We start from the raw sequence: 144179 nt of genomic DNA, 5'->3' as shown, positions 1-144179 counted from the left end.
CGTGTATTACAGGGGTTCGCGTGAAGTTCCTCACGCGATCGGGCCTGGGGGAGCGGGCTACGTGTATTACAGGGGTTCGCGTGAAGTTCCTCACGCGATCGGGCCTGGGGGAGCGGTCTACGTGTATTACAGGGGTTCGCGTGAAGTTCCTCACGCGATCGAGCCTGGGGGAGCGGGCTACGTGTATTACAGGGGTTCGCGTGAAGTTCCACACGCGATCGGGCCTGGGGGAGCGGGCTACGTGTATTACAGGGGTTCGCGTGAAGTTCCTCACGCGATCGGGCCTGGGGGAGCGGGCTACGTGTATTACAGGGGTTCGCGTGAAGTTCCTCACGCGATCGGGCCTGGGGGAGCGGTCTACGTGTATTACAGGGGTTCGCGTGAAGTTCCTCACGCGATCGAGCCTGGGGGAGCGGGCTACGTGTATTACAGGGGTTCGCGTGAAGTTCCACACGCGATCGGGCCTGGGGGAGCGGGCTACGTGTATTACAGGGGTTCGCGTGAAGTTCCTCACGCGATCGGGCCTGGGGGAGCGGGCTACGTGTATTTCAGGGGTTCGCGTGAAGTTTCACACGCGAATAGCCTGGGCGCGTGAATTTGAGGGGTGCGCGGGAAGTTCCACACGCGATCGGGCCTGGGGGAGCGGGCTACGTGTATTACAGGGGTTCGCGGGAAGTTCCACACGCGAATAGCCTGGGCGCGTGTATTTCAGGGGTTCGCGGGAAGTTCCACACGCGAATAGCCTGGGCGCGTGTATTTCAGGGGTGCGCGGGAAGTTCCACACACGAATAGCCTGGGCGCGTGAATTTGAGGGGTGCGCGGGAAGTTCCACACGCGATCGGGCCTGGGGGAGCGGGCTACGTGTATTACAGGGGTTCGCGGGAAGTTCCTCACGCGATCGGGCCTGGGGGAGCGTGCTACGTGTATTTCAGGGGTTCGCGTGAAGTTTCACACACGAATAGCCTGGGCGCGTGAATTTGAGGGGTGCGCGGGAAGTTCCACACGCGATCGGGCCTGGGGGAGCGGGCTACGTGTATTACAGGGGTTCGCGGGAAGTTCCACACGCGAATAGCCTGGGCGCGTGTATTTCAGGGGTTCGCGGGAAGTTCCACACGCGAATAGCCTGGGCGCGTGTATTTCAGGGGTGCGCGGGAAGTTCCACACACGAATAGCCTGGGCGCGTGTATTTCAGGGGTGCGCGGGAAGTTCCACACGCGAATAGCCTGGGCGCGTGTATTTCAGGGGTTCGCGGGAAGTTCCACACGCGAATAGCCTGGGCGCGTGTATTTCAGGGGTTCGCGGGAAGTTCCACACGCGAATAGCCTGGGCGCGTGTATTTCAGGGGTGCGCGGGAAGTTCCACACGCGAATAGCCTGGGCGCGTGTATTTCAGGGGTGCGCGGGAAGTTCCACACGCGAATAGCCTGGGCGCGTGTATTTCAGGGGTGCGCGGGAAGTTCCACACGCGAATAGCCTGGGCGCGTGTATTTCAGGGGTGCGCGGGAAGTTTTACACGCGAATAGCCTGGGCGCGTGTATTTCAGGGGTGCACGGGAAGTTTTACACGCGAATAGCCTGGGCGCGTGTATTTCAGCGGTGCGCGGGAAGTTTTACACGCGATTTCTGCACGGTACGTGTATTTCAGGGGTGCCGGGGAGTCCCACATGTGATTTGACAGTGTGGGTCCTCCCAGGTGTACCCTGTACACCCTCCACGGCCCCTGCAGGCAGCACACACCACAGGGGACTACCCTGCATCCCTGGTCATGTCCCGCAGGCAGCCCACCCAACATGGGCATGCCCCCCAGCAAAGGCACATGTCTCCTTGAACTAATGAACACCAACACATGTCCCCTTGCACCCCCACCCCCCAGCACTGTGGGGCACATGCCAGCAGTCCCCCACCCATGTCCAACTCATGTCCCCCACCACCCCCACCCCCCAGCACTGTGGGGCACCTGCCAGTAGGCCCCCACCCATGTCCAACTCATGTCTCCCACCACCCCCACCCCCCAGCCACCAGGGTCACCCTCCACCAGGGCCCCACTCATGTCTCCCACCACCCCCACACCCCAGCAGTGCAGGGTCGCCCTCCACCAGGGCCCTACTCATGTCTCCCACCACCCCCACCCCCCAGCACTGTGGGGCACCTGCCAGTAGGCCCCCACCCATGTCCAACTCATGTCTCCCACCACCCCCACCCCCCAGCCACCAGGGTCACCCTCCACCAGGGCCCCACTCATGTCTCCCACCACCCCCACCCCCCAGCAGTGCAGGGTCACCCTCCACCAGGGCCCCACTCATGTCTCCCACCACCCCCACCCCCCAGCACTGTGGGGCACCTGCCAGTAGGCCCCCACCCATGTCCAACTCATGTCTCCCACCACCCCCACCCCCCAGCCACCAGGGTCACCCTCCACCAGGGCCCCACTCATGTCTCCCACCACCCCCACACCCCAGCAGTGCAGGGTCACCCTCCACCAGGGCCCCACTCATGTCTCCCACCACCCCCACCCCCCAGCACTGTGGGGCACCTGCCAGCAGGCCCCCACCCATGTCCAACTCATGTCTCCCACCACCCCCACCCGCCAGCACTGTGGGGCACCTGCCAGCAGGCCCCCACCCATGTCCAACTCATGTCACCCACCACCCCCACCCCCCAGCACTGTGGGGCACCTGCCAGTAGGCCCCCACCCATGTCCAACTCATGTCTCCCACCACCCCCACCCCCCAGCCACCAGGGTCACCCTCCACCAGGGCCCCACTCATGTCTCCCACCACCCCCACCCCCCAGCACTGTGGGGCACCTGCCAGCAGGCCCCCACCCATGTCCAACTCATGTCTCCCACCACCCCCACCCCCCAGCCGTGCAGGGGCAGCCTCCACCAGGCCCCCACTCATGTCCCCTATCACCCCCACCCCCCCGCCACCAGGGGCACCCTCCACCAGGCCCCCACTCATGTCCCCCTGCACCCCCACCCCCCTGCCACCATGTGCAGCCCCCACCAGGTCCTCACAATCCCCAATCATGTGCGTAATGGTCAGCCTCCACAGCCAAAAAGACCTACCAAGTAACCCATTCACCCACATGGAAATGGAAATCACATGTTACACCCCCAATGTACATGAAGCAAATGAACCCATGTCCGTCACACACATATTTTCAAATTGAATGGGAAAACACACAACATGACATGCATGAAACCAATGAGATGAAACCACACAGTGAACAATGGAAAAAAAAATGTATTGAAAAAAATACAAATGCCAAAGAAAGAAAACTAACTACAATGTAAATGTGAAAAAATAAGCTGCATGTCCGTATAAAAACACAAAACTAGAAAATCAAATCAAAAAAATCATGTCCAAAGTGAAATGTAAAAACTCTCCATGCAACAAAGAACTATGTACAAAAATAACAAGGGTCCATCAACACAACTGAACTAAGGAAACCTCCTAAAAAACCTACCTAAATATCAACTATATACAAAAAGTGGAGCAGTGTCCGTCGACTCCAAATAATAATAAGAACGAAAGGAAACCTAAAACTAAAGAACTATATACAAAGGCGGCGGGCAAGTCCAGCGGCTCACTCTGTGGTGTTCCGGGCCAGGGCATCATCGAACTCCTGTTCGATGTCCCGGAGGCGGTCCAGTTCCATGGCCCCGAGGGTCCGCAGGGACGACGCCGTGTCCTCCTCCAACCCCCTGCGGATAGCCTCGAGGCACTCGGCCCGCCTCAGGGCCCTCCGCATGGAGTTCTCCGCCCTGACCATTGTGAGCCGCGCCTCTTCCGCCCGCCGCCGCTCCGCACCTATGGCGTGGCCCAACCGCTGCCACACGGAAGACACTCTCTGTCCTGGGTCCTCCTGCCCTCCGGCCGATGCCTGCCCCTCCGATGTCGAAGGCCCCGAGCCTTCATGGCTCCCACCATCTTGCTGCTGCTGCTGCTCTGCCTCTGCCCGTGCACTGCCTCCTGCTGCCTGCACATCCTCCGCCGGCTGGGGTGCACCTGTTGATGTGGCCACCCCTGCTGGACGTCCGACTCCCGACTGTGGCAGGGATGCCTCCTCCACCAGCCTGGCCGCACTGTCAGAGGCAGCTCCACAGGGCACCCAGGTGACTGATGGGTGGGAAGATGGCACAGAGGACGACTGGCGCGTAGGGGGTCCAGTTGAGGAGGGGGTCGGAGCAAGCCCCATCAGACAGCGGAATCCGGCCTGGGTGACCTGTCCCAGCAGGCTGACGTGGTCAACGAGCCATTCGAGATGACGTGCAGTCTCTCCATGAAAAGACTGCAGGTCACCTCGCATGGCCCGTTGACGCAACGCCACACCAGCCAGGACAGGCTCAACCCGGACCTGGATGGCCACGTCCGCAGGCAGAGGAAGGCCAGTTGACGTCAGCTCATCCCCTGCCTGAAAACGGGTCTGGACGTAGGCATCCCTGCTGGTGCAAGATGATGCAGGGACAGGATCGGGGACAGGATTGCACACAGGCACCTCCGCGGCCGCCTGTGCTGCCTCCTGTCCCTGGTCCTGCACTGCACCACTAGCACCAGTGGGATCCCCACCTCCAGACCCTGTCTCTGGTGCTTGCGCAGCCCCCTCCTCCACCAAACCCCCCACCAACCTGGATGACTCCGTGCCATCTTCCCCTGTTGGGCCCTGTGGGGTCCCAGCTGCCCCTTCTGCTGCCGAGGAGTCCAACTGCAACCTCCGCCTCTTGGACCTCCCCCCGGCAGCTGCGGCCTGGGACGCGGCACCGGACTCCTCACTCCCCGACGAGATGACAACACGGGAGGGGAGCCGGGCCTTGCGTCTCCGGCTGGCGGTCGGATCCCCGCCGCTGTGCTCCACAGCACCTTCTCCGCCCTCTACATCAGTTGACGCTGCAGACAGGGAGAAACAAAACACAGGCATCAGGGCACTGTACAATGGACACATACACGCACGACAGTTGCACATGAGTGGCATTGGCAAACCTCAGACATGTCATCACAATCCCCAACACACATGTCATTGCAACTGGCACACATGAGCCATACCACAGCCATATCGCAACTGCCACCACCATCCCTACACATACAACAGCATCAGCAGCCAAAGGGGAGCCATACATCACATGCAACACAGGAAGTGCACCACACATGTACACACACCACCACACTTGCATGCATGTCTACACCTCTGCCAAGTGTCGCACTGTTCAGACGGGCATCCATGTCACATCTGCCAATCAGGCTTCCACATACCGCTGTCACATGCATCCATGTAGCATCACTGTTGCACCTTTGACAAATACACACACATGCACATGTACACAGTGCTCATACATGCAGCCGAAAACAACATACATGCCTGACATCACGGACATGTCTACTTACATACACATTCATCCAAACATGTGTGCACGCACAACTGCATTTGCCATGCAAGCCCACACACACAAGCACCATCCATGTCTCACACATTACAGCCCTCGCATGTGTCAGCCCCACGGCCCTGTACACCCCCACCCATACTCCACCCCATACAAACAGATGTGCAACCGGCACAATGGGGAATGATCACCACACGCCCTGCTCACAACCAGGATGCATGTACACTCACCGCTCGACTCCAGACGGCTCTGCTTCTCTAGGACCTGGACGTGGAGCGCTGGGGATATGCGTTCCAGGACCCCCATCTGTTCTTCCGACAAGTGGCCCCGGCGCCCCTTGGCATCCGCTGCCTTCAAGAGGCGCCGGGCCTTGTTCAGGGTCCTGGACCTGAAGTCCTCCCAGCGCTTCCTGACATGTTGTAAGTCCCGGACTGCCACCCCCTCCGCGTTGATGGCAGTCACGATGTCAGTCCAGATCCGAGTCCGTCCTTCCTTGTCGGCGCGGGAACTTCCAAAGAGGGCATCATACTGCCCCAGGACTTGCTCCACCAGGACACCAACTTCGGTGGCACTGAAGCTGGTGCCCCTCTGCCTCTCTGGCCGGGGGTTGTCAGTGGTCGCAGATGGTGTTAGCCCCGACATGACAACCCCAGAGGCAGGAGTGGGTGGGCAACTGGGTCCTGGGGCTGGGCTGTGGAGCGATGGAATTCCAGTCGGGAGTCTTCTGTTCCAGCAGGGGTGGTCACAGCAACAGCACCCCTGGCTGATGTGCAGGCAGCAAATGGCAGTGCACGTGGGCAGCAGGCAGTCAGGCAGCAGCAGATAGCAGGTGGGAGCGTGCTCGGGGCTCTGGGGGGCAGTAATTCGGCCTTCTGGGCAGGAGCGTGGTCTCCCGTGTGCTCACGCGTGGCCAGCTTGGTACGGAGTGAATTGGCACGTGAAAATCCTGCACGTCAGCGTGAAAACGGAGGAAAGGCCCTTAGCGCGTAAGCGCGTCAGCACGCATACGCGATTCCATTGGACCAAAGGCCCTCAGCGCGTAGGCGCGTCTGTGACGTGACCCGCACGGGTGTTTCCCACACAGCACGTGATGACAGAGCACACGTGGAAAGACTGCACGTCAGAGTCTCATCGCGTGTAATTGGACAAAAGTGCGTGTACACGCGATTGGCCTATGTACGTGTATATGAGGTGTGCGCGGACACTTACACACGCAAGTACGTCAGCGCACCTGTATCCCGGTGTACGGCCATTTCCACCAATCACACGCAATGAGACTCTGACGTGCAGTCTTTCCACGTGTGCTGTCATCACGTGCTGTGTGGGAAACACCCGTGCGGGTCACGTCACAGACGCGCCTACGCGCTGAGGGCCTTTGGTCCAATGGAATCGCGTATGCGTGCTGACGCGCTTACGCGCTAAGGGCCTTTCCTCGGTTTTCACGCTGACGTGCAGGATTTTCACGTGCCAATTCACTCCGTACCAAGCTGGCCACGCGTGAGCACACGGGAGACCACGCTCCTGCCCAGAAGGCCGAATTACTGCCCCCCAGAGCCCCGAGCACGCTCCCACCTGCTATCTGCTGCTGCCTGACTGCCTGCTGCCCACGTGCACTGCCATTTTCTGCCTGCACATCAGCCAGGGGTGCTGTTGCTGTGACCACCCCTGCTGGAACAGAAGACTCCCGACTGGAATTCCATCGCTCCACAGCCCAGCCCCAGGACCCAGTTGCCCACCCACTCCTGCCTCTGGGGTTGTCATGTCGGGGCTAACACCATCTGCGACCACTGACAACCCCCGGCCAGAGAGGCAGAGGGGCACCAGCTTCAGTGCCACCGAAGTTGGTGTCCTGGTGGAGCAAGTCCTGGGGCAGTATGATGCCCTCTTTGGAAGTTCCCGCGCCGACAAGGAAGGACGGACTCGGATCTGGACTGACATCGTGACTGCCATCAACGCGGAGGGGGTGGCAGTCCGGGACTTACAACATGTCAGGAAGCGCTGGGAGGACTTCAGGTCCAGGACCCTGAACAAGGCCCGGCGCCTCTTGAAGGCAGCGGATGCCAAGGGGCGCCGGGGCCACTTGTCGGAAGAACAGATGGGGGTCCTGGAACGCATATCCCCAGCGCTCCACGTCCAGGTCCTAGAGAAGCAGAGCCGTCTGGAGTCGAGCGGTGAGTGTACATGCATCCTGGTTGTGAGCAGGGCATGTGGTGATCATTCCCCATTGTGCCGGTTGCACATCTGTTTGTATGGGGTGGAGTATGGGTGGGGGTGTACAGGGCCGTGGGGCTGACACATGCGAGGGCTGTAATGTGTGAGACATGGATGGTGCTTGTGTGTGTGGGCTTGCATGGCAAATGCAGTTGTGCGTGCACACATGTTTGGATGAATGTGTATGTAAGTAGACATGTCCGTGATGTCAGGCATGTATGTTGTTTTCGGCTGCATGTATGAGCACTGTGTACATGTGCATGTGTGTGTATTTGTCAAAGGTGCAACAGTGATGCTACATGGATGCATGTGACAGCGGTATGTGGAAGCCTGATTGGCAGATGTGACATGGATGCCCGTCTGAACAGTGCGACACTTGGCAGAGGTGTAGACATGCATGCAAGTGTGGTGGTGTGTGTACATGTGTGGTGCACTTCCTGTGTTGCATGTGATGTATGGCTCCCCTTTGGCTGCTGATGCTGTTGTATGTGTAGGGATGGTGGTGGCAGTTGCGATATGGCTGTGGTATGGCTCATGTGTGCCAGTTGCAATGACATGTGTGTTGGGGATTGTGATGACATGTCTGAGGTTTGCCAATGCCACTCATGTGCAACTGTCATGCGTGTATGTGTCCATTGTACAGTGCCCTGATGCCTGTGTTTTGTTTCTCCCTGTCTGCAGCGTCAACTGATGAAGAGGGCGGAGAAGGTGCTGTGGAGCACAGCGGCGGGGATCCGACCGCCAGCCGGAGACGCAAGGCCCGGCTCCCCTCCCGTGTTGTCATCTCGTCGGGGAGTGAGGAGTCCGGTGCCGCGTCCCAGGCCGCAGCTGCCGGGGGGAGGTCCAAGAGGCGGAGGTTGCAGTTGGACTCCTCGGCAGCAGAAGGGGCAGCTGGGACCCCACAGGGCCCAACAGGGGAAGATGGCACGGAGTCATCCAGGTTGGTGGGGGGTCTGGTGGAGGAGGAGGCCGTGCAAGCACCAGAGACGGGGTCTGGAGGTGGGGATCCCACTGGTGCTAGTGGTGCAGTCCAGGACCAGGGACAGGAGGCAGCACAGGCGGCCGCGGAGGTGCCTGTGTGCAATCCTGTCCCCGATCCTGTCCCTGCATCATCTTGCACCAGCAGGGATGCCTACGTCCAGACCCGTTTTCAGGCAGGGGATGAGCTGACGTCAACTGGCCTTCCTCTGCCTGTGGACGTGGCTATCCAGGTCCGGGTTGAGCCTGTCCTGGCTGGTGTGGCGTTGCGTCAACGGGCCATGCGAGGTGACCTGCAGTCTTTTCATGGAGAGACTGCACGTCATCTCGAATGGCTCGTTGACCACGTCAGCCTGCTGGGACAGGTCACCCAGACCGGATTCCTCCATCTGATGGGGCTTGTTCCGACCCCCTCCTCAACTGGACCCCCTACGCGCCAGTCGTCCTCTGTGCCATCTTCCCACCCATCAGTCACCTGGGTGCCCTGTGGAGCTGCCTCTGACAGTGCGGCCAGGCTGGTGGAGGAGGCATCCCTGCCACAGTCGGGAGTCGGACGTCCAGCAGGGGTGGCCACATCAACAGGTGCACCCCAGCCGGCGGAGGATGTGCAGGCAGCAGGAGGCAGTGCACGGGCAGAGGCAGAGCAGCAGCAGCAGCAAGATGGTGGGAGCCATGAAGGCTCGGGGCCTTCGACATCGGAGGGGCAGGCATCGGCCGGAGGGCAGGAGGACCCAGGACAGAGAGTGTCTTCCGTGTGGCAGCGGTTGGGCCACGCCATAGGTGCGGAGCGGCGGCGGGCGGAAGAGGCGCGGCTCACAATGGTCAGGGCGGAGAACTCCATGCGGAGGGCCCTGAGGCGGGCCGAGTGCCTCGAGGCTATCCGCAGGGGGTTGGAGGAGGACACGGCGTCGTCCCTGCGGACCCTCGGGGCCATGGAACTGGACCGCCTCCGGGACATCGAACAGGAGTTCGATGATCCCCTGGCCCGGAACACCACAGAGTGAGCCGCTGGACTTGCCCGCCGCCTTTGTATATAGTTCTTTAGCTTTAGGTTTCCTTTGGTTTTTCTTATGATTTGGAGTCGACGGACACTGCTCCACTTTTTGTATATAGTTGATATTTAGGTAGGTTTTTTAGGAGGTTTCCTTAGTTCTGTTGTGATGATGGACCCTTGTTATTTTTGTACATAGTTCTTTGTTGCACGGAGAGTTTTGACATTTGACTTTGGACAAAATTTTTTGGATTAGATTTTCTAGTTTTGTGTTTTTATGCGGACATGCAGCTTCTTTTTTCACATTTACATTGTAGTTAGTTTTCTTTCTTTAGCATTCGTATTTTTTTCTAATACATTTTTTTTTACATTGTTCACTGTGTGGTTTCATCTCATTGGTTTCATGCATGTCATGTTGTGTGTTTTCCCATTCAATTGGAAAATATGTGTGTGACGGACATGGGTTCATTTGCTTCATGTACATTGGGGGTGTAACATGTGATTTCCATTTCCATGTGGGTGAATGGGTTACTTGGTAGGGCTTTTTGGCTGTGGAGGCTGACCATTACGCACATTGTGAGGACCTGGTGGGGGCTGCACATGGTGGCAGGGGGGTGGGGGTGGTGGGAGACATGAGTGGGGGCCTGGTGGAGGGTGACCCTGCACTGCTGGGGTGTGGGGGTGGTGGGAGACATGAGTGGGGGCCTGGTGGAGGGTGACCCTGGTGGCTGGGGGGTGGGGGTGGTGGGAGACATGAGTGGGGGCCTGGTGGAGGGTGACCCTGGTGGCTGGGGGGTGGGGGTGGTGGGAGACATGAGTGGGGGCCTGGTGGAGGGTGCCCCTGGTGGCTGGGGTGTGGGGGTGGTGGGAGACATGAGTGGGGGCCTGGTGGAGGGTGACCCTGGTGGCTGGGGGGTGGGGGTGGTGGGTGACCTGAGCGGGGGCCTGGTGGAGGGTGACCCTGGTGGCTGGGGGGTGGGGGTGGTGGGAGACATGAGTGGGGGCCTGGTGGAGGGTGCCCCTGCACTGCTGGGGGGTGGGGGTGGTGGGAGACATGAGTGGGGGCCTGGTGGAGGGTGACCCTGGTGGCTGGGGGGTGGGGGTGGTGGGTGACATGAGTGGGGGCCTGGTGGAGGGTGACCCTGGTGGCTGGGGGGTGGGGGTGGTGGGAGACATGAGTGGGGGCCTGGTGGAGGGTGACCCTGGTGGCTGGGGGGTGGGGGTGGTGGGTGACCTGAGCGGGGGCCTGGTGGAGGGTGACCCTGGTGGCTGGGGGGTGGGGGTGGTGGGAGACATGAGTGGGGGCCTGGTGGAGGCTGCCCCTGCACTGCTGGGGGGTGGGGGTGGTGGGAGACATGAGTGGGGGCCTGGTGGAGGGTGACCCTGGTGGCTGGGGGGTGGGGGTGGTGGGTGACATGAGTGGGGGCCTGGTGGAGGCTGCCCCTGCACTGCTGGGGGGTGGGGGTGGTGGGAGACATGAGTGGGGGCCTGGTGGAGTTTGACCCTGCACTGCTGGGGTGTGGGGGTGGTGGGAGACATGAGTGGGGGCCTGGTGGAGGGTGACCCTGGTGGCTGGGGGGTGGGGGTGGTGGGAGACATGAGTGGGGGCCTGGTGGAGGGTGACCCTGGTGGCTGGGGGGTGGGGGTGGTGGGAGACATGAGTGGGGGCCTGGTGGAGGGTGACCCTGGTGGCTGGGGGGTGGGGGTGGTGGGTGACCTGAGCGGGGGCCTGGTGGAGGGTGACCCTGGTGGCTGGGGGGTGGGGGTGGTGGGAGACATGAGTGGGGGCCTGGTGGAGGGTGCCCCTGGTGGCGGGGGGGTGGGGGTGATAGGGGACATGAGTGGGGGCCTGGTGGAGGCTGCCCCTGCACTGCTGGGGGGTGGGGGTGGTGGGAGACATGAGTGGGGGCCTGGTGGAGGGTGCCCCTGGTGGCGGGGGGGTGGGGGTGATAGGGGACATGAGTGGGGGCCTGGTGGAGGCTGCCCCTGCACTGCTGGGGGGTGGGGGTGGTGGGAGACACGAGTGGGGGCCTGGTGGAGGGTGACCCTGGTGGCTGGGGGGTGGGGGTGGTGGGAGACATGAGTGGGGGCCTGGTGGAGGGTGACCCTGGTGGCTGGGGGGTGGGGGTGGTGGGAGACATGAGTGGGGGCCTGGTGGAGGCTGCCCCTGCACTGCTGGGGGGTGGGGGTGGTGGGAGACATGAGTGGGGGCCTGGTGGAGGGTGACCCTGGTGGCTGGGGGGTGGGGGTGGTGGGTGACATGAGTGGGGGCCTGGTGGAGGCTGCCCCTGCACTGCTGGGGGGTGGGGGTGGTGGGAGACATGAGTGGGGGCCTGGTGGAGGGTGACCCTGCACTGCTGGGGTGTGGGGGTGGTGGGAGACATGAGTGGGGGCCTGGTGGAGGGTGACCCTGGTGGCTGGGGGGTGGGGGTGGTGGGAGACATGAGTGGGGGCCTGGTGGAGGGTGCCCCTGGTGGCGGGGGGGTGGGGGTGGTGGGAGACATGAGTGGGGGCCTGGTGGAGGCTGCCCCTGGTGGCTGGGGGGTGGGGGTGGTGGGTGACATGAGTGGGGGCCTGGTGGAGGGTGACCCTGGTGGCTGGGGGGTGGGGGTGGTGGGTGACATGAGTGGGGGCCTGGTGGAGGCTGCCCCTGCACTGCTGGGGGGTGGGGGTGGTGGGAGACATGAGTGGGGGCTTGGTGGAGGGTGCCCCTGGTGGCGGGGGGGTGGGGGTGATAGGGGACATGAGTGGGGGCCTGGTGCAGGCTGCCCCTGCACTGCTGGGGGGTGGGGGTGGTGGGAGACATGAGTGGGGGCCTGGTGGAGGGTGACCCTGGTGGCTGGGGGGTGGGGGTGGTGGGAGACATGAGTGGGGGCCTGGTGGAGGGTGACCCTGGTGGCTGGGGGGTGGGGGTGGTGGGAGACATGAGTGGGGGCCTGGTGGAGGCTGCCCCTGCACTGCTGGGGGGTGGGGGTGGTGGGAGACATGAGTGGGGGCCTGGTGGAGGGTGACCCTGGTGGCTGGGGGGTGGGGGTGGTGGGAGACATGAGTGGGGGCCTGGTGGAGGGTGCCCCTGGTGGCGGGGGGGTGGGGGTGGTGGGAGACATGAGTGGGGGCCTGGTGGAGGCTGCCCCTGGTGGCTGGGGGGTGGGGGTGGTGGGTGACATGAGTGGGGGCCTGGTGGAGGGTGACCCTGGTGGCTGGGGGGTGGGGGTGGTGGGTGACATGAGTGGGGGCCTGGTGGAGACTGCCCCTGCACTGCTGGGGGGTGGGGGTGGTGGGAGACATGAGTGGGGGCCTGGTGGAGGGTGCCCCTGGTGGCGGGGGGGTGGGGGTGATAGGGGACATGAGTGGGGGCCTGGTGGAGGGTGCCCCTGCACTGCTGGGGGGTGGGGGTGGTGGGAGACATGAGTGGGGGCCTGGTGGAGGGTGACCCTGGTGGCTGGGGGGTGGGGGTGGTGGGAGACATGAGTGGGGGCCTGGTGGAGGGTGACCCTGGTGGCTGGGGGGTGGGGGTGGTGGGAGACATGAGTGGGGGCCTGGTGGAGGCTGCCCCTGCACTGCTGGGGGGTGGGGGTGGTGGGAGACATGAGTGGGGGCCTGGTGGAGGGTGACCCTGGTGGCTGGGGGGTGGGGGTGGTGGGAGACATGAGTGGGGGCCTGGTGGAGGGTGCCCCTGGTGGCGGGGGGGTGGGGGTGGTGGGAGACATGAGTGGGGGCCTGGTGGAGGCTGACCCTGGTGGCTGGGGGGTGGGGGTGGTGGGTGACATGAGTGGGGGCCTGGTGGAGGGTGACCCTGGTGGCTGGGGGGTGGGGGTGGTGGGTGACATGAGTGGGGGCCTGGTGGAGGCTGCCCCTGCACTGCTGGGGGGTGGGGGTGGTGGGAGACATGAGTGGGGGCCTGGTGGAGGGTGCCCCTGGTGGCGGGGGGGTGGGGGTGATAGGGGACATGAGTGGGGGCCTGGTGGAGGCTGCCCCTGCACTGCTGGGGGGTGGGGGTGGTGGGAGACATGAGTGGGGGCCTGGTGGAGGGTGACCCTGGTGGCTGGGGGGTGGGGGTGGTGGGAGACATGAGTGGGGGCCTGGTGGAGGCTGCCCCTGGTGGCTGGGGGGTGGGGGTGGTGGGTGACATGAGTGGGGGCCTGGTGGAGGGTGACCCTGGTGGCTGGGGGGTGGGGGTGGTGGGTGACATGAGTGGGGGCCTGGTGGAGGCTGCCCCTGCACTGCTGGGGGGTGGGGGTGGTGGGAGACATGAGTGGGGGCCTGGTGGAGGGTGACCCTGGTGGCTGGGGGGTGGGGGTGGTGGGTGACATGAGTGGGGGCCTGGTGGAGGGTGACCCTGGTGGCTGGGGGGTGGGGGTGCAGGGGGACATGAGCAGGTGTGCAGGGTAGTCCCCTGTTTTGTGGGCTGCCTGCAGGGGCTGTGGAGGGTGTACAGGGAACACCTGTGAGGACCCACCCAGCCTAATTGCGTGTGATAATTCCCGCACACCTCTGTAATACACGTACCTGGCCAAATCGCATGTGAGAATTCCCGCGCACCCCTGTAATACACGTACCCAGCCGAATCGCGTGTAGAACTTCCCGTGTACCCCTGTAATACACGTACCCAGCCAAATCGCGTGTGATCATTCCCACATACCCCTGTAATACACGTACCCTGGCCAATCGCGTGTAGAACTTCCCACGCACCCCTGTAATACACGTACCAAGCCAAATCGCGTGTGATAATTCCCACGCACCCCTGTAATACACGTACCTGGCCAAATCGCATGTGAGAATTCCCGCGCACCCCTGTAATACACGTACCCAGCCGAATCGCGTGTAGAACTTCCCGTGTACCCCTGTAATACACGTACCCAGCCAAATCGCGTGTGATAATTCCCACATACCCCTGTAATACACGTACCCTGGCCAATCGCGTGTACAACTTCCCACGCACCCCTGTAATACACGTACCACGCCAAATCGCGTGTGATAATTCCCACGCACCCCTGTAATACACGTACCTGGCCAAATCGCATGTGAGAATTCCCGCGCACCCCTGTAATACACGTACCCAGCCGAATCGCGTGTAGAACTTCCCGTGTACCCCTGTAATACACCTACCCAGCCAAATCGCGTGTGATAATTCCCGCGCACCCCTGGAATACACGTACCCAGCCAAATCGCGTGTGATAATTCCCGCGCACCCCTGGAATACACGTACCCAGCCAAATCGCGTGTGATAATTCCCGCGCACCCCTGTAATATACGTACCCAGCCAAATCGCGTGTGATAATTCCTGCGTACCCCTGTGATACACGTGCCCTGGCTAATCGCGTGTAAAACTTCACGCGTACCCCTGATATGCACGTTACCCGCTTTGCGTTCCTTGTTTGGCAGCCCTGTGGACTGGTCCAGGGTTAGCGCTGCCCTTTGCGATGATTTAGCGATTTTGATGGCTTTTCCTTGCGCGAGGGCGTTCTTGGGGGCGTTACTGGCGCTGCTGCAGGGTCGCTGCGATACTCTGCGCCACGGCTGGTTTGGGAGCCTGAAATCCATGAATACGCTGTGCGCTGAAATCGGTTTTAGCGCACGTGCCTGGCGCAGTCAATCGCACGCGGACACTCTGCGCCAGCCGCTTGCGACACTTTTCTGCGAAATTCTATGAATTACCCTGTTTGTGTCTACTAGGGCACCTATGCTCATAACCAATTTAAGTCCAAGTAAAATGGCGAGCAATGTAAATTATACTCAGAGGGGTGCACTAAGTGGCAAACCAATGAAAGGCTGTAATAAATGTATGAATTGTTCACTGTGCAAATATGCTCTAAATAAGGTCCAAAATGATGTTGCACCTGGCAAACATTACATTGAGATTAAGGATTTATTGAATTACAGAAGTAAATATTTAATTTACATCATCATATGTGTTTGCAATGAAATGTATATTGGTTCAACTATTATAGAGCTTCACTTCTACATCAGAGAGCACCTGAACATGGCAATCACCACACAGAGAAGATTGCCCTTACAAGAACACCGAGACAATGTGCATCAGATGGTCAATAAAGAAGAAATTAAGTTCATTGGAGTGAAACATACCCACTCAAGCTACAGACTCGAAGAACATGAAAGAATCCTCAGGCAGGAGGAGTCCAAACTAATTTGCAGGTTGCGCAGTACTATTATTGGGCTGAATCAGGATACTGAGATGGAATATTCTTATAAGAATTGGAAATCCCTATATTTCATGAGGAGATTATACAATATAACGGCGTCCAGGCAGTAGGTAATATCACCTCTTCTTTCTAATCTCATAAAAACTGAAATGAGGTTATAATTGGATTGCATTTATCATGATGAATTAAAGTATACTATGATGGACAAAGATAATGATTCACTATATATAGGAATCAAAGTTCAAGATGTTACTCCTATAATATTCCATACCTATGGGAATTGACCATCACGTTATCAATTGTGAGAGCAAAAAACCCCAACAGGGTGTCTATATTGTCATATTGATAAGGGTCCACCTATCCTTCTGAGGTATGAACATTATTTAAGGGTGTGTATTCTATTCATGGTTGTACTATAATAGAACTCACATGTAGCCCTAACTATGGCTCAACTATGGCTCAAGCTATTAGATACTATTTTGTAGCTCTGCAAAATGTTTTTTTGGGAGACAGAGCTTAATGGTAGTTTATAATCACACTTGCACCTTTTTCATATATATATATCTGTTATTAAGGCTTAATGTGCAATATACAATTCGTTCTGCAACAAGTTGGCACATTATGGGCATTGCGTGCCCATTCGCGTGATGATGTTGTGATGGCAATATCGACAAAACGCTAATGGTGTGGTGACGTCATCACGTTCCTAGCGTGATGATGTCACAAGGCCAAACGCTGCACAGCCATATGAAAATAAAATGGCATTTTAGCTTAATGGAGCACAAGAAGAAATGTGCAGGGCAGAAGGAGTCACGACTTACGGCTAACAGGTATGAACTAGAAAATGGTTGCTTTCTGATGCTGAAACTTCTGTACTGGCAAACATGCTTATAAATACAAGGAATTGTATTTCTCTATTTTTTCTTAGCCATCCTAATCCGGAGAAAACTGAAATACCAATTCAGTGGTTGTTAAATATTTGGAGTGGAAGGAACAAACTGTTACTGATTCAGAATCAATTTCTCTGCTTAACATTAAAACTAATTAATGACAGGTAACCATTATGTAAGAAACAAATGTGATAGACTAGATCTAGGGAATCTACCCTAAATACTTACTTTAGATTTTGTTGATTTCAGTTATTAAGATCAGACAATGCAACATACTGTGGCAATAAGCCACGAGACTGCGGGCTAATACCGCCCCAAGTAATGCCCCCGGGGCCGTAGTTACAGGCCCGAGCATAGCGAGGGCCTTGACGAAGCCCCGGGGGCATTACCGCAGGTGGTATTGGCCCGCAGTCGAGGGGCTTATTGCCATTAGTACACCGGCCCGTTAGACCGGGGTACTAATTGCTTTTTTTTCTGTTCCGAAACACGTTTCGGAACAGAAAAAAAAAAAAAACGGCTAAAAAAATGGCCACCGGGAAAGGGAAAATGTATTCCGTTTTCCCTTTCCATGGCGGCCATCGGGGGTGGGCGTGCTGGGAACACTCTGTTCCCAGCGGGTCCGCTGCCGAGAAAAGAAGAAAAAAGAAGGTAAGTGGGGTGGGGAAGAAAAAATAAAAAACGTACCGCGGTCTCCACACGGCTGGAGGTTTCCATCGTCCCCTGCCGGAGACTGCGAGACAGAAGGTAAGTGGGGTGGGGTGGGAGGGTGGAGGAGGAAGGGAAAAAAAATGTATTACCTGAGTCCCCGGCGGGGGACGAGGGAAGCCTCCAGCCATGGGGAGGCTCAGAGCGGGGATTGCCCCGTTTCGAGCCTCCTCATTGGCTGAGGGGCTGCCACGCACCTCACCGGGAACAGAGTAGCCGGCAAGCATGGCGTAAAAGGGAATACCGTGTGGTATGGCTCGCAAATGAGCCAGTCACCACGCTGTATTCCCATTGTGCCGCACGTGCCGGGTACTAATTAGCAACTGGCTAAAACAAGATTTTTAAAAGTTATCCATATGGTGTTAAACCCACAGATACAAGTAATTTGTATACACTTAGCACTCCAATATGAATTTTATTAAAAAAAAAAACACTTTTGGGAATAGTCATATCTCTAATATAAGTAATTCATGTAGGTTCAGAAAGTACCTGAATGCCACTCTGAGATCAATCCACAAGTGAGAACTCTAATATGATGAGTACTAGGTAAGAACTTAATTATATGAGCTATCTTATTGAAAAATGGATTGCTAATAGCAGTCCTGTTGGTCGATAGACTTTAGGATACACCTTCTCTCTGGGCGACCAGTGATGGGGATGGGCTTGAGGTCACTTTCCAAACCATAATCCTCACATGAAAATGACAGTGCAAAGGTAGATGGATCTGTAACTAGTAATGTTATAATATGATATACACATATTTAGGTGTTTGAGGGGTCTTTTGCAACAACATGCTTAATGATGTATATTACTTTAAACTTATGTGTGTGTATATATATATATATATATATAATGTATTCGAGGAGTATTGATACGTAATTTACTGTAAACAATGAGTTCTGCTAACAACCTAGACAAAGCCTGGGAGTGTGAAACATTGGCACGTGCTGTCCAATGAGTTATTGTTGGGTCTCTTCTGTTCAGAGAATGGGTGTCTTCTGTTCTGAGTAATCCAATCTGGTAGAATATTAGGTTCTTATTCTTTATCTTCCCAACCATGGGCTGTTTGTTTTGCCAAGGATGGAGTTTGACAAAGGGTTTCTATTGCATAAATGTAAATCATTATTGACATTTGTACTAGACCATTGTATAGTGGGTGTATTATGAACACAATACTGTCTTTTCTTATAAAAAATAATCCACAACGCAAAGGTCTCTGGTCAATTTCTTACCCTTTATTTATGTGTGTATATATCTTTCAGTTTTATTTTGCGTGAGCAGGACACAAATGCAAAATAGCTGGAAATATATGGTAACATTGGTACTAATGCTAATACAACACTACAACTAAAAAGATAGGAAATATAAAACTCACGAAAACACTTTTCCAACCAACCCTTTATGGAACCCTCATTAGTACAGACAAAAACCCAAAACAGAATCTTTGAATAAAATATGTTCAGTATTCGGGATCCATAGCCATTCGTTGCATTTTGCACGGCAAACCAAAACACAAAGGATTTGTCAGCAATTGGCAGGAATATTGTGCCAGGGAGAAATAGAAGATGAGAAAGATCTGTTTCTCATGGTGTATAATGTGCACTTCAGAACCTCAAAATCGAGGACATCCCAACTCAGTGGATCACTCCTGAAGCAGTATGCAGTTTAACAGCTGAAAAAAATAGATCAAATTGGCGTACTGCCTTAATCATTTTGATGTGCCAGGTCCTATATATTGATCAGCGATCACACGCTCAAAATGTGCATCTCCTATATAAATCCTGGGTGCTGCATGGAGGACTACTTTTAGAGGGAATAGGGCAGAGGCAGGCAAAACAGTAAATACCGAGTACCAGGGATGGGTGCGTGGCACAACAATTGGAAAAGTATGTGTGCTGAAGGCAGAGGGGGGGGGCTTCTCGGATGAGCGAACCCATCTAAGAAAACCAGAAGGCCTCAATTAGTCTAAGATCGAAAGGAATGAAACTCTGGCTGGTTACTTTACGTCATTTTACAAAAGGCTCTGACTCCCACAAAATGCACTGAACACCAAGGCCCCAGCTACAGGTGTAAGTGTATGTGGCTTAATCCCGGAAACAGATACTAACTTGCAAAAGTGTATGTTGCATCTAATTATCAAAGGAGTGATTGATCAAATAACAAAATGATTTAGGTTGGCACATGTGTTGGACAAAGTTACTCAATTTGAGTAACTTAAACATTGTACCACACCATACACATGTACACCTGCTCAGGGGCGTGTTGCAGAGTTGTGGCTTGTGGGTGTGTCAAGGTGGTGTATGGAATGGCAAAAAGGTGCACGCCACAAAGGTATATTCACAAACCTTCCTAATTGTCACAGAAGCATTAGTGGACTCATCTAAGCTGCACAGGAATGCTCTGCGTGTAAGTGCTGGATGTTGAAGATAATGATATTGAAAGTGTAACTACCTGCCGGGTTTGTAGGGAGGGATTTGTGGTGAGAAAAGGATTTCCGAGTGAGGATCATTTTCTTCTAATGCTACATTGGTTAAGCCCCTGAAGAGCAAGGTACTCCCCATCTGAACAGCAATTGTGAGCGTAGGTGGGCGGCCTTTATTGTGAATCAGGCATTTCTTACAATAAACAGAGCTAGTTTCAAAAGTCTTCTGTTGTAAATTACAGGCAGGATTTGGGTAACAGCAAACCTTCCTTAAATGATACAAAATCAGGAATTTTTGAAGCCGGTTGTAGTCGGAAAGACGTTAGAATTAAGCACCAAATCACTCTAACATTAACACGTTATTTGAGTGAACTTTTTTAGTTGTGGCTATTAGGTGGCACTAAAACACCTCATGCAAGTCAAAACTATTGCATTAGAGTACAACTACAGATAAATGGCATATGAGGAGGGACACAAATCTGGTAGATGTTGTTTGCCTACTTACTCACCCATTGGCCCTTGACCATGCTAAACCCTAGGGCAATTCCTTCCCACATCCTGCCCCTCTCCACCCAAAACACATCTTCCAGAAATCTCTGTGAGCTACATTTATCAAGCCTTACCATCACACATTGTGCTTGAAGTGCCTGCCAGTGTTTTTTCAACACACTCTATTGAGAGTTACTGACTTATTTGGAACTGTATACATGCTACTGGTGTAATAAAAATGTCAAGCAGGTCTGCCTTCAGCCAATCGATTTATAAACACTAAGGGTGTCCTTCACTAAAGTCCTATCAAAAACAACCATGGGCAAAGCCGACTGCTTGGGCTTGTTTATAAGTAATATACCTTTCCCATGCCTACAGAAAAACCCAAGCTGTGGTATTGCAATTTTTTTTTGTTGTTTTTTTTTTTGTAGATGATAGCATTCGTTCATGTACACGAGCCCCTGTTTCTAATACATCAGTTAGCTCCCGAGTGCATTGTTTTTATGACTATATTTCCTGTGTTGACTGAGTGCATGATGCCTGCAGAGTGTCACTTCAGGTCAGGTGATTGGCACCTGCCATTGGAATCATAGATGCTTTGATCAACTCATAGCCACCATCGATGCTGTCTTACACCTTGCCCTTTGCAACTGTGCCTTCCACCCCAGTTGGTTCGTGTGTGACGTCATGCATGTTTCCAAGCGAGCACCCCTCCTGCTTAATGTCCACCAGCAAACCCTGACATGTAGCAGACAGGGGACGCATGTAAGCGTACTTTAGTTCTAGATCGTATTAATTGTGCAGCTGCCACATCTCAGCAGCAGGATTGTAGCTCAAGCTGTCACACCTTTCTTGCTAAATCCTGCTCCTACACTTTAGGCACTACAAATAAAGGTTTCATTATTGTTACACGTCAACATTAAATAAGTCAGTAGTCTTCCACCAGACATGCCCTGTCGTAGTATTGCTTATATATTGTCAACTATGCTAGAAGTTTCTGATTGTATCAGCTTGTACATGCGTCAACATTTTGGAATGACAGAGGTCAGCAAACACAGCCAGATGGATCAGCTGACGGAGAGAGGAGTTGTATAGGCACTCCTGAGCATCAGAAGAAGCAGACATTTTGTTTTGACTCCTAGGGCACAGGAATGGAAGGCTCGTCGGTGCCATTTCAGACGGAACATAATTATGAATGGTCTCCTTCATATGCCATGGATCTCAAACTGACCCTGGCTTCCGCCGTCCAAGTGACCCTGTGGATGTGTGCATTGGCAAGAATGGGAGCTATTATTCTGAGGAGAGCATGCACCATGCTGCTACATCAAATATTAAGGAGTATTTCTAGCTGGAGCTCTGTGAAAGGCAACACCCGTATTCTGCATTAGAATGTAGATATCACCTGCTGCTAAACCAAGCTTCCCCGTCTCCTGGTGGCAGTCCGCAGGTGTCGCGCTGTTGATGCAGGGTCGTGTGATGACTAGGATGGAGATAAACCCCTTTTGATGAGCGATTTCAAAGATATCCTTTCTTGCTTAAAGGGCTTATTTGGCTTGGGCTGTCAGTCAATCAGATTGACAGCCTGGTGATAAATGGAAGAGTCAAAGTTCTTTCTAACAGAACTTTGGGCACTCTCTTGGAGTTACTTGCTCAGTTTGTGCGGTGTAGTCATTTGACAAGTTTGCAGAATTTTTTTTTTGGTTGTTTTCCAGATATAATGAGTGTTTGCACCCCATCAAGGCTGCTAAACACCTCTCGGTTCATAGCTGCATTCCGATTATCCAGAGGATTGTGGAAATGGATGCCGGTGCATGTGGAGATAGTAAAAAAAAACTAATAAAATATCTAAAAGATAACAATGTAACGCCTTGGGTGCCTTTCCTAATATTGTTGGCGACCTGCACTGCACCCAGTTGGCCATTGTACCACGGTCGTGGAGCAGGTGCTGGAGAGACTGGCAAGTCCGGCTATACAAACCCACCCATGTTGAACCCACATCTACCAATTTTTGCATGGATAACTCTTTTTTATGGGGCAAGATCGTAGCCTATGTTTGGTTACAAAAATCTTATATGCAAAACACAGTTTGGATGTGTGTCTGTATGCTCGCCTGACTATACAAATACACATTGTTGAACCCACTGCTACCACAATTTGCATGGATTCCCCAATTATCTGGGGCAAGATTGTAGTCTATGTTTGAATGCAAAAAATTTACTCTGGAGACACGGATGCTCACCCCGATTCACTACAGTAGGTACTAGAAGGAGGCAACATTTTGGAAAGTGCCTGAAGCAAAATGTTCGATGTGTTGGTTATTCCATTGAAATGTATTACTACTCTATACGTTTCGAAAGTGTTTATTAGAGAAATATTAAAGAGAATGGAATGAGATGCAGGCCTTGTTTTCACCTCAGTCCCTGGCCTGTTCCCATGATTTACCCATGTCTTAATGATCCCGGGGAATGGATTCTGGTCAGAGATCATGTAGGAATCACAGCAATACTGGATCCAGCTGCTGCATATCTTTGCCCCATGCCACTTGCGTGTGTTTATGCGCCAATGTTAAACGTGTATGGGTTCAGCAGACAGTTCACATATATTAATAGTTAGGTACCTCTAACCATTCCATGAATCCTGCATGAACATATGTGTTGGAAATGTAATGGCACACAACTAGCACCATTACATCACTGATAGAAATCCCCATCTTTATATATAAAGCAGAATGCATGTATGTTTGTCCGGCTATACAAACCCACCCATGTTGAACCCACATCTACCAATTTTTGCATGGATAACTCTTTTTTATGGGGCAAGATCGTAGCCTATGTTTGGTTACAAAAATCTTATATGCAAAACACAGTTTGGATGTGTGTCTGTATGCTCGCCTGGCTATACAAATACACATTGTTGAACCCACTGCTACCACAATTTGCATGGATTCCCCAATTATCTGGGGCAAGATTGTAGTCTATGTTTGAATGCAAAAAATTCACTCTGGAGACACGGATGCTCACCCCGATTCACTACAGTAGGTACTAGAAGGAGGCAACATTTTGGAAAGTGCCTGAAGCAAAATGTTCGATGTGTTGGTTATTCCATTGAAATGTATTACTACTCTATACGTTTCAAAAGTGTTTATTAGAGAAATATTAAAGAGAATTAAAAGAAAAAACTTTTCTTTTTATCATGCCAATCCAGATATGCGAAATGGCAAGGTTACAGTTTACTTAGGTTCATTCACAAGAAGAGAGCACAATCAACCAATCTTTCTTGGACATTTTCTCAAATGTGCTAAAGCTATTGAGTGACTGAAACATGCTGTACAAAAAACGAACATCACATGGAAAAGCTCCATCTGATGCAAAGCGAAAATCAACATCAAGAGCTTCTGAAACACAACAAACAGCAGCACGACTTGTCAACTTGGACAAGAGCAACTTCCACTAGGGCAAATGAGATGCCAGAGTAAACTGAAGCAAGACTTGCCGACAAGAAGACAAGAGCAATATCCTCCGGAGCACATGTGACACCATTCGATCAGGACACGGGCAACGCCGGGTACCCCAGCTATTACTACTAAAACAAAAATTGTCATCACAAACGCAATGCAAATATATCATGAAAGCACATCAGCACATACATGTGGACAGGCCACAACTGAAATCCAAATGGCCAACATTAGGGCTGGGGATTTCATCTGATCAGTGTTGTCTGATCAGTTTCCACCAGCAGTTGCAAAATGTACAATAGGGTGCAAAACCTCTGTGCAGATACCAAACACCCAGTACCTGAATCAAATATTTAAAAGGGGTTAGCTACGAAGAGAAGGGATACATGTCTGTTTAGTACATGTATTTTATTGTAGCCAGCATATCCCATTAAAATGTGTCATCAAAATGTAAGTGGTAGTAACATTTCCTGCTACAGTTCTATTCTAGATATACTAATATAAGCCAGCTAACATGTGTGTTCACACCAAGATATTCATCAGCGGAGTAACAATGAATGTGTTCAATGTTTGGAATGTAACTGTCACCAAAATGTTAGTACAATTGAATACAGAATGCATGCACATAGGAATATCTTACATGTCAAAAGGGAAACATATGACAGAAAGTACTGAGATTTCATGCTATGGCCCAGAGGTAAGTACTCATGTCAGCAGTTTTCGCAAAACGTCTTTATTAAGGGTTTCCAGAAGTTTTCCTTAATTCTGTAGGTTTGGAAAGTACAGTTCTATTGGGTGATATATGATATGATATGATTGGTTATTGGTGCACAAGTGAGTTAGGGTTACAAATGGGTTGGTGTGAACTAGGCTGATTTTGTCTTGCTGATGGCTGTGTCAAGTTTGCTGAGCTGAGGATTGGAGGTAAAGAGAGAATTACCTCTCTGTGCGTGGTTGATTGGTATAGATTTTGAACATATGAAATTGTTAAGGATTAGGATGTCTTGGTCCATGGGGTCTTGGAGGTGAATGTCAATGGCCCGAGTGGAGTACAGAGGCAGTGCTTTAGGAGCAGCCTGCTGCACATCTAAGATGACTGTGGGAGGTATCATAAATAAGGGAATTATTGGCTGGGGTTCTTCTTATTCTTTTAAAACCATGGGAGAGGGGCTTGAAATATATCTTGGTTCTGGGGAGCCTATAACGAATGGTATAAGTGATTTAATTCGGAGGACCAAAGGGATGGAGAGAAGGAAGCTTCCCGGGCTTTTGAGAATGAAGTGGGTATTCTGAAACACTCTTTCTAGTCCTACAGTTGTTAGACCTGGAGAGATGTAAGAGTACACATGTGGCATTGCAATGCCGGTTTTCAAGTTAGTTCAGCTGGAGCCTGTCTTATTGTTTCCTTGAGCCTGAGGATGGCGTGGGTATTTTATTTATTTATTTATTTGGATTTGTATAGCACACATCTGCCGGGGGCATCGTGGCGCTGAAAGGCGTCTTACTTGTTACAGGCATATATGGTGAATATATAGATACAATGCAGAGCATATATGCATATTTTCATACATTTGAGGTTATTTACATACAGTAGTGAAAATGCATGAGGACAGGTAGGGAGGGGTGGAGGGGTTAGTTAAACAGCGTGGCTTTGAGTAGTCTACGGAAGGCATGATATGATTTTTCGTTCCTTAAGGCGGTGGGGAGTGCGTTCCAGTTTTTGGGTGCTAGGTGTTGAAAGCTGGACCCTCCGGCTTTACTTCTTTTGAATGTGTGTACCTAGGTCTGGTTAGTCAAGTGTGACCTGGTGGGTCTAGTGGATTTATTAAGGGTGATTCTTTCAGAAAGGTAGGGCAGAGAATTGGCAGAGAGGCATCTGTGGGTGATGGCCATGGATTTGAATAGTATGCATTCTTTTATAGGTAACCAGTGGGCTTCTTTTCTGGCTTGGGAAATGTGCTCCCTTTTTGGTATGCTTAGGGCTGCTCTTAGAGCATTGTTTTGTGTGACTTGCATTTTTTTTTAATGTTTTGTGCAGACGTGCCCAGGAAGAGAGCATTGCAGTAGTCCAGTTTGGTACCTACTGTGGCTCTGGCTACAGCCATGCAGTTTTTAGAGGATAGGAAGGGTTTAACGGCATTAATTACCTTAGTGGTAAGTGCTGCAGAGGAGGCTATGACATTAACTTGCTGTGTCATAGAGAGAGTGGAGTCAAGAAATACTCCTAGCGTTTTTACTGCGGTGGAGACTGTGATGGTGGAGTTGTCTATGTTAAAGGATTTGTATTGCAGCAGGAGTTTGTCTAGTGTTTCTTTGGTGCCAACTAGTAAGATCTCTGTTTTGTCCCCGTTTAGGCAGAGGCCATTGGCTGCCATCCAAGTTTGGATGGCTGTGTATATCTTGTTTAATGGTGCAGCGTCTTGTTCATGGACACCTGTAAGAGGGAGCAGGACTTGTGTGGCGTCAGCATAGTTGGTGTAGGCTATGTGGCGATGGTCCAAGTCATTGAACAGTGGGAGGGTGAAGATGTTGTATAAGGTGGGTGCAGGATCCTTGTGGGACGCCACAATGGATAGTGGTGGGGGTAGCGTTCACAGATTCAGAAAAGACCCAGGAGATGGCTCCGGATGAGAAGTGAGCTTGATTTTTGAGTTGCGTGCCTAGAATGGCATGGTTACCGGGTCAAAGGCAGCAGATAGGTCTAATAGTAGCAGGAGTGCAGGTTTGCCTTTGTCCATGAATTCATTGATTTGGATTTTAAGATCTAGTAGGGCCGATTCGGTCCCATGTCCGGGGCAGAAGCCTGATTGTCTTTTTCCTAAAATGCAATTTTCTTCCAGGTAATGCTGTATTTGTGTGTAGGCAACTTTGTCGAGGATCTTGAGCAGGAAGGGAACGGTTGTGATGGGTCTATAGTTGTTGGCGTTTTCCGGATCTAGAGTGGGTTTCTTGAGAAGAGGGCACACCCAAGCTTCTTTTAGGCTGGGGTTGTGAATAAGGAGGGCTGGAATGTTCTGGTGGTTGTATCACCACAGACGTCTTGATACCCATAAGAGAGTTACTGTTTTCTTGATCTTTGTGTCGAAGGGGTTGGAGTGGTGAGAGGGGTAAGGAGTGGATCCCTCAAAATAGAATATGTGACAGCGAATTCGTGAGGCAGAACAAAGATGAAAATAGGATCCTTGGAAGTATTCTTAAAATCTAGGGTAACTATAGAGTAAAGATGTAAACTTCTGGAGTATGGAGTGTGGTTGAGTACCAGCAAGTCCAGGATTGGAGAAATGATTTGGGAACAGTTGGTGTAAAAGACACATAGGCAATAGACTATATATTTTATGGACACTGGATGCTTCTTATTGGGGTGTTGAAGCACCTACATCTGCCAGACTCATTGGAGAAGGTAGTGGGAAGGAGCAGAAATCCTTCAATCAAGAATATCTTGGATAATACATTTTCAAAATAGATCATTGTTAATGAATTTGTATATCACTACAAGTTCAAGCAATTTACTATTGAAGCATGGTGCAATTTTCAGTTTCTAAACATTGTGACACAGTTTGAAGCTGTCCTAGCAGGATACATACAACAGCCCACTATATATTCAATAACCAATCTTTTTGGTGCTTAACAGAGAACAGTCTCAATACTGTGCTCCTTGAAGGGATCAAAGGACACTTCAGTACACACACACACACTAGGTGTGTCCAATTGCAATACAGTAGTGCATTTTACACAACTGTGAATTAGCACCTTTGGGTGTACTTATGCGCAGAATGGGATTACCATAATAAATTATCTCAGACCCAAATAACCAGACAGACTCAAAGAATATGGCAAAATACTACTTTATTATCAGTTCAGTAAAGTAGGGATATGATTTGATATGGCATTTATAACGCGCCTCTACACAAGTGTTTCAAGTGTCACAAGTGAAACCTGACAACCCAAAAATCGTAGTTCACACAATTTTGATTACATTTTGGTTACACATAGGTTATATACCTTGAAGTGCGTCTGCTATGATGTCATCCTACGTGGAAAATATTAAAACCTATCAGACATAGGGATTGGTTAAGGGAACATATATACTTATCATTTCTATAAGTGTTAGTAACATCATTGCCTGCCTCATCTCCTGGCAGGCATACCATGAACATCCGTCTAACTATGTATAAAACAGATTATAGGAGTATAACAGCAGTGGAGTGGCCATTGCAACATTGTATAATCACCATTGCATAGGCCCTTTTGATTGGTTGGCATTCTCTCCCAACCTTGGCCATTCAGGTCGTTAGCAGAATGTAAGCAAAATTAAACCCAGGTGGAGAGAACAAATTCAGCCTATTACCTACTTGCCCAATTAGTCTACCATCTCTCATCAGCCAAGCCTTCAGCAAAGACCTCTTCTTTGTACTTGACCTTGCTGGATGTTCTCTTCTTTGGATCTTAAAGGGAGTTGAGGTACATTGTTGTCTTTGTCTGGAACCTATGAATAGGCCTTGTTACTGGTCTTGCACCACGTGTGAAGAGACCGTGATTTTGTCCATCTTGCCTTTCTATTTAGTGCTATTTGGTTGAATTCTGTCGGGTGCCATTACCCTTTCTATCCTCTGGAGATTTGGTTGCGCTGTCTTTCATATGATTTCTGCATCTTTGATTATTCACTACTTGACACTCATAATTGCTCGCTCATTTACTTAATCTAAGAGAACTATGTCCTGCGTACATTGCTTATCCTTGTTGACTCCCTTTGTACCCTGCAGTTGCTTCTTGCTGTGACATCCTTGATCCATGGCCAACAGTGTATTCTTTGTTATGTGCAAATGTGTATTTCCAGTATCTGCCAGCTCTGGTCTCTTTCATTCAAGCATTTTGCTTACTATTATTCAGAGTCGAAGTCCATCTTTTCAGCATGTCTGCTTGACCCATGTTAAATTTTCTACTGCAGCAAGATTCTATATGACTCATCTACATTGTGTTCCTGTGTATATACATTTACTACTCATCTGGCTACTTCTTTGTTTGTATGGTTTCTTCTCACTCATATACATGTTTACTTCTTCAGTTATGTCTTAATTCTTTAAGTATTCTCATAGTGTTTCATTGTGTCATTGTGTCTTCTCCCTATATCATCACTTTGCACCTGTTACATTTCCTTTAACCCTTTAAGTGCCAAGGACGAGGTATCTCGTCCTTGGAAGTGCACACGCAGTGCCAAGGACGAGATAGCTCGTCCTTTTCGGCACCTTGTTTTGAGCGATCCCTGCAAAGCAGGGATCGCTCAAAACTGTAATCCAACCCCCGGGCTATGTGAGGGGGAGGTCCCCCCTCACTGCCCGGGGGTTGGATTTCCTTCAGTTACACGCCGACGTGCGTCACGTGAAACTGAAAGCAATTCCACCGCAGCAGCCATTTTCGGCTGCTGCGTTGGAGAGAGAAGGTGAGTGCCCTTCTTGTTCCGCCTCGATCTCCGGCTGTATTTCAAGCCGGAGATCGAGGCGGGTATCGTTGGAAAGGGGATGGGGGGAGGTGGGAGGGGGTTTGGGGTCCTGGGGCCCACTAGGCCACCAGGGATTGAGCAGAAAGTGGTGTCCCTGGAAAGGGGACTTTCTCCCCTTTCCAAGGACACCACATATGAGGCATTGCTGGTCACGGATCGGCGCAGAGCGCTCGATCCGTGACCAGCAACCCACTAGACCACCATGGATCTCTTTGTGAGGTGGGGGGTGGGAGGGGGGCTGCTTCAAGTAAGCAGCCCTCTCCCCCCTCCCGACCCCAAAGCATGGGGGCACGTGTATGTGAACCCTGGGGCAGATGGCTGACCATCTGCCCCAAGGGAATGTAAAATAAAAAATAAAAATGAAATGATGGGAAACAGGGTTGGGGGAAGGGGTGGGGGCCACTAGCCACCATGGATTTTTTACTGAATGAAAGGAAGGGGGTGTCCCCCCATAGGGGGGGGTGCCCCCCCAACCAAAGTAGAAAGGGGGCACCCCTTGTAACCCTCCCTGGGGGCAGATATCTGTTCCTAGGAAGGGCCATCTGACCCCAGGGAGGGATGCATGAGGTGGGGCCCCCCCTATCTGCCCCCAGGGAGGGTTGCATGAGGTGGGGCCCTCCATTTGGTGTGGGGGGGGGGTTGAGGGCCACCCCCCGTTGCGGTACATCATGCGCTGCCAATTTAGGGTGGCCCTCAGCCCCCCCTAAAAAGCAGCCTGTGGTTTTGTATATTTTTTTTTGTTTACCCAACTTTGCTTGGTGCAGATGGCCACATTAGTGTGGCTACTTGCCCCCAGGGTGCCCAAACCCTACTGCCCCATCTATTGGGGGTCCTGCCCCACCTTTTGGGGTGGCCCTCTCCCCCCTCACCCCAAATGGAGGTGGGGTGTACCTCACGCAGCCGTTTGGAGGAGGCCCAGGGAGGCCTGCATGAGGTGTGTCCCCCAGCCATTGGGGGTGGGGTGGGGGGGCACCCCAAAAGGTGGGGCAGGACCCCCAATAGATGGGGCAGTAGGGTTTGGGCACCCTGGGGGCAGATAGCCACACTAATGGGCCCATCTGCACCAAGCCAAGTTGGGTAAACAAAAAAAAATATACAAAATCACAGGCTGCTTTTTAGGGGGGGCTGAGGGCCAACCTGAATTGGCAGCGCATGATGTACCGCAACGGGGGGTGGCCCTCAACCCCCCCCCCACCCCAAATGGAGGGCCCCACCTCATGCAACCCTCCCTGGGCGCAGATAGGGGGGGCCTCACCTCATGCATCCCTCCCTGGGGTCAGATGCCCCTTCCTAGGAGCAGATATCTGCCCCCAGGGAGGGTTGCATGAGGTGGGGCCCTCCATTTGGGGTGGGGGGGGTTGAGGGCCACCCCCCGTTGCGGTACATCATGCGCTGCCAATTTAGGGTGGCCCTCAGCCCCCCCTAAAAAGCAGCCTGTGGTTTTGTATATTTTTTTTTGTTTACCCAACTTTGCTTGGTGCAGATGGCCACATTAGTGTGGCTATCTGCCCCCAGGGTGCCCAAACCCTACTGCCCCATCTATTGGGGGTCCTGCCCCACCTTTTGGGGTGGCCCTCTCCCCCCTCACCCCAAATGGAGGTGGGGTGTACCTCACGCAGCCGTTTGGAGGAGGCCCAGGGAGGCCTGCATGAGGTGTGTCCCCCAGCCATTGGGGGTGGGGTGGGGGGGGGCACCCCAAAAGGTGGGGCAGGACCCCCAATAGATGGGGCAGTAGGGTTTGGGCACCCTGGGGGCAGATAGCCACACTAATGGGCCCATCTGCACCAAGCCAAGTTGGGTAAACAAAAAAAAATATACAAAATCACAGGCTGCTTTTTAGGGGGGGCTGAGGGCCACCCTGAATTGGCAGCGCATGATGTACCGCAACGGGGGGTGGCCCTCAACCCCCCCCCACCCCAAATGGAGGGCCCCACCTCATGCAACCCTCCCTGGGCGCAGATAGGGGGGGCCTCACCTCATGCATCCCTCCCTGGGGTCAGATGCCCCTTCCTAGGAGCAGATATCTGCCCCCTGGGAGGGTTGCATGAGGTGGGGCCTTCCTTTTGGGGTGGGGGAGGGTTGAGTGCCACCCCCCGTTGCGGTACATCATGCGCTGCCAATTTAGGGTGGCCCTCAGCCCCCCCTAAAAAGCAGCCTGTGGTTTTGTATATTTTTTTTTGTTTACCCAACTTTGCTTGGTGCAGATGGCCACATTAGTGTGGCTATCTGCCCCCAGGGTGCCCAAACCCTACTGCCCCATCTATTGGGGGTCCTGCCCCACCTTTTGGGGTGGCCCTCTCCCCCCTCACCCCAAATGGAGGTGGGGTGTACCTCACGCAGCCGTTTGGAGGAGGCCCAGGGAGGCCTACATGAGGTGTGTCCCCCAGCCATTGGGGGTGGGGGGGTGTCAGGACGAGGTGGGGGGGTCTGTACTTCCGCTCTCTATATGGCAGAGGAAAGGCACAGAGGACCCCAGCCGAGATTCTCTGATATGGTAACGCTGGTCGAGCAATCAAGGCCTAGCTTCTCAGGAGGTGATGCGGGCTGGTTCTTAAGTACAGTGTATCCCCAAGCCCCCACAAAGGAATGTCCACACACTGTATTACTGAAAACACAGTCTTTATATAATTAATATTCAAAGGTTATGTACACTTATCACAATAACGCACTTTGTGCTCCGGAAAATCAACAATGGTAAATATCTACAATTCTACAGTGGTACCACTAATATTCGATTAGAGTGCATTCAACAAGGCTGTGAAAATGCCACACGGATCAATAGCAATGAAACCAGCAATAGAGAGAAGAGAGAAAGCAGACGGATGAAACAATAGGCAGACGACTGGTCCTCGCTACTGGACACAGCTCTGAGTGGAGATCCCCCCACCTGGGCAACCTGTAAAATAACGATATATAAAACAAGCCCAGTCCATATATTGTTCAAGAGTCTCGTTCTCTCCCACAATGTTTTACCCCCCCAATGTACCTGGTGGAGTAGAGTTCGTCGGCGAGGCGTCGACCGATCCTTCTGGAGTGACTCCCTTTAAGGCAGGAGCCACGGATCGTCGAGAGGCGTCGCGGACTCGGGGTTCGGTGTCGGGGAATCGGCGGCCCTTCTTGAATGTCGCCCCTTTCAAGCGGGAGACACGGGGCGCCGAACGTCCGACCGTGAACCGGGTAGAACGACGTCGATGAGGCAGCAGGCTTTGATCCGAGCGGTGCTCGTCGACGACAGAGCGTTGGCGTCCTGCAAGGAAGAGGCGTGCGGGGCACCTCGGTGACGATAGTTCTGGACCGCAAAGAGATGAGGAAGAACTGTGGCCCAGCAAGGGCGTCGAGTCGTCGGCGTCTCTGCGGTCTTTGGGTGGCGGGAAACCCACCGGTGGATACTCCTCGGCGCGTCGACGGTCAGGCCTTCTCCCACAGGAGACGGCACGGCGATGCAGACGAGAGCGTCCGTTGATCAAGTTAAAGTTCTTAGGCAAACGGGAGCACGGCGGCTCCGGTCGGCGACGGCGGTCGTCGACAGTGGCGGACAACAGTCCGGGTGCTTCGCTTTGGGATTCCTCAGCAGTCCCCGTATCGGGTCGGCAGCCTGTCGTAGGTCTGTCTACCAGGGAGCGTTGGCAAAGGTCAGCTGTGCACGATGGTCCCTCGTAGCTCGGGAAGAGGGCGCCTTACCAGGTCCTCTCTGGGTCAGTCCTTGGAGACACAGCAGCCTTTAGATCGTGAAGGAGAGCCACGGCAATCCTTCTCTTCCAGCAGGGCCTCAAGGTCAAGCGTCAGTTACTCCAGTTACTCGTCGTAGTGGACTTCAGCTTCTGAACAATTTCCAGTGGTGAGAGGTCCCCAGATATACTATTTGGTCTCTCATCCACACTGCTGGCACACACTCAGCAGCCAATCGTACAGAAGGGCATTCATGCAGTCGGTCAGCCAATCAGGCACGCAGGGCATTCAGGCCACTCTTCTCCCGCTCAGACACTCACAACAAGGAATGTGGATTGAGACAAGTACTCAGCCATTCAACTCTACATACTGCATTCAGTCCAGTTTCGGGCAGGGCTGTCTCAGTCTTTGTCTCTCATGGCAGAAACCAGACAGCCACAACACGGAGTGCATATTGGTCACACTCCCCATTCACCCAGGTCCCACCCACAGGCGGTACCCACAACATACAGTCAGCGGGAAGGCTCCAGTAAGTCTAGCTGGGCCTTCACAACAACACCATATACGGAACTTCCACCCAACAGCCAGTCAGGGGGAAGGGACAGAGTCAGGGCTTCCCAGGACTTTGGGAAAACAAGGTATCAGGCGATAGAAAGCAAGAGGCCACCGGGGCCATCTTGTTTCCCATCAGGAATCAACTGATTCCAATGGCAGGGCCGGGGTACCCCAAAATGGCGGATACCCAGCGCACCTGTCACATTCAGCATGTAGCTGCCACCAGCCCATACCCAGCTCTGTGGGCCACCCATCGGTGCCCAAAAACATACACTAGGGGCACAGGGTTGCACCCCTACCCATGGGTGCCATAAGGGTATCCCATGGGTCTGTTCACCAAACCAAAAGAGAGAGCTGCACCGCCAGGAGTCCCGCATGGACTTCTGCGCGGAAAACACGACAGAACACACGATAAGCACAGAAAAAGGACAAGGATACGGAGGCCCTGTCCCTCCGATGCATTTCCAGCATCACAGTCGCCCCCCCCAGACTGAGGTTAGGGTGCCTAATCTCCCACGGGATAGACACCCACATCCAGACGGTCAACATACCTTCTGGAAAGGCCATCTGCATTATCGTGACTCTTCCCTGGTCTGTGCTCTATGGTGAAGTCTAGCCCTTGCAGGCTAATGGACCACCTGAGCAGTTTCGGATTTTCACCCTTCATCTGCATAAGCCATTTCAGGGGCTTATGATCTGTTTGGACCTTGAAGGTGGACCCCGTAAGGTAGGGCCTAAAATGCCTAAGGCTCCAAACTATACTAAAACATTCCTTTTCAACAGTAGCCCACCTAAGTTCTCTACCCTTGAGTTGTCTACTGATGAATATGATAGGATGTTCTCTCCCTTTGTCATCTAACTGGGACAAGACAGCTCCAATTCCGGTGTCGCAGGCATCCGTCTGGACGATAAAGGGTCGGCTGTAATCAGGTGCACACAACACGGGTGCCCTGCACAGACTTTCTTTCAAGCCATCAAAGGCCCTCTGACAGTCTTCAGTCCAATTAACCTTCCTAGGCTGTTTGGGTGAAGTCAGAGCTGTCAGTGGTGCGGCTATGGTCCCATAGTCCGCCATGAAATTGCCATAATACCCAGTGAGGCCCAAAAAGGCTCTCACCTGGGTTTGAGTAGTGGGAGTCTCCCAGCTCTGTACGTCCTGTACCTTACTGGAAAGAGGCTGGATTTGACCCCCTCCTACCTCATGACCAAGATAGGTAACTTTCCCCTGAGCTATCTGGCACTTGGTAGCCTTGATAGTGAGGTTAGCCCTTTTCAAGGCCTGCAACACTTTATCCAGGTGTGTCAAATGCGCTTCCCAGGTGGAACTGTAGACGGCAATGTCGTCTAGATAGGCCACACAAAAGGCCTCCAGCCCACTGAGCGCATGATTGACCAACCTCTGGAAAGTGGCTGGGGCATTCTTCAATCCAAAAGGCATGACCCTAAACTGGTAGAGTCCCTCTGGTGTGGAGAATGCCGTCTTTTCCTTGGCATGGTCCGTCAGAGCTATTTGCCAATAGCCTGAGGTGAGGTCAAAGGTGCTCACAAACTTGGCAGCACCTATGGTGTCCACAAGCTCATCAGCCCTGGGCAATGGGTGCGCATCAGTTTTGGTGACGGCATTGACTCCTCGGTAGTCCACACAGAACCTCCAATCTTTGGTACCCGCCTGGGAACTTGCCTTGGGGACAAGGACCACTGGACTGGACCAGGGACTGGTTGAGGGTTCAATTACACCCAGATCCAACATCTTGGCGACCTCAGCCTGGATGTGGTTCTTAACGGTATCTGACATACGGTAGCACCTGCTTTTGACAGGTACACTGTCACCAGTGTCAATTTCGTGCTTACACCACGGTGTAAGGCCCGGTGTCAGTGAAAACAGAGAGGCATACTGCTGGAGCAAAGCCCTGCAGGCCCTCTGCTGCTCTGTTGTCAAATTGGGAGAGAGCTGTACTCCCTCCACTGAGCCGTCCTGTGGGTTGCTATGCAGCAAATCGGGAAGGGGCTCACTCTCATCCTCTTCTTGCCCTGAAGCTAGCAAGAGACATGAGACCTCTGCTCGCCTGTGGAAAGGCTTGAGCCTGTTGACATGGAATACCTGGGGGGCTACCCCAGAGGCTCCCATGTCAACCAGATAATTGACTTCGCCCATCTTGGAGATGATCCTGAAGGGTCCAGTCCACTTGTCTGCCAAAGCTCTAGGCTTTGTAGGCTCCATCACAAGGATTTCCTGTCCCGGAGTCCAATCCACTTGCGACGCTTTAAGGTCATGCCAATACTTATTCAATTCCTGGCTGGCCTTGAGATTTGCTGTTGCCTGACCCATCATCTGTGTCATCCTCCGTCTGAGGCCTAACACATAGTCCCCCACTTGCTTGGCGGGACCTGGAGGTGTGGCTTCCAAGCCTTCTCGGATCAAGGCGAGGGGCCCCCTCACGGGATGTCCAAAGAGTAACTCAAAGGGGCTGAAACCAACACCCTCTTGAGGTACCTCTCTGTAAGCAAACAGCAGGCATGGCAGGAGGAGATCCCATTTCCTCCGTAGGGGCTCTTCCAAAGCACCTAGCATGCCCTTGAGAGTTTTGTTAAACCTCTCAACCAGACCATTGGTCTGGGGGTGGTAAGAGGTGGAGAACTTGTAGGTTACCCCGCACTCTTTCCACATGGTTTTCATGTAACTCGACATGAAGTTGGATCCTCGGTCAGAGACAACCTCCTTGGGGAATCCAACACGGGTGAAAATGCCCAGGAGAGCCCGGGCCACCACCTTGGCAGTAATAGTCCGAAGGGGTATAGCCTCAGGGTACCTGTTGGCATGATCAACCAAGACCAGGATGAACCGATGTCCACCTGAAGTGGGAGGGTCAAGGGGACCGACGATGTCGATGCCCACCCTCTCAAATGGTGTGCCAACCACTGGCAATGGCTGCAGTGGGGCAATGACCCTGCCTCCAGTCTTGCCAGACAACTGACAAGTGGGGCAGGTCCTGCAGTGGGACTCCACCTCTACTCCCATCCGTGGCCAGTAGAAATGGGCAGAGAGCCTCTGCTTAGTCTTCTTGGTCCCAAGATGACCAGCCAAGGGCACCTCATGCGCCAACTGCAGAAGGAAGGGCCTGTAAACCTGGGGTACCACCAACCTCTTGCGGGCACCAGGTTCAGGCTTAGTGGGCTCGCTAACAAGGAGCTCACCCTCCCAATAAATCTTGAAGGCCCTAGGCACTTCACCTTGTGCCTGGGACAGGGCCTGTTTCCTCAGACCCTCGAGAGAGTGGCACTCTCTCTGTCCCTTACAGAAGTCTGCCCGGGAGGGTCCCCCTTCAGCTAACAAGCATTGAAGGTCGGGATGATCCTCCGGGTTGAGAACCTCTCCCACAGGAGAGTCTTCTGCCTCTTCTCCCAAAGGAGTTGAGTTTGGGTTTTCCACTGGACCCAGCCCGTCCGGAGCATGGATCCCAATGGGTGCAGCAGGAAGAGAAGGTGCTCCCTCCACAGAGGTGGCCTTCTTGGTCTTCCGCCTTCTTGCCTTAGGCCTCGCCTTTGGCTCGGGTACCTGACTCACAGCCAGACCCGGTGTCACCTGTGACCTAGTGACCGCAGCAGCAGTCACGGGAAGACCATCCGAGATCAACCCCAACTCTACTAGATCATTACCTAACAGAATGTTAGCAGGGACATTGTCCTGAACCAGGACAGGAAGCTTTGCTGTCTTGTCTCCAATCATGAGTGTGACTAAGGCTACAGGCGATAATTTGGGAGGCCCACCAGCTAACCTGGTGGTTCTCAGAGGAGCACTTACATAGTCCTCTGGCTTGAGCAGGGTCCTGTCCACCACTGTCATGCTTGCCCCAGTGTCTCTCAAACCAGTAGAAGGCTGGCCATTCAAGAGGACACTTCTCAAAAACCTACGGGTGTTCTGCGGGATAGTCGCCAGTACTTCTGCGTACTGGTCCCAGGCCCCAAGGGACACTAAGGAAATCTCTACTGGAGCACCAAATGTGATTCCGGTAGAGGAGGGGAGGACGGTGGCCTCCACCTCAGACACGGGGTAAGGGTAGGTCAGGCTGACAGCCTGTACTCCAAGTGCCTTACCTTTACACTTGGAGTCACCCCTTCGGTGATCCAGAGCCCCACAATCCCAACAAGTGCTAGGAGTGCGAGGTACGGTACTGGAACCACTGGGAGCCTGCTTTGCAGCAGGTGGACCACTACTCTTATTCCCACCCACAGAGGACTTATCCCCACTAGATTTTTGGTTCTTAGGAGAGGAAGGTTTTGTTTTATTCGACTGTGACTGCTTGGGGGACTCCTCAGCTTTCTGAGAGGCCCCCTTCTCTTTATCCTTGTCCTTCCCACTGGAGTCCTTAGGGGACACCCGGTGGGAGACCCACTTGTCAGCCAACCTAGCCAGCTTAAAGGGATCCAAAATGTTCTGGTCAGCAACATACTGACGCAGCTCTGGCGAACAGGCTTCAGAAAAATGCTCAAAAAACAACAGGTGGGATAATTCAGCAAAAGTTTTCACCTTGTACCCATCAATCCACCCCATCATGTTCATGTGCGCAGCACTCACCCAGTCAACCCAAGACACATTCTCTCGCTTCTTAAAATCCCTGAACCTTTTAAGATATTGGGTAGGTGTCTTGCCAAACTTGGCAATTAAAGCAGACTTCATACACTCATACTGACCCCTTTCTTCCACACTCAGCTTCAGAATACAGTCATATCCAGTTTGAGGTACTCTACTTAACAAACACTTAGCCCAATCTCTTTTATCAACATCATGAATCGCACAAGCCATTTCAAACGCTTCAATCCATTGGAGGATATCTGAACCCTCCAAAAACACACCAACCAAATCTTTCATAAACTTGGTGGCTGGGGACCTGCCACTCTCAATTGGTCTAGCTGAAGTCTCCACTCGAGCTTTCTCTAACTGGATTCTCTGACATTCAGTGTCCTTATCTTTGAGCGCAAGATCCCTATTCTTGAGTTCCACTTGCTGTGCCAGCTCCTCTTTCTTAAGTTCAGCATCGATTTCCAACATGCGATATTCAAAGGCTAACTTCATCCTTAATAACTCAAGTTCCATGGAATTGCTGGGGTTCGGAACAGAGGCAGCAGGAATGGCGGCATTCCCAGAAACAGATTCAGCGACAACCCCAGGGGCAGAGTCCTCACTGGTTGCACCCCCCCCTTCATCAAGAGTTTCACCATCAGTCTGGTAGTCCACCAGGGCAGCTATCAGCTCAGCCCTAGACTTATCCACAAAGTCTAACTCCCTGGCTTCACAAGCACTCTGGAGAGCCTCTAAGCTCATCCGAGTCAATTTACCATTCGCAATGGTCTCCATTGCTTGTAATGCAGTTATTTGGAACACACCTAAACCTTAATTCAATAAAGTGCAGATATTTTGTAAGTGGCACGGTTATACACTGATTCTTAAAACCATAAGCATCCCACCGCTGCCACCAAGCTTGTCAGGACGAGGTGGGGGGGTCTGTACTTCCGCTCTCTATATGGCAGAGGAAAGGCACAGAGGACCCCAGCCGAGATTCTCTGATATGGTAACGCTGGTCGAGCAATCAAGGCCTAGCTTCTCAGGAGGTGATGCGGGCTGGTTCTTAAGTACAGTGTATCCCCAAGCCCCCACAAAGGAATGTCCACACACTGTATTACTGAAAACACAGTCTTTATATAATTAATATTCAAAGGTTATGTACACTTATCACAATAACGCACTTTGTGCTCCGGAAAATCAACAATGGTAAATATCTACAATTCTACAGTGGTACCACTAATATTCGATTAGAGTGCATTCAACAAGGCTGTGAAAATGCCACACGGATCAATAGCAATGAAACCAGCAATAGAGAGAAGAGAGAAAGCAGACGGATGAAACAATAGGCAGACGACTGGTCCTCGCTACTGGACACAGCTCTGAGTGGAGATCCCCCCACCTGGGCAACCTGTAAAATAACGATATATAAAACAAGCCCAGTCCATATATTGTTCAAGAGTCTCGTTCTCTCCCACAATGTTTTACCCCCCCAATGTACCTGGTGGAGTAGAGTTCGTCGGCGAGGCGTCAACCGATCCTTCTGGAGTGACTCCCTTTAAGGCAGGAGCCACGGATCGTCGAGAGGCGTCGCGGACTCGGGGTTCGGTGTCGGGGAATCGGCGGCCCTTCTTGAATGTCGCCCCTTTCAAGCGGGAGACACGGGGCGCCGAACGTCCGACCGTGAACCGGGTAGAACGACGTCGATGAGGCAGCAGGCTTTGATCCGAGCGGTGCTCGTCGACGACAGAGCGTTGGCGTCCTGCAAGGAAGAGGCGTGCGGGGCACCTCGGTGACGATAGTTCTGGACCGCAAAGAGATGAGGAAGAACTGTGGCCCAGCAAGGGCGTCAAGTCGTCGGCGTCTCTGCGGTCTTTGGGTGGCGGGAAACCCACCGGTGGATACTCCTCGGCGCGTCGACGGTCAGGCCTTCTCCCACAGGAGACGGCACGGCGATGCAGACGAGAGCGTCCGTTGATCAAGTTAAAGTTCTTAGGCAAACGGGAGCACGGCGGCTCCGGTCGGCGACGGCGGTCGTCGACAGTGGCGGACAACAGTCCGGGTGCTTCGCTTTGGGATTCCTCAGCAGTCCCCGTATCGGGTCGGCAGCCTGTCGTAGGTCTGTCTACCAGGGAGCGTTGGCAAAGGTCAGCTGTGCACGATGGTCCCTCGTAGCTCGGGAAGAGGGCGCCTTACCAGGTCCTCTCTGGGTCAGTCCTTGGAGACACAGCAGCCTTTAGATCGTGAAGGAGAGCCACGGCAATCCTTCTCTTCCAGCAGGGCCTCAAGGTCAAGCGTCAGTTACTCCAGTTACTCGTCGTAGTGGACTTCAGCTTCTGAACAATTTCCAGTGGTGAGAGGTCCCCAGATATACTATTTGGTCTCTCATCCACACTGCTGGCACACACTCAGCAGCCAATCGTACAGAAGGGCATTCATGCAGTCGGTCAGCCAATCAGGCACGCAGGGCATTCAGGCCACTCTTCTCCCGCTCAGACACTCACAACAAGGAATGTGGATTGAGACAAGTACTCAGCCATTCAACTCTACATACTGCATTCAGTCCAGTTTCGGGCAGGGCTGTCTCAGTCTTTGTCTCTCATGGCAGAAACCAGACAGCCACAGCACGGAGTGCATATTGGTCACACTCCCCATTCACCCAGGTCCCACCCACAGGCGGTACCCACAACATACAGTCAGCGGGAAGGCTCCAGTAAGTCTAGCTGGGCCTTCACAACAACACCATATACGGAACTTCCACCCAACAGCCAGTCAGGGGGAAGGGACAGAGTCAGGGCTTCCCAGGACTTTGGGAAAACAAGGTATCAGGCGATAGAAAGCAAGAGGCCACCGGGGCCATCTTGTTTCCCATCATGAATCAACTGATTCCAATGGCAGGGCCGGGGTACCCCAAAATGGCGGATACCCAGCGCACCTGTCACATTCAGCATGTAGCTGCCACCAGCCCATACCCAGCTCTGTGGGCCACCCACGGGTGCCCAAAAACATACACTAGGGGCACAGGGTTGCACCCCTACCCATGGGTGCCATAAGGGTATCCCATGGGTCTGTTCACCAAACCAAAAGAGAGAGCTGCACCGCCAGGAGTCCCGCATGGACTTCTGCGCGGAAAACACGACAGAACACACGATAAGCACAGAAAAAGGACAAGGATACGGAGGCCCTGTCCCTCCGATGCATTTCCAGCATCACAGGGGGGGCACCCCAAAAGGTGGGGCAGGACCCCCAATAGATGGGGCAGTAGGGTTTGGGCACCCTGGGGGCAGATAGCCACACTAATGGGCCCATCTGCACCAAGCCAAGTTGGGTAAACAAAAAAAAATATACAAAATCACAGGCTGCTTTTTAGGGGGGGCTGAGGGCCACCCTGAATTGGCAGCGCATGATGTACCGCAACGGGGGGTGGCCCTCAACCCCCCCCCACCCCAAATGGAGGGCCCCACCTCATGCAACCCTCCCTGGGCGCAGATAGGGGGGCCTCACCTCATGCATCCCTCCCTGGGGTCAGATGCCCCTTCCTAGGAGCAGATATCTGCCCCCAGGGAGGGTTGCATGAGGTGGGGCCCTCCATTTGGGGTGGGGGGGGTTGAGGGCCACCCCCCGTTGCGGTACATCATGCGCTGCCAATTTAGGGTGGCCCTCAGCCCCCCTAAAAAGCAGCCTGTGGTTTTGTATATTTTTTTTTGTTTACCCAACTTTGCTTGGTGCAGATGGCCACATTAGTGTGGCTATCTGCCCCCAGGGTGCCCAAACCCTACTGCCCCATCTATTGGGGGTCCTGCCCCACCTTTTGGGGTGGCCCTCTCCCCCCTCACCCCAAATGGAGGTGGGGTGTACCTCACGCAGCCGTTTGGAGGAGGCCCAGGGAGGCCTGCATGAGGTGTGTCCCCCAGCCATTGGGGGTGGGGTGGGGGGGGCACCCCAAAAGGTGGGGCAGGACCCCCAATAGATGGGGCAGTAGGGTTTGGGCACCCTGGGGGCAGATAGCCACACTAATGGGCCCATCTGCACCAAGCCAAGTTGGGTAAACAAAAAAAAATATACAAAATCACAGGCTGCTTTTTAGGGGGGGCTGAGGGCCACCCTGAATTGGCAGCGCATGATGTACCGCAACGGGGGGTGGCCCTCAACCCCCCCCCCACCCCAAATGGAGGGCCCCACCTCATGCAACCCTCCCTGGGCGCAGATAGGGGGGGCCTCACCTCATGCATCCCTCCCTGGGGTCAGATGCCCCTTCCTAGGAGCAGATATCTGCCCCCAGGGAGGGTTGCATGAGGTGGGGCCCTCCATTTGGGGTGGGGGGGGTTGAGGGCCACCCCCCGTTGCGGTACATCATGCGCTGCCAATTTAGGGTGGCCCTCAGCCCCCCCTAAAAAGCAGCCTGTGGTTTTGTATATTTTTTTTTGTTTACCCAACTTTGCTTGGTGCAGATGGCCACATTAGTGTGGCTATCTGCCCCCAGGGTGCCCAAACCCTACTGCCCCATCTATTGGGGGTCCTGCCCCACCTTTTGGGGTGGCCCTCTCCCCCCTCACCCCAAATGGAGGTGGGGTGTACCTCACTCAGCCGTTTGGAGGAGGCCCAGGGAGGCCTGCATGAGGTGTGTCCCCCAGCCATTGGGGGTGGGGTGGGGGGGGCACCCCAAAAGGTGGGGCAGGACCCCCAATAGATGGGGCAGTAGGGTTTGGGCACCCTGGGGGCAGATAGCCACACTAATGGGCCCATCTGCACCAGGCCAAGTTGGGTAAACAAAAAAAAATATACAAAATCACAGGCTGCTTTTTAGGGGGGGCTGAGGGCCACCCTGAATTGGCAGCGCATGATGTACCGCAACGGGGGGTGGCCCTCAACCCCCCCCACCCCAAATGGAGGGCCCCACCTCATGCAACCCTCCCTGGGCGCAGATAGGGGGGGCCTCACCTCATGCATCCCTCCCTGGGGTCAGATGCCCCTTCCTAGGAGCAGATATCTGCCCCCAGGGAGGGTTGCATGAGGTGGGGCCCTCCATTTGGGGTGGGGGGGTTGAGGGCCACCCCCCGTTGCGGTACATCATGCACTGCCAATTTAGGGTGGCCCTCAGCCCCCCCTAAAAAGCAGCCTGTGGTTTTGTATATTTTGTTTTTGTTTACCCAACTTTGCTTGGTGCAGATGGCCACATTAGTGTGGCTATCTGCCCCCAGGGTGCCCAAACCCTACTGCCCCATCTATTGGGGGTCCTGCCCCACCTTTTGGGGTGGCCCTCTCCCCCCTCACCCCAAATGGAGGTGGGGTGTACCTCACGCAGCCGTTTGGAGGAGGCCCAGGGAGGCCTGCATGAGGTGTGTCCCCCAGCCATTTGGGGTGAGGGGGGAGAGGGCCCCCAAAAATGGTGGGACAGGCCCCCCCAGTGGGTGGGGCAGTAAGGTTTGGGCACCCCGGCGCCAGATTGGCACACCAATGTGACCCTCTGCACCAAGGGGAGTTGGGTTACCAAAGGAAAAAAATGAAAATGGTGGAACGCTTTTTAGGGGGGGCGGTGGGGCACCCCAATGGGTCAGGGAATTTTCTAATGGGTTGGGACGTTGACGCCCCCCCCCCACCCGCAATGGAGTGGCTGCCAAGTCATGCAGCCCTTCCTGGGACCAGATATCTGCTCCTAGGAACGGACGCCTCAGCCCAGGGAGGAGTGCAGGACAACCCCCCCCCCTATCTGCCCCCGGGGAGGGCTACATTTTGCTGGTGTGACCATAGGTAACACATGTTCTTTGTTTTGTTTACAGCTTTTTCTACCCGAGCAGCTGCAACGTTATGTGAGTACTGTTTTTTATTATTCTATGGTTAGGGCCCACTGTCAGTGGGGTGGGTGAGACTGGGGCTGGATTGTTGGTGGTGTGGGTGGGAATGGCCCGTCTGGGCAGATCACCTCCAACTGTCCTGGAGTTGCGGCTTGGCTGCATTACAGCTTTTCCCTTCGGGGAGGTATTGGCACACTGCCGAGACTCCTTGGTGGGGAGAAGCTGTAACGCAGGGCAGCCAGGGCTCCAGCAAAGTCGGCGGTAATATCCCTGGCCTTGGGCACCCTTCTCCCATGTGGGTCTTTGCTGGTGGTTCTGGGTATTACATTCTGGGCCGATTTGCGTAAGTCAGACCTCTGTGGATTCCCACGGGTGTCCTCTTTTGGGAAATGCATGGGGTTCCCTGTTTCCCTTGCTGGCTGCGACACCCTAGGCCCAAATCTGTAGGTTGCCCACATGAACAAAATGGGCAGTGGCGAATGGCTTGGGGTTCCCAGTCGGTTACCCTTTTCCTTTTGCGCCCCCGGTAGGTGCACCCACACATGTGAGGTACCGTTTTCATCGGGACACGTGTGGGGACACGGGAAGGTAGGCCACGTGTTGTTGGCGGTGTGTTTCGGTGGGTGGCCAGAGCGAAATGTCTGAGAATTGTCTTCATTTCCGGCCAATTTCAGAGACATTTCCCTGTGTCCACTCACCGAAACACGTCGCCAACAGCAGATGTCATACCTTCTTGTGTTCCCACAGGTGTCCCGACGAAAAAGGTACCTCGCATGTGTGGGTGCACCTACCGGGGGCGCAAAAGGAAAAGGGTAACCCGCTGGTAACCCCAAGCCTTTCGCCACAGCACAATTTGTTCATGTGGGCAACCTACAGATTTGGGCCTAGGGTGTCCAAGCCGGCAAGGAAAACGGGGAACCCCATGCATTTCCCAAAAGAGGACACCCGTGGGAAAGCACAGAGGTCTGATTTGCGCGAAGCGGGCCAGAATTTATTACCCAGAAGCCCAGACAAAGTGAACATTGTGTTTTTTCCCCACCAAATATCACACTTTGTCGGGGATTGTGGCTAATAAAAACTGGGGCAATTTGCTCAAGGCAGACCTCTGTGGATTCCCACGGGTGTCCTCTTTTGGGAAATGCATGGGGTTCCCTGTTTCCCTTGCTGGCTGCGACACCCTAGGCCCAAATCTGTAGGTTGCCCACATGAACAAAATGGGCAGTGGCGAATGGCTTGGGGTTCCCAGTCGGTTACCCTTTTCCTTTTGCGCCCCCGGTAGGTGCACCCACACATGTGAGGTACCGTTTTCATCGGGACACCTGTGGGAACGCGGGACGGTAGGCCATGTGTTGTGGGGGGCGTGTTTCGATGGGTGCGGCGAGCGAAATGTGCGGAAAAAGCGTTTTTTTCCCCACATTTCCGACTTTGCAGGGCTGTCTGGGTAAAATAATCTGGGGCGATGGGCGCAAATCACACCTCTGCGGATTCCCACGGGTGTCCTCTTTTCGAAAATGCATGGGGTTCCCTGTTTTCCTCGGTGGCTTGGACACCCGAGGCCCATATCTGTAAGTTGCGCCGGTCGGCAGAATGTCGGAGATTTCCCTCTGACAACAGACTTGGGGTTACTTGTGTTTTAGGCTTTCCCCTTGGCGGCCAGGTAGGTGCACCCACACATGTGAGGTACCGTTTTCATCGGGACACCTGTGGGAACGCGGGACGGTAGGCCATGTGTTGTGGGGGGCGCGTTTCGATGGGTGCGGCGAGCAAAATGTGCGGAAAAAGCGTTTTTTTCCCCACATTTCCGACTTTGCAGGGCTGTCTGGGTAAAAAAATCTGGGGCGATGGGCGCAAATCACACCTCTGCGGATTCCCACGGGTGTCCTCTTTTCGAAAATGCATGGGGTTCCCTGTTTTCCTCGGTGGCTTGGACACCCGAGGCCCATATCTGTAAGTTGCGCCGGTCGGCAGAATGTCGGAGATTTCCCTCTGACAACAGACTTGGGGTTACTTGTGTTTTAGGCTTTCCCCTTGGCGGCCAGGTAGGTGCACCCACACATGTGAGGTACCGTTTTCATCAGGACACCTGTGGGAACGCGGGACGGTAGGCTATGTGTTGTGGGGGGCGCGTTTTGATGGGTGCGGCGAGCGAAATGTGCGGAAAAAGCGTTTTTTTCCCCACATTTCCGACTTTGCAGGGCTGTCTGGGTAAAAAAATCTGGGGCGATGGGCGCAAATCACACCTCTGCGGATTCCCACGGGTGTCCTCTTTTCGAAAATGCATGGGGTTCCCTGTTTTCCTCGGTGGCTTGGACACCCGAGGCCCATATCTGTAAGTTGCGCCGGTCGGCAGAATGGACAACAGACTTGGGGTTACTTGTGTTTTAGGCTTTCCCCTTGGCGGCCAGGTAGGTGCACCCACACATGTGAGGTACCGTTTTCATCGGGACACCTGTGGGAACGCGGGACGGTAGGCCATGTGTTGTGGGGGGCGTGTTTCGATGGGTGCGGCGAGCGAAATGTGCGGAAAAAGCGTTTTTTTCCCCACATTTCCGACTTTGCAGGGCTGTCTGGGTAAAAAAATCTGGGGCGATGTGATGCTGGAAATGCATCGGAGGGACAGGGCCTCCGTATCCTTGTCCTTTTTCTGTTCTTATCGTGTGTTCTGTCGTGTTTTCCGCGCAGAAGTCCATGGGGGACTCCTGGCGGTGCAGCTCTCTCTTTTGGTTTGGCGAACAGACCCTTGGGATACCCTTATGGCACCCATGGGTAGGGGTGCAACCCTGTGCCCCTAGTGTATGTTTTTGGGCACCCGTGGGTGGCCCACAGAGCTGGGTATGGGCTGGTGGCAGCTACATGCTGAATGTGACAGGTGCGCTGGGTATCCGCCATTTTGGGGTACCCCGGCCCTGCCATTGGAATCAGTTGATTCCTGATAGGAAACAAGATGGCCCCGGTGGCCTCTTGCTTTCTATCGCCTGATACCTTGTTTTCCCAAAGTCCTGGGAAGCCCTGACTCTGTCCCTTCCCCCTGACTGGCTGTTGGGTGGAAGTTCCGTATATGGTGTTGTTGTGAAGGCCCAGCTAGACTTACTGGAGCCTTCCCGCTGACTGTATGTTGTGGGTACCTCCTGTGGGTGGGACCTGGGTGAATGGGGAGTGTGACCAATATGCACTCCGTGTTGTGGCTGTCTGGTTTCTGCCATGAGAGACAAAGACTGAGACAGCCCTGCCCGAAACTGGACTGAATGCAGTATGTAGAGTTGAATGGCTGAGTGCTTGTCTCAATCCACATTCCTTGTTGTGAGTGTCTGAGCGGGAGAAGAGTGGCCTGAATGCCCTGCGTGCCTGATTGGCTGACCGACTGCATGAATGCTCTTCTGTACGATTGGCTGCTGAGTGTGTGCCAGCAGTGTGGATGAGAGACCAAATAGTATATCTGGGGACCTCTCACCACTGGAAATTGTTCAGAAGCTGAAGTCCACTACGACGAGTAACTGGAGTAACTGACGCTTGACCTTGAGGCCCTGCTGGAGGAGAAGGATTGCCGTGGCTCTCCTTCACGATCTAAAGGCTGCTGTGTCTCCAAGGACTGACCCAGAGAGGACCTGGTAAGGCGCCCTCTTCCCGAGCTACGAGGGACCATCGTGCACAGCTGACCTTTGCCAACGCTCCCTGGTAGACAGACCTACGACAGGCTGCCGACCCGATACGGGGACTGCTGAGGAATCCCAAAGCGAAGCACCCGGACTGTTGTCCGCCACTGTCGACGACCGCCGTCGCCGACCGGAGCCGCCGTGCTCCCGTTTGCCTAAGAACTTCAACTTGATCAACGGACGCTCTCGTCTGCATCGCCGTGCCGTCTCCTGTGGGAGAAGGCCTGACCGTCGACGCGCCGAGGAGTATCCACCGGTGGGTTTCCCGCCACCCAAAGACCGCAGAGACGCCGACGACTCGACGCCCTTGCTGGGCCACAGTTCTTCTTCATCTCTTTGCGGTCCAGAACTATCGTCACCGAGGTGCCCCGCACGCCTCTTCCTTGCAGGACGCCAACGCTCTGTCGTCGACGAGCACCGCTCGGATCAAAGCCTGCTGCCTCATCGACGTCGTTCTACCCGGTTCACGGTCGGACGTTCGGCGCCCCGTGTCTCCCGCTTGAAAGGGGCGACATTCAAGAAGGGCCGCCGATTCCCCGACACCGAACCCCGAGTCCGCGACGCCTCTCGACGATCCGTGGCTCCTGCCTTAAAGGGAGTCACTCCAGAAGGATCGGTCGACGCCTCGCCGACGAACTCTACTCCACCAGGTACATTGGGGGGGTAAAACATTGTGGGAGAGAACGAGACTCTTGAACAATATATGGACTGGGCTTGTTTTATATATCGTTATTTTACAGGTTGCCCAGGTGGGGGGATCTCCACTCAGAGCTGTGTCCAGTAGCAAGGACCAGTCGTCTGCCTATTGTTTCATCCGTCTGCTTTCTCTCTTCTCTCTATTGCTGGTTTCATTGCTATTGATCCGTGTGGCATTTTCACAGCCTGGTTGAATGCACTCTAATCGAATATTAGTGGTACCACTTTAGAATTGTAGATATTTACCATTGTTGATTTTCCGGAGCACAAAGTGCGTTATTGTGATAAGTGTACATAACCTTTGAATATTAATTATATAAAGACTGTGTTTTCAGTAATACAGTGTGTGGACATTCCTTTGTGGGGGCTTGGGGATACACTGTACTTAAGAACCAGCCCGCATCACCTCCTGAGAATCTAGGCCTTGATTGCTCGACCAGCGTTAACATATCAGAGAATCTCGGCTGGGGTCCTCTGTGCCTTTCCTCTGCCATATAGAGAGCGGAAGTACAGACCCCCCCACCTCGTCCTGACAGGCGATGGGCGCAAATCACACCTCTGCGGATTCCCACGGGTGTCCTCTTTTCGAAAATGCATGGGGTTCCCTGTTTTCCTCGGTGGCTTGGACACCCGAGGCCCATATCTGTAAGTTGCGCCGGTCGGCAGAATGTCTGAGATTTCCCTCTGACAACAGACTTGGGGTTACTTGTGTTTTAGGCTTTCCCCTTGGCGGCCAGGTAGGTTCACCCACACATGTGAGGTACCGTTTTCATCGGGACACCTGTGGGAACGCGGGACGGTAGGCCATGTGTTGTGGGGGGCGCGTTTCGATGGGTGCGGCGAGCGAAATGTGCGGAAAAAGCGTTTTTTTCCCCACATTTCCGACTTTGCAGGGCTGTCTGGGTAAAAAAATCTGGGGCGATGGGCGCAAATCACACCTCTGCGGATTCCCACGGGTGTCCTCTTTTCGAAAATGCATGGGGTTCCCTGTTTTCCTCGCTGGCTTGGACACCCGAGGCCCATATCTGTAAGTTGCGCCGGTAGGCAGAATGTCGGAGATTTCCCTCTGACAACAGACTTGGGGTTACTTGTGTTTTAGGCTTTCCCCTTGGCGGCCAGGTAGGTGCACCCACACATGTGAGGTACTGTTTTCATCGGGACACCTGTGGGAACGCGGGACGGTAGGCCATGTGTTGTGGGGGGCGTGTTTCGATGGGTGCGGCGAGCAAAATGTGCGGAAAAAGCGTTTTTTTCCCCACATTTCCGACTTTGCAGGGCTGTCTGGGTAAAAAAATCTGGGGCGATGGGCGCAAATCACACCTCTGCGGATTCCCACGGGTGTCCTCTTTTCGAAAATGCATGGGGTTCCCTGTTTTCCTCGGTGGCTTGGACTCCCGAGGCCCATATCTGTAAGTTGCGCCGGTCGGCAGAATGTCGGAGATTTCCTCTGACAACAGACTTGGGGTTACTTGTGTTTTAGGCTTTCCCCTTGGCGGCCAGGTAGGTGCACCCACACATGTGAGGTACCGTTTTCATCGGGACACCTGTGGGAACGCGGGACGGTAGGCCATGTGTTGTGGGGGGCGTGTTTCGATGGGTGCGGCGAGCGAAATGTGCGGAAAAAGCGTTTTTTTCCCCACATTTCCGACTTTGCAGGGCTGTCTGGGTAAAAAAATCTGGGGCGATGGGCGCAAATCACACCTCTGCGGATTCCCACGGGTGTCCTCTTTTCGAAAATGCATGGGGTTCCCTGTTTTCCTCGGTGGCTTGGACACCCTAGGCCCATATCTGTAAGTTGCGCCGGTCGGCAGAATGGACAACAGACTTGGGGTTACTTGTGTTTTAGGCTTTCCCCTTGGCGGCCAGGTAGGTGCACCCACACATGTGAGGTACCGTTTTCATCGGGACACCTGTGGGAACGCGGGACGGTAGGCCACGTGTTGTGGGGGGCGTGTTTCGATAGGTGCGGCGAGCGAAATGTGCGGAAAAAGCGTTTTTTTCCCCACATTTCCGACTTTGCAGGGCTGTCTGGGTAAAAAAATCTGGGGCGATGGGCGCAAATCACACCTCTGCGGATTCCCACGGGTGTCCTCTTTTCGAAAATGCATGGGGTTCCCTGTTTTCCTCGGTGGCTTGGACACCCGAGGCCCATATCTGTAAGTTGCGCCGGTCGGCAGAATGTCTGAGATTTCCCTCTGACAACAGACTTGGGGTTACTTGTGTTTTAGGCTTTCCCCTTGGCAGCCAGGTAGGTGCACCCACACATGTGAGGTACCGTTTTCATCGGGACACCAGTGGGAACGCGGGACGGTAGGCCATGTGTTGTGGGGGGCGCGTTTCGATGGGTGCGGCGAGCGAAATGTGCGGAAAAAGCGTTTTTTTCCCCCCATTTCCGACTTTGCAGGGCTGTCTGGGTAAAAAAATCTGGGGCGATGGGCGCAAATCACACCTCTGCGGATTCCCACGGGTGTCCTCTTTTCGAAAATGCATGGGGTTCCCTGTTTTCCTCGGTGGCTTGGACACCCGGGGCCCATATCTGTAAGTTGCGCCAGTCGGCAGAATGGACAACAGACTTGGGGTTACTTGTGTTTTAGGCTTTCCCCTTGGCGGCCAGGTAGGTGCACCCACACATGTGAGGTACCGTTTTCATCGGGACACCTGTGGGAACGCGGGACGGTAGGCCATGTGTTGTGGGGGGCGTGTTTCGATGGGTGCGGCGAGCGAAATGTGCGGAAAAAGCGTTTTTTTCCCCACATTTCCGACTTTGCAGGGCTGTCTGGGTAAAAAAATCTGGGGCGATGGGCGCAAATCACACCTCTGCGGATTCCCACGGGTGTCCTCTTTTCGAAAATGCATGGGGTTCCCTGTTTTCCTCGGTGGCTTGGACACCCGAGGCCCATATCTGTAAGTTGCGCCGGTCGGCAGAATGTCTGAGATTTCCCTCTGACAACAGACTTGGTGTTACTTGTGTTTTAGGCTTTCCCCTTGGCGGCCAGGTAGGTGCACCCACACATGTGAGGTACCGTTTTCATCGGGACACCTGTGGGAACGCGGGACGGTAGGCCATGTGTTGTGGGGGGCGCGTTTCGATGGGTGCGGCGAGCGAAATGTGCGGAAAAAGCGTTTTTTTCCCCACATTTCCGACTTTGCAGGGCTGTCTGGGTAAAAAAATCTGGGGCGATGGGCGCAAATCACACCTCTGCGGATTCCCACGGGTGTCCTCTTTTCGAAAATGCATGGGGTTCCCTGTTTTCCTCGGTGGCTTGGACACCCGAGGCCCATATCTGTAAGTTGCGCCGGTCGGCAGAATGTCTGAGATTTCCCTCTGACAACAGACTTGGGGTTACTTGTGTTTTAGGCTTTCCCCTTGGCGGCCAGGTAGGTGCACCCACACATGTGAGGTACCGTTTTCATCGGGACACCTGTGGGAACGCGGGACGGTAGGCCATGTGTTGTGGGGGGTGTGTTTCGATGGGTGCGGCGAGCGAAATGTGCGGAAAAAGCGTTTTTTTCCCCACATTTCCGACTTTGCAGGGCTGTCTGGGTAAAAAAATCTGGGGCGATGGGCGCAAATCACACCTCTGCGGATTCCCACGGGTGTCCTCTTTTCGAAAATGCATGGGGTTCCCTGTTTTCCTCGGTGGCTTGGACACCCGAGGCCCATATCTGTAAGTTGCGCCGGTCGGCAGAATGGACAACAGACTTGGGGTTACTTGTGTTTTAGGCTTTCCCCTTGGCGGCCAGGTAGGTGCACCCACACATGTGAGGTACCGTTTTCATCGGGACACCTGTGGGAACGCGGGACGGTAGGCCATGTGTTGTGGGGGGCGTGTTTCGATGGGTGCGGCGAGCGAAATGTGTGGAAAAAGCGTTTTTTTCCCCACATTTCCGACTTTGCAGGGCTGTCTGGGTAAAAAAATCTGGGGCGATGGGCGCAAATCACACCTCTGCGGATTCCCACGGGTGTCCTCTTTTCGAAAATGCATGGGGTTCCCTGTTTTCCTCGGTGGCTTGGACACCCGAGGCCCATATCTGTAAGTTGCGCCGGTCGGCAGAATGTCTGAGATTTCCCTCTGACAACAGACTTGGGGTTACTTGTGTTTTAGGCTTTCCCCTTGGCAGCCAGGTAGGTGCACCCACACATGTGAGGTACCGTTTTCATCGGGACACCAGTGGGAACGCGGGACGGTAGGCCATGTGTTGTGGGGGGCGCGTTTCGATGGGTGCGGCGAGCGAAATGTGCGGAAAAAGCGTTTTTTTCCCCACATTTCCGACTTTGCAGGGCTGTCTGGGTAAAAAAATCTGGGGCGATGGGCGCAAATCACACCTCTGCGGATTCCCACGGGTGTCCTCTTTTCGAAAATGCATGGGGTTCCCTGTTTTCCTCGGTGGCTTGGACACCCGGGGCCCATATCTGTAAGTTGCGCCAGTCGGCAGAATGGACAACAGACTTGGGGTTACTTGTGTTTTAGGCTTTCCCCTTGGCGGCCAGGTAGGTGCACCCACACATGTGAGGTACCGTTTTCATCGGGACACCTGTGGGAACGCGGGACGGTAGGCCATGTGTTGTGGGGGGCGTGTTTCGATGGGTGCGGCGAGCGAAATGTGCGGAAAAAGCGTTTTTTTCCCCACATTTCCGACTTTGCAGGGCTGTCTGGGTAAAAAAATCTGGGGCGATGGGCGCAAATCACACCTCTGCGGATTCCCACGGGTGTCCTCTTTTCGAAAATGCATGGGGTTCCCTGTTTTCCTCGGTGGCTTGGACACCCGAGGCCCATATCTGTAAGTTGCGCCGGTCGGCAGAATGTCTGAGATTTCCCTCTGACAACAGACTTGGTGTTACTTGTGTTTTAGGCTTTCCCCTTGGCGGCCAGGTAGGTGCACCCACACATGTGAGGTACCGTTTTCATCGGGACACCTGTGGGAACGCGGGACGGTAGGCCATGTGTTGTGGGGGGCGCGTTTCGATGGGTGCGGCGAGCGAAATGTGCGGAAAAAGCGTTTTTTTCCCCACATTTCCGACTTTGCAGGGCTGTCTGGGTAAAAAAATCTGGGGCGATGGGCGCAAATCACACCTCTGCGGATTCCCACGGGTGTCCTCTTTTCGAAAATGCATGGGGTTCCCTGTTTTCCTCGGTGGCTTGGACACCCGAGGCCCATATCTGTAAGTTGCGCCGGTCGGCAGAATGTCTGAGATTTCCCTCTGACAACAGACTTGGGGTTACTTGTGTTTTAGGCTTTCCCCTTGGCGGCCAGGTAGGTGCACCCACACATGTGAGGTACCGTTTTCATCGGGACACCTGTGGGAACGCGGGACGGTAGGCCATGTGTTGTGGGGGGTGTGTTTCGATGGGTGCGGCGAGCGAAATGTGCGGAAAAAGCGTTTTTTTCCCCACATTTCCGACTTTGCAGGGCTGTCTGGGTAAAAAAATCTGGGGCGATGGGCGCAAATCACACCTCTGCGGATTCCCACGGGTGTCCTCTTTTCGAAAATGCATGGGGTTCCCTGTTTTCCTCGGTGGCTTGGACACCCGAGGCCCATATCTGTAAGTTGCGCCGGTCGGCAGAATGGACAACAGACTTGGGGTTACTTGTGTTTTAGGCTTTCCCCTTGGCGGCCAGGTAGGTGCACCCACACATGTGAGGTACCGTTTTCATCGGGACACCTGTGGGAACGCGGGACGGTAGGCCATGTGTTGTGGGGGGCGTGTTTCGATGGGTGCGGCGAGCGAAATGTGTGGAAAAAGCGTTTTTTTCCCCACATTTCCGACTTTGCAGGGCTGTCTGGGTAAAAAAATCTGGGGCGATGGGCGCAAATCACACCTCTGCGGATTCCCACGGGTGTCCTCTTTTCGAAAATGCATGGGGTTCCCTGTTTTCCTCGGTGGCTTGGACACCCGAGGCCCATATCTGTAAGTTGCGCCGGTCGGCAGAATGGACAACAGACTTGGGGTTACTTGTGTTTTAGGCTTTCCCCTTGGCGGCCAGGTAGGTGCACCCACACATGTGAGGTACCGTTTTCATCGGGACACCTGTGGGAACGCGGGACGGTAGGCCATGTGTTGTGGGGGGCGTGTTTCGATGGGTGCGGCGAGCGAAATGTGCGGAAAAAGCGTTTTTTTCCCCACATTTCCGACTTTGCAGGGCTGTCTGGGTAAAAAAATCTGGGGCGATGGGCGCAAATCAAACCTCTGCGGATTCCCACGGGTGTCCTCTTTTCGAAAATGCATGGGGTTCCCTGTTTTCCTCGGTGGCTTGGACACCCGAGGCCCATATCTGTAAGTTGCGCCGGTCGGCAGAATGTCGGAGATTTCCCTCTGACAACAGACTTGGGGTTACTTGTGTTTTAGGCTTTCCCCTTGGCGGCCAGGTAGGTGCACCCACACATGTGAGGTACCGTTTTCATCGGGACACCTGTGGGAACGCGGGACGGTAGGCCATGTGTTGTGGGGGGCGTGTTTCGATGGGTGCGGCGAGCGAAATGTGCGGAAAAAGCGTTTTTTTCCCCACATTTCCGACTTTGCAGGGCTGTCTGGGTAAAAAAATCTGGGGCGATGGGCGCAAATCACACCTCTGCGGATTCCCACGGGTGTCCTCTTTTCGAAAATGCATGGGGTTCCCTGTTTTCCTCGGTGGCTTGGACACCCGAGGCCCATATCTGTAAGTTGCGCCGGTCAGCAGAATGTCGGAGATTTCCCTCTGACAACAGACTTGGGGTTACTTGTGTTTTAGGCTTTCCCCTTGGCGGCCAGGTAGGTGCACCCACACATGTGAGGTACAGTTTTCATCAGGACACCTGTGGGAACGCGGGACGGTAGGCCATGTGTTGTGGGGGGCGCGTTTCGATGGGTGCGGCGAGCGAAATGTGCGGAAAAAGCGTTTTTTTCCCCACATTTCCGACTTTGCAGGGCTGTCTGGGTAAAAAAATCTGGGGCGATGGGCGCAAATCACACCTCTGCGGATTCCCACGGGTGTCCTCTTTTCGAAAATGCATGGGGTTCCCTGTTTTCCTCGGTGGCTTGGACACCCGAGGCCCATATCTGTAAGTTGCGCCGGTCGGCAGAATGGACAACAGACTTGGGGTTACTTGTGTTTTAGGCTTTCCCCTTGGCGGCCAGGTAGGTGCACCCACACATGTGAGGTACCGTTTTCATCGGGACACCTGTGGGAACGCGGGACGGTAGGCCATGTGTTGTGGGGGGCGTGTTTCAATGGGTGCGGCGAGCGAAATGTGCGGAAAAAGCGTTTTTTTCCCCACATTTCCGACTTTGCAGGGCTGTCTGGGTAAAAAAATCTGGGGCGATGGGCGCAAATCACACCTCTGCGGATTCCCACGGGTGTCCTCTTTTCGAAAATGCATGGGGTTCCCTGTTTTCCTCGGTGGCTTGGACACCCGAGGCCCATATCTGTAAGTTGCGCCGGTCGGCAGAATGTCTGAGATTTCCCTCTGACAACAGACTTGGGGTTACTTGTGTTTTAGGCTTTCCCCTTGGCGGCCAGGTAGGTGCACCCACACATGTGAGGTACCGTTTTCATCGGGACACCTGTGGGAACGCGGGACGGTAGGCCATGTGTTGTGGGGGGCGCGTTTCGATGGGTGCGGCGAGCGAAATGTGCGGAAAAAGCGTTTTTTTCCCCACATTTCCGACTTTGCAGGGCTGTCTGGGTAAAAAAATCTGGGGCGATGGGCGCAAATCACACCTCTGCGGATTCCCACGGATGTCCTCTTTTCGAAAATGCATGGGGTTCCCTGTTTTCCTCGGTGGCTTGGACACCCGAGGCCCATATCTGTAAGTTGCGCCGGTCGGCAGAATGGACAACAGACTTGGGGTTACTTGTGTTTTAGGCTTTCCCCTTGGCGGCCAGGTAGGTGCACCCACACATGTGAGGTACCGTTTTCATCGGGACACCAATGGGAACGCGGGATGGTAGGCCATGTGTTGTGGGGGGCGTGTTTCGATGGGTGCGGCGAGCGAAATGTGCGGAAAAAGCGTTTTTTTCCCCACATTTTCGACTTTGCAGGGCTGTCTGGGTAAAAAAATCTGGGGCGATGGGCGCAAATCACACCTCTGCGGATTCCCACGGGTGTCCTCTTTTCGAAAATGCATGGGGTTCCCTGTTTTCCTCGGTGGCTTGGACACCCGAGGCCCATATCTGTAAGTTGCGCCGGTCGGCAGAATGTCGGAGATTTCCCTCTGACAACAGACTTGGGGTTACTTGTGTTTTAGGCTTTCCCCTTGGCGGCCAGGTAGGTGCACCCACACATGTGAGGTACCGTTTTCATCGGGACACCTGTGGGAACGCGGGATGGTAGGCCATGTGTTGTGGGGGGCGTGTTTCGATGGGTGCGGCGAGCGAAATGTGCGGAAAAAGCGTTTTTTTCCCCACATTTCCGACTTTGCAGGGCTGTCTGGGTAAAAAAATCTGGGGCGATGGGCGCAAATCACACCTCTGCGGATTCCCACGGGTGTCCTCTTTTCGAAAATGCATGGGGTTCCCTGTTTTCCTCGGTGGCTTGGACACCCGAGGCCCATATCTGTAAGTTGCGCCGGTCGGCAGAATGGACAACAGACTTGGGGTTACTTGTGTTTTAGGCTTTCCCCTTGGCGGCCAGGTAGGTGCACCCACACATGTGAGGTACCGTTTTCATCGGGACACCTGTGGGAACGCGGGACGGTAGGCCATGTGTTGTGGGGGGCGTGTTTCGATGGGTGCGGCGAGTGAAATGTGCGGAAAAAGCGTTTTTTCCCCCACATTTCCGACTTTGCAGGGCTGTCTGGGCAAAAAAATCTGGGGCGATGGGCGCAAATCACACCTCTGCGGATTCCCACGGGTGTCCTCTTTTCGAAAATGCATGGGGTTCCCTGTTTTCCTCGGTGGCTTGGACACCCGAGGCCCATATCTGTAAGTTGCGCCGGTCGGCAGAATGTCGGAGATTTCCCTCTGACAACAGACTTGGGGTTACTTGTGTTTTAGGCTTTCCCCTTGGCGGCCAGGTAGGTGCACCCACACATGTGAGGTACCGTTTTCATCGGGACACCTGTGGGAACGCGGGACGGTAGGCCATGTGTTGTGGGGGGCGCGTTTCGATGGGTGCGGCGAGCGAAATGTGCGGAAAAAGCGTTTTTTTCCCCACATTTCCGACTTTGCAGGGCTGTCTGGGTAAAAAAATCTGGGGCGATGGGCGCAAATCACACCTCTGCGGATTCCCACGGGTATCCTCTTTTCGAAAATGCATGGGGTTCCCTGTTTTCCTCGGTGGCTTGGACACCCGAGGCCCATATCTGTAAGTTGCGCCGGTCGGCAGAATGGACAACAGACTTGGGGTTACTTGTGTTTTAGGCTTTCCCCTTGGCGGCCAGGTAGGTGCACCCACACATGTGAGGTACCGTTTTCATCGCGACACCTGTGGGAATGCGGGACGGTAGGCCATGTGTTGTGGGGGGCGTGTTTCGATGGGTGCGGCGAGCGAAATGTGCGGAAAAAACGGTTTTTTCCCCACATTTCCGACTTTGCAGGGCTGTCTGGGTAAAAAAATCTGGGGCGATGGGCGCAAATCACACCTCTGCGGATTCCCACGGGTGTCCTCTTTTCGAAAATGCATGGGGTTCCCTGTTTTCCTCGGTGGCTTGGACACCCGAGGCCCATATCTGTAAGTTGCGCCGGTCGGCAGAATGTCGGAGATTTCCCTCTGACAACAGACTTGGGGTTACTTGTGTTTTAGGCTTTCCCCTTGGCGGCCAGGTAGGTGCACCCACACATGTGAGGTACCGTTTTCATCGGGACACCTGTGGGAACGCGGGACGGTAGGCCATGTGTTGTAGGGGGCGTGTTTCAATGGGTGCGGCGAGCGAAATGTGCGGAAAAAGCGTTTTTTTCCCCACATTTCCGACTTTGCAGGGCTGTCTGGGTAAAAAAATCTGGGGCGATGGGCGCAAATCACACCTCTGCGGATTCCCACGGGTGTCCTCTTTTCGAAAATGCATGGGGTTCCCTGTTTTCCTCGGTGGCTTGGACACCCGAGGCCCATATCTGTAAGTTGCGCCGGTCGGCAGAATGTCGGAGATTTCCCTCTGACAACAGACTTGGGGTTACTTGTGTTTTAGGCTTTCCCCTTGGCGGCCAGGTAGGTGCACCCACACATGTGAGGTACCGTTTTCATCGGGACACCTGTGGGAACGCGGGACGGTAGGCCATGTGTTGTGGGGGGCGTGTTTCGATGGGTGCGGCGAGCAAAATGTGCGGAAAAAGCGTTTTTTTCCCCACATTTCCGACTTTGCAGGGCTGTCTGGGTAAAAAAATCTGGGGCGATGGGCGCAAATCACACCTCTGCGGATTCCCACGGGTGTCCTCTTTTCGAAAATGCATGGGGTTCCCTGTTTTCCTCGGTGGCTTGGACACCCGAGGCCCATATCTGTAAGTTGCGCCGGTCGGCAGAATGTCGGAGATTTCCCTCTGACAACAGACTTGGGGTTACTTGTGTTTTAGGCTTTCCCCTTGGCGGCCAGGTAGGTGCACCCACACATGTGAGGTACCGTTTTCATCGGGACACCTGTGGGAACGCGGGATGGTAGGCCATGTGTTGTGGGGGGCGTGTTTCGATGGGTGCGGCGAGCGAAATGTGCGGAAAAAGCGTTTTTTTCCCCACATTTCCGACTTTGCAGGGCTGTCTGGGTAAAAAAATCTGGGGCGATGGGCGCAAATCACACCTCTGCGGATTCCCACGGGTGTCCTCTTTTCGAAAATGCATGGGGTTCCCTGTTTTCCTCGGTGGCTTGGACACCCGAGGCCCATATCTGTAAGTTGCGCCGGTCGGCAGAATGGACAACAGACTTGGGGTTACTTGTGTTTTAGGCTTTCCCCTTGGCGGCCAGGTAGGTGCACCCACACATGTGAGGTACCGTTTTCATCGGGACACCTGTGGGAACGCGGGACGGTAGGCCATGTGTTGTGGGGGGCGTGTTTCGATGGGTGCGGCGAGTGAAATGTGCGGAAAAAGCGTTTTTTCCCCCACATTTCCGACTTTGCAGGGCTGTCTGGGCAAAAAAATCTGGGGCGATGGGCGCAAATCACACCTCTGCGGATTCCCACGGGTGTCCTCTTTTCGAAAATGCATGGGGTTCCCTGTTTTCCTCGGTGGCTTGGACACCCGAGGCCCATATCTGTAAGTTGCGCCGGTCGGCAGAATGTCGGAGATTTCCCTCTGACAACAGACTTGGGGTTACTTGTGTTTTAGGCTTTCCCCTTGGCGGCCAGGTAGGTGCACCCACACATGTGAGGTACCGTTTTCATCGGGACACCTGTGGGAACGCGGGACGGTAGGCCATGTGTTGTGGGGGGCGCGTTTCGATGGGTGCGGCGAGCGAAATGTGCGGAAAAAGCGTTTTTTTCCCCACATTTCCGACTTTGCAGGGCTGTCTGGGTAAAAAAATCTGGGGCGATGGGCGCAAATCACACCTCTGCGGATTCCCACGGGTATCCTCTTTTCGAAAATGCATGGGGTTCCCTGTTTTCCTCGGTGGCTTGGACACCCGAGGCCCATATCTGTAAGTTGCGCCGGTCGGCAGAATGGACAACAGACTTGGGGTTACTTGTGTTTTAGGCTTTCCCCTTGGCGGCCAGGTAGGTGCACCCACACATGTGAGGTACCGTTTTCATCGCGACACCTGTGGGAATGCGGGACGGTAGGCCATGTGTTGTGGGGGGCGTGTTTCGATGGGTGCGGCGAGCGAAATGTGCGGAAAAAGCGGTTTTTTCCCCACATTTCCGACTTTGCAGGGCTGTCTGGGTAAAAAAATCTGGGGCGATGGGCGCAAATCACACCTCTGCGGATTCCCACGGGTGTCCTCTTTTCGAAAATGCATGGGGTTCCCTGTTTTCCTCGGTGGCTTGGACACCCGAGGCCCATATCTGTAAGTTGCGCCGGTCGGCAGAATGTCGGAGATTTCCCTCTGACAACAGACTTGGGGTTACTTGTGTTTTAGGCTTTCCCCTTGGCGGCCAGGTAGGTGCACCCACACATGTGAGGTACCGTTTTCATCGGGACACCTGTGGGAACGCGGGACGGTAGGCCATGTGTTGTAGGGGGCGTGTTTCAATGGGTGCGGCGAGCGAAATGTGCGGAAAAAGCGTTTTTTTCCCCACATTTCCGACTTTGCAGGGCTGTCTGGGTAAAAAAATCTGGGGCGATGGGCGCAAATCACACCTCTGCGGATTCCCACGGGTGTCCTCTTTTCGAAAATGCATGGGGTTCCCTGTTTTCCTCGGTGGCTTGGACACCCGAGGCCCATATCTGTAAGTTGCGCCGGTCGGCAGAATGTCGGAGATTTCCCTCTGACAACAGACTTGGGGTTACTTGTGTTTTAGGCTTTCCCCTTGGCGGCCAGGTAGGTGCACCCACACATGTGAGGTACCGTTTTCATCGGGACACCTGTGGGAACGCGGGACGGTAGGCCATGTGTTGTGGGGGGCGTGTTTCGATGGGTGCGGCGAGCAAAATGTGCGGAAAAAGCGTTTTTTTCCCCACATTTCCGACTTTGCAGGGCTGTCTGGGTAAAAAAATCTGGGGCGATGGGCGCAAATCACACCTCTGCGGATTCCCACGGGTGTCCTCTTTTCGAAAATGCATGGGGTTCCCCGTTTTCCTCGGTGGCTTGGACACCCGAGGCCCATATCTGTATGATGTGAGAGTGTGACATTTCCGGTGTGAAAACAGACTTGGGGTTACTTGTGTTTTAGGCTTTCCCCTTGGCGGCCAGGTAGGTGCACCCACACATGTGAGGTACCGTTTTCATTGGGACACCTGTGGGAACGCGGGACGGTAGGCCATGTGTTGTGGGGGGCGTGTTTCGATGGGTGCGGCGAGCGAAATGTGCGGAAAAAGCGTTTTTTTCCCCACATTTCCGACTTTGCAGGGCTGTCTGGGTAAAAAAATCTGGGGCGATGGGCGCAAATCACACCTCTGCGGATTCCCACGGGTGTCCTCTTTTCGAAAATGCATGGGGTTCCCTGTTTTCCTCGGTGGCTTGGACACCCGAGGCCCATATCTGTAAGTTGCGCCGGTCGGCAGAATGGACAACAGACTTGGGGTTACTTGTGTTTTAGGCTTTCCCCTTGGCGGCCAGGTAGGTGCACCCACACATGTGAGGTACCGTTTTCATTGGGACACCTGTGGGAACGCGGGACGGTAGGCCATGTGTTGTGGGGGGCGCGTTTCGATGGGTGCGGCGAGCAAAATGTGCGGAAAAAGCGTTTTTTTCCCCACATTTCCGACTTTGCAGGGCTGTCTGGGTAAAAAAATCTGGGGCGATGGGCGCAAATCACACCTCTGCGGATTCCCAAGGGTGTCCTCTTTTCGAAAATGCATGGGATTCCCTGTTTTCCTCGGTGGCTTGGACACCCGAGGCCCATATCTGTAAGTTGCGCCGGTCGGCAGAATGGACAACAGACTTGGGGTTACTTGTGTTTTAGGCTTTCCCCTTGGCGGCCAGGTAGGTGCACCCACACATGTGAGGTACCGTTTTCATCGGGACACCTGTGGGAACGCGGGACGGTAGGCCATGTGTTGTGGGGGGCGTGTTTCGATGGGTGCGGCGAGCGAAATGTGCGGAAAAAGGGTTTTTTCCCCACATTTCCGACTTTGCAGGGCTGTCTGGGTAAAAAAATCTGGGGCGATGGGCGCAAATCACACCTCTGCGGATTCCCACGGGTGTCCTCTTTTCGAAAATGCATGGGGTTCCCTGTTTTCCTCGGTGGCTTGGACACCCGAGGCCCATATCTGTAAGTTGCGCCGGTCGGCAGAATGTCTGAGATTTCCCTCTGACAACAGACTTGGGGTTACTTGTGTTTTAGGCTTTCCCCTTGGCGGCCAGGTAGGTGCACCCACACATGTGAGGTACCGTTTTCATCGGGACACCTGTGGGAACGCCGGACGGTAGGCCATGTGTTGTGGGGGGCGCGTTTCGATGGGTGCGGCGAGCAAAATGTGCGGAAAAAGCGTTTTTTTCCCCACATTTCCAACTTTGCAGGGCTGTCTGGGTAAAAAAATCTGGGGCGATGGGCGCAAATCACACCTCTGCGGATTCCCACGGGTGTCCTCTTTTCGAAAATGCATGGGGTTCCCTGTTTTCCTCGGTGGCTTGGACACCCGAGGCCCATATCTGTAAGTTGCGCCGGTCGGCAGAATGGACAACAGACTTGGGGTTACTTGTGTTTTAGGCTTTCCCCTTGGCGGCCAGGTAGGTGCACCCACACATGTGAGGTATCATTTTCATTGGGACACCTGTGGGAACGTGGGACGGTAGGCCATGTGTTGTGGGGGGCGTGTTTCGATGGGTGCGGCGAGCGAAATGTGCGGAAAAAGCGTTTTTTTCCCCACATTTCCGACTTTGCAGGGCTGTCTGGGTAAAAAAATCTGGGGCGATGGGCGCAAATCACACCTCTGCGGATTCCCACGGGGGTCCTCTTTTCAAAAATGCATGGGGTTCCCTGTTTTCCTCGGTGGCTTGGACACCCGAGGCCCATATCTGTAAGTTGCGCCGGTCGGCAGAATGTCGGAGATTTCCGTCTGACAACAGACTTGGGGTTACTTGTGTTTTAGGCTTTCCCCTTGGCGGACAGGTAGGTGCACCCACACATGTGAGGTACCGTTTTCATCAGGACACCTGTGGGAACGCGGGACGGTAGGCCATGTGTTGTGGGGGGCGCGTTTCGATGGGTGCGGAGAGCGAAATGTGCGGAAAAAGCGTTTTTTTCCCCACATTTCCGACTTTGCAGGGCTGTCTGGGTAAAAAAATCTGGGGCGATGGGCGCAAATCACACCTCTGCGGATTCCCACGGGTGTCCTCTTTTCGAAAATGCATGGGGTTCCCTGTTTTCCTCGGTGGCTTGGACACCCGAGGCCCATATCTGTAAGTTGCGCCGGTCGGCAGAATGGACAACAGACTTGGGGTTACTTGTGTTTTAGGCTTTCCCCTTGGCGGCCAGGTAGGTGCACCCACACATGTGAGGTACCGTTTTCATCGGGACACCTGTGGGAACGCGGGACGGTAGGCCATGTGTTGTGGGGGGCGTGTTTCGATGGGTGCGGCGAGCGAAATGTGCGGAAAAAGCGTTTTTTTCCCCACATTTCCGACTTTGCAGGGCTGTCTGGGTAAAAAAATCTGGGGCGATGGGCGCAAATCACACCTCTGCGGATTCCCACGGGTGTCCTCTTTTCGAAAATGCATGGGGTTCCCTGTTTTCCTCGGTGGCTTGGACACCCGAGGCCCATATCTGTAAGTTGCGCCGGTCGGCAGAATGTCGGAGATTTCCCTCTGACAACAGACTTGGGGTTACTTGTGTTTTAGGCTTTCCCCTTGGCGGCCAGGTAGGTGCACCCACACATGTGAGGTACCGTTTTCATCGCGACACCTGTGGGAACGCGGGACGGTAGGCCATGTGTTGTGGGGGGCGCGTTTCGATGGGTGCGGCGAGCGAAATGTGCGGAAAAAGCGTTTTTTTCCCCACATTTCCGACTTTGCAGGGCTGTCTGGGTAAAAAAATCTGGGGCGATGGGCGCAAATCACACCTCTGCGGATTCCCACGGGTGTCCTCTTTTCGAAAATGCATGGGGTTCCCTGTTTTCCTCGGTGGCTTGGACACCCGAGGCCCATATCTGTAAGTTGCGCCGGTCGGCAGAATGGACAACAGACTTGGGGTTACTTGTGTTTTAGGCTTTCCCCTTGGCGGCCAGGTAGGTGCACCCACACATGTGAGGTACCATTTTCATCGGGACACCTGTGGGAACGCGGGACGGTAGGCCATGTGTTGTGGGGGGCGTGTTTCGATGGGTGCGGCGAGCGAAATGTGCGGAAAAAGCGTTTTTTTCCCCACATTTCCGACTTTGCAGGGCTGTCTGGGTAAAAAAATCTGGGGCGATGGGCGCAAATCACACCTCTGCGGATTCCCACGGGTGTCCTCTTTTCGAAAATGCATGGGGTTCCCTGTTTTCCTCGGTGGCTTGGACACCCGAGGCCCATATCTGTAAGTTGCGCCGGTCGGCAGAATGTCGGAGATTTCCCTCTGACAACAGACTTGGGGTTACTTGTGTTTTAGGCTTTCCCCTTGGCGGCCAGGTAGGTGCACCCACACATGTGAGGTACCGTTTTCATCGGGACACCTGTGGGAACGCGGGACGGTAGGCCATGTGTTGTGGGGGGCGTGTTTCGATGGGTGCGGCGAGCGAAATGTGCGGAAAAAGCGTTTTTTTCCCCACATTTCCGACTTTGCAGGGCTGTCTGGGTAAAAAAATCTGGGGCGATGGGCGCAAATCACACCTCTGCGGATTCCCACGGGTGTCCTCTTTTCGAAAATGCATGGGGTTCCCCGTTTTCCTCGGTGGCTTGGACACCCGAGGCCCATATCTGTATGATGTGAGAGTGTGACATTTCTGGTGTGAAAACAGACTTGGGGTTACTTGTGTTTTAGGCTTTCCCCTTGGCGGCCAGGTAGGTGCACCCACACATGTGAGGTACCGTTTTCATCGGGACACCTGTGGGAACGCGGGACGGTAGGCCATGTGTTGTGGGGGGCGTGTTTCGATGGGTGCGGCGAGCGAAATGTGCGGAAAAAGCGTTTTTTTCCCCACATTTCCGACTTTGCAGGGCTGTCTGGGTAAAAAAATCTGGGGCGATGGGCGCAAATCACACCTCTGCGGATTCCCACGGGTGTCCTCTTTTCGAAAATGCATGGGGTTCCCTGTTTTCCTCGGTGGCTTGGACACCCGAGGCCCATATCTGTAAGTTGCGCCGGTCGGCAGAATGGACAACAGACTTGGGGTTACTTGTGTTTTAGGCTTTCCCCTTGGCGGCCAGGTAGGTGCACCCACACATGTGAGGTACCGTTTTCATCGGGACACCTGTGGGAACGCGGGACGGTAGGCCATGTGTTGTGGGGGGCGTGTTTCGATGGGTGCGGCGAGCAAAATGTGCGGAAAAAGCGTTTTTTTCCCCACATTTCCGACTTTGCAGGGCTGTCTGGGTAAAAAAATCTGGGGCGATGGGCGCAAATCACACCTCTGCGGATTCCCACAGGTGTCCTCTTTTCGAAAATGCATGGGGTTCCCTGTTTTCCTCGGTGGCTTGGACACCCGAGGCCCATATCTGTAAGTTGCGCCGGTCGGCAGAATGTCGGAGATTTCCCTCTGACAACAGACTTGGGGTTACTTGTGTTTTAGGCTTTCCCTTGGCGGCCAGTTAGGTGCACCCACACATGTGAGGTACCGTTTTCATCGGGACACCTGTGGGAACGCGGGACGGTAGGCCATGTGTTGTGGGGGGCGCGTTTCGATGGGTGCGGCGAGCGAAATGTGCGGAAAAAGCGTTTTTTTCCCCACATTTCCGACTTTGCAGGGCTGTCTGGGTAAAAAAATCTGGGGCGATGGGCGCAAATCACACCTCTGCGGATTCCCACGGGTGTCCTCTTTTCGAAAATGCATGGGGTTCCCTGTTTTCCTCGGTGGCTTGGACACCCAAGGCCCATATCTGTAAGTTGCGCCGGTCGGCAGAATGGACAACAGACTTGGGGTTACTTGTGTTTTAGGCTTTCCCCTTGGCGGCCAGGTAGGTGCACCCACACATGTGAGGTACCGTTTTCATCGGGACACCTGTGGGAACGCGGGACGGTAGGCCATGTGTTGTGGGGGGCGTGTTTCGATGGGTGCGGCGAGCGAAATGTGCGGAAAAAGCGTTTTTTTCCCCACATTTCCGACTTTGCAGGGCTGTCTGGGTAAAAAAATCTGGGGCGATGGGCGCAAATCACACCTCTGCGGATTCCCACGGGTGTCCTCTTTTCGAAAATGCATGGGGTTCCCTGTTTTCCTCGGTGGCTTGGACACCCGAGGCCCATATCTGTAAGTTGCGCCGGTCGGCAGAATGTCTGAGATTTCCCTCTGACAACAGACTTGGGGTTACTTGTGTTTTAGGCTTTCCCCTTGGCGGCCAGGTAGGTGCACCCACACATGTGAGGTACCGTTTTCATCGGGACACCTGTGGGAACGCGGGACGGTAGGCCATGTGTTGTGGGGGGCGCGTTTCGATGGGTTCGGCGAGCAAAATGTGCGGAAAAAGCGTTTTTTTCCCCACATTTCCGACTTTGCAGGGCTGTCTGGGTAAAAAAATCTGGGGCGATGGGCGCAAATCACACCTCTGCGGATTCCCACGGGTGTCCTCTTTTCGAAAATGCATGGGGTTCCCTGTTTTCCTCGCTGGCTTGGACACCCGAGGCCCATATCTGTAAGTTGCGCAGGTCGGCAGAATGTCTGAGATTTCCCTCTGACAACAGACTTGGGGTTACTTGTGTTTTATGCTTTCCCCTTGGCGGCCAGGTAGGTGCACCCACACATGTGAGGTACCGTTTTCATCGGGACACCTGTGGGAACGCGGGACGGTAGGCCATGTGTTGTGGGGGGCGCGTTTCGATGGGTGCGGCGAGCAAAATGTGCGGAAAAAGCGTTTTTTTCCCCACATTTCCGACTTTGCAGGGCTGTCTGGGTAAAATAATCTGGGGCGATGGGCGCAAATCACACCTCTGCGGATTCCCACGGGTGTCCTCTTTTCGAAAATGCATGGGGTTCCCTGTTTTCCTCGGTGGCTTGGACACCCGAGGCCCATATCTGTAAGTTGCGCCGGCCGGCAGAATGTCTGAGATTTCCCTCTGACAACAGACTTGGGGTTACTTGTGTTTTAGGCTTTCCCCTTGGCGGCCAGGTAGGTGCACCCACACATGTGAGGTACCGTTTTCATCGGGACACCTGTGGGAACGCGGGATGGTAGGCCATGTGTTGTGGGGGGCGTGTTTCGATGGGTGCGGCGAGCGAAATGTGCGGAAAAAGCGTTTTTTTCCCCACATTTCCGACTTTGCAGGGCTGTCTGGGTAAAAAAATCTGGGGCGATGGGCGCAAATCACACCTCTGCGGATTCCCACGGGTGTCCTCTTTTCGAAAATGCATGGGGTTCCCTGTTTTCCTCGGTGGCTTGGACACCCGAGGCCCATATCTGTAAGTTGCGCCGGTCGGCAGAATGTCGGAGATTTCCCTCTGACAACAGACTTGGGGTTACTTGTGTTTTAGGCTTTCCCCTTGGCGGCCAGGTAGGTGCACCCACACATGTGAGGTACCGTTTTCATCGGGACACCTGTGGGAACGCGGGACGGTAGGCCATGTGTTGTGGGGGGCGTGTTTCGATGGGTGCGGCGAGCAAAATGTGCGGAAAAAGCGTTTTTTTCCCCACATTTCCGACTTTGCAGGGCTGTCTGGGTAAAAAAATCTGGGGCGATGGGCGCAAATCACACCTCTGCGGATTCCCACGGGTGTCCTCTTTTCGAAAATGCATGGGGTTCCCCGTTTTCCTCGGTGGCTTGGACACCCGAGGCCCATATCTGTATGATGTGAGAGTGTGACATTTCCGGTGTGAAAACAGACTTGGGGTTACTTGTGTTTTAGGCTTTCCCCTTGGCGGCCAGGTAGGTGCACCCACACATGTGAGGTACCGTTTTCATCGGGACACCTGTGGGAACGCGGGACGGTAGGCCATGTGTTGTGGGGGGCGTGTTTCGATGGGTGCGGCGAGCAAAATGTGCGGAAAAAGCGTTTTTTTCCCCACATTTCCGACTTTGCAGGGCTGTCTGGGTAAAAAAATCTGGGGCGATGGGCGCAAATCACACCTCTGCGGATTCCCACGGGTGTCCTCTTTTCGAAAATGCATGGGGTTCCCTGTTTTCCTCGGTGGCTTGGACACCCGAGGCCCATATCTGTAAGTTGCGCCGGTCGGCAGAATGTCGGAGATTTCCCTCTGACAACAGACTTGGGGTTACTTGTGTTTTAGGCTTTCCCCTTGGCGGCCAGGTAGGTGCACCCACACATGTGAGGTACCGTTTTCATCGGGACACCTGTGGGAACGCGGGACGGTAGGCCATGTGTTGTGGGGGGCGCGTTTCGATGGGTGCGGCGAGCGAAATGTGCGGAAAAAGCGTTTTTTTCCCCACATTTCCGACTTTGCAGGGCTGTCTGGGTAAAAAAATCTGGGGCGATGGGCGCAAATCACACCTCTGCGGATTCCCACGGGTGTCCTCTTTTCGAAAATGCATGGGGTTCCCTGTTTTCCTCGGTGGCTTGGACACCCGAGGCCCATATCTGTAAGTTGCGCCGGTCGGCAGAATGGACAACAGACTTGGGGTTACTTGTGTTTTAGGCTTTCCCCTTGGCGGCCAGGTAGGTGCACCCACACATGTGAGGTACCGTTTTCATCGGGACACCTGTGGGAACGCGGGACGGTAGGCCATGTGTTGTGGGGGGCGTGTTTCGATGGGTGCGGCGAGCGAAATGTGCGGAAAAAGCGTTTTTTTCCCCACATTTCCGACTTTGCAGGGCTGTCTGGGTAAAAAAATCTGGGGCGATGGGCGCAAATCACACCTCTGCGGATTCCCACGGGTGTCCTCTTTTCGAAAATGCATGGGGTTCCCTGTTTTCCTCAGTGGCTTGGACACCCGAGGCCCATATCTGTAAATTGCGCCGGTCGGCAGAATGTCTGAGATTTCCCTCTGACAACAGACTTGGGGTTACTTGTGTTTTAGGCTTTCCCCTTGGCGGCCAGGTAGGTGCACCCACACATGTGAGGTACCGTTTTTATCGGGACACCTGTGGGAACGCGGGACGGTAGGCCATGTGTTGTGGGGGGCGCGTTTCGATGGGTGCGGCGAGCGAAATGTGCGGAAAAAGCATTTTTTTCCCCACATTTCCGACTTTGCAGGGCTGTCTGGGTAAAATAATCTGGGGCGATGGGCGCAAATCACACCTCTGCGGATTCCCACGGGTGTCCTCTTTTCGAAAATGCATGGGGTTCCCTGTTTTCCTCGGTGGCTTGGACACCCGAGGCCCATATCTGTAAGTTGCGCCGGTCGGCAGAATGTCTGAGATTTCCCTCTGACAACAGACTTGGGGTTACTTGTGTTTTAGGCTTTCCCCTTGGCGGCCAGGTAGGTGCACCCACACATGTGAGGTACCGTTTTCATCGGGACACCTGTGGGAACGCGGGACGGTAGGCCATGTGTTGTGGGGGGCGTGTTTCGATGGGTGCGGCGAGCGAAATGTGCGGAAAAAGCGGTTTTTTCCCCACATTTCCGACTTTGCAGGGCTGTCTGGGTAAAAAAATCTGGGGCGATGGGCGCAAATCACACCTCTGCGGATTCCCACGGGTGTCCTCTTTTCGAAAATGCATGGGGTTCCCTGTTTTCCTCGGTGGCTTGGACACCCGAGGCCCATATCTGTAAGTTGCGCCGGTCGGCAGAATGGACAACAGACTTGGGGTTACTTGTGTTTTAGGCTTTCCCCTTGGCGGCCAGGTAGGTGCACCCACACATGTGAGGTACCGTTTTCATCGGGACACCTGTGGGAACGCGGGACGGTAGGCCATGTGTTGTGGGGGGCGTGTTTCGATGGGTGCGGCGAGCGAAATGTGCGGAAAAAGCGTTTTTTTCCCCACATTTCCGACTTTGCAGGGCTGTCTGGGTAAAAAAATCTGGGGCGATGGGCGCAAATCACACCTCTGCGGATTCCCACGGGTGTCCTCTTTTCGAAAATGCATGGGGTTCCCTGTTTTCCTCGGTGGCTTGGACACCCGAGGCCCATATCTGTAAGTTGCGCCGGTCGGCAGAATGGACAACAGACTTGGGGTTACTTGTGTTTTAGGCTTTCCCCTTGGCGGCCAGGTAGGTGCACCCACACATGTGAGGTACCGTTTTCATCGGGACACCTGTGGGAACGCGGGACGGTAGGCCATGTGTTGTGGGGGGCGCGTTTCGATGGGTGCGGCGAGCGAAATGTGCGGAAAAAGCGTTTTTTTCCCCACATTTCCGACTTTGCAGGGCTGTCTGGGTAAAAAAATCTGGGGCGATTGGCGCAAATCACACCTCTGCGGATTCCCACGGGTGTCCTCTTTTCGAAAATGCATGGGGTTCCCTGTTTTCCTCGGTGGCTTGGACACCCGAGGCCCATATCTGTAAGTTGCGCCGGTCGGCAGAATGGACAACAGACTTGGGGTTACTTGTGTTTTAGGCTTTCCCCTTGGCGGCCAGGTAGGTGCACCCACACATGTGAGGTACCGTTTTCATCGGGACACCTGTGGGAACGCGGGACGGTAGGCCATGTGTTGTGGGGGGCGTGTTTCGATGGGTGCGGCGAGCGAAATGTGCGGAAAAAGCGTTTTTTTCCCCACATTTCCGACTTTGCAGGGCTGTCTGGGTAAAAAAATCTGGGGCGATGGGCGCAAATCACACCTCTGCGGATTCCCACGGGTGTCCTCTTTTCGAAAATGCATGGGGTTCCCTGTTTTCCTCGGTGGCTTGGACACCCGAGGCCCATATCTGTAAGTTGCGCCGGTCGGCAGAATGTCTGAGATTTCCCTCTGACAACAGACTTGGGGTTACTTGTGTTTTAGGCTTTCCCCTTGGCGGCCAGGTAGGTGCACCCACACATGTGAGGTACCGTTTTCATCGGGACACCTGTGGGAACGCGGGACGGTAGGCCATGTGTTGTGGGGGGCGCGTTTCGATGGGTTCGGCGAGCAAAATGTGCGGAAAAAGCGTTTTTTTCCCCACATTTCCGACTTTGCAGGGCTGTCTGGGTAAAAAAATCTGGGGCGATGGGCGCAAATCACACCTCTGCGGATTCCCACGGGTGTCCTCTTTTCGAAAATGCATGGGGTTCCCTGTTTTCCTCGCTGGCTTGGACACCCGAGGCCCATATCTGTAAGTTGCGCCGGTCGGCAGAATGTCTGAGATTTCCCTCTGACAACAGACTTGGGGTTACTTGTGTTTTAGGCTTTCCCCTTGGCGGCCAGGTAGGTGCACCCACACATGTGAGGTACCGTTTTCATCGGGACACCTGTGGGAACGCGGGACGGTAGGCCATGTGTTGTGGGGGGCGCGTTTCGATGGGTGCGGCGAGCGAAATGTGCGGAAAAAGCATTTTTTTCCCCACATTTCCGACTTTGCAGGGCTGTCTGGGTAAAATAATCTGGGGCGATGGGCGCAAATCACACCTCTGCGGATTCCCACGGGTGTCCTCTTTTAGAAAATGCATGGGGTTCCCTGTTTTCCTTGGTGGCTTGGACACCCGAGGCCCATATCTGTAAGTTGCGCCGGTCGGCAGAATGTCTGAGATTTCCCTCTGACAACAGACTTGGGGTTACTTGTGTTTTAGGCTTTCCCCTTGGCGGCCAGGTAGGTGCACCCACACATGTGAGGTACCGTTTTCATCGGGACACCTGTGGGAACGCGGGATGGTAAGCCATGTGTTGTGGGGGGCGTGTTTCGATGGGTGCGGCGAGCGAAATGTGCGGAAAAAGCGTTTTTTTCCCCACATTTCCGACTTTGCAGGGCTGTCTGGGTAAAAAAATCTGGGGCGATGGGCGCAAATCACACCTCTGCGGATTCCCACGGGTGTCCTCTTTTCGAAAATGCATGGGGTTCCCTGTTTTCCTCGGTGGCTTGGACACCCGAGGCCCATATCTGTAAGTTGCGCCGGTCGGCAGAATGTCAGAGATTTCCCTCTGACAACAGACTTGGGGTTACTTGTGTTTTAGGCTTTCCCCTTGGCGGCCAGGTAGGTGCACCCACACATGTGAGGTACCGTTTTCATCGGGACACCTGTGGGAACGCGGGACGGTAGGCCATGTGTTGTGGGGGGCGTGTTTCGATGGGTGCGGCGAGCAAAATGTGCGGAAAAAGCGTTTTTTTCCCCACATTTCCGACTTTGCAGGGCTGTCTGGGTAAAAAAATCTGGGGCGATGGGCGCAAATCACACCTCTGCGGATTCCCACGGGTGTCCTCTTTTCGAAAATGCATGGGGTTCCCCGTTTTCCTCGGTGGCTTGGACACCCGAGGCCCATATCTGTATGATGTGAGAGTGTGACATTTCCGGTGTGAAAACAGACTTGGGGTTACTTGTGTTTTAGGCTTTCCCCTTGGCGGCCAGGTAGGTGCACCCACACATGTGAGGTACCGTTTTCATCGGGACACCTGTGGGAACGCGGGACGGTAGGCCATGTGTTGTGGGGGGCGTGTTTCGATGGGTGCGGCGAGCGAAATGTGCGGAAAAAGCGTTTTTTTCCCCACATTTCCGAGTTTGCAGGGCTGTCTGGGTAAAAAAATCTGGGGCGATGGGCGCAAATCACACCTCTGCGGATTCCCACGGGTGTCCTCTTTTCGAAAATGCATGGGGTTCCCTGTTTTCCTCGGTGGCTTGGACACCCGAGGCCCATATCTGTAAGTTGCGCCGGTCGGCAGAATGGACAACAGACTTGGGGTTACTTGTGTTTTAGGCTTTCCCCTTGGCGGCCAGGTAGGTGCACCCACACATGTGAGGTACCGTTTTCATCGGGACACCTGTGGGAACGCGGGACGGTAGGCCATGTGTTGTGGGGGGCGTGTTTCGATGGGTGCGGCGAGCAAAATGTGCGGAAAAAGCGTTTTTTTCCCCACATTTCCGACTTTGCAGGGCTGTCTGGGTAAAAAAATCTGGGGCGATGGGCGCAAATCACACCTCTGCGGATTCCCACGGGTGTCCTCTTTTCGAAAATGCATGGGGTTCCCTGTTTTCCTCGGTGGCTTGGACACCCGAGGCCCATATCTGTAAGTTGCGCCGGTCGGCAGAATGTCGGAGATTTCCCTCTGACAACAGACTTGGGGTTACTTGTGTTTTAGGCTTTCCCCTTGGCGGCCAGGTAGGTGCACCCACACATGTGAGGTACCGTTTTCATCGGGACACCTGTGGGAACGCGGGACGGTAGGCCATGTGTTGTGGGGGGCGCGTTTCGATGGGTGCGGCGAGCGAAATGTGCGGAAAAAGCGTTTTTTTCCCCACATTTCCGACTTTGCAGGGCTGTCTGGGTAAAAAAATCTGGGGCGATGGGCGCAAATCACACCTCTGCGGATTCCCACGGGTGTCCTCTTTTCGAAAATGCATGGGGTTCCCTGTTTTCCTCGGTGGCTTGGACACCCGAGGCCCATATCTGTAAGTTGCGCCGGTCGGCAGAATGGACAACAGACTTGGGGTTACTTGTGTTTTAGGCTTTCCCCTTGGCGGCCAGGAAGGTGCACCCACACATGTGAGGTACCGTTTTCATCGGGACACCTGTGGGAACGCGGGACGGTAGGCCATGTGTTGTGGGGGGCGTGTTTCGATGGGTGCGGCGAGCGAAATGTGCGGAAAAAGCGTTTTTTTCCCCACATTTCCGACTTTGCAGGGCTGTCTGGGTAAAAAAATCTGGGGCGATGGGCGCAAATCACACCTCTGCGGATTCCCACGGGTGTCCTCTTTTCGAAAATGCATGGGGTTCCCTGTTTTCCTCGGTGGCTTGGACACCCGAGGCCCATATCTGTAAGTTGCGCCGGTCGGCAGAATGTCTGAGATTTCCCTCTGACAACAGACTTGGGGTTACTTGTGTTTTAGGCTTTCCCCTTGGCGGCCAGGTAGGTGCACCCACACATGTGAGGTACCGTTTTCATCGGGACACCTGTGGGAACGCGGGACGGTAGGCCATGTGTTGTGGGGGGCGCGTTTCGATGGGTTCGGCGAGCAAAATGTGCGGAAAAAGCGCTTTTTTCCCCACATTTCCGACTTTGCAGGGCTGTCTGGGTAAAAAAATCTGGGGCGATGGGCGCAAATCACACCTCTGCGGATTCCCACGGGTGTCCTCTTTTCGAAAATGCATGGGGTTCCCTGTTTTCCTCGCTGGCTTGGACACCCGAGGCCCATATCTGTAAGTTGCGCCGGTCGGCAGAATGTCTGAGATTTCCCTCTGACAACAGACTTGGGGTTACTTGTGTTTTAGGCTTTCCCCTTGGCGGCCAGGTAGGTGCACCCACACATGTGAGGTACCGTTTTTATCGGGACACCTGTGGGAACGCGGGACGGTAGGCCATGTGTTGTGGGGGGCGCGTTTCGATGGGTGCGGCGAGCGAAATGTGCGGAAAAAGCGTTTTTTTCCCCACATTTCCGACTTTGCAGGGCTGTCTGGGTAAAATAATCTGGGGCGATGGGCGCAAATCACACCTCTGCGGATTCCCACGGGTGTCCTCTTTTCGAAAATGCATGGGGTTCCCTGTTTTCCTCGGTGGCTTGGACACCCGAGGCCCATATCTGTAAGTTGCGCCGGTCGGCAGAATGTCTGAGATTTCCCTCTGACAACAGACTTGGGGTTACTTGTGTTTTAGGCTTTCCCCTTGGCGGCCAGGTAGGTGCACCCACACATGTGAGGTACCGTTTTCATCGGGACACCTGTGGGAACGCGGGACGGTAGGCCATGTGTTGTGGGGGGCGTGTTTCGATGGGTGCGGCGAGCGAAATGTGCGGAAAAAGCGGTTTTTTCCCCACATTTCCGACTTTGCAGGGCTGTCTGGGTAAAAAAATCTGGGGCGATGGGCGCAAATCACACCTCTGCGGATTCCCACGGGTGTCCTCTTTTCGAAAATGCATGGGGTTCCCTGTTTTCCTCGGTGGCTTGGACACCCGAGGCCCATATCTGTAAGTTGCGCCGGTCGGCAGAATGGACAACAGACTTGGGGTTACTTGTGTTTTAGGCTTTCCCCTTGGCGGCCAGGTAGGTGCACCCACACATGTGAGGTACCGTTTTCATCGGGACACCTGTGGGAACGCGGGACGGTAGGCCATGTGTTGTGGGGGGCGTGTTTCGATGGGTGCGGCGAGCGAAATGTGCGGAAAAAGTGTTTTTTTCCCCACATTTCCGACTTTGCAGGGCTGTCTGGGTAAAAAAATCTGGGGCGATGGGCGCAAATCACACCTCTGCGGATTCCCACGGGTGTCCTCTTTTCGTAAATGCATGGGGTTCCCTGTTTTCCTCGGTGGCTTGGACACCCGAGGCCCATATCTGTAAGTTGCGGCGGTCGGCAGAATGTCGGAGATTTCCCTCTGACAACAGACTTGGGGTTACTTGTGTTTTAGGCTTTCCCCTTGGCGGCCAGGTAGGTGCACCCACACATGTGAGGTACCGTTTTCATCGGGACACCTGTGGGAACGCGGGACGGTAGGCCATGTGTTGTGGGGGGCGTGTTTCGATGGGTGCGGCGAGCGAAATGTGCGGAAAAAGCGTTTTTTTCCCCACATTTCCGACTTTGCAGGGCTGTCTGGGTAAAAAAATCTGGGGCGATGGGCGCAAATCATACCTCTGCGGATTCCCACGGGTGTCCTCTTTTCAAAAATGCATGGGGTTCCCTGTTTTCCTCGGTGGCTTGGACACCCGAGGCCCATATCTGTAAGTTGCGCCGGTCGGCAGAATGGACAACAGACTTGGGGTTACTTGTGTTTTAGGCTTTCCCCTTGGCGGCCAGGTAGGTGCACCCACACATGTGAGGTACCGTTTTCATCGGGACACCTGTGGGAACGCGGGACGGTAGGCCATGTGTTGTGGGGGGCGTGTTTCGATGGGTGCGGCGAGTGAAATGTGCGGAAAAAGCGTTTTTTCCCCCACATTTCCGACTTTGCAGGGCTGTCTGGGTAAAAAAATCTGGGGCGATGGGTGCAAATCACACCTCTGCGGATTCCCACGGGTGTCCTCTTTTCGAAAATGCATGGGGTTCCCTGTTTTCCTCGGTGGCTTGGACACCCGAGGCCCATATCTGTAAGTTGCGCCGGTCGGCAGAATGTCTGAGATTTCCCTCTGACAACAGACTTGGGGTTACTTGTGTTTTAGGCTTTCCCCTTGGCGGCCAGGTAGGTGCACCCACACATGTGAGGTACCGTTTTCATCGGGACACCTGTGGGAACGCGGGACGGTATGCCATGTGTTGTGGGGGGCGTGTTTCGATGGGTGCGGCGAGCGAAATGTGCGGAAAAAGCGTTTTTTTCCCCACATTTCCGACTTTGCAGGGCTGTCTGGGTAAAAAAATCTGGGGCGATGGGCGCAAATCACACCTCTGCGGATTCCCACGGGTGTCCTCTTTTCGAAAATGCATGGGGTTCCCTGTTTTCCTCGGTGGCTTGGACACCCGAGGCCCATATCTGTAAGTTGCGCCGGTCGGCAGAATGTCTGAGATTTCCCTCTGACAACAGACTTGGGGTTACTTGTGTTTTAGGCTTTCCCCTTGGCGGCCAGGTAGGTGCACCCACACATGTGAGGTACCGTTTTCATTGGGACACCTGTGGGAACGCGGGACGGTAGGCCATGTGTTGTGGGGGGCGTGTTTCGATGGGTGCGGCGAGCGAAATGTGCGGAAAAAGCGTTTTTTTCCCCACATTTCCGACTTTGCAGGGCTGTCTGGGTAAAAAAATCTGGGGCGATGGGCGCAAATCACACCTCTGCGGATTCCCACGGGTGTCCTCTTTTCGAAAATGCATGGGGTTCCCTGTTTTCCTCGGTGGCTTGGACACCCGAGGCCCATATCTGTAAGTTGCGCCGGTCGGCAGAATGTCGAAGATTTCCCTCTGACAACAGACTTGGGGTTACTTGTGTTTTAGGCTTTCCCCTTGGCGGCCAGGTAGGTGCACCCACACATGTGAGGTACCGTTTTCATCGGGACACCTGTGGGAACGCGAGACGGTAGGCCATGTGTTGTGGGGGGCGCGTTTCGATGGGTGCGGCAAGCGAAATGTGCGGAAAAAGCGTTTTTTTCCCCACATTTCCGACTTTGCAGGGCTGTCTGGGTAAAAAAATCTGGGGCGATGGGCGCAAATCACACCTCTGCGGATTCCCACGGGTGTCCTCTTTTCGAAAATGCATGGGGTTCCCTGTTTTCCTCGGTGGCTTGGACACCCGAGGCCCATATCTGTAAGTTGCGCCGGTCGGCAGAATGGACAACAGACTTGGGGTTACTTGTGTTTTAGGCTTTCCCCTTGGCGGCCAGGTAGGTGCACCCACACATGTGAGGTACCGTTTTCATCGCGACACCTGTGGGAACGCGGGACGGTAGGCCATGTGTTGTGGGGGGCGTGTTTCGATGGGTGCGGCGAGCGAAATGTGCGGAAAAAGCGGTTTTTTCCCCACATTTCCGACTTTGCAGGGCTGTCTGGGTAAAAAAATCTGGGGCGATGGGCGCAAATCACACCTCTGCGGATTCCCACGGGTGTCCTCTTTTCGAAAATGCATGGGGTCCCTGTTTTCCTCGGTGGCTTGGACACCCGAGGCCCATATCTGTAAGTTGCGCCGGTCGGCAGAATGTCGGAGATTTCCCTCTGACAACAGACTTGGGGTTACTTGTGTTTTAGGCTTTCCCCTTGGCGGCCAGGTAGGTGCACCCACACATGTGAGGTACCGTTTTCATCGGGACACCTGTGGGAACGCGGGACGGTAGGCCATGTGTTGTGGGGGGCGTGTTTCGATGGGTGCGGCGAGCGAAATGTGCGGAAAAAGCGTTTTTTTCCCCACATTTCCGACTTTGCAGGGCTGTCTGGGTAAAAAAATCTGGGGCGATGGGCGCAAATCACACCTCTGCGGATTCCCACGGGTGTCCTCTTTTCGAAAATGCATGGGTTTCCCTGTTTTCCTCGGTGGCTTGGACACCCGAGGCCCATATCTGTAAGTTGCGCCGGTCGGCAGAATGTCGGAGATTTCCCTCTGACAACAGACTTGGGGTTACTTGTGTTTTAGGCTTTCCCCTTGGCGGCCAGGTAGGTGCACCCACACATGTGAGGTACCGTTTTCATCGGGACACTTGTGGGAACGCGGGACGGTAGGCCATGTGTTGTGGGGGGCGTGTTTCGATGGGTGCGGCGAGCGAAATGTGCGGAAAAAGCGTTTTTTTCCCCACATTTCCGACTTTGCAGGGCTGTCTGGGTAAAAAAATCTGGGGCGATGGGCGCAAATCACACCTCTGCGGATTCCCACGGGTGTCCTCTTTTCGAAAATGCATGGGGTTCCCCGTTTTCCTCGGTGGCTTGGACACCCGAGGCCCATATCTGTATGATGTGAGAGTGTGACATTTCCGGTGTGAAAACAGACTTGGGGTTACTTGTGTTTTAGGCTTTCCCCTTGGCGGCCAGGTAGGTGCACCCACACATGTGAGGTACCGTTTTCATTGGGACACCTGAGGGAACGCGGGACGGTAGGCCATGTGTTGTGGGGGACGTGTTTCGATGGGTGCGGCGAGCGAAATGTGCGGAAAAAGCGTTTTTTTCCCCACATTTCCGACTTTGCAGGGCTGTCTGGGTAAAAAAATCTGGGGCGATGGGCGCAAATCACACCTCTGCGGATTCCCACGGGTGTCCTCTTTTCGAAAATGCATGGGGTTCCCTGTTTTCCTCGGTGGCTTGGACACCCGAGGCCCATATCTGTAAGTTGCGCCGGTCTGCAGAATGGACAACAGACTTGGGGTTACTTGTGTTTTAGGCTTTCCCCTTGGCGGCCAGGTAGGTGCACCCACACATGTGAGGTACCGTTTTCATCGGGACACCTGTGGGAACGCGGGACGGTAGGCCATGTGTTGTGGGGGGCGTGTATCGATGGATGCGGCGAGCGAAATGTGCGGAAAAAGCGTTTTTTTCCCCACATTTCCGACTTTGCAGGGCTGTCTGGGTAAAAAAATCTGGGGTGATGGGCGCAAATCACACCTCTGCGGATTCCCACGGGTGTCCTCTTTTCGAAAATGCATGGGGTTCCCTGTTTTCCTCGGTGGCTTGGACACCCGAGGCCCATATCTGTAAGTTGCGCCGGTCGGCAGAATGTCGGAGATTTCCCTCTGACAACAGACTTGGGGTTACTTGTGTTTTAGGCTTTCCCCTTGGCGGCCAGGTAGGTGCACCCACACATGTGAGGTACCGTTTTCATCGGGACACCTGTGGGAACGCGGGACGGTAGGCCATGTGTTGTGGGGGGCGCGTTTCGATGGGTGCGGCGAGCAAAATGTGCGGAAAAAGCATTTTTTTCCCCACATTTCCGACTTTGCAGGGCTGTCTGGGTAAAAAAATCTGGGGCGATGGGCGCAAATCACACCTCTGCGGATTCCCACGGGTGTCCTCTTTTCGAAAATGCATGGGGTTCCCTGTTTTCCTCGGTGGCTTGGACACCCGAGGCCCATATCTGTAAGTTGCGCCGGTCGGCAGAATGGACAACAGACTTGGGGTTACTTGTGTTTTAGGCTTTCCCCTTGGCGGCCAGGTAGGTGCACCCACACATGTGAGGTACCGTTTTCATCGGGACACCTGTGGGAACGCGGGACGGTAGGCCATGTGTTGTGGGGGGCGTGTTTCGATGGGTGCGGCGAGCGAAATGTGCGGAAAAAGCGTTTTTTTCCCCACATTTCCGACTTTGCAGGGCTGTCTGGGTAAAAAAATCTGGGGCGATGGGCGCAAATCACACCTCTGCGGATTCCCACGGGTGTCCTCTTTTAGAAAATGCATGGGGTTCCCTGTTTTCCTCGGTGGCTTGGACACCCGAGGCCCATATCTGTAAGTTGCGCCGGTCGGCAGAATGTCTGAGATTTCCCTCTGACAACAGACTTGGGGTTACTTGTGTTTTAGGCTTTCCCCTTGGCGGCCAGGTAGGTGCACCCACACATGTGAGGTACCGTTTTCATCGGGACACCTGTGGGAACGCGGGACGGTAGGCCATGTGTTGTGGGGGGCGTGTTTCGATGGGTGCGGCGAGCGAAATGTGCGGAAAAAGCGTTTTTTTCCCCACATTTCCGACTTTGCAGGGCTGTCTGGGTAAAAAAATCTGGGGCGATGGGCGCAAATCACACCTCTGCGGATTCCCACGGGTGTCCTCTTTTTGAAAATGCATGGGGTTCCCTGTTTTCCTCGGTGGCTTGGACACCCGAGGCCCATATCTGTAAGTTGCGCCGGTCGGCAGAATGTCGGAGATTTCCCTCTGACAACAGACTTGGGGTTACTTGTGTTTTAGGCTTTCCCCTTGGCGGCCAGGTAGGTGCACCCACACATGTGAGGTACCGTTTTCATCGGGACACCTGTGGGAACGCGGGACGGTAGGCCATGTGTTGTGGGGGGCGCGTTTCGATGGGTGCGGCGAGCGAAATGTGCGGAAAAAGCGTTTTTTTCCCCACATTTCCGACTTTGCAGGGCTGTCTGGGTAAAAAAATCTGGGGCGATGGGCGCAAATCACACCTCTGCGGATTCCCACGGGTGTCCTCTTTTCGAAAATGCATGGGGTTCCCTGTTTTCCTCGGTGGCTTGGACACCCGAGGCCCATATCTGTAAGTTGCGCCGGTCGGCAGAATGGACAACAGACTTGGGGTTACTTGTGTTTTAGGCTTTCCCCTTGGCGGCCAGGTAGGTGCACCCACACATGTGAGGTACCGTTTTCATCGGGACACCTGTGGGAACGCGGGACGGTAGGCCATGTGTTGTGGGGGGCGTGTTTCGATGGGTGCGGCGAGCGAAATGTGCGGAAAAAGCGTTTTTTTCCCCACATTTCCGACTTTGCAGGGCTGTCTGGGTAAAAAAATCTGGGGCGATGGGCGCAAATCACACCTCTGCGGATTCCCACGGGTGTCCTCTTTTCGAAAATGCATGGGGTTCCCTGTTTTCCTCGGTGGCTTGGACACCCGAGGCCCATATCTGTAAGTTGCGCCGGTCGGCAGAATGTCGGAGATTTCCCTCTGACAACAGACTTGGGGTTACTTGTGTTTTAGGCTTTCCCCTTGGCGGCCAGGTAGGTGCACCCACACATGTGAGGTACCGTTTTCATCGGGACACCTGTGGGAACGCGGGACGGTAGGCCATGTGTTGTGGGGGGCGCGTTTCGATGGGTGCGGCGAGCGAAATGTGCGGAAAAAGCGTTTTTTTCCCCACATTTCCGACTTTGCAGGGCTGTCTGGGTAAAAAAATCTGGGGCGATGGGCGCAAATCACACCTCTGTGGATTCCCACGGGTGTCCTCTTTTCGAAAATGCATGGGGTTCCCTGTTTTCCTCGGTGGCTTGGACACCCGAGGCCCATATCTGTAAGTTGCGCCGGTCGGCAGAATGGACAACAGACTTGGGGTTACTTGTGTTTTAGGCTTTCCCCTTGGCGGCCAGGTAGGTGCACCCACACATGTGAGGTACCGTTTTCATCGGGACACCTGTGGGAACGCGGGACGGTAGGCCATGTGTTGTGGGGGGCGTGTTTCGATGGGTGCGGCGAGCGAAATGTGCGGAAAAAGCGTTTTTTTCCCCACATTTCCGACTTTGCAGGGCTGTCTGGGTAAAAAAATCTGGGGCGATGGGCGCAAATCACACCTCTGCGGATTCCCACGGGTGTCCTCTTTTCGAAAATGCATGGGGTTCCCTGTTTTCCTCGGTGGCTTGGACACCCGAGGCCCATATCTGTAAGTTGCGCCGGTCGGCAGAATGTCGGAGATTTCCCTCTGACAACAGACTTGGGGTTACTTGTGTTTTAGGCTTTCCCCTTGGCGGCCAGGTAGGTGCACCCACACATGTGAGGTACCATTTTCATCGGGACACCTGTGGGAACGCGGGACGGTAGGCCATGTGTTGTGGGGGGCGCGTTTCGATGGGTGCGGCGAGCGAAATGTGTAGAAAAAGCGTTTTTTTCCCCACATTTCCGACTTTGCAGGGCTGTCTGGGTAAAAAAATCTGGGGCGATGGGCGCAAATCACACCTCTGCGGATTCCCACGGGTGTCCTCTTTTCGAAAATGCATGGGGTTCCCTGTTTTCCTCGGTGGCTTGGACACCCGAGGCCCATATCTGTAAGTTGCGCCGGTCGGCAGAATGGACAACAGACTTGGGGTTACTTGTGTTTTAGGCTTTCCCCTTGGCGGCCAGGTAGGTGCACCCACACATGTGAGGTACCGTTTTCATCGGGACACCTGTGGGAACGCGGGACGGTAGGCCATGTGTTGTGGGGGGCGTGTTTCGATGGGTGCGGCGAGCGAAATGTGCGGAAAAAGCGTTTTTTTCCCCACATTTCCGACTTTGCAGGGCTGTCTGGGTAAAAAAATCTGGGGCGATGGGCGCAAATCACACCTCTGCGGATTCCCACGGGGGTCCTCTTTTCGAAAATGCATGGGGTTCCCTGTTTTCCTCGGTGGCTTGGACACCCGAGGCCCATATCTGTAAGTTGCGCCGGTCGGCAGAATGTCGGAGATTTCCCTCTGACAACAGACTTGGGGTTACTTGTGTTTTAGGCTTTCCCCTTGGCGGCCAGGTAGGTGCACCCACACATGTGAGGTACCGTTTTCATCGGGACACCTGTGGGAACGCGGGACGGTAGGCCATGTGTTGTGGGGGGCGTGTTTCGATGGGTGAGTCGAGCGAAATGTGAGGAAAATGCGTATTTTTTCCCACATTTCCGACTTTGCGGGGGTGTCTGGGTAATAAATTCTGGGGCGATTTGGGCATATCATACCTCTGCGGATTCCCACGGGTGTCCTCTTTCCGGAAATGCATGGGGTTCCCTGTTTTCCTTGGTGGCTTGGACACCCGAGGCCCATATCTGTATGATGTGAGAGTGTGACATTTCCGGTGTGAAAACAGACTTGGGGTTACTTGTGTTTTAGGCTTTCCCCTTGGCGGCCAGGTAGGTGCACCCACACATGTGAGGTACCATTTTCATCGGGACACCTGTGGGAACGCGTGACGGTAGGCCATGTGTTGTTGGGGGCGTGTTTCGATGGGTGCGTCGAGCGAAATGTGCGGAAAAAGCGTTTTTTTCCCCACATTTCAGACTTTGCAGGGGTGTCTGGGTAATAAATTCTGGGGCAATTTGGGCATATCATACCTCTGCGGATTCCCACGGGTGTCCTCTTTTCGGAAATGCATGGGGTTCCCTGTTTTCCCCGGTGGCTTGGACACCCGAGGCCCATATCTGTACATTGTGCCGGTCGGCAGAATGTCTGAGTTTTCCCTCTGAAAACAGACTTGGGGTTACTTGTGTTTTAGGCTTTCCCCTTGGCGGCCAGGTAGGTGCACCCACACATGTAAGGTACCGTTTTCATCGGGACACCTGTGGGAACGCGGGACGGTAGGCCATGTGTTGTTGGAGGCGTGTTTCGATGGGTGAGTCGAGCGAAATGTGAGGAAAATGCGTATTTTTTCCCACATTTCGGACTTTGCGGGGGTGTCTGGGTAATAAATTCTGGGGCGATTTGGGCATATCATACCTCTGCGGATTCCCACGGGTGTCCTCTTTCCGGAAATGCATGGGGTTCCCTGTTTTCCTTGGTGGCTTGGACACCCGAGGCCCATATCTGTATGATGTGAGAGTGTGACATTTCCGGTGTGAAAACAGCTTTGGGATTACTTGTGTTTTAGGCTTTCCCCTTGGCGGCCAGGTAGGTGCACCCACACATGTGAGGTACCGTTTTCATCGGGACACCTGTGGGAACGCGTGACGGTAGGCCATGTGTTGTTGGGGGTGTGTTTCGATGGGTGCGTCGAGCGAAATGTGCGGAAAAAGCGTTTTTTTCCCCACATTTCGGACTTTGCAGGGGTGTCTGGGTAATAAATTCTGGGGCAATTTGGGCATATCATACCTCTGCGGATTCCCACGGGTGTCCTCTTTTCGGAAATGCATGGCGTTCCCTGTTTTCCTCAGTGGCTTGGACACCCGAGGCCCATATCTGTACATTGTGCCGGTCGGCAGAATGTCTGAGTTTTCCCTCTGAAAACAGACTTGGGGTTACTTGTGTTTTAGGCTTTCCCCTTGGCGGCCAGGTAGGTGCACCCACAAATGTGAGGTACCGTTTTCATCGGGACACCTGTGGGAACGCGGGACGGTAGGCCATGTGTTGTGGGGGGCGTGTTTCGATGGGTGCGGCGAGCGAAATGTGCGGAAAAAGCGTTTTTTTCCCCACATTTCCGACTTTGCAGGGCTGTCTGGGTAAAAAAATCTGGGGCGATGGGCGCAAATCACACCTCTGCGGATTCCCACGGGTGTCCTCTTTTCGAAAATGCATGGGGTTCCCTGTTTTCCTCGGTGGCTTGGACACCCGAGGCCCATATCTGTAAGTTGCGCCGGTCGGCAGAATGGACAACAGACTTGGGGTTACTTGTGTTTTAGGCTTTCCCCTTGGCGGCCAGGTAGGTGCACCCACAAATGTGAGGTACCGTTTTCATCGGGACACCTGTGGGAACGCGGGACGGTAGGCCATGTGTTGTGGGGGGCGTGTTTCGATGGGTGCGGCGAGCGAAATGTGCGGAAAAAGCGTTTTTTTCCCCACATTTCCGACTTTGCAGGGCTGTCTGGGTAAAAAAATCTGGGGCGATGGGCGCAAATCACACCTCTGCGGATTCCCACGGGTGTCCTCTTTTCGAAAATGCATGGGGTTCCCTGTTTTCCTCGGTGGCTTGGACACCCGAGGCCCATATCTGTAAGTTGCGCCGGTCGGCAGAATGTCGGAGATTTCCCTCTGACAACAGACTTCGGGTTACTTGTGTTTTAGGCTTTCCCCTTGGCGGCCAGGTAGGTGCACCCACACATGTGAGGTACCGTTTTCATCGGGACACCTGTGGGAACACGGGACGGTAGGCCATGTGTTGTTGGGGGCGTGTTTCGATGGGTGAGTCGAGCGAAATGTGAGGAAAATGCGTATTTTTTCCCAAATTTCGGACTTTGCGGGGGTGTCTGGGTAATAAATTCTGGGGCGATTTGGGCATATCATACCTCTGCGGATTCCCACGGGTGTCCTCTTTCCGGAAATGCATGGGGTTCCCTGTTTTCCTTGGTGGCTTGGACACCCGAGGCCCATATCTGTATGATGTGAGAGTGTGACATTTCCGGTGTGAAAACAGACTTGGGGTTACTTGTGTTTTAGGCTTTCCCCTTGGCGGCCAGGTAGGTGCACCCACACATGTGAGGTACCGTTTTCATCGGGACACCTGTGGGAACGCGTGACGGTAGGCCATGTGTTGTTGGGGGCGTGTTTCGATGGGTGCGTCGAGCAAAATGTGCGGAAAAAGCGTTTTTTTCCCCACATTTCGGACTTTGCAGGGGTGTCTGGGTAATAAATTCTGGGGCAATTTGGGCATATCATACCTCTGCGGATTCCCACGGGTGTCCTCTTTTCGGAAATGCATGGGGTTCCCTGTTTTCCTCGGTGGCTTGGACACCCGAGGCCCATATCTGTACATTGTGCCGGTTGGCAGAATGTCTGAGTTTTCCCTCTGAAAACAGACTTGGGGTTACTTGTGTTTTAGGCTTTCCCCTTGGCGGCCAGGTAGGTGCACCCACACATGTGAGGTACCGTTTTCATCGGGACACCTGTGGGAACGCGGGACGGTAGGCCATGTGTTGTTGGGGGCGTGTTTCGATGGGTGAGTCGAGCGAAATGTGAGGAAAATGCGTATTTTTTCCCACATTTCGGACTTTGCGGGGGTGTCTGGGTAATAAATTCTGGGGCGATTTGGGCATATCATACCTCTGCGGATTCCCACGGGTGTCCTCTTTCCGGAAATGCATGGGGTTCCCTGTTTTCCTTGGTGGCTTGGACACCCGAGGCCCATATCTGTATGATGTGAGAGTGTGACATTTCCGGTGTGAAAACAGACTTGGGGTTACTTGTGTTTTAGGCTTTCCCCTTGGCGGCCAGGTAGGTGCACCCACACATGTGAGGTACCGTTTTCATCGGGACACCTGTGGGAACGCGTGACGGTAGGCCATGTGTTGTTGGCGGCGTGTTTCGATGGGTGCGTCGAGCGAAATGTGCGGAAAAAGCGTTTTTTTCCCCACATTTCGGACTTTGCAGGGGTGTCTGGGTAATAAATTCTGGGGCAATTTGGGCATATCATACCTCTGCGGATTCCCACGGGTGTCCTCTTTTCGGAAATGCATGGGGTTCCCTGTTTTCCTCGGTGGCTTGGACACCCGAGGCCCATATCTGTATGATGGGAGAGTGTGACATTTCCGGTGTGAAAACAGACTTGGGGTTACTTGTGTTTTGGGCTTTCCCCTTGGCGGCCAGGTAGGTGAACCCACACATGTGAGGTACCGTTTTCATCGGGACACCTGTGGGAACGCGGGACGGTAGGCCATGTGTTGTGTTTGTGTGGTTTTCATAACGTTTTGACCCATTTGCTGGAGCCCTTTGTCTCACAACCCTTTCTTTTCCCAAATGTGACCTACATTTAGTCGCTGCTTTAGCCACCATACACTTTTGTAACCTGCACAAGTCACCTACCCTTGAAAAGGTCTGCCTGTGCTCTTTCAAAAAATGTATGGCTGCCGTTCCTCACCACATTGGTTTTCCCAATTTACACATGCTAAGTGCGTCTGGTCAGGCCGTGAGCGTAAAACTCCTGTGTACCATGGCTCAGTGTTTGGCTTGTGGTATTGCTTGTTTTGTACAAACACTACAAAAATGGTATGCTCTCCTAACTGCAAGAGTCGGGGGAATGTAGCGGAGCATTGCTTTTCTCAAAATTCATAGAAGCCATTGCCGAACCAAGCCAACCATGTCCAACACATACCTTTTTTTTCAGTCATTTTCCCGCTTTTCCCCCATTCGATGGCAGTTTCCCCTACCTAGTTGTTGCCTGACCTATACAAATCACCCCTTCCTAAACTTGGAATTTTGTCTACTTTTCAGAAATATATGCCTTTCTGTCCTCCAATTTGGCTTTCCTGCCCTTTTCTTCCATTCCGTCCATGCATGTCCAATTGGCAAAAATGGCAAAAATCGCCTACCTCTCACAAAACGGTTGATATCCCCATCAAAATAATTTTTTTCCATTTCCACTCAACCTGTTCCTGAAAGCCAACACATTGGGGAACTCAGCACAGCAAACCATTTGTTCCTAGCTCTTACAAGGAAAAAACCACAGGCTTCTTTGTGCATCATTTTATTGGCATTTTTTGAAAAAACCCGAAATTTTCGCACATTTTCCTTATTTTCTCTCACCCCCCTACAGCAACCTGGGATTCCTGGGTGGCGTTACGACCGCCTACATGTGGGAAGAAAAGGAGCCAAATTTGGCCGAGATATCTCATGTAACAAAAAAGTTACAAGCCATTGAAAGGCCACATACCAAAATCACCAAAAAAGGCTCTGGCACTGGGGAGAAATACCCATGGCACTTAAAGGGTTAAACCTCTTTGATGTTATGTGGTGTCTTTAGATCTCCTGCTACCACTTCAGTTTGAGGGTACATTTGGTGTGGTTGTCTGAGTGCATAACGTCTCTCATATACTCAATGCAGTATTGGAATGATACTGGTGTCATGCACAGTGTTCTTTATCCAGTATATCAGAGATGCGGGGGCACGTTTAATCAATTACATACATGTCTGCTTCTTTACATTCCCCTCTCTGGTCGAGTCCTCGACCACCTCCTCCTTCTCAGTTTTCTTCTTTCTTCCTCCACAGAACAGAATGAATTATTTGGGATCCATATCTTAGTCACACTTCTCTAGTCCCCTGCATTCTTTATGTGTTCATCCACACTCCAGGTCATATGGCAGTACTTCCCAGTTAGTTGACAGAACACCCAATGCCCCACATCGGTTTTATGATAATAAAACTTTATTTCTTGGGGTGCCATATGATTTCAAGTGCTCATTGGTGGTTTTTGGTCTGTGTGTGCTTGTTTGTCACAGGATTCACATCGATCATTATCTTCATCCCATTTATTTTCTTTGCTGTCTTCTTGCACTGTCCTATGATTATTCTTGTAAGACAGAATCTCAGCAACACTGAGACTAGTATTGCTCCAAGTAGTTTGAAGGCATTTGCCAACCAGGTTGGAACCCAGGAAAACAGGGACGAAAACTAATCTTCATCCTCAGTCTTGTTTACTTCTTCCACCATCTATCGTATGCAGAGTAGACAGCATAGTTATTGCTTCTGTCAGGGTACCATTATTTCCATCGTGGACACATCTGTATCTACAGCAAGAAGGCCCAATCTTGGCACTAACACCTCCTTTCATGGCTGTAATCGAGTACAATACATACCTTTTCTGGGGAGTCATTTGTCTGATAGCCCTCGGTTCTTCTATGATCGCATTAAATCATTCTATTGTCATGTTAATCATTTGCAGCAGTTCCCACCTAGTGATATGTAACCACTTAGTATTTGCTGCACTTTGAAGTCCTGTCAGAATATGGCTGCCTTTCTACTGAACAATGTATTTTAATCTGGAATGTTGTGATACACTTCTATTGATTTTGCTGAAAAATAGTTCTCTCTCTCCTGTCAGGTGTGGTTGAGCGACCTCTTCTTCCTCTGATGTGTACCAATCTTTGGAAACCTGTCAATGTGAAGGTCACTTTGGGGAATCATCAATGTAGGAACATGTATTATCACTATAGAACTTGTACCTCCCCATTTTTTAGGCAACTGCAGGTAGACCTTAGATCCACAAGCCCAATAATGGTCCCGTCAGCACAGCAGTTCCTCCATTCATTCCTGGTACATCAATTATCTGCTTGCATCCTTTATTATCTCCAACTGTGATCAGGCCTCTATCTCTGAAACAGACTGTTGCATTCTTCAATGGTATTATGGACACCGGTCCTGCTTCATTTTCAACGCATGTCACTAATTTTGAATACTTGGACCATGACATTTGGCATTCATCATTCACTATTTGCACTATCTTTACTGGTGCTGTCATCAATAAATGTGCACTACATGCTGGCATTTCATCCTCTCATACTATACACGTGGCAACTTGTCCATAGACCAGCATCCTGGTAATCATGGCATTTCCATTATTTCTGCACAATTCTGCCTTTTTTGTTTGACATTCCTTATTAGTTCTCGAGTTATACCACCACATGAGTTCAGAAGTATTGTGTTTGTCCAACCTGGATCTTTATCCATCTTTTACATTTTAATGTAAACATCCTCATACGGAAATTATTTATTCGATTGCCATCATAGGGTTGCCCATCTTCCTTCGAATTGTCCTCTTGTTGTACATGCTGCTAGATGGCTGAGGCACTCCTCTTCATATATGGGAATTTCTCTTGCAATGCATGTTCTGATTGCACTCATGGAATAAGGGATGATAGAACATACATAGCACCTTTCATCTGATGGTCTTCTCCCCACTTGCTTCATGTTTTGATACCACATGTTATTCTTTAAATGGGCCGAATCATCAAGATATGAATTTGTATCCTCATTGACTTCCACAGCATCCCTTTATAATCAACCATTTTGTATGGAAATATCAGAAAAATATCACTTGTGCCCTTATCAGCAATAGAAAGAGAAGTCTCATTGTCAGATACATTTTATCACAAACGGTCATGGAATAATTATTAAACAGAAATGTTCATACATATAGTATTTAAGTAACACTCATGCACACATATATGCTCTCCCTACTGGGAAGAACACCCTGTCCTTGCCTGAAAGGTACCTTTTCTCTTTAGGCTGCAAGTGGTGTATCGCCTATCTAAACGGGATAGAGAAGAGGCTTGCCCTATCTCATCTTCTTTCATTCCATTGACTTAAACCATAACATTTAAAAACAATAATGTATAGGTTACAAACAGGCTATTTTAAAGAGACACAATGTCAAATATATCTGTCTCTGTCTGAGTGGTTGTGCACTGTGCTTGCAACAGGATTTCTATATATATTTTAATTACTGTTGCTAGGAGGCAGTCACTGCCACTGTAAACCTATAGATTGTTATCAGCGATATAAAATGCTCTGAACAGAGAACACAGAATAAATCTACTTCAGGCTAATATAGCTCTCTCGTTAAAATGTCACTGTTCCTTGACATGTCCGGATTCGATTCTTTTGGACATTGGGCCTCATTACGAGTATGGAGGTAGCCATGGTGCTATTAGCGCCATGGCTGCCTCCATACCGGGCTCCAATACCGGGTTCCTTCATTGGGAAATAACCGGGTCATTCCAACATTGGAGCACCCGGTAATTCCTTGTTGAAGGAACCATTCCCCATGCCCATTTGAGCCTCCATAGGGCTCAATGGGAATGGGGAGGGAGCTAATAACGGGCATGTTGCTAACGGTTTTCCCAGACGTTTGTTCCGGGTCCCGCAAAGGGAACCTCATAATAGGTGCTCCCGTAATGAAGGGTGCTGGTCCTGTACCGGCACCCTTCATTACAGGAGCACCAGGGTCGTAATGAGGCCCATTGTCTTCGGCATGAGGTCACTCATGCCCTTTGTGGTTGACTGGTTTCAATGATGCATATAATTGGGATCATCTTCTTCAGGACCTGTACTTTGACAAGGAAAGCTTCCTTCAAGAGATCGTCGTATTGATCCAAGGAGCACTTCAGCTACCTGGGGGAAAAAACAGAAGGCAGAGAATCAGGGGTAAGAAAAACCCCCTGAACATATCCAAGTGCCACCATGGTCCAGGATATTAAAGTGTGAAGCTGATTTGTGTACTTCTCAATCATAAGAGAGCTTTGTCCTATAGAATAAATGGATGCCATCGTTTGGCTCTGAATTCATGCACTTGTAACATGTGGGAAAAGAGGGGTAGAGGGGGGGAAGGAATGGGAAGAAAGGAGATGCAAGTGTCTGATTCAGTGTCAAAAGTAGACTCACATGTCCAAAGAAGAGTGAAGGGAACAAGCCAGAATCATACTATAATTGCTTTCATGCCCTAGTGATGTAGAACATGCACTATTACATGTATATGTCACCAGTGTAAACAATGCCTCGAGGAACAATGGCTGGAGACCTTACCCAGCAGCCATGTGGTGGTAGCTGGAAAGCAAGTGAGTTGTTGCTGTCAGGGGGATTTGCCAGAATCCTGTCTTACTGGCGGTGGGACGTAATCATCCTATCTACAGTGATCAGAGATATAAAGGTACACAACTACTAAGTCTGTACACTGGAATTTCTATAGGCAGTCTACTCGAAATGTAACTTGTCAAATTACCTTGGGTGTTGGTGCCAGAGGCTTGTAATCACAGGAAACTCTCTCTCGGGGGCCATTGTCAGACAGATGTTTTTGATTTTATGCACGTGTCCTTACAATACTGAAGGGAAAAGATAACTCCCTTTAGTTGGCGTCCATTGTATTGTAAAGGAGCCTAGGCAAGTATCATAGGTGCTTTCGCGCTCTGTGTTGAAATCCTGTGTGCTTACCTGCAGGCCTTGCGGGAGAACTCTAATGCTGCGTCCGACCCGGCAACCACAGAGAACGTACATTGTTGGAGCCGGCGGCGTGCTGTTAAGAATGCCTGCTCAAGTTGCCCCCGTAGTGTAGAAAAATAATTCTACCCTACAATGTAACCCTGTGTCTGGATACAAATAAACCAGCACTAGGGATCAATTGTTTGGAAGAATGGACCCAAAACGTGTGGCAGGAAACTCCCTTTGTGTATGTGAACCGAATTCCAAGTTGACACAACGTGTTTTGTATTTTACATCGACATCAAAGGAGAGCTGGAAAACATCTGTTTTAAATAAACAAGAACACAAGAATTCTTAACACTTCCAGAGACTAAACTGGATAGTACAAACAATAATAAGGACAGACACTTCTTACCAAGGGATGTATAGAGGATATTCCAGATAGAACCGATGCTCCAGTAAGACCGCCAGGCCCAGGGGTATAGGACTATTCCTGCCGGCACGCGAACGCCTAGGGATCGGAAGTCCCGCAAGGAATACCGGACGAAACAAGGTAGCTCCACCCTCACCCTCTGATGGTACACCGGCAGTCTCTAGTCCGTACCGGGGTGAGGTGAGGAGGAAGGTACCGGCAGTCTTTATGGCGCTCTTGTAGTCATGTGGACCCCAAGAACAGGAAGCAATCCTTTGCAGTCCAAATTCAGTAACGGGCTGGCAACAACGTTGATCAGGCGAAAGACAATTCAATCCTTAAAGCAGTCCAGGTCAGCAGTTGGGGATTCTTCAACAATGACAAAACGTGAGGAAACAGGCAGTCCTGGAAGAGGTCTGGTTCGGCAATGGGGAGTATCACAGCAGAAAAGGGTAAAGTAGCGGTGAAGCAGGAAGTATGAGATGTAGCAGGAAGGCAACAGGTAAGAATGGAATGCAACACACAGGGCGTGGAAAGCAAACAGGTACTCAATAACGGAAGCCGTAACTTTGTGATATCAGAATGCAACACTTAAACAAGAGAGCAGGAAGCAAGGCAGGAATAACAAAACAAAAGGTCAATAGCAGACACAGAGTCTTTGACGTAGCGCACTTCATTCAAAATCAGAAGCAACGAGTTTACTGCTAGCTAGAGTTTATCAAGTTACAGTCACATGACCATAACGTGCGCCTGACGTAGTGTGAATCAATGTCCCTGCCCTCATTTCCATTGCAACCGGCACCGCGACCAAAAGGAAGGATAACGTCTTACGAACTTCTTGCGGCAGCGCATTAACCCTTTTTTCATGGGAAAGGATGGGATTGTATCCGCTGACGCATCGTAGAGTGTCCCTGTTGTGTCTGACACAACGAGAACGGTGCTGGCCTTGTTTGACTCCTGGCAAGTCCGGATCGATTCCTGACACGTGCGTACTAATGATATCATTGCACTCGTATACTAGGCTGCGTGGTGCCTCTATGGGGCACCATCTTCGGTGAGTATGTCGCCTCTCCAATGTTGGTAGAAAGGTGGAACACTATACTTAATATTGCAAAACATATATGCAGGAAGATGTTGCGAAATAGCAATGGTTAAAGAAAAGAATTTCTAGAAGAGTTACGCTATTGAAAGCAAATGTTGTACTGTAGCCTCCCAGTCACATGATGTAGATGGTCGACATCTAGGGACAGGGGCTGGAAGGGTGCTTACAGATTAGAGATTATTTAGCTGCACTAGCCATAAGAACCCAGAACTTGGAATAATCAGGGGCATAAGAGCATGTCAATGGGCCCCATGCCAAGTGTAGGAATGGAGTAAAAATCCTATTGGTTAGTCACAGAAAGAAAGCTAGAGTATAGATATTCATATAGATTAGCATATAACCATGCATATATGTGCATATAAAGCAAAAAAGGCACGCAGCCTGAAAACACAGAGGATCACTAGCATATATGCTACAGGAATCACCAAATCGCTAGGTGGATTGTTGACAATTCTAAAAAAGAGTGGATGGAGATCTTCGTGGAACATGGACTTGAGGGGCAGCTCTCTTACCCATAGATCTCAGGGTGGTCTTGGTGTCGACTATGTCATCCATGCATAACTGCCAATTCATTCCATTGTATCTGTTCATTCAGACCATTTGGTCTTAAGTCTGAAAATCCAGCTTTGTTCTCTCTTTAGTAACATATTATGCAGATTGCCCCCACGTCTGGGTGGATATATTTTTCCAATCACTGTCCATCTGAAGTCATCTGTACCAGTTCTATGTGATTTTACCGTTGCGGAAAAGTCAGCGACGGAAATGTTTGCATGTGAATTGTACGAACCACAAAAAGTTTGTACATTTCCCATGCAAACACACATTTAAAATACCTACACACGCACATGCCCTCCCACTCCCACACCACACCCCCCACCCACACCCCCAACACACCCCCACCCACGACCCAAAATATCCCCACCCTACTTACCTTTGAAGACGTGCTGTGTCCCAACGGCGCCAGTTCCCTTTCACTTCTGTGATCGGGAACCGGCGAGGCAGGGTCCTTTTCTTTATTTTCTAAAGCTTTAGGGGTTTCCCCACAGCCCCATTTTTTCCTCTTTCCTCGGATGTGCTGCGGGGGTGTCCCCCACAACACCCCACTCACTATACTGTATAGCATAGTGAGCGGGGTATTGCGGGGGACACCCCCGCAGCCCCTGTTTCTTTTTTCTTTTTCATTTGGTGGCATGTTCAGGGGGTGTGCTGTGGGATGTTTTTACCCATGCATCCAAGCCCTACCATACAACTGTGCGTTACTGGCATTGAAAACATCATGATGGCCAGAACTCCCCAGAGAGTGCACAGGGAAAACATGAAGAATAGGCTGCCACCCATTTTTGCCTATGTTGTGAGCACAGGAGGGCACTGCCTAAAACCACCATTGGGATACACACACAGTAGCCTGAAACCATTGGGAATGGCAATGCTGATTGCCAAAAGCAACCCAGAACTTTGGGGAATTCATTTTCTTAATGTCAAAAATGGATGCAATACCGGTGCTCACCACTATCAGAAAGCTGGCGTTTTAAAACCACCAGACTTTTGTGTAAAACTGAACAAATGAACCCAGACCAGGCCGAGGAAAGACTTGCTAAGAGGTGGATACAACGTAAAACTATATTCTGAAATGACTTGAAGGAAGTAATTATTTAATGTATATATAAAAAAATAGCTGCATGTAAGTTGGATTTGAATGTAGAAAACTGGGAACTAAAGTGACATTTAGCTGAATTCTGCCTGACAACTCCCCCGACAGGAGAAACCGGCTCAGCCACTCTTCCCAGGCCTGGCTGCATCCTGCTGCCCCCACCAAAAGGAGATCACACCTCTCTGATTGAATTAAGGTAGGGGTACCTGCAGACTGCAGGAGGTTGAACAAAGCCCTGTCCTGGGCTCAGGCAAATGTTATATTGGGGGGGTCGTAAAACGGCTTCCTCTTGGGAGAAACTGGGAGGGGCAGTGCCTGTGAGAGCCAGCTGAGCTTGGGGGAAGTGGATAAACCAGTTATTCCACCATGTGATGTGGGAAGCCACACCCCTTTTTGACCAGGGCATAATTTTAAAAAGATAGATAACTCATAGTGCGGACTGGTCAAAATTATATAAATAATATCATTATTCTTGTGATTTTTCTGTGCACGTTTTAAGAGGTGTTAGGACCCTGTGGTGCATTCTGGGGGGTTGCTTGCGGAAAATAGGGTCTTACTCCAAATGTCTGCATGTTAAAAATCAGACACTTCATCAATTAATGTCCATACTCCTAGCGCACATTTGTGTAATTTTTGGTAAATGTCCGATATTGGTAAACCGACCAAAAAGCGGAAAATGTTGTCATTTCTGAATCCCAGCTCACAGGAACATGGGGCTTGAACAGAGACCTGTCTTAATTCATCTGGAATATGTACATGTAATGTCAACCACTTTTGTATCTGGAAAATATGTATTTGAATCAAATATAGATTTGTGTGCAATTTGACAAGGGGAGGATCCTCTGACCCATAAACAGACCTCATCATGATGACAATCCATTTCCTTCCCCCAATCATGGGAGAGGGGAGAATTGAGCCAATGACAAGTAGAGAGGGGCAGGCTCAGTTATGCCACGCACACACCCACTTTCTAAACACATAAAAGCAGACAGTGCAGGACAGGTAGGGACATTCACTTCCCACTTTCTTGCGGGACACTTTGCCGGGAGACTCCAGAATTCAAATCCACCAATCTCCAGAGACCAGAGATCCAGACTTCAAATCCATCAATCTCCAGAACCTGTAGCAGAAATGAACTCCAGAATTTGTAGCAGAGAGGCCTGAATCCATAAGCTGAATCCTCTTCAGCAGGCCTCAAAACCAACCAAACCATTCAACAGCCGGGAGAGCTGTTTGAATTTTTTGCCAAGAACGTTTGCAAGAACCTGTAGCAGTATCCAGAAAGCAGTGCTATATCCGGAACCAGAGAGAACCCCAAACCAGACCGTTGTGAGCAGAACCGGTGCTTGACAGACCCAGAGAGCAGAGCTGACCCAGATAGCCGGGACTTCAGAACCACCCGCCGGATGTCCCGTCCAGCCTGACCAGACCTTGACGGCTTATTTCAAAAATATAGTGTGAGTACGCACTGTGCCAAACCAATCTCTTAGTGTAAAATAATCTAATCCAAACTATTTTAGCCTATTAGAACTGCCTCCTAGAATCGTGTCATTCTGTCATCTTTAAAACTGAAAACTGTCATCTGTCATTCTGAGCTTTAAAATTTCAAATCCGAAAAACTACCTTGACTAAATCGGCCGTATCTCGGGAACCGTTTGTGCTAGGAGCAAGATTTAACTTCCACCTTAAAGCTAAGATACTAGGCTTTCCAACGAACCTAGAACTGACTTCCTACTCCTTATATTGCCTCCGTAATTACGCTCGACGCACGCGATTAAATTTGCAGCGATTTGACATTTTGCACAATTTCAGCCACGTGTAAAAATCAGCAGCTCCTTGCTTTCCTTTGCTAAAATTCGTTTTAACCTGCTAGTTACTCCTAGAGCATTGCTGAAGTGAGCCTGAACTAATATAAGCTAGATATCACTCACCCTGAACCTCCTACAGGGAATTAAAATCAATTTTAGCATCATTACACTTCATTGCCAACACATTCAAAGCATTTTGGGCCTGTGTTTTAAAATCATACCTGTTTTTTTCTAAGCTTGCTAGGGGGGAACTGCATTCGTATTGCATTTTGTTGGGATTCTTGAAGATTGTGTGCTCTCCTTCCATTTCTTACATTGCAAAGGGGGGGGGGTGAATTGCCAGGGAAAAAGTGATTATATTATCTTTTGCTAAATCATATCAAGTTATTTCTGTACTGCATTTTATTCATCATTGCATTGTCCTTGAAGCCATACAAGCATTCTCAGCTACTTCATCCTCTCTATCTCACTTCTAAGCCATCATCCTCACAAGTGTGCTATCAAATATTAATTTACTATAGAAGTGTGATATATATATATATATATATATATATATATATATATAGTTTAATTTTTCAAATAAACCTTTTAAATTTGCAAAACAAGCCTACTTCTTGGCTCAGTGGGGTCAAGGGGGATTCTAAGAGAGGGTGTTATACAAGGGTTCGTCATCCAGATTATAACTTGCCATAAAAATATATAAATAAGGGCTTCCCTTGGGCATCACAGACAAGGCACTGACTTAGTGGGATTGCTTGATTGGAGTTACTTACAAAGTGGGGGCTCGTAGCCGGGATATTCTGGATTAGGTTACCACTTGTGCAGCTTAATACAGTTTGCTATCTGACGGGATACATACATCCGGTCGGATCACCACGCTGTGGTACGCTGTAAAGCACTCCTCAAAGGGACGCTCTAGGGAGAAGGTCTGTTTTGCAAAATAAAATACAAACTTCGGTAAGTCAGGAAGGAACTCAAATCTCCAGAATGACGACACTGGTAGACATCAAAATAGCCAGAGAGCACTTCTTACATAAGCTATTTGTGAGAGGTGAGTGGACTCATCAGGACCAAACGGTCTGGTTGCAGGCAATCGCGCAACAGGTCACTGAAACAGGGTCAGATATATGGAGAGACAAGGGTCCATTACATGTGGCCCTGAGTGAATTATATATGGCCCCTAAAGCCAAAGATGAACACAATCAGATTGTTCGGATAGCAGCATATTTGTATCTATATATGGGAGCCATGCAGGATAAATGTGCTGAAGGCCAAGATCTGGCAAATAGGCGACAGATTGTGTTAGAGAAGGCCCAATCTGATCTGGACTCTTCTGAGCAGAGGCTGCTCAGGAACCTGGAGCCAGAAAATGACAGCAGACAGTACATCACTAAAATAAAGTAGGACACGGATATGCTGCAACAGGAAAAGGCTGACCAGGATACCAGATTTCTGGCCTTGCAGAAGGAGTACCAAGAAGGTTTGGACTCCCTACTGCAGAGCCAGAAAAAGCTGGAGCAACAACTGGACTTCAACAGGGCATGCACAGAGCAGGTAGCCACCCTGCAAATTCGATTAGACAGAGAGAAAGAGGAAAGCAGTAAATTGATTCTGAAAGACCTGGATACCCAGGCAGAGTTTGATCAGGAGCGCCAGAAAGCTGGTGCCTTCCAAAGGCAAAGGGACGACCTGGCGGCACAGATGCAGACTCTTAGTCAGGAAAGGGACACCTTAGGCCAGGAAGTCTGCCATTTAAAAAGAAAAACTGCAGAAAATCACGTGGCCCTCCAGGGGCTGGGTGACCACCAAAAAGAGCATCAGAAATTGTTAGAGCACACCAGGAGGGTGGAAGAGGCTCTGGCAAGAAAGGAGCAGGCCAGTAGGGATGGGACTCAGGAGGTAACCCTCCAGCAGCAAAGACTAGCCCAGTACTCCAGGACCAATCAGGAGGCACAGAGAGAGAATGAGGCTCTCTGCCAGCACAATGACAGGCTCCAGCAACAGGTAGCGATGCAGGAGAGACTATAGAGTCCAGTAAGGCCTTAACTGAGGAACTGAAGGCGCAGGCTCTTGCATTGCAACAGGGAGCAGGGGCTGACAGAGATGAAGTTCGCTGGGAAAGGGAAACGCCTGAGCATAACCTTAGGAGCCCTAGTACAGGAGGCCGTCATCTCTCTCAGTCCCTGGACTCTGCCACCCCCATGTCCCCTGGCACACATGAGCACAGGGCCACAGGGATGGCAGATTACTATCCAGCCAAAAGTATGGGGCTCATAGGCCAGTACCACCCAGGAATGGAGGGGCGGGCATCCGGGTATGGGCACCCAAGCACAGTGCAATTTAGTGGGGAACCCCAGGAGAGTAGGCCCATTAAGGACATCCTGAAAACCTCTGCCCAGTTAGGTCAGTGGAGGGGTACCCATCAAATCCTGGCAGCAAGGAGGGATCTGAAGACTCCTCTGAGCGTTACAGGACACAGGAGACCAGGTCCCCACATTCTGCCAGCCATTCCCAGGCTCGCAGAATCCGGGAAAACCTGGAAGATCAGACGGGCACCTCTGGGAGCAGTGCTTCTGAGTCGGAGGATGAAAGGACCAGGGTTACCTGAACCAAAAAGGCCAATAAGGCAAAAAGGGCCTTGCTTAAGGACCCATTGAAACAAATAAAGGCAATAAGGAGTGTCATCACGCCTTATCATAAGAACGCCAGGTATTCTGTTTGGGAACAATTGGAGCTCTATGAGCAAATGATGGAGACTTTCCATTTGAAGGACAGCAGTAGCTGCATCCAGTACGTCAAATGGACATTCTCCCCAGAATACTCCAGTTTCTTTGCAGGGCTGGAGGACCAAAACCATTCAAAATGGTCCGCATATAGGGCGGCCATCTTGAAACATTTTTCTGTTCATAGAAATCCTCAAGAGGCTCGTAAGGCAGCCTACAATTTGCAATGTGGGGAGGATCAGGCCCCACAAGAATTCATGCAAGAATTGAAGCGTGCCTTTGCGCAGACCACCAGAAGGATGCGCACGGACAGCAGAGAATTCATCAAAACATTTTTCCATGCTCTTCCTAAGTACATAATGACCCAGCTCGTGAGAGATTTTCACGAGAAAAGATCTTTAGACTGGGTCATTGAGCAAGCCACCCGGATCTATGAGGTGCAGAAGCCCATAGAAAATAAAAGTAATGCGCAGAAAAACTCCAAAACCAACAGCACCCCTGCTGCTGCCAAGGTGGCTAGGTAAAGGTTGCACCTGTTTTAGATTTGGAGATGGGGGTGCTAAAAACCTGCCTGCACCAAATATCTCTAACACCAGAAGGCCCTTGGGCCAGTCACAGACAGGGAGTCAAGGAGGTAGTCCTACAAATGGGGTCCCCCGCTCCCCTAATTATGTAAGTCCCCGCTACAAGGGAAACCGACCCATCCTGGGTTATGTGTGGACCCCTCCAGCCCAAGGGGGGATCCAGCCAAGCCCCTGACCCAGGGAACTTCCCTCCTAACTTCCCCCAGGATGGCAGAAATTCACCAAATCCTGGGCAGAACTTTTTTCCCAGGTATCCACCCAATTTCCAGCCCCCAAATCATCCATCCTTCTTTCCCCAATTCCCTGAGCCCAGACAACCTAATCCCGGAGAGGGGAGGCCAAGGGTGGAGGGGTACCCAAATCTTCCCAACCAGGGGTACTACCAGAGAAGGGATAGCTACCCTTCCCGGGATCAGCCCAGGGGAGAAAATAGAACCCCGTATCAGCCTGAGCGGGTTTCACAACTTGAGCGCCAGGTCCAAAATATGGCATGGGATCTGGGTCACATACTGAGGGCTCAACAGAACCTTCAGATGAGCATGCCACCGCAGAATGCCCCAAACTCTGGGCCTGGTGCTCCAGAACAATGACGGGGGCAGCACCCCGATAACCCACTGGTTCCCAGGGAGGAGGCACAAGGGGAAGGGGGGTGTAAAGCCTTGGAGGATGCTTCCTTCCCAACTTGTAAACAGCCCCTGGAAACCCAGGAACCAGAAACAAAATCTCCTGCTCCTGAAAGTCTGCCTCCAAAGGAGCAGAGGAGGGGTAGGAGAAACAAAGTACCCAAACAGGCCCAGTTTGTGGAGGAGGTACAGATCTTCCAATTTGAGGGAGAGGTATCCTCAGAGGATCCTGGGAAAAGGATCTTCTCCTTTAGAGATGGGGGAACTCCTCCCAAAGAAAAATGGGTCCCAAGGGATTCCAATCCAGACTGGGGAGATATGGAGACTGAGCTACCGCCGCCCATCATCTCATCCCAGAACCCACAATCCCAAAATCCCCTGGTTCAAACCCATCCTGGTGACTGCCTCCAAAAAGGGGGGGCGGCCCAGAACCGGAACCAGGTGAACCCACAATGGCTCTGATCTCCAGTTGCCAACTTTTTCTTTCAGATTCCCCAGGCTCTCCACAGAATTCTGCCCAAATCTCTTCGCTAGCAATGTCCAAAACCAGAAAATTAGCCCACCAGTTGTCCAAAAATGTGCATTATCTGTGCCCCCTTGAGGAGAAGGAGGGAAGATACTATGCCCCGGTACAAGTACAGGGGCAGGGTACAATCTTGGCACTGGTGGACACTGGATCCCAAGCTACCCTTCTGTCCAAAAGGGCCTTTGATGAACTAAATGCAGGAAGGGGGGAGAATTACCGTATTCCTCTCACCTCTCTTTCTGGACAACCGCAGAACTTTGACGGGAAGGAAATTCCGGTCGAGGGGACTGCAGATTTGGACATCAAAATTGGGCGACACAAGCTGAAAAACCCAGTCATAGTAGTGACTCCAGACAGCACCCCTTGTTTACTAGCGAATGACCTCCTGAGAAGGTTGTCACCCCTAATAGATTGCGTGAACAAGGTCCTCTGGACCCAGCTAGCCGACCAATAAAATTAAAACAGAGTGTCAACCATGTTAGTTTAAATGGCACCTGCCACATGGTTGAATAAAAATCTGACCAAGTAGAATTTCACTTCCAGAACAACCAAATTCCAGACGTGACAGCGATAGCAGTAGGACAACAGACTGGTGATGGGGGGTCCTCTCTATTTTTGAAAATCAACCTTCCTTCCAGTTTAAGGTGGTATTCCACACTGGAAGGAAATACTCTGAAATTCTTTACCAATCCACAATCAGACACTCCCACTCCTATAGTCCAGGAAGATGTGAAATCAGCTCAGAGCATGGCTGATATTCAGCAAATTGGAGATCAGTTGTTCATCCCTGTTCAGTTAAATGATGGGAAGGACTCTGTTCTCGCTCGAGTGTGTGTGAACAACGGTAAGAGCTTCATCAGCGAAGCCATGTTCCGCCAACTCCCAAAAGATCCAGTCATTCCCACATTCACACTGATAGACAAATGGGAAATGGATCTGGAAACACCCAATTCCAAACATCTCCTGGCAAGCAGATGTACGCTCAAAATCTCCATTGGCAACAAGAGCATAGTCCATAATTGTTGGGTCGTGCGAGACGTCACTGACGCCTTTTATTTAGGCAGTGACATTCTCAATCGCTTCGACATTAGTTTGGACCTAATAAACTTCAAAGCTTGGTCCCGATTAGCGGATAATCCCATGGGCTTTGATGATCCAGAAAAAGCATTTAGGTCAGCTCAATTGCTACCTTATGCAGTTGAAATTCAGATTAAAGAGGAAGTCACCATCCCAGAAAGGACCTGACAATTCTCCCTGGAAGTGAAAGTTAAAAGAGGACAAAAATTGAAAAACCCTGATGCTTATATTCATCTAAATGCTTCTCTCCAACAGCAAGGGTTAGGGGTAAACCCAACACCATTAGTCAACATAGAACATGACACCATTCCAATAGAGGTGGATAACAGCGACTTAAAGAGTATCACTCTAGCCGCAGGCACCATCATTGGAATGGCGGTTGATGACCGACATTTCTCCATTGATTTAGGAAATGAACTGTTAGGACAAATCCCCAAGGACTGTTTTGACAGTGACAGTGATGACAATACAACACCAGACAGGATTTTCACCTGGCATGGGGGGAACTTCCTGGTGTACACTTCTTGCCCTTATGGTAAGGAAGATGTGACTTGTGACTTCAGAGGGGATGAGGTGATTTTCCAGGTCCATGAGGGCTGCCTTTCCCACCTGAAGCCTCCGGTCCAAATCAGCACTCTGACCAGGGACTTCTCCACCCAGCTGGAGGAGGCCGCTGAGATAGCAAAACCATAAGTCTTTCCAGGCTTCAGGCAGATGGTGGAAGAGAGAGTCAACCTAGCTGATGCCTGTGTGACTCTGGAACAGAAGCAAAAGTTGAAACAAGTTTTCTTGGATTTCCAAGATCTCTTTGCGGTAGACTCATATGACTGTGGTCGCACCGACATCCACACAACAACAATTCCCACGGACCCTGGAATGACTCCAGTGTTTGTGAAGCAATATCGTTTGCCTTTCGCATCCATGGAGTCCCTTACTGAAATAATTAAGAACCTTGAGTCCCGGGGAATAATATGTCCAGTACACAGCACCTTCAATAATCCGGTGCTGGGAATATTGAAGCCAAACGGCCAGTGGAGACTCTGTGCCGACCTTAGGGAGCTCAACAAACGGGTCCATACTTCCCGATGGCCTCTGCCCTACATTGACCAAGGGCTGGCCCAGATCCAGGGGTCACAGGTATTCACAGCAATAGACCTGACCAATGGATACTGGACCGTGCCTGTCAGTAGGGAGGACCAATACAAACTGGCTTTTACCTTTGGGGCCAGCAGTACACATGGACCCGGACTCCCTTCGGATACCTCAACTCCGGCAATGAATTCAACATTTACCTACATAAGGCCATGCCCGACCTGGGTGCGAGGGGTAACCTGGCTTATGTAGATGATGTCCTCATCAAAAGTTCATCTGTGGAAGAACACATAGCGGAGATCTGTTATGTTCTGACACAGTTGAGGGCCGCCGGAGCAAAACTTTCCTTCCAGAAAGCACAGTGGTGTAGAACTCGTGTTAATTTCTTGGGGCATGAGATTACTCCTCAGGGTCTCTGTCCCCAAAAAAAGAAAGTGGAAGCACCTCAGAAACTGAAAGACCCCACCACTCTGCGGGAACTAAGGAGCCTCCTTGCACTGACTAATTACAGCAGAAAGTTCATTGAGGGCTACGCAGAGATCACCAGACCCCTGATGAATCTCTTGAAGGGTGGGGTCAAGTGGGATTGGGGTCCAGAACAATCTGAGGCAGTAAGACAACTCAAGAGAAGCCTCTCACAAGCGCCTTGCCTAGCTTACCCTGTCAGAAACAAGGAGTTTTTCCTGGAGACAGGGTTCTCTAATACGTGCTTGACGGCAGTATTATACCAAAAGCATGACAAGGTCAATAAAGTAATCTCCTATGCGAGCAAAACTTTATCCTCTGTGGAGGAAAAATTCAACGATTGTGAGAAGGCACTCCTGGCAACGGTGTGGGCATTGAAGAATTACTGCCCGTTCATCCAGGGGGAACACATCATAGTGGAGACTCCACACCAGCCTTTGCAATACCTCCAAAGTGACAGAATCCGGGCCGGAAATGTGAGTAATTCTCGAATTACTTCCTGGATTCTGTCAATGCAAGGCTTTCCTGTAGAGGGCAGATATGGCCAAAACAAGAAGAGTCCCCTCGCGCAAGGTCTGGCTGACTTGTATGATTGTGCCAGAGAAAACTGTCTCGAGGACGAAAGTCTAACAATCAAGGACAAAATGGAGGCATACCTTAGTTCCCCACACAAAGTCTTTGAAGAAGACAAGTGTGAGGGAATGCCCACTGTCTATGTGGATGGATGCTCTTACTATGTTGCTCAACAACGGGGAAAAAGAACTCATGGCCGGCGTAGGGAACAATTGGGTGAAGGAGTTTCCAGAACCCTCCGCTGGATACAAAATTGGTCCCCGAAGTAGTCAGGTGGCAGAGTTGATGGCTGTGCATCAGGCCATCCTCACTGCTGTCCAACATCAACTCCACAAACTGGTCATAATCACAGATTCGGATTATGTACGGAACGGGTTCGTGGAGCACCTGGTTAATTGGAAAACCAGAGGCATGTTATGTGCTAATAACAAACCCCTGAAACATGGGAAGTTAATCCAAAATATTGATGATCTGGTCACATCGAATTTGATGACCATCTACTGGAAAAAGATCAAGGGTCATTCCAAAGTAGAGGGACCAGACACAACTGGAAATGAGCTAATCAGCTGGCCAAAACCGGGGCCATCCAAGGGGATCTAATAGAAATAGAGTCCCTCTTGGGGGAAATCCAGGTCTCTTCTATCACTAGGTCCCAGACAGATGCTCACAATGATCTTTCAACTGCACAATGGAGTAAGGAGACCCCTGATGCTGATTTGATTACAGCTCAGAAGGGGGATCCAATAATTGGTAAGTTTTACCAACACATTGAGGACCCTGAGAACTTTTCCCTGATGGATACCAATTACATTGGGAAAGAGGACCTAAGAGTGTTGATGAAATGTCCAAAAATGTTCCGAATCCAAGACGGTTTGTTGGTAAGGAAATCCCAAGCTGGCCATGATCAGTGGGTGGTTCCTACCTCATTCCGAAGCCTGATGTTAAGTCACGCCCATGATGCGGCCACCGCCGGTCATAGGGGGTTTCATACAACACTTGAAATCTTAAGAGAGGTTGCATACTGGCCACACATGGGGCAGGACCTCGACCAATACTTGAAGGGGTGTCTTGTGTGTGCACAATTTCAGCAATCATCCCTCACGCACCGTGCACCTCTCCAACAGAGGGGGATGACACTGCCATGGTCAGATTTACAAATCGACTTCGTAGGCCCTGTAATTCACTCGTCTAGAGGAAACAAGTACATGTTGACCGTTACATGCTTGTTTACCAAGTGGGTGGAATGTCTCCCGGCCACAAACTGCAAGGCAGAAACAGCAGCTGCCCTGATGATTAACCACATCTTTTCCCCATTTTGGTCTACCTCAAAGGATTGAGTCAGACAGAGGTAGCCACTTCACCAGTGAAGTAATGACAAAAATGTGGGAGATACTGGGGGTCAAAAGGAAGCTACATATTGCTTACCGGCCAGCTTCTTCTGGAGCAGTGGAGAGATTCAACCGAACCATTGTGAGCATCTTAAAAAAGTTTGTGGCAGATTCTGGGCCAAGTTGGGATATCCGATTACCTCTGGTCCCAATGGCCATCAGATCTACCCCTTGATCTGCAACTAAAATGTCACCATTTCAGTTGATGACCGGACGCAAGATGGTGCTTCCCCAGCATTTGCTGACACTGATAAATGCCTCCACAACTCATGAGTATGTGGAGAATTTAAGGAAACACCTCCAACATGCTTTTGCCTATGCTCAGCGGAATCTAGAAAGATCAGCTGAAAGTATGAAAACGCACTATGATTTGAAAACCACCAGGAAGGAATATGATGTGGGAGACCGGGTCTATCTATACAATTTCCAAAGGAACCAGGCCAAACAGCAAAAATGTTTGCCTACACGGAAGGGAGCCTTTGAAATTATAGACAAGATCTCCCCTGTTGCCTACAAAATCCGCATAACCAAAGGTAATTTGGCGGAAGGGGAAGATAAGTGGGTCCATATTAATCAGCTGAAGTGTTGCCATCCCAGGCACACTCTGCAACAACTGGAGGAATCCACTGGAATCCCAGAGGGGGCCGCTCCAGAGTAATTCAGTTCCAACCCGAGAATATTCCACATATAGCATATAAAATTCTGTGATTCTTGAATATATATGTTCTTGTCTCCTAAAAAAAAAAATGTATTTGTTCATATCTTCTGATTTATAAAATGTATATGCCGCCCCACTATATCAATAGTGGTGGAAAAATGTCTATGAATAGGTATTGCCGCTTTTGCTTTATCATCCTAGGAGAGATGAAACCAGGGAGACTGACCACAGAAGGCGACCTGGGGACCGGGAGCGAAGATCCGAGGGGCCCGGGGTACCACCCAATCCTCCCATCAGGACCAGCAAGGAGAACTGATTGATCGACTGGAGGGATGAAAAGATGCTGAACTGTGCCATCTACGGAAATTGGAAGAAGATGAGGCGAACATCCCAGATCTTGTGAGTTCCATCAGTGAAAGATCAGAATGGCCATTGCAAGAGGGGGGGCTTGTGGGATGTTTTTACCCATGCATCCAAGCCCTACCATAAAACTGTGCATTACTGGCATTGAAAACATCATGATGGCCAGAACTCCCCAGAGAGTGCACAGGGAAAACATGAAGAATAGGCTGCCACCCATCTTTGCCTATGTTGTGAGCACAGGAGGGCACTGCCTAAAACCACCATTGGGCTACACACACAGTAGCCTGAAACCATTGGGAATGGCAATGCTGATTGCCAAAAGCAACCCAGAACTGTGGGGAATTAATTTTCTTAATGTCAAAAATGGATGCAATACCGGTGCTCACCACTATCAAAAAAACGGCGTTTTAAAACCACCAAACTTTTGTGTAAAACTGAACAAATGAACCCAAACCAGGTCAAGGAAAGACTTGTTAAGAGGTGGATACAACGTAAAACTATATTCTGAAATGACTTGAAGGAAGTAATTATTTAATGTATATATAAAAAAATAGCTGCATGTAAGTTGGATTTGAATGTAGAAAACTGGGAACTAAAGTGACATTTAGCTGAATGCTGCCTGACAACTACCCCCGACAGGAGAAACCGGCTCAGCCACTCTTCCCAGGCCTGGCTGCATCCTGCTGCCCCCACCAAAAGGAGATCACACCTCTCTGATTGAATTAAGGGAGGGGTACCTGCAGACTGCAGGAGGTTGAACAAAGCCCTGTCCTGGGCTCAGGCAAATGTTATATTGGGTGGGTCGTAAAATGGCTTCCTATTGGGAGAAACTAGGAGGGGCAGTGCCTGTGAGAGCCAGCTGAGCTTGGGGGAAGTGGATAAACCAGTTAATCCACCATGTGATGTGGGAAGCCACACCCCTTTTTGACCAGGGCATAATTTTAAAAAGATAGATAACTCATAGTGCGGACTGGTCAAAATTATATAAATAATATCATTATTCTTGTGATTTGTCTGTGCATGTTTTAAGAGGTGTTAGGACCCTGTGGTGTATTCTGGGGGGTTGCTAGCGGAAAATAGGGTCTTACTCCAAATGTCTGCATGTTAAAAATCTGACACTTAATCAATTAATGTCCATACTCCTTGCGCACATTTGTGTAATTTTTGGTAAATGTCCGATATTGGTAAACCGACCAAAAAGCGCAAAATGTTGTCATTTCTGAATCCCAGCTCGCAGGAACATGGGGCTTGAACAGAGACCTGTCTTAATTCATCTGTAATATGTACATGTAATGTCAACCACTTGTGTATCTGGGAAATATGTATTTGAATCAAATATAGATTAGTGTGCAATTTGACAAGGGGAGGATCCTCTGACCCATAAACAGACCTCATCATGATGACAATCCATTTCCTTCCCCCAATCATGGGAGAGGGGAGAATTGGGCCAATGACAAGTAGAGAGGGGCAGGCTCAGTTATGCCACGCACACAGCCACTTTCTAAACACATAAAAGCAGGCAGTGCAGGACAGGTAGGGACATTCACTTTCCACTTTCTTGCGGGACGCTTTGCCGGGAGACTCCAGACTTCAAATCCACCAATCTCCAGAGACCAGAGATCCAGACTTCAAATCCATCAATCTCCAGAACCTGTAGCAGAAATTAACTCCAGAATTTGTAGCAGAGAGGCCTGAATCCACAAGCTGAATCCTCTTCAGCAGGCCTCAAAACCAACCAAACCATTCAACAGCCGGGCGAGCTGTTTCAATTTTTTGCCAAGAACCAGACCGTTGTGAGCAGAACTGGTGCTTGACAGACCCAGAGAGCAGATCTAACCCAGATAGCCGGGACTTCAGAACCACCCGCCAGAAGTCCCGTCCAACCTGACCAGACCTTGACGGCTTATTTCAAAAATATAGTGTGAGTACTCACTGTGCCAAACCAATCTCTTAGTGTAAAATAATCTAATCCAAACTTTTTTTGCCTATTAGAACTGCCTCCTAGAATCGTGTCATTCTGTCATCTTTAAAACTGAAAACTGTCATCTGTCATCATGAGCTTTAAAATTTCAAATCCGAAAAACTACCTTGACTAAATCGGCCGTATCTCTGGAACCCTTTGTGCTAGGAGCGAGATTTAACTTTCATCTTAAAGCTAAGATTCTAGGCTTTCCAACAAACCTAGACTTCCTACTCCTTACAGTGCCTCCGTAATTACGCTCGACGCACGCAATTAATTTTGCCGCGATTTGACAATTTTCACAATTTCAGCCACGTGTAAAAATCAGCAGCTCCTTGCTTTCCTTTGCTAAAATTCGTTTTAACCTGCTAGTTACTCCTAGAGCATTGCTAAAGTGAGCCTGAACTAATATAAGCTAGATATCACTCACCCTGAACCTCCTACAGGGAATTAAAATCAATTTTAGCATCATTACACTTCATTGCCACCACATTCAAAGCATTTTGGGCCTGTGTTTTAAAATCATACCTGTTTTTCTCTAAGCTTGCTAGGGGGGGACTGCATTCGTATTGCATTTTGTTGGGATTCTTGAAGATTGTGTGCTCTCCTTCCATTTCTTACATTGCAAAGGGGGGGTGATTTGCCAGAGAAAAAGTGATTATATTATCTTTTGCTAAATCATATCAAGTTATTTCTGTACTGCATTTTATTCATCGTTGCATTGTCCTTGAAGCCATAAAAGCATTCTCAGCTACGTCATCCTCTCTATCTCACTTCTAAACCATCAAAAAGAGTGTACCACTGTAACATTATCCATTGTTGATCACTATCATCCTCACAAGTGTGCTATCAAATATTAATTTACTCTAGAAGTGTGATATGTGTATATATTCAAATAAACCTTTTAAATTTGCAAAACAAGCCTACTTCTTGGCTCAGTGGGGTCAAGGGGGATTCTAAGAGAGGGGTGTTATACAAGGGTTCGTCATCCAGATTATAACTTGCCATAAAAATATATAAATAAGGGCTTCCCTTGGGCATCCCAGACAAGGCACTGACTTAGTGGGATTGCTTGATTGGAGTTACTTACAGTCCCCCACTATCACCTCTCACTGTAGTGAGTGGGGTGTTGCGGGGAACACCCCCACAGCCCCAAGTCCGACCCCACCGACCCCACCGAAACACCTAAACACATAACATGAAAAGTTCAGAATTTTGGTAGTCTGAACTTTTCGTGATGTGTGTTTTAGTTCTTTTGGTGGGGTCAGATTTTTAAATTCGTACAATACCATCTGCACCATGTCCGGCTTGTATAAAGTGAGTAAAGGGGGGGCAGTGATCGTTTTAGTTCATATACATGATTTGTGTTCAATCATCCTGGTCTTAACCTTTCTCAGTGTCATACCTACACATCGCAAGTTGCATGGACATGTAATTAAGTAGATGACTGCAGAGGTGTTGCAATTAGTTCTTTGTATCCAGGATGTTTTTAATCCTACATCTATCTGTGTGCTCCGGCGTGTTTGTGGGCACATGGTGCATTTGCCACATGGGGCATGACCTGTAAGTGGGTTGGTATTCCAAAGGGTCATTTGTGCTGGGTCGCTGATCTGCTGCTCTTGTAATGTTTTGATCAATCTGTAGCGAGTGTGGCGTCCTGTGTTTAAAATAGGCCAAAGTGTTTTGATTTTACGTTTGATCTGGTTCAGAAGAGGTGAGTAGCTAAATACTGCCGTAATGTTATCCCGTGCCGGTGGCTTGGGATGTTGTTGCAAAGTAATGGCTCTGGGAATATAACGGGCCCTTTTGTATGTTGTATTAACTATGTGTTGCGGATATCCTCTCTGAGCTAGTTTTGTTTTTAGTTCCTTAGCTTGTTTCACATAGTCCCCTGTCTTGGTGCACAGTCATCTCCAGCAAGAAGGCCGGCACAAAGGCAATTCTTTGTGTCCTAGCCTGTGTTTATTCACTTGCACTCGGCATCGGAGGAAGAGAAGGCCCCCCCTTCACTGCAGGACAAGTGCTTCATCTGGGAATGAAGCTGGAGCTTCTCCCCGCAGCACGGTAGGCCCCTGGGCTCTATCCACCGCCTCATTTGCAACTTTCATCCTGTGCTTGAAACAGCGCGGACGTATGCGCTCTTTGATCCTATCACCAAAGAAATACCCTGCCTAGATTCGGCATGTGCTCTTCAGTGTTATTTTTGTGATTGTTTGCCCCGATCCGAAACTGTGGAATTGCAGGGACGCCATTCCAAGATGGCCGCCCGGCTTGATTAGCCACTGCTTCCTTCTGCCTGGGCCCACCCAGGCTGCAGCTACCTCTCCATTGGCTGCATGGTCACTGATTAGGGCCAATCAGCAACCGGCAGGCGAAAGCCGGCCTCCAGCACAAAGGCCGGCACAAAGACAATTCTTCCTGTCCTAGCCTGTCCAGGCCTTCCCAGCCGTCAGCCCAGACCCCTGCTTGTCTTCAATGAGGTCCCATTACCACCATAGCAGCACGCTACAGGTACTTATTCAGAACTGTCAGTTACTCCTGCTACTGTCACTAGCGCACATTCGGCACGCACAGTTTCATTAATTTTTTTTCCATGACTTTGGTGCCCAGCTATCTGCTTGTTTAACTGACAACCTAACGCTAGCTACACGCACGTTTCTACCTTTCTACGTTTAGCAGTGTTATTGCCTAACACATTCGCGCTCTCGCAAATGTTATCCGCATCTGTGCTCTTATTTACGCCTCTGTGTCATACCTTTACTGGCATCTATGACACCCTCGATTGCACGATTCTTGCCATAATCCCCACATGTCTCCTTTGGTTAGTCATTACTGCGTCTCGCGCGCATCACGACCAGTCATTACTGCTTATGTGTTCCACTAAACAGTTTATCTTGTATTTTTTATAAAGCCCATTTACGTTGTGCTTTTGTAGGCTGCCTCTCAGTGCCTGCTTATGTACCCTGCTAGCCAACTCAAGTTGTATCCTGCATAGCCCATTCTCTGTGCTTCTGTAGGTTGCCGCTCAGTGCCTGCATATGTACCCTGCTAGCCAACTGAAGTTGTATCCTGCATAGCCCATTCTCTGTGCTTCTGTAGGTTGCCTCTCATTGCCTGCATATGTACCTTGCTAGCCAACTGAAGTTGCATCCTGCATAGCCTATTCACTGTGCTTCTGTTGGTTGCCTCTCATTGCCTGCTTATGTACCTTGCTAGCCAGTCTATCTTGTATATTGCAGCACTTTTGCCTGGCTTCTATATTGATCCGATGTTGGGCTGACATCACTTTGACTATCTCTACCTCACTCTACCACTGAAATATCCACTAAAATGCATTGTGCCCATGTTACTCACCCACACTACTTATCCTCCACTGCCAGTACCCCACTAAAGCATGTACACCTGCCTACTCTACTTCTCGCCACGTACCTACTGCTCACCCTTCAGGTCCTAACCTGGTCACCTATCTTCCCCATCACCTCCCAGTACTACGTCTCGCCTTTTCCTACAACCTGCACAACTACACATCATGAATTACCACCTTCCTTCCTCATGACAGGCCCCAATCCTTATCTAAATGAGCCGGCCCTCTGGCTACAACACTTTGCCACCAAACCTACCCCTAATCAACCATGCCCTACTCTCATCAGAAACTCCGGGCTCGGCTCGCGCCTGCGCCACTTACCACCCCCCCAATCTACAACACTCAACCACATAGCTACACCCCTTAGACACCACACCGTGTCCGACAAAGATATATTCAATCATGATGCGAGATCTCACTCCACTCTATCTCAGGCACACACCCTTGACAACAGTCCCTCACTGCCTCAAAGCACCAGCCTGACCTCACCAAACACATCCAGTCGACCTTGTGTCACCTTAACTAGAAACCAAAGATTAGCCTCCAGAGGTCATCACTGGTCCTATCACCTGAACTATTCCACTATCGACAACATTTCTAATTCTAGCGATAACAAGTCACTGCCCCCACTGTTCCCAAAATGGACTCAGCCTTTCTGGCTCACAACACCAACTTTGACTCAAAACTCAAAGGAGCGCTCATCAACGCACGTTCTGTCCCCACGCATGCCTTAGATATTGCGGATTTCATCATCACGGAAAACCTGGACTTTCTTGCAATCACAGAAACTTGGCTGCTTGCGGCCTCCGGCCCTGCCTTTACCTTGGCCATCTCCGGCAACTACTCCATTATCAGGTGTGACGGGGACACCAATCAAACAAAGGAGGGTGGATTAGCCTTCATATTCAAGAGCTCGCTTAATCTCAGAGCTGTCAACAGCCTGCGGCTGCCCTCAGCGGAACTACTTTCTATTAAACTACTGATCTCACCTAATCATACTTCCACAGTGCATCTCATCTACAGGCCCCCTGGCCCCACCTCTTCTTCATTGGAGGATATCTCATCTATCTTAGCAACCAGTGCCAAGCCCAACTCTCAAATCATTCTACTTGGCAACCTCAATCTAGGTTACAAGGATGCGAACAACTCCAAAGCCATTGACTTAGCAAGTGTTTTGGCCGACTTCGGCCTCACCCAACATATTAGAGAGCATACCCATATCAAGGGTTGCACTCCTGATTGGGTCTCTGACATGAACTGTGCACTTAACGTAACCTCTGTGTCTCCGTGCGCATGGTCTGATCATCACAAAATATTATTATTCATTAACTCTAGTCCACTTATAGACAAACCCAACCTTGCCCCTCCCACCTACACACGCAACAAGAAGGATATTATGGCTGAGAAACTACTCTCACATATCCTCCTTCTACTGAACACGGCTTCATCCACCTGCTCTGGCCCCACAGTTCTAGTAGATACCTACAACCGTGCAATGTTAAAAGCTCTCAACACCATTGCCCCTCTCAAACTGGGCAAACAAAAACCTCGCCTCCACCTTAATTCCTGGTTCAACCCTCACTTACGCAATCTGCGTAAAAAAAAAGAAAAGCTGAGGCCCATTGGAAAAGCTCACCTTCTCTAGTCAACAAAAATAACCTCACCACAGTCTCCCTTATCTACAAAGAAGCCATCCTAGCAGCAAAAAAAGAAATGTACAACAAAAGGATCATACAAGCCCAATCAAACACTAAGGAACTCTTTAAGATCCTCAAGGAACTAGAGTCTCCAGTTGCCCCACTTGATATGTGCACCCCTGACACTGAGTGGTGTTCTGATATTCAAAAGGCACTTTTAGACAAAATTGCCTTGCTCCAAGCCAAAATTAATACTGAAAAAAAGCCACCTATCGGACTCAGTGGGTAACCCACCATCATACAAAACCCCTCACCTAAGCATTCCTTCAAACCTTTTAGCTTCACACCCCTCTCCATTAAGGAAGTCGAAAATATTATCATGAAGCTCAAGCCTTCCAATTGCCATGGAGACGCTTGCCCTGCCCCTGTCATAAAGGAAGCAGCTCATGTTCTCGCCCCATTCATTACCACATTCATCAATGCGTCCTTCAAATCGGGCACTGTACCTGACAACCTCAAGGATGTGTGGGTCATCCCATTATTCAAAAAACCTAATCTCGATCCCAGTAATCCCGCCAACTACAGGCCCATCACCATGGTGCCATACCTACTCAAAATTCTGGATCGGGCAGCTTATCTGCAAATCCAGGACTACCTTGAAACTAACAATCTATTAAGGCTTAGACAATCTGGTTTCTGTGCAGACACGGCACGGAGACAGCCTTGATTGATTTGAAAACCCAAATCGAGGACTTGAAAGACAAGGCCAAACAAGCTCTCCTGCTCCTTCTTGATCTTTCAGCAGCCTTTGATTTGATTGATCATCAAATCCTCTGCCACCACCTCAAGATAGCTGCTCACTTCTCTGATGCAGCCACATCCTGGATCAGCTCCTTCCTGGCAGACAGAACCATGAGGGTCTTCTCTTCCTCAGCTGCAGCACACGTCCCGTGCGGAGTCCCACAAGGATCGTGTGTATCTCCCACACTGTACAATGTGTTTACTAAACCGCTCTTTGATATACTTGACTATCTGGGTGTCTCCTACACTAATTATGCAGACGACACCCAGATACTCATCCCTATCACTGGCGATAATGTAACCGATGCCAAAGCACTCAATGCAGTCTACACAGTCATCTAGGCTTGGATGGCACATCATGGGCTCTGCCTTAATGATGAAAAAACAGAGTTACTCATTCTAGTTTCTTACACCAAACTTGCCAAACTCGTCCCTAAATGCAAATCCTTTATTGTTGATGGGAATGATATCAAAGTTTCTAACGTCACTAAAGCACTTGGAATCTACTTAGACTTTGCTCTTTCTCTTAATAGACAAATGAATGCAGTAGTTTCAGTGTCAACATATACTTGTAAACTTATCACAGCGTGCCGCCCCTTCTTGTCAATGGGCAACTGTTTGATCCTCGCCAGAACCCTTATTATATCCAAAATCGACTATTGTAACACCCTCTACTTAGGGACTAGTCAAAGGAACCTTGATAAACTCCAGGTCACTCAGAACAATGCCATAAGGGCAGCTCTCAATGTTCCGAGGTGTTCACACATCTCCGACACTAGACATAACTTGCATTGGCTACCCATTACACATTCTAACCCACAAGGCCCTGAACAACACGGCCCCTGCTTACTTGTCCACACGTTTCTCGCAACATACAGCAACCAGACCCCTGAGATCTGCACAGGCTCACACACTGTCTATTCCTAGTATCAAGATACAGACAGCCGGAGGATCGAGCTTCCCAGTCCTTGCGGCTAAGCTCTGGAACTCCCTACCCAATTCTCTCAGAACTGTTCCATACATCCACTCCTTTAAAAATAAAAATAAATTGTGGCTATATGAACTGGATGCCTTGGTGCCTCACCGTAATCCATGCAGATGACGCTCCTTTCACCTGTGAACTGACTGTACCCTGTTTATACTGTATGATTCAGGACTGCACCGCTCTCCTGATGCAATGTGTTTAATTATTTGTAAATATGTGTAACCTGTTTTTTTGTTGTACCCTGTAACTGCCTTTCAAAACATGCACCCAGATGCCCGTGGGCAAGGTTCACACTACAAATAAAATAAATACAAATACAAATATTTACCTTAGAAATTGCCCAAAGGGCAAGTTTTCTCTAAGGGCTCTCGGATGGTAACTAGAGAATGTTAAGAGCGAGTTTCTGTCTGTTTCTTTTTTGTACACCCTTGATACTAGTCAGCCATTCTCCCTAGTGATTGCTAAATCTAGGAAATGGGTAACTTCTTTGCTGGGTTCGATGGTGAAGCACAGATGTGTGTTACATGTGTTAATCCAAGTGTGGAATTCGGATAACTGCTGTTGTGTCCCTTTCAAAATCATGAACACATCGTCGATATAGCAACACCAGATGTAAATGTTGTTCAGGAAGGGATTGGTTGCATGATAGCTGTTATCATTTTCAAATGTATCCACATATAAGTTTGCCAATCTGGGGGCAAATGTTGCTCCCATGGTGGTGCCTGAGATTTGTTGATAGAAAATGTTATTACAAATAAAGACATTTTTCGTGAGTGCAATCTCGGCCAATTCAATGATGAATGACGTTGGTACTTGATGTAGATCAATTCCTGAAACCAATAGGTTTTTAACCATGGATAAGGTTGCTGTTTGTGGGATCTTGGTATATAAAGATTCTATGTCCATGGTAACAATCCATTCTTGTTCTATATCGAAGACAAGGGTGTCAAGGAGGACTAGCATCGCTGAGGAGTCATTTATGTAAGATTTCATCTTGGGGACTTCTTCGTCAATAAAGACGTCCACATATTGAGAGAGAGGTTCCAACAGGGATTGTATTGCAGAAACCATTGGCCGACCGGGCGGGGGATAGATGCCTTTATGTATTTTCAGTGTTGCATAAAATGCTGGGATCTTTGGATGGCTGGGGCAGAGAAATGCTGCTTCTTTGGCACTCACAAAACCTTCAGCTGCTGCTTCTTCGACCAGCGTGTTGATCATATTCCTTAGTGTCTGAGTGGGATCTTCTGGTAAGACGCTGTAGCTGGTTCTCTCTTGGAGGAGATTATCCACCATAGTGTTGTGTTCATTGGTGTCCATCAAGACTGTGGCACCACCTTTATCGGCTGGTTTGATGGTCACTGTATGGTTATTGGCCAGGCCAGTAAGAGCTTGAAGTTCGACCTTAGTACAATTAGAGTGTATGAAAGGTATATTCTCTTCCATCTTCTCTAAACGTTTCAGGAGAGTTCGTTCAAATGTAGCAGACTCCACTTTGTTGGTATGTATTGGGGTGAACAATTGAGATTTCTCCCTAAATCCTGTGATGTCTAGTTTGTCTTCTATACTGTCCTGAACAAGTTGTTTGAGGCAGATCTTCCTCATGAGTTGACATACCTCTATTCTGGTTAGGAATGGGTCATATAGGGCCATTGGCACACAAGAAAGGCCCTTCTGGAGTATGCCTTCCTCATCCTTGGTGAGTAAATGTGTGGATAAATTGACTATCAAGGAAAGGCTGGCTGGGGTACACCTCGTCCTCTGCTGCGAGTTACTCTCGGTGATAGTGGCTGCCACTGTTGTTTGCCTCTGTTGGTGCCGCGCTGGCCTAAAAAACACACATTGGGTCCTATGGGTACATTGCCCCGGTTCAAATTGAACTGTAAGTGGCGATTGTCCAAACCGTTGGACGACCCCAATGATGATCCTGATCTTGATCCGTTATTTCCCATTTTGTAATTCTGCAACCAAATTTGTGCAGCATCCCTTCTGGCCAATTTAGCAGCTTCTGAATAGTAGTGTGTCCCTACATACAGATATATTTTCTCGTGTTCAAATGCCCCTAGATCTTTTTTAAGCTTGCTGAGTTTTTTATTTAAATTAAACTATTTGAAGTTTTTGATTGTATTGTTGAGGGCTGCCAATTTTATGTTGTAAATATCTATTGCTATTTTCAATTTTAGTGCTTTGTTTTTTTCCTCTAGTTCCTTCATCAATTGTTCGGTTACAGTTTTGGCTGAATTGATGATTAAAATCAACCAGTCCCTTGTGCATTTGTTCACGATGTAGGACCAGTCTTTCCAAAACTGTATTTGGTCCAGAAAAATTCTCGGTTCGATCTTAATTATAAGCCCATTAGGGGCGGCGAGTGCCCTGAGGTATTCTTTCATCAGGGCTCCATGTAACTCTATACGAATAATTTTCTTTTGTAAGATTTCAATTTTGTTCCATTCATCTAAATTGCTGACAGAGGCGATGTTGGGGTCTGCACCCAGGATCGATGGAATGGCCAAAATCTCTTCTACAAGCTCTTCAGCAAATGCCAAATAGTTGCTCTCTGCCATATTTGCATCGGCGGATGTCTAACCGCTGGATTGGTGTGTTAAAAAAAGGGGGGAGGGAAGAGGGAAGGGGGAAAAAAGGGGGGAGTGGGTTTCCCAAAAAGCTACTTACCTCTGGTAGAGCTGGATATAGTTGACAGCAGGGTTTGGAGGGACCCTGTGTCTTATGGCAAATTAATCGTGCCCAACAACCCTGTGGGGTTGTACGAAAAGCAGAAAAACACCTTGGGCTTGCTATTTAGAGGACACTAGGTCCAGTAACACTCATGCACACATATATGCTCTCCCTACTGGGAGGAACACCCTGTCCCTGCCTAAAAGGTACCTTCTCTCCCTAGGCTGCGAGTGGTGTATCACATATCTGAAAGGGATAGAGAAGAGTCTTGCCCTATCTCATCTTCTTTCATTCCACTTGTGAAAACATAAAAATAATATGAGGCCGGGAAGCCCAGAAAGAAACACACCAACACAGGTTACAAAGAACATGCAAGTGCTTTATTTAAAAGCTACAACAGTTACCAAAGTCAATTGACAAATGGATAGCTATTCGGCTCTCAGAGTAACATAACGAACTTCAACGAGAGTTCAATGCGTTAGTGAGAGAGACCGAATACTTGGGTCTTTTATGCAATTTGTCCAGCCCTTGGCCAACCCTCTCGCGGGTTAACCATTCTATGAGCCGGGCCTATGGATTCCTTGCCAGGTCAATCCTATAATATATGCATTTTGATTAGTTTCACTGATATAGTTGTACATTTACACATAGGTCAACAGTAGGACAAGGTCTCAGTTTGCGACCCCGACAAGTGGCCTGCAGGCATATTAATTATTCATTTGTACGGAGGTCACAACGGCCAGAATCTTACTCAGAATGTCATTCGGCCTCCATTTTGATGTTCAGGGTGACTTCCATATTACAAGAGAACCTAAACTGGCGGCTTCATCCAAGATGGCGACTTACATTACTTTCTCTAAGGTCAAGACCTTGCCGTGGAGTTTGTTCGCATATGATGTTTAGACAACTTGGCGTAGGCCAATACACATACAATTGTTGCGATAGGAGGCATAATATTGTTTCAATTCCGACAAACCCTCCTTATGGCCTATGCCAAGTGCTAATACAATTTCTAATATCTTTGTAAATAACCCCATGCATTGTTGTCCATACATCCTGAATCATTATCTGTAATGTCTATAGCCATTAGGTCGTTCATCAGAACATCTTGTAACACAAACCCTTTAGACGCTGTATCTGGGGCATACATTTTGTGCCCTACTGTGCTCACTGCTTGAGCACAACATCCCCCTAGCATTGCACATACACTAGGTAGACATTGGAAACAGCAACAAAGGAATAGCAGGTTTCCCAAAATAACCAGTATAACAGAAAGCACCTTCCAACCCCAGGATCGTAGAGAATCCCAGAACCAGGCGCTAATATTCCAATCTCCCACAGGAACATGCACTTCAGAACTAAGGATGTGCAAGTTCTGAATTGCTTTGAAAATCGTCGGTGAGGAATCTGGTACGAAAACGCAGCAAGCGGACCCCACTAATTTGCATACTCCACCACGTTCTGCCAGGATGACATCTAATGCCATCCGATTTTGGAGCGCTACCAATCTTATTGCTTTTTGTTCTAGTGTCATATTGTAGAGTATATCCGTGGTCCGGTTAATGGTTCTCTCCAGTACCCTTGCTAGTCCCCTAATATTTTCAGAATTTGCTATCTGTCCCCAAAATGGCACAACTGATTTTGCTATATCTCCCAATACTTGCCCAGGGGTATCTCTGTTCTCGTCCCGCCGTGGGCGAGCCTTAGAAACTTCCAATGTGCTAGCTATGAATACCCCAGGTAACAGGATTCCTAAATAACAGGTTCCCTGCCAATCCTTGGGCAACCAGGGAAATGCTGAATTACCACAAACGAAATAGACAGCCCCTCCTACATACAGAGGCCTGTTCTCCCCGGTCAAATTTACAATGTTCACACAACCTTCAAAATCTCCCATTGACCGAGTGCCATTTCTTTGTACACAAAAGGGGACTGAATCGGGGCTATGATTAATAGAGTAGGAAGGAGGCACAGCGTCCTTATTGCCTATCGGAGCCATTTTAAAGGAAATTAGAGTTTGAAAAGGAAGAGATAGTTTATCAGATGGCCTAATAGAAGCAACATTAGGTCTGCTTCTATTTGCAGAAAGCGAGCATCCCAGGGGAGTCAATTCACGTTTCTCAAAATCATTTAAATTAGTTCCATCAAAGTTCCCTGAGATGCTATCATTCCAACGGCCAAAGAATAGTGCTCTAAGAAAGGCATAGCAAGCAGTCGTTAAAGGTAAAGGGTGAATATACCATCCTAGCCCCTTGTTCCCATGTTGCGGTAAATGTGTACAAATCCAGCAATTACTCTTATTAAAAATGGCATGCGTTGAATTCATTATTATCATTAAAGTGTTATTATGGTACTTTCGTCTATGTTGGGAGTCTCTAGGTGACAAAGTGTGAAGGTGTACAGAGGGAGTCAAAGCAGTAGGTACAGTTTCAATTGGCAGTAAAGGTTTTAGAGGGTACATTTCTTCGAAGTACCAAAGTCCCACAGCAGTAACTATACAAATTCCAATTATTATTAACACAACAGAGCAATATGTTTTCGGGGCCCAGGCACATTGTTCGATGTCCGAGTTGGTCACCCCCTTATTTACAAGTCCAATGCGAGCAGCAGCAGTGGAGGTGGCAGGCATCATAGTTTCTCAATCGACGACCCCAATGGCGACACTACGGTCACGTGACTTCTTAGTCCTTCCCCAACCCTAGCCAGCAGAATCCCTTTTTTTCCTTTTGTTCAAAAAGGAACTTTCTTTTACAAGACAAAAATTTCAATCACTTCTTCTTTTCAGATGCACAGGAAATACCTGTGCCTTTAGTTCTATTTTCTTCGTCGAAGGTCGTACCTGGTGGTACCCAGTACTGTTTGATCCGGAAATAAGGCTACGTCACTTCCTGAGGGAAGCAACGTATCGGAGGCGACGAAAGTCGCAGAACTTGAAACAGTTTTTTCCGGAAATAACCTTTTCAAAGAGTGCGTAGACGAAATGGACTGTTCCCCAAGCTCCACGGGCTCAGAGAAATTCTCTGACGCACTCACAGCGCTGTTTGCTACTCCAGGATCAGAGATTGTAACATCAGCGAGGGGTTCTGCTTCTTCTGTAGCGTGTGGAGTCGGGTGAGGAAGTTTCTTGACATGCGTCGCGTGGATCCAATTCTTCTTTCCTGCCACCCGCACTGCTGTTTGGGTGACCAACAGCACCTGGTGGGATCCCCGCCAGCGAGGCACGAGACAGAAAGACCTTTCGTAGGTCTTCACTAGGACCCAACTTCCAGGCTGAATATCGTGTCCTGGGCCCGTAAACCGTACAGGTAAAGCTGATTGGACCTGATGATAAATGAGATACACATTTTTAGTCAATTGGTTACAGTAGTCTACAAGCAGTACATTTTCAACCTCCCTCAATGCTTTAGGCTTCAGAAGACCCCAAATGTTAGCAGGTCTCCCCATCACTACCTCAAATGGAGAGAGCCCAGTCTTAGTTTGAGGTGTAGTATGCATGGCTAACAATACAATAGGTAAGGCATCTGGCCATTTCAGTTTGGTGCCGGCACATGTTTTTGCAAGCTTATTCTTTAGGATACCGTTATTGCTCTCTACCAACCCAGCACTTTGAGGATACCTAGCTGAGTGAAATCGTTTTTCAATGTGTAACGCTGTGCATATCTGCAAAATTACTGCTGCAACAAAATGGGGACCGTTGTCCGACCAAATTACCCTTGGAAGCCCAAATCGTGGAAAGAATTCTTTTACCATAGTCTTTGCAGTGGTCATGGCAGTAGCATCCTTAACGGGGAAAGCCTCGACCCATTTACTAAAGGCACAAATAATCACAAGAACATATTTTAGATTGTTACATTGTTTCATCTCAATAAAATCAAAGTGGATGACCTTGAAGGGGACAGAAGGGGGCCCAAAACTACCCCTTGGAGTTACTGTCCCCTTCCCCACATTGTGCTGTAAGCAAATCATACAATTCTGAACATGTCGCTGTGCAATCTTCAAAATGTTATCATTCACCCAGACTTGTTCTAACATTTTCGTGATCTGCTGAGCACACACACGCGTAGGACCGTGTGCCATCGTAACCATTGCCAGCACATATGAATCAGGGAGCAACCATTTCCCTTCAGATGTATCCACCCAACACCCATCGTCATTTAGTTTCCCCATTCCTTCGGCCCACTTTTTAGACTCTTCTACTGTGGCGTCAGTTTGGATATCTCGCACAGACCCGATAACCTCATCCATTACATAGGCATATTTTGTTTCCCTTAGAGCATACATGTCTGCGCTAAGGTCTGTAGCCGTTTGCCTGGCTATCTGGTCAGCAAAAGCGTTCCCTTTTCCCACATCATCTATGACCTTACGATGTGCTGCACATTTCATGATCGCTAACTGCCTAGGGAGTGAGAGTGCCGAGAGCAATTGCACTATCAGGGGACCATGCTGAATCTTGGTCCCATGTGAGGGTAGGAACCCTCTTTCCGACCAGAGCCTCCCAAAGTTGTGAGCCACCCCAAAGGCGTACTGGCTATCAGTATATATGTTTACTGTATGCCCTTCGGAGAGTTCACAAGCTCGGGTCAATGCTATAGTCGCTGCGGCCTGCGCAGAGTTATGCGGAATTCTCTTAGTTTCAACAACCGTACTCAACGTAGTAACTGCGTAGGCAGCTGTAGATGTACCATCTGGGAGTTTGAAGCAGGAGACATCACAAAACAGCTCCCCTTCTGCATTGCCCAAAGGAGTATCTATAAGGTCTATCCTGCCCTTCGTTTCCTGTTCAGTAGTATACAGGCAATCATGTAATTCTTCGTCACCGCAAACAGTAGTTTGCGGGAAGGGTAGAAGTTCAGCCGGATTAAGAACACAACACCTCTTAATTTGAATGTGAGGGGCAAATAGAGTTAATTCATACCTTGTCAACCGTGCAGAGGTGAGGTGTTGCGTTTGGGTTTTATTCAATATGACATCTACAGAGTGAGGTACAATCAAAATTAAATCATGGCCTAGGACCATTCCCTCACTCTGTTTTACAGAGGCGGCAGCAGCAGCGACAGCTCGCAAACATCTTGGCAAAGCGCATGTGACAGGATCAAGGGCGGAAGAGTAGTAGCCGCACGGCCTATTCTTCCCTCCGTGATCCTGTGTTAACACAGCCAAAGCACATCCATCACATTCATGCACAAACAACACAAAGGCCTTGTCATAATTTGGAGTACCCAGAACCGGTGCAGAGCATAACGCGGTTTTGAGAAGCTCAAATGATCATTGATGTTCCGATTTCCATGGCAGCGGCAAAGAAATGCCCTTCTTCGTCAAAGCCAACATCGGTTTTATCACTAGTGAAAAGTTCCGGATCCACAACCTACAGTAAGAAGCCATACCTATTAAGGCTCTGACTTCCTTCTGTGTATTTGGAACAGACATGCCAGAAATGAGTTTTATTCTTTCAGGTGTCAATCTTCTCCCCTCCTTTGACAAAAGGTAGCCTTAATAGGCGACCTCCTGACAACAATATTGAAATTTTTTTAGCGAAGCTTTATGACCGTTTTCAGCCAGATGAATAAGCAACAATACAGTGCCTTCTTTACAAGCACTTTCAGAATCTGCAGCCAAAAGCAAATCATCGACATACTGAAGCAGTGTACAAGTAGGTGGCAATTCAAGGGTATCAAGCTGCTATTTCAAAGCTCTACTATAAATGCTTGGACTTTCAGTATACCCTTGAGGTGCACGAGTAAATGTAAATGAACATCCTCCCAAGATGAACGCGAACAAATATCTACTCTCCTTGTGTATAGGAATAATAAAGAAAGCATTCTTTAGATCCACAACACTAAAGTGCGTAGATGTAGCAGGGATCATTGTTAGTATCGTTGTTACATCAGGCACAATTGGAAATTGTGGGGTGACAACTTTGTTAATAGCACGAAGATCAATTATGAAACGGTATGGGATTGCATTGTCGCCTTTCTTGTATACAGGCGAAATCGGGCTGTTACATAAACTACCTGCAATCTCTTCATTCACCCCTCAATGCACAAAATCGGAGACAATGCACTTCAAAGCACGCTCGCCCTCAACTGATATTTTATATTGCGGAATGCGTGGTAGTTTAACTCCATGCTTCAAAGCTATTTTAATGGGTTCGATCTGTAGCACCCCGACATCATTGTCGTCAACCGTCCACAAACATTCCGGAACAACGCTAAACTCAGGAGGCAATGGTCGAGTCAGAAACTGAGAATTGGGAAGTTGCTGTGGTGAAACCGTCAGTCGTACTCCATCAGAGGAACAATGAATTACTGCGTTCAGTTTCTTCAACAAATTTAACCCCAGAAAATTCTCTCCACAGTTCGAAGTCAGGAGGAAGGGACAATGGTCCGTGAAGGGACCCAAAGAAACATATACCGGCGAAGAAACCGGACAAGCAATTGGTATACCAGAAAATCCTACAGAAAGATTTGTTTGCCCTGACAGTGGAATGTTTGGAACCCGGGAATGATCAATGGAGCACTTCTGTGCTCCAGTGTCTATCAAAAACTGATGTTTCCTATTCCCCACTGACAATTCAACGTAGGGACCTTTCTGATTAACAGGAATAGGTGAAGGTTCCAAACCCTGCTTCGGGCAGTCCTAACGAAATAACATGTCATCGGAAGGAAGCTCTTCAGATAGGTAGGCAGCAGAAGGGTGATCAAATATGTTTCTCGTGTCCACACTCGAAATCTGATTTTCCCGTGAAAAAGGTTGCTGAGGATCTTGCGAGAACTGACCTCTATCAGGGCCCCCCGCTCCGGGGCGACCTCTAGGTCGTCTACCCATGCTCCCAAATGCATTGTTTGACCTCTGGCGAAGGACGGGGCACTGTGCTCGCCAATGACCTTCCTGGCGGCAATAGGCACATTGATTAACATTCACATGACCCAAAGGAGCGTTTCCTTTCGGGACATACTGACCTCTGATCTGTGAAGTACCTCCTCTGGGATTTCTAACAATTTGTTGTAACAATACTTTAGTCTTCAAATCTCCTTTCCTCTTCTCTATTTTTTCTTTTTCATTATTAACACGTTTCTCATAATACTGAGCCATGTGCAAAACTTCAGATTGGGATTTCGCCTGCCAAGCGCTCTCAGAGGACATAATCTGTGACTGGATGTCGGGCAACAACCCACGCACAAATTTGTCCACAAACAACCTTTTCCCACACTCTGTGCCCAAGTCCTGTCCACTGAGTCAGAGAATACCTGTTCGAATCTAATAAAGAACTCAGTGGCACCTTCAGTTTTTCCTTGAACACAGGCCGTAAGCTTGTCCCAAATAATTCTTTTCTCAGGAATTATGGTTTTCAATTTCGCGACAATTTTATCAGGCAAAGTAAGTATTACCTGAGGTGGTTTCTCACCAGCTGGTCTTTCCCCATCAATCCTAGTCATGTTAGCCCACCTATGTTCGAACCTGCTTCCATAAATCTACGGGCAGGAGTACATGGAATAGCAAGTCAATGTCACTTAAGGTGAACACAGAGGACTGCAAAACGGACTCTATCTCTTTGTAGAATCCTGTCGGGTTTTTCCTAATATCGGGAATTGATTGTCTAATAGTGTTCACTTCCTGTTGTGAAAACGGACGTGAACAAATTGTGATACATAATGTGCAGGGATATCCACAGCGGGTGCACCAGTCCCAGCGTTAGCGGGAATCTCAACCTTTGGGACAAATGTCGGAGGAACCTCTCTCATAGGCAACTGAGATGTAGGTAACTATGACCGCTTACTAAGCAACAGAGCCAGGTCGAGCGCTAAGGCAGCTGAAGAAGTGTCGGGCGAAAAAGCCCTCTTACAAATACCCAATAACTCTATAGGACAACTAACCTTCTTCCTTACAAATTCTTCCTGCAGGTACTGTACCAATACCTGAATCACCTTCCTCCGCATTTCTACTGTATACTGACTATACATGTCATATACTTCATCTGGCGGTATCGATGAATCCGAGATCCATCAAATCGCATCTTTGATACAAATTCGTACTTCCTCAGGTGCCGATCTACGACACGGAAGGAACCGTTTCTGCACATACATACTGTCGTCTTCATCATCCTCATCTCGTAATTTCTCAAAGTCCCTCCTATACTCAAACAATCTCTCAACATGACCATGTACTTTCTCCTCTGTGTCCCTCGAAAGTGCTAAAGTATTTAGATCTCTCACCCCTTGTGGGAGATCCGTATTATGTAATCTACCCCACATTACACATAAATGAGTCCCCAAACCTTTGATAAAAACATTTTTCTCGGGAAAATTGCCCATACTTGATAATGTGGAAAAAACGTTAACTTGATCACCTTTCTCCATACAGTGCTTAGCCCATGCAAATAATTCCCAGTATTTCGAGTGACAATCTTTGACCCCGCACCCCGATCAACTTCAGTCAGTTCAGAACCACTCGGGAGCAGAGGTGTGGGCAAATTCAATGAGGGTGCGACCATCGGCGCAAGAGGAAGGGGTGGTGGAATAGGTGGAGGAACAACAACTAAAGGAATAGGAACAGTAGGTTGTACAGGGAGAACAGTAATAACAGCAGGAATGGGCAGAGCACCCAGGAGAGGATCATACGGAGGTGGCGCAGAGGCACCAGGCCTGCGTTCGTTTAACAATTTCTCAATAAATTAGTCTGAAACATGGAAATCTTTAGAGGGATACATTTTCTGGATACCTAGTGAGAAAGCCCTATCCATATTTTTGACTGACTCCGAATGTTTTTCCTTATCATATAACAACGCCTTTTCAGCATTTGTTTTATGGCGGCGTGCATGTTTATCCCTACTTTTAAGCTGCTGCAACGCTTCTTTTTTCCAATTCTGCAAAACATCAAATGCTGCAGGTCTGGCCTTCTTTTTTAGCAAGACCGATTCTAGGTATTCAATACGGGGGATCTCGAAACTACCATTGATTGGCCACTGAAATTCAGAGGCATGTCTGGTTTGTCTGTGCCAAATATCATTAAATACTATACTTCCAATGCCAGACTTACAGTACATAGTACATGCCGGCGACCTCTCCTGTGGTGCCGGGTGGCTAAATTCCAAAGATTGTCGATCGCTGCGGAACAGAGCCCTAAAGCAGCTAGACAATTTCCCAGGCATTTCACAAAAAATTGGTGTTACCTGGTCAATAATTGTGTCTGCAGATAAAATATGCCAAATTCAAATTGTCAGGGTTAAATTAAGAGCCGGGTCCCGACTGCATCTGACCAAACCTTAGGAGGACCGTACGGTTTACCAAGAACTTACCTAACAAATTTTACCTTGTGTTTGGTGGTTTCGACAAATCTGCCCGCCTCAAAAATGGACCCTAGTCAAGATGCCGTGTCAGACCACACGACTATCGTCCAAGGATCGGATCGTGCAGCGCTGCCGAGGTATCGCGTCTCGTTCGGTCGGGCCCGCAGTATCACACCGTCCGATCCCGGTTCGATAGTCTGCGTCAACCTTCAATGATCCAGCATCAATCTTGAGGGTCCCTATTCGGGCGCCAACTGTGAAAACATAAAAATAACATGAGGCCGGGAAGCCCAGAAAGAAACACACCAACACAGGTTACAAAGAACATGCAAGTGCTTTATTTAAAAGCTACAAGAGTTACCAAAGTCAATTGACAAACGGATAGCTATTCGGCTCTCAGAGTAACATAACGAACTTCAACGAGAGTTCAATGCGTTAGTGAGAGAGACCGCACATTGGAATACTTGGGTCTTTTATACAATTTGTCCAGCCCTTGGCCAACCCTCTCGCGGGTTAACCATTCTATGAGCCGGGACTATGGGTTCCTTGCCAGGTCAATCCTATAATATATGCATTTTGATTAGTTTCACTGATATAGTTGTATATTTACACATAGGTCAACAGTAGGACAAGGTCTCAGTTCGCGACCCCGACAAGTGGCCTGCAGGCATATTAATTATTCATGTGTACGGAGGTCACAACGGCCAGAATCTTACTCAGAATGTCATTCGGCATCCATTTTGATGTTCAGGGTGACTTCCATATTACAAGAGAACCTAAAATCGCGGCTTAATCCAAGATGGCGACTTACATTACTTTCTCTAAGGTCAAGACCTTGCCGTGGAGTTTGTTCGCATATGATGTTTAGACAACTTGGCGTAGGCCAATACACATACAATTGTTGCGATAGGAGGCATAATATTGTTTCAATTCCGACACACTGACTTAAACCATAACATTCAACAACCACTCAGACAGAGATAGATATAATTGACACTGTGTCTCTTTAGAATAGCCTTTTTGTAACCTATACCATATTGTTTTTTAAATGTTATGGTTTAAGTCAATGGAATGAAAGAAGATGATATAGGGCAAGCCTCTTCTCTATCCCTTTTAGAAGTCAATACACCACTTGCAGCCTAGGGAGAGAAGGTACCTTTAGGCAGGGACAGGGTGTTCTTCCCAGTAGGGAGAGCATATATGTGTGCATGAGTGTTACTTAGATACTATATGTATGGACATTTCTGTTTAATAATATTCCATAACCGCTCGTTTGTGATAGCAGGTTTAGCATTAATGGTCGGACAGTGCTTCTGGACTTTGTGTCCTCTAAATAGCAAGCCCTAGGTGTTTCTTTTCTCTCATTGTCAGATACTTCAGATGTATTGCAAAACAAAATATCACGAAATGTGAACAGCATAAGAAAATAAAGACAGCACATGAAGCAAAATATAGTTACACAAAGTATTGCCATAGTATGTAGATGCCACATTATCTCTTTATGAATAGCTAGTCTTTCTTGTTAGCAATGTGTGTCTTATATAATGGAAAATCCCAATTTTTTATTCAGTTATTCACCTTCAACCACTTTTTAGATTTTGCACTTGTTATAACAGAAAACGGATTTTAATTGCTAACACAACTCTGCGCATGATAGGACTGTTTTTAGGATTTCCATAAAATACAACAGTCCATGTTTCATCGCACTAGAGCTGGATAGGTTCAGAGTATGGGTACAAAAACAGATGTGTGCAACATTTCAGACAGCAAAAAGTGTGCTGTGCAATCTTTGTGTATTATTTTCAATGTATAGTCTGTTTTTAGTTCAATTGAAAAACGTTTTGGAACTGCAGCAAGTCCATTTGTTTCCCATTAAATTTAGGACATGTCAATTTGTTGCAGAATGTTTTTAGTCCACTGATTCCTTGTTTTTGCTATTGGTCCGATCTGGTCTGAATATGCAGAACTTCTTCTGTTGCTTCACTGTCAATGCGTGCCGGAGGGGTTGGGGTCTCTCCTTTGTAGATCTTCATGTCATTCAAAGGCAGCCAGACTCTTTTCCTTTGAAGTTTTACAGCAGTAGGAGTGACCTCCTCTACCAGGTATGGTCCCTCAAAGTGGGGCTTGTTCCAAGTACTTACAAAGCTCTTCACCAGTTATTGGTCCCCTGGGTACAAACTAGGCGGTTTAAGTAAATGAATAAAATCAGTTATTTGGCCATCTTCATTCATCTTCTTTGACCATTCCCTCCGTTTTTTGATTTACTGAGAAACAAAAGAAACACTAGCAGTCATATTTGTTAAATAATCATGAATCTCATCCCCTAATGTTTTTTTCACTACACTATGGGCATCAGTTTTTATTTGAGTGGGAGGAGCAAGGGGTACTCTCATGCAGAATCCCATCACCAATTCAGGAGTTCAATGGTGATCTAAGCCAGGCTGGTTTCTCAGGGCAAACAAGGTAATGGGTAGGCAATGCAGTCATCCCGTTTTCAGATTAATTTTGATTTTTGCTATCCTTTCTTTGAGAAGCCCTTTTAGCCTCTCACAGACACCATTCGCCTCTCATTGATGAAAACTTGTTTTATGTGCCTAATAGAACCCCAATCTTTAAAAATTAATTTAGAAAATGTGGCCCATTATCAGACCACAAGACTTTGCACACACCCCATATAGGAAACACCTCACACACAAGAAACTTGGCAACACATGTGTCATCGGGATGCATGCATGGACCTGTGTCGATCCTTCTGGAAAAAAAACACACTAACATGTACCTATAACCGTTAAATAATTGTAAAATATCTACATAATCTATATGCAGATGTTGAAAGGGACCATTGGGTCTAGGGATTGCTCCTTGCACTGTTCACAATGCAACCTTCTGTGAATTTCCGGTAAACAATGCAATTTACAATAAACTGCAACATTTTTTAACACATTTGGTGTGAGCCAGTCTTCTGCGATCATTGCAGCAAGACTCTCTCTGGTGGTGTGCGTGGGTTTGTAAAGCTGCTCCAGCGCCACCATCAATAGTGCTAGAGGCATAACTGGCTTTCCAGTGCTGTCCTACATCCATATAGCCTCAGTGGGGATAAGGAACACCCCAGTCACTTCCACAAATCCACTTCTTCCTGTGGATCTCTACCTTGCAGTTCAATTAACTGTACGATGGACAACATATAAAAACCTTCCTGCATTAGCATACATTGTTCTGGCCCATGCTTATCATCCTCCTATTCAAAATCAAGAATATTTGGAAGAAATGCTGCTCTTTTAGCCTCTAAGCATGCAGCATTGTTACAGTGAGAAATCAGGTCTGCCCCTTTAGTATGGGATGTGCATTTCACCATGGCTATAGCCAATGGGAGCTTTAGTAATTTAACAAGCTTACCCATAAGGGACGCATGTTGCACCCGAGTGCCGTATGCATGGCCGAAACCCCTCCTTTTCCAACATGACAACCCTGCGCATACGGAGAATACACTGTCACTTCCTCATCTTCAAATCTCTGAAGTGCTGCAATGAGTGCCACTAATTCTGCAGCCTGTGCTGAACAATGTGAAGGCAATCTCACACTTGTCACTACTTCAAATTCACCACTCTTTTTTAACTTCCCTACTGCCGTCCGAGTATGCCTTTCACCAGTCGTTTGATCTATTTTTGAAGAACCATCCATAAAGAGAATGTCCCCCGTCTGAGATCATTTTCTCTAACATGGGGAATTTCATTATAGAATTCAATATATGTTGTGCAGTCATGTACATAGTCCTCCTTTTCAACTGGTTCTGCTATAAATGTCACTAGATTCACTATTCTACATCTAACCATTTTGATTGCCGGATTTGAAATAATCACTTTGTATCCAGACACACTGAAACACTTGTGTATAGGCACGTTATAAATACCATATCATATCATATCAATATACTTTTGGGTTACTCCAATATAGCAAACAGGGAGTGCTCGATAAATAATGTTACTGAGCATTCCAACAGGAGCAGCTAACTCTTGTTGACAAGGATAATGTCCTTTCATTACTGGGCCTAGAATCCCACTATAATAGGCTAATGTTTTGTGTCCATGTCCTAGTGTTGTCTTCTGTGTTAGTACTGCTGTCGTCACTTCTCCATTTGAATGCAACAATAAGTAAAACTCTTCATTATATACTGGTATTCCTAACAGAGGGGCTGTGCCAATCATCCTTTTAAATTATGTGTGCCCTTAAATAATGTCATCTGTCCATGTTATCTTACTTTTATATAGCTGTGCTTCCTTGAGTACTTTTAAAGTTGGTCTAATATATGTACTGTAATCAAAGTCCCAGGCCCTACAATAATTACATAGGCCTAAGAACTGTTGCATTTCCCTTACTGTCTCAGGTTTTGATGTTTTCAAGATGGTTTCTGCTCTCTCAGGTTTCACTTTTCTCCCCTATTGAGAGATAATCTGCCTATGTATAGGACCTCTTCCTGAAAATATTGTACTTTTCTTTTTCTTTGTATTTACCAAAAACGATTTGGTTTTAACAAGAAACGAAGATAACTATTCTCCTTACAAACATTGACAATCTGTTTAAACTTTCTTTTTCATATTAGTCGCATACCATTTGCTTTATCATTGTCCTTCTCTTGTCGCTATCAGCATGAATGCGTATTGCTAAATTTTTACTGTGGCAATTGTCCAAGACGTTTTTTTGCCCGCTTATTAGGCGTGGCCACCAAGTCTCCTCCTCGCAAAATGAAGAGGGTTCCAGGACAGTTGACAGATAAGATTGTCTCATGTTTTATAGTGCTGGATATTGTAGTTTTTCTTTGTTTAGTTTGTATCCCTTTTCTGCAAGTATTCTCATTAGTCGAACTGAGTCTTCCCTGCATCTTTCCTCCATCTCACTGCACACTATTATATCATCTACATATTGTGTTATAGTGCTCTTAAATTGTATGTTACCTAGGTCCATCTGAAGTACTCTATTAAAGATTGATGGGTACTCACAGTACCCCTGAGCCAATCTCATATGTTTTATGCACTGATTTCTATGTGAAAACAAAGTCAAATCCTGACAGTCTTCGTGGAGGGCAAATGAAAAGAAGGCATTCTTTAAATCTATTAATGTAAAATATGTGGCTTTAGCTGTGGTGTTACCTAATATCGTATCTGGATTTGGAACTAAGGAAAACTCTGCTTAAACAATATTGTTTAAAAGGCATAGATCCTGAATAAATCTCCACAGCCCCCCAGTTGATTTATTTTCTGGATACTTAGCAGTATTAAATGGGGATTCCGAAGGCACCAATATTCCCAGCTATATTAAAGCAGAAATGGTCACAAGTATGCCTTCATCTGCTTCTCTGGACATCGGATACTGTTTTGCTCATGGCAAAATGGCTCCTGGTTTAAGCTTGATTTTAAATGCTCTGGCTCCACTCAATAGACCCACGTCATATGGATTGTTGGTCCAAGGAATGCTTGGCACCTTTTCTAAATCTTCCTTTTCTCAAGTCATATCCTAATAGGTTAACCTAATAGGTTAACTGGTGTCTGCCGAGAATACAATATTGGCTTCGACATGCCATGTTCACCTACAGAAAGTGGTAATTAATCAGTAAAAGGAATCAAACTTATGGCCACAGAGAATCGCTGCACATTCATGATGATCCCAGACATTGGTTATTTTCTCTTCGAACACAGGAACAAGTTGCTCCTGTGTCCATGAAGAATGAAAATGTCTTGTCTCCTATTGTTACCCTGACACTTGGTTCCTCTTGTGGGTCCAGTGTCACAGAGAGTACTGAACACATCAAGTCCCTCCGTTGGCTTTTCTATTTTGGATATAAATTCATCCCAGTACCCGTAAAAGGATTCCCTCCCACTACTGTCACACTCCCTATCCTGGGTGTGGACACTTGTGGGTCTCCCATGTTTTCCTTTCATTGTGGCACCGTTTCTTGTTTCACTTGTGCATACTGTAGTTGCTGTGCCTGTACTTTTAGTTCCTGCATGGGTGCTGGCTGTGGTTGCCCTTGTGGCGACTGTGTTTGCTGTGAGATTTGCCGCACTTGCTGTGTTTTTGGCATGCCTGTCTGATAGTGTGTCTGATCATGGGCATAATGCTCCTGTGGTACTGTATTATACTGTGGATAATGGCCCATGCCCACTCTTGGAGCTTACCAGTTCTGTTGCATGCCCTTTCCTCTACTTCTACACGTTCAGGCTATATGTCCGGTTCTTCCACAATTCCAACTTTGTTGTGGCTGTCCCCCATTAAATCCTCCTCCCACTTCAGGGTTTTGAATCTGCCTCGTCCTTTCGGTCCATTCCCTCTACCTTGTGGCAAACATTGTACCCACTCTAATCCATAGGGTGCACTACATTGTTTTGCTGTGCTGATTGTACTTTGTGTGTGGCTACGGATTCACCACTTGTCAATACTGCTCCTTCTATAGCAAACTTTGATAATTCCATCTAAACTAACTTGACTTCCTTCTGCTTTCTATATTCAGCTTTCTTCTTATTTTTCTCTTGCAACAATTGACAATGATGTACAGATAGTCAAGAAATCTCCTGGATACCTCGCGGTTTACTTGCTATTTCAAAGATTGGATTTTCCGCACCATTTATTTGGTGATGAGTGCAAAAAGAAATGATTTATTCATCAAGGTTTTTTGTACATGGGCTCATGGTCCCAATTGTGGTCAGCCAACATGTGTTTCGACAGGTGGGTCTTTATCAAGGCTGATACATATTGGAAAATGTGACTTACACACATGTGAACACAGTTGGTTGTGGTGGTGGCATAAGTGACTTATTATTGTGTTCCAGTGCCAGGTGCATTGAGTGGTAAAATACCAGTGTTATTCAGTTCAGTGACGATTACAATAGTAGTGTACATGCATCATATTTAGTTACATATGGGTTTGTACATGTAATTGATTAGTTGGGGAGGAAGAGTGAGAGTACGGAGAATTGCAAACTTAGTTAAATGGACACAGATGGAACATTGTTGGTTGTATAGAGTAGTGAGGTGTATTCTTACCTAGTACAGTTGGATAGATGCCCCCTATGCAATCTGTCTTGTCAGTGACAGCTGTGCTCCTTGTTGGGCCCTGTTGGTAGGTATAGAAGGTCAAGCTAATTTAGGGAGGGTCCCTAGATCGACTGTGCCTGCGCTATTGGTCATGAGTTGAAAGGGATGGTTGGCATGATCCTGGGGCAACCCTATTGGGGAGATCAATTTGACCCCTGGTTGGGGCACTGGGCCCCAGGGGTGGCGAATTGGGAAGCCTCATTGCCGGCCTCATTGAGTTGCATAGGCAGAAACATCCTATTGCTAGTGCACGGAGCTGCGCTGGTCCAGGAACCGTGCTTATGTTTGTGGGTAAGAATGGTGATTCCTGTGTGCCTATAGGGCATGCCGTGATGAGTGCTCATAAATGGGGTGGGGGAAACCGTGGCCCGGGTTTATGTGTGTACTATGAACACATACATGACTGTGTACTAATGGAGAGCGCTACATGTTGCAAATGGGAGAACCCAGAGTGGGGAGCCCGCGGCTGGTTCTATGCATGTAAGCAGTGCTGGGAACAGGGCAGCATTGTGCGGTACGGATTTCCAATTTTAGTGCTATGTGGTGAGTTAAGGCCAGTGCCTGGTATTGTGAGTCAAGGTCAGGAGGTGCGGTCCCGGTGGGCCGATCCCGGCTCTGCCGAAATGAGTATCCACAACCCGGCATGCGCGAAATGCGTGGGCTGTGTGTTGGGATGATGTACAAGGGTGCCCGTTTCCGACTCTGGCAAAAATAATTCATTAACCCGCCATGCGAGAAGTGCGTCGGCCGGGGAGCTTGCTGCATCGACATGGTGGGTTAATTATTTTTGCCTGAAACTCTCTGCCGATACATCTTCGCCAATCAGATTCTCTAATGGCCTTTCGTAAGCACTTAAAAACCTATCTATTTGTGTATTATTTGAATTGACGGACTTCTAGGTTATCATCATGTTTTCATCTGTGCCTAGATGCAGTTTACTGCTGAGTTCCCTTTGGGATATGCGCCTATATAAATGCAAAAATCAAATCAAATTATACCTTCTTTATTCTTCCTTTCACTTTCATTCTCTTTCTATTCCCTATATGATCTTTCTCGTTCCTTTCCTTCTTTTCTCTTTCCTCTCTTTCTTTAACATCATCAATGCCCTTTCTAATTTAAGTAGTATTGGTCCTCCAATCCACTTGTTTTGTACTATTGTCATTCCACTTGCTTCACTTGTTTTGTCTTTATATCTTTTTTGTCGCCTGACTTCTTTTTATATTTCTATCTGTCTGTCTCTTCTCTCATCGCGTTCTTTATGTTCATGGCGTATGGACATATATTTGCATTGTTTAGTCTTACTGCTTCCATGCTGTCTTCACTATTATAAGCGGGAGGTGTGCATGTTAACATACCAGCTGCTATTTCAATTCCTTTACAGTATGAATTCCCTTTTTGTCTTCCATTGTGCTATCAATTTTAGGAGGAGAAAGAGGAGCGGAGGCTGTTACGTTTTCCTCTTTATGCTAATTGAGCATCCACTCCTTCTTAGGCGGGGGTTCACTCTCACTCTGATACATCTTACATAATTCTAAAACAGCTAAACCTTTTGGTAGCTTCTTCCCTGCATGTAGCATGCAAGTATGTTGTCATGTGTCACAATACTGTTTTTGATACCAAGCCTTCTTGAGGCCACGGCATGAGTCTTTTATTAGTCGTGCCTTTTTCCCACTCAACATGGTACTTTCTAATCTTAAGTGTGTATCTTGGCAATGTCCTGCATGTGTGTAAAAGGGGAGTGTCTCATTTTAACTGTCAATACTTACAGTTTTTATTTTGTTTATTATGTATTTAATCACACTTCAACAATCACATTAGGCCTGTGCCATCAGTCACCGCCCATCTCCAAAAATCAATTTCTCCAAACAATTTCCATGTCTATACAACAATATTTGTTGTATCTCTTCATTTATTGTTTTTATCAGTTCGTATTTATTCTATTATTTTTGATAAATTAAAAATCTTATTTCACTTTATATTATTTTTCCAAATACTACCCTCTTAAGTTTGCTAGGGACCAATCGCTTGCTTTTCTAGGGTCTAATAACTTTGTCAAAAATTACTACTATCATTCGTATAGATTGTAAACATATTTTATCACTACTAATACAAAACACGTCAATATATTTTTTACACTGATATTTTTTCAAACACCCAAACACGTATGCACACTTTTTCTATGATTGTCTTGTTCCATCCTCCTGATAGATGTATCCCATCTCTATTTTACTCCATTGTCGAGTGGGTCCCACACCCTTATTTGGCTGTAGCCGCAGGATTCCCTAAAATAATACTCTGTTCCGGAGTTTGTTGCGGTCCCTTCTCCCTCCTTGAGGACAGGTATCGAGGTAACTTCTTCACTCTAAATAACTCCTGTTACATTCCCTTACTATATATATACATTAAATACAACCCCTCTCTTTTTACTTATATCCATTATTCAGTTTGATCCCTTCAGTATTGACTATTGCTCAATCGACTACTTCACCTGCCAACCCTCTCTGGTCACACTTGGAAACTCTGCAGTCTTACGGCTGATGGTGGAAGATGTCAAGGATCCGAGGGTCTGGATCTGAACCATCCACACCACTACCAAAATGTGCAGTAGTACCTTTGGGCGTTCTTATGTAGAGAATGGGATTACCATAATAAATAATCTCGAACCCAAATAACCAGACAGACTCAAAGAATATAGCAAAATACTACTTTATTATCATTTCAATAAAGTTGGGAAACCTGGTGAATAACATGCTCTCGGTTACATTTAGGTTACACAAAGGCTTTATACCTTGATGTGCATCAGCTATGGCATCATCCTACGTGGCCTATCAAATGGAGGGATTTTCTAATGGAACATATCTATTATCATTTCTACAATTGTTAGTAACATCATTGCCTGCCCCCTCCTGACAGGCATACATTGAACTTCCTTCTACCTATATGTAATACAGATTATAGGACTATAACATCACCAGATCGACCCCTGCAACATTGTATGCTCACCATTGCATATGCCTTTAAGATTGTTTGGCATTCTCTCCCAACCTTGGACATTCAGCTCGTTATCAGCACGTAAGCAAAATGAAACCCAGGTGCAGAGAATGTCAAACTTGCCCAATTATTGGTGGGACAAAGACAGATATGCAAATGGATATTCCTCCTTTGTGAAAAGTACAGTGAGCTAAAAGTGATGGCTACGGACTCTCACAGTGGGTAAAAACCATAGAACAGGTTATCATGCCATGTTATTTCGAGAGAGGGGCACCTGCTACCTTTTTTTTACATTTTTGTAAGGAACTTGGGATTGGTCACCCTAAATTACCTGGGGGAACCCCGACATGGACCCCTTGCTCACTGTGCTCAGAAAGGTACAACTCCACCTTACTGATGAGGCCCAACATGGCTGAAACATGTGTATGGGGTTGCTGTTGGTACTCTTATTCAAAGGAGGTTTGCCTGGCATTTCAGTGCTTGACCGCCCTTGTGGGTGGGACAAAGACTGACATGCAAATGGACTTTCCTCCTTTGTGAAAAGTACAGTGAGCTAAAAGTGTTGTCTGCAGACTCTCGCAGTGGGTAAAAACCATAGAACAGGTTTTCATTCGATGTTCTTTTGAGAGAGGGGCGCCTGCTAACTTTTTTACACTTGCCCAATTAGTCTACCATCTCTCATCAGCCGAGCTTTCAGCCAAGGCCTCTTCTTTGTACTTGACATTGCTGGATGTTTTCTTTTCTGGAACCTTTAGGGGAATTAAGGTACATTATTATCTTCGTCTGGAGCTTATGAATAGGACTTGTTTTCTGGTCTTGCACCACGCCTGAAGAGACCATGATTTTGTCGATCTCGCCTTTCTATTTAGTGCTATTTGATTCAATTAGGTCGGATGCCATTACACTCTTCGACCTCTGTAGACTTGGCTGCTCCATCTTACATATGCTTTCTGTATCTTTGATTGTTCAATGCTTGGCATTCATATAATTGTTTTGCTCATTTACTTGATCTAAGACAAATATGTCTTGTGTACATTGCTTATCTTGTTGACTCCCTTTGTACCCTGCAGTGGCTTTTTGCTGTGGCATCTTTGATCTCTGTCCAACAGCTTATTCTTTGTTATGCACTTGTTTGTTTTTCCAGCATCTGTCAGTTTTGCAGCCCTGGTATCTTTCCTTTAAGCTTCTTGCTTAGTATTATTCAGTGCCCATGTACATATTTTCAACATGGCCGCTTGACCCATATTATATTTTCTACTGCAGCAAGCTTCTATATGACTCATCTACCTTGTATTTCTGCATGTATTCTACTCATCTGGTTACTTATCTTCTTTGTGTATATGGTTTCTTCTCACTTGTAAACATGTGTACTTTAATTCTTCAGCTACTTCTTCATTCTTGAAGTATTCCTATATTGTTTCAGTGTGTCATTGTGTCTTCTCCCTGTGACATCACTTTGAACCTGTCAGATTTCCTTTATAGCTCTTCAATGTTCAGTGGTGTATGTTGATCTCCTGCTACCAGTTCAGTTTGAGTGTCCATTTGGTATGGTTGTCTGAGCTCATAAAATCTCTCACATACTCAATGCGTTATTGAAATGATACCTGCTGTCATGCGCAGTGTCTTCTTGTTCTTCATCCAGTATATCAGAGGAGAGGGGGCAGGTTCGATCAATGACGTACACATCTGCTTCTCTAGACAGCATTGAAATATGGGGCAATATGCCCATGTCAGACATGGGGTAATGGATGATGGGAAATATAGAGACGCAGATGGAATTGAGGCACCAGAACAACAATGGGACAATGTTGATTGGGTTATGCAAAGGTATCCAATAGTAAACAAGTTCAATCAGTAAATTCACAGTTACAGATATGATATTACTAGCTAAACCCGGTGTACCATATGACCATCTAGCACTCTCTTCATCTTGCACTCTTTTACTGTCTCTCACTCATTCTTTGTGCTCTCCTTCTCTCTATATCTCTCTGTGTCACAGTATGTCCTTGTCTCTCTCTATGTGGGTGAGAGTTTATATGCAATAGGTGTGGGTCACCTTAGTAGTTGCCATCAGCTAGGCAGCCAGAGCAACAATACAGGCATTTCAGGGGTGAGCAGTGTATTTTGCAAAAACACCTGTTAAAATAAGGACACAATTTCATTGACACTAACATTGTAAACTGGCTCTTTATTTAAACATTTTACAATGTTTATTTCTAAGGATCACCTTCAGTATATAGTTTGCTCAAAATTAGAGCATCAGGCATGTCTTACTAAGAAAAGTACATTATCAAAATCTATAATATGCATACAATGTACTTACTTATAGAAGGATGTCACTCCAAGATGCACAGTCTGGTACCCTCGTTAGTGGTCCTTTGAGATACCCCTACGAGAAAGACAAAGTGCACAAATAACATCAGTTAGGCTTCCAGACTTTAAAAAAGAAGAATCAAATAAAAGGGTTGTATGCATGGATTACAAAGTGCTTCATGCAAAATGGGCTTCATGTTCATTACATTTTTCACAACCCTCACCCGAATATTGAAGCGCTTCTACCCTTGCGCCACATATAATCATGCGGCCAGACTCCAAGGACGGATGTGAGGATAAACTATATGCGATATCTTTCACTCCACTGGGATCCAAGGGCTATCCTTCTTCTTGTTACCAAAGTGTTTCCACTCCCAATGCTGAATTTTAGGAAACAGGAGGAAGGAACTGAGGAGGCAGTGTCATTATAGACATCAGCAGAGAATTATTTGTAGAATTCATGAATGCATTATTAGTGCACCGTATAAATGTTCTCCAGTGAGGCTCTTTGCGGTCCTCTGCACCAACTTCTCCACTCCTTCATTGTTTCCTTTCTATCCTTTTTCCATACTCTATCCTCGTCCTTCCTCCTTACAAAATCAGACACGTCTACCTTCCTGAATCAAGCTCATCGCATCTCCTCACCTGATGCCCCCCTATCCCCTGCTCTTATTCTTAACATTCTCCCTTCTCTTATACCTTATCTGACTAGACTACTAAACTCCACACTCTCCACTGCTATTTTGCCCTTTTCCTTTAAACATGCTACCATCATTCCAATACTGAAGAGATCTACTCTTAATGCATCTCTCCCTTCTAACTACCACCCTATCTCCCTCCGTACAGCATTCATTACTTCTTCTACATCCATCAGTCTTCAACAGAAACGGCACTGCTTTACGTCTCGAACTCTATATTCTCGGCATGCCATATTAAGCACTCTTCTATTCTTTGTCTTCTTGCCCTTTCGGCAGCATTTGACACTGTAGATCACCCTTCTCTCTTAACCACACTCTCTTCCTTGGGCTTTTCTGGCTCTGTTGTATCCTGTTTTTCCTCTTATCGCTTTGGTCGCCGGTTCTCTGTTTCTTGGCCTGGCACTCATTTAGCTCCACTCTCTCTACTCGGCAAAGTACCCCAGGGCTCATTTCTCAGACCACTTCTCTTCTCTATACTTACCCCCGACCCCTATCCACTATTTTTGCTAAATCTGGTTTCTTAGTTAATTTTTTAACAGATTATTTACAAATCTTTCTATCATTTTCCAAATTCTCTGACAATCTTCATTCTTCCCTATCTTCCTGGCCGCTTAATAATCAGCAATGGATGCACTCTTGTTACCTGCACATAAGCCCGTCTAAAACAGAGGTTCCCTTCTTTCCCTCTTCTTCTATTTCACCTTCTCCCTGCATCGCTTCTCTGCTTTTTCTTACTGCTCTTATTTCTTTTTCTGACACTGCATGCAAACTTGGCATGATCTCCTCTCACCTTTTCTGAACACATCTCCAATATTTCTCAGACATGCTGCTCAACAGAAACATGAGACCTTTTTTTCCATGTCTGACTCAAAAATTCTTGTTGGTGCTCTTGTGTTTCCTTGTCTTTTTTATTGCTCCTCTCTTTTGGTTGACCTCCCAACATACTGGCCTGCCCCACTCTGCAATATCTACAACCACTCAGCTTGTATAATTCTGCCTCTTCCTTCTGGATATTCTATCTTCTCCACCCTGAATTCCCTATCTTGGCTTTCATTTGAATCCTGCCTTATCTTTCACTTTCTCTACCTAACCACTAAATGTCTTCATGGTATACTAACTCTACCTTATCTATCCCCACTTGTCTATTTCTACTCCCCCCTCATTCTCTTTGATCTCAATTTCACGTTCTCCTTACTCTACTCAAACCACTGTGTGCTCAATCTTGTTATTAATCTCTCAGACTCCTTTCTATAAAACATTGCAATTCTCTCCATCGCTCTATTCAGTCCTCATCCTCCTTCCCCCTTTTTTGTTCCTGTCTAAAATCGTATCTAATTTCCTCTCCAGCCTAATGTAAGCATTGTTTACTCTTACTCTTGAATCGTTACTGTACTGCTGTTAAATCATTGTACAATGCTTAGGCATAAACGCCTTATTGATACATTTAAAAAAAATGCAAACGCACGGCAAGTGGCTGTGTATCCATGCACAGAGTTCTGTGTATTAACAGAGCACCTTGGGTGAACAAGCTCCAAAGGCACCAAGACATAGAGCCAAACTGGGAAAATATGGCAGTCAGAAAAAACATACAGCACTGAGGCCCTGGAGACTGGCACATAGACTTATGACGGGACAGATAAGCTAGACCTGCCTTATCTCAACATGATGGAGCATCCTTTTACAGAGGCAGCGGCCTGGGCATGTGGTGATTTCTTTCAGTAGAAAATGCACAACACCTGCAGCCAAAGACATTCCCATGTTACATAAGTGGGGAGGAAATGGAACTCTTAGGCAACTGCCGATTGAAAGTATGACGCCTATGGGGAAACAGATCCACACATAAATTACTCATTGCTGCAATCAGTCCACCGCACCTGTAAAATAAGACACACAAGACTCTTGATTTGGTGGGGGTGAAGATTTAATTAAAACGATGTGATAGTGTTATAGTGGGTAGAGAGAGAGAGAGAGAGAAGGCAAGTCAGAAGAGCAGAAGCTGCGTTGGCTCAGTCAACAAGATCAACCTAGGAGAACAATAAAGTCAAAAGAAGACCTTTTCCCAGAGACTGGAGTGAGTTGTGAGGAGCCCAGCTCAAATAAAGACATCTTCCTAATATTTGAGAAATCAGCTCGGGGGAAATTTCCTAACGAATAGGACCTTATCAGTGAGAGAATACCTACCAGCATCAGTCCATAGAAAACACCCAGGGCAAGAGGGATTCAGGTTATGAGGCTGTCACACTTTACTGTGGTCCAGGGCAAACACAAAGATGAAAACCAAGACTTAGGCGAAGACAATGCTAGAGAAGTGTGCAAGGACACCTAAAACCCCTTTGTGAGTGACTTGAAAAACTCTATCCTGCCTGGGAGATGCCCGGAAAACTGAAGTCTAGAACAGGAATAGATGAGGCACTGAACATAAGTTCTTTTAGCTGAGGCCCTGTCAGTCAATTTACATTATACCTGCTCACTCATGATGCTTTGCATAGATTTGTTACCCGTTCTGTTGAACCCCTGCCCAGTGGCCATTGGTCCAAAAACCTTCCCTGTTGTTTGGGAGGACCTAACACAAGTCTGGAGACCCACTGGTCAGGAGAGATCTACAAAAATCAGGGTGAGTGTTCAAACCATTCTTTAGTTGCTGAACTCACAAGCTAAGAACCTAGCGACTAAGAGTTGTTGATGGTAGAATGCCTGTGTGAAATCCCTTGTCCTGTGAATACTGAATGACAGCACTGTATCAGCCCATTCCTGCCAATTCGCATTTGTTTCTCTTCTTTTTTAACATTAGAGGCCTCAACCCTTGTTTGTTCAAATCGTCTGCTCCTCCCTCTTCAAGACAGGATCTATATTTAGGGAATAGACTATGGATAAATAGTTCACCACTGCAATCTCCACATTTCACTAGTGACAGCAACCATAGAACCCGTTCATTATAAACATAGGACTACCATTCATAAAACATTGATTTTATAAAGTTCGGGGAGAACAACAAAGGGGTCAGTGAGAGGGTTAAGCCAGTGAGTATGGAAGTAGCCAGGAATGAAGTCCGAAAATTGGTGTATCACGAAAAATAGCACATAATTAAAGAGTAGACGTTGCTATGTCCATTGCACCTTTTTGTGTTCTCATTTGTGAAATTCCTGACCATCTTCACCTGTGTCTCTTTAGCAGAAGCCCCAGTATAAGGCTCTGGATACAAGGGAAGTTTACTTGCGTTTGCGCAGGCCTGGCAAAATGTAACACCACCTGATTTCACAAGGACTTTCTGATAGAATTACGGTGAGCCCCGGGAGTAGGAAATAAAGCTGCCAACTCTCACAGTTTCAAGGTGTTTAATTAAGTTCTTCTGCATTTAAAGTGTTTGTGGAATGAGTAAGTGAGAGATGAAGGTGGAACGTGAAGCGAGAGACATTATTTCAAGTGATTTGAGGAAGGTACATAATGAGGCCATTACTTGTGGTATAGGTTGAATTTAATAAAACTGTGGATTCCAGACCGCTTCACAAGCAAGTTGCACATTTAAAGGGCACATGCAAATGAGTTTATTTTCGGTGTGGCTCAAGGCTGTGAACTTAGAGATGACTGCTCTGCCACAATAGATCTGTGATTACACATGCCATCAAGATGCAGGGGATGTGTTCAAAGGCTTTCCTATTTCCACCAGCAACCAATCATTATCATAGAACTTGGGAATGTGCCCAAAGAACTCCCCTTCCCCACTTCACCTACTACTCACGTGCCTGGGTGAGGATGCAATCATCTTTAATTAATATATGTTGTACAGGCGAAGTCTTAAAAAGAATATGAAACGTATTTTATGATTTTATTTGGAAAATTGCATGCATGTACTGTTTACACGAATGTTTGATCGTGCAAGAACAATAAAAACAAGTTAAAAAAAATAGGTAACTGCTTGAACATTACTAGGTCATTATGCTAGCAATACATGTGCCAGCGCCATACCTGTATTGTTTTTCAAAGGTTTTGCAAATATTATGCAATTTACGCTGAATTTCACTTGTTAGAGTGAGTGATTCAAATGAGTCAATTACAAAAGATCCATGTTCCATTTATTTTGATTGTACGCGTCATGGTATTCACAATGACAAAGGATATGTAAAGTTTTAACCATGAAAAAGATACCACTGTGTCAAATGTTACTGCCCCAAAATTCCAAAATAAACAAATTGGGGCAATTGATTATGTTT

The sequence above is a fragment of the Ambystoma mexicanum genome, chromosome 8, assembly GCF_040938575.1.
Source record: "Ambystoma mexicanum isolate Mex_15411 chromosome 8, UKY_AmexF1_1, whole genome shotgun sequence".
Lineage (NCBI taxonomy): Eukaryota > Metazoa > Chordata > Amphibia > Caudata > Ambystomatidae > Ambystoma > Ambystoma mexicanum.
The sequence above is the reverse complement of the archived record's forward strand: the minus strand, read 5'-3'. Positions refer to the sequence as shown.